At 37.2% G+C, this 144,179-nt stretch overlaps 5 protein-coding genes and 1 pseudogene across 14 annotated transcripts; 3 read left to right on the forward strand and 3 right to left on the reverse strand.

The window, feature by feature from the left end:
• Positions 1 to 6,052: 6,052 nt before the first annotated feature.
• Positions 6,053 to 7,469, reverse strand: Or5b21 (olfactory receptor family 5 subfamily B member 21). The gene is given in 1 exon segment (XM_074069521.1): positions 6,053 to 7,469. A coding segment is annotated over 1 exon segment (942 nt). The 5' UTR covers positions 7,326 to 7,469; the 3' UTR covers positions 6,053 to 6,383.
• Positions 7,470 to 25,409: 17,940 nt separating this feature from the next.
• Lpxn (leupaxin) lies at positions 25,410 to 62,636 on the reverse strand. Of its 9 annotated transcripts, none has more exons than XM_020159310.2 (9): positions 62,028 to 62,636; positions 54,659 to 54,801; positions 49,584 to 49,630; positions 46,283 to 46,382; positions 43,282 to 43,449; positions 42,257 to 42,430; positions 42,060 to 42,141; positions 26,536 to 26,684; positions 25,410 to 26,218 (listed from the first exon to the last, which is right to left on the reverse strand). In XM_020159310.2, the coding sequence occupies exons 2-9, from the start codon at positions 54,695 to 54,697 to the stop codon at positions 25,949 to 25,951; spliced, it is 1,029 nt and encodes a 342-aa protein (XP_020014899.2). In that variant the 5' UTR covers positions 54,698 to 54,801; positions 62,028 to 62,636; the 3' UTR covers positions 25,410 to 25,948. The 9 variants fall into 9 exon arrangements, with proteins under 9 accessions (XP_020014899.2, XP_020014898.2, XP_073902176.1 ...); XM_020159309.2 differs by lacking the exon at positions 62,028 to 62,636 and adding an exon at positions 59,974 to 60,126; XM_074046075.1 differs by lacking the exon at positions 62,028 to 62,636 and adding an exon at positions 59,874 to 59,993.
• LOC109683463 (ubiquitin-conjugating enzyme E2 variant 1 pseudogene) lies at positions 27,003 to 27,436 on the forward strand (annotated as a pseudogene).
• Positions 51,256 to 51,951, reverse strand: LOC109683461 (large ribosomal subunit protein uL11-like). The gene has a single exon (XM_074046121.1). The coding sequence runs from the start codon at positions 51,934 to 51,936 to the stop codon at positions 51,307 to 51,309; it is 630 nt and encodes a 209-aa protein (XP_073902222.1). The 5' UTR covers positions 51,937 to 51,951; the 3' UTR covers positions 51,256 to 51,306.
• A 3-nt stretch (positions 62,637 to 62,639) lies between the features above and the next one.
• On the forward strand, positions 62,640 to 103,102 carry Zfp91 (ZFP91 zinc finger protein, atypical E3 ubiquitin ligase). 2 transcript variants are annotated; one of them, XM_020159308.2, is made up of 11 exons: positions 62,640 to 63,360; positions 68,194 to 68,222; positions 90,380 to 90,592; positions 90,853 to 90,889; positions 91,642 to 91,743; positions 92,288 to 92,422; positions 93,758 to 93,808; positions 94,182 to 94,260; positions 95,532 to 95,646; positions 99,049 to 99,148; positions 99,411 to 103,102. In XM_020159308.2, the coding sequence occupies exons 1-11, from the start codon at positions 63,014 to 63,016 to the stop codon at positions 99,919 to 99,921; spliced, it is 1,719 nt and encodes a 572-aa protein (XP_020014897.1). In that variant the 5' UTR covers positions 62,640 to 63,013; the 3' UTR covers positions 99,922 to 103,102. The 2 variants fall into 2 exon arrangements, with proteins under 2 accessions (XP_020014897.1, XP_020014896.1); XM_020159307.2 differs by having other exon boundaries at positions 62,641 to 63,360; positions 91,639 to 91,743.
• Positions 103,103 to 103,407: 305 nt separating this feature from the next.
• Cntf (ciliary neurotrophic factor) lies at positions 103,408 to 110,534 on the forward strand. Its single transcript, XM_020159311.2, has 2 exons — positions 103,408 to 105,071; positions 106,260 to 110,534. Exons 1-2 carry the CDS (start codon positions 104,958 to 104,960, stop codon positions 106,743 to 106,745), a joined length of 600 nt encoding a protein of 199 aa, XP_020014900.1. The 5' UTR covers positions 103,408 to 104,957; the 3' UTR covers positions 106,746 to 110,534.
• The last annotated feature ends 33,645 nt before the right edge of the window (positions 110,535 to 144,179 follow it).

A 144,179-nucleotide genomic window follows, 5' to 3' on the forward strand; every position in this document is an offset into this window, starting at 1 on the left:
GTGGCTCAAGTAGTAGAGCACCTGCCTAGCAAGCATGAAGCCCTCTGTTCAAACCCCAGTACTGCCAAAAAAAAGAAGAATTAGTTTCCTCTCATCAACCCAATGAGGGTGAGATCATTCTCCAAAAAAGTCAGAATGTTTTAAGAAAGAAAATAGATTCTGGATACACTACATAATCACCAATGTTTGGGTAATTTTTACATGTAAATATGCTCACACATAAAATGTTGGACAATTTCCCTAAAGCAAAAAAGGTGCTTCATTTTAACATAGGTTCATAAGCTAACTGCTGTAAATATTCTCTATAGTTCAACTCTGATATCTAGCTGCATGATATCCATAGTTTCCTTGGTTTGAATCTATAGTTTAAGTTTGAAAACTTAATCTGAAAAAGAATACCCGCCAATGTATACAGTCTGGGACCAGTATACATTCCAAACTTATTTTTCATTACTTCTCCTCACAAGTATTATATAATGCTGTTTTCTGTGTATATACGCATGGCTAGCTGCCCATTTCGTGGTATCTATCATTCACATCCAGAACAAATGCTATTTGCTTTGATTCCTACTCTGGGATCCATCCTCCATATACTTATCATTTTATATGTATCTCGCATTTTGGTTTTTATAATTTGCTACATAGAATTAAAGTTACTTATGTTTTATCTCTCCTTTAGCTTGTACTATAAACTTCTTTACTATAAGAACTCTGTTAAATATGCTTTTTTAGACATTTGGACTGTGAAGTATAACATATGCAGTGAAGTACATGCAAAATTTTAAATAAACATTTTAATAAACAAGTTATGTTTGATTTACCTTCTTGAACATTTTTACTGTGATATATATGTTTATATACATACTACTTTTCAATATAACAAAAATGTGAACAAAACATCTAGATTCTGTTTAGTAACAGTTATCAGGAAAACACCAACATATCCACCACCCAAGTTAGGGAATACAACAAAACCATTTATCTATCTCATTCATTCTGTTTATATTCATTTATGATTTGATTTGCTTTTATACTATAGAAAAATGGGTAAAACTTGAAAAGAAAAGCAAACAAAGGTAGACTGAACTTCATCAGTAATCAAGGAAATGAAAATTAAGACAATAAAAGAGACAGCATGATCTCACCAAAATAGCAAATTTTTTGAGGCCCTGGGGCTTGAATTCAGGGGCTACACCTTGAGCCACTCCATCAGCACTTTTCTGTGTTGGGTTTTTTCGAGATAGTGTCTCACAAACTATTTGCCTGGGGCTGGCTCCAAACTGCAATCCTCCTGACTCTGCCTCCTTAGTAACTAGAATTAAAGGTATGAGCCACCAGTGCCTGACCAAAATAGCAAAACTTAAAAGTCCAGTAATACCAACTATTGATGGTTATAATTCCCACATACTGTTTCTAAAGTACAAATTGCCACAACTTTGGAATATACTGTCATATTATTTAGTAAAGTTAAAAATATATATACCTATGTTTCAGCCACTCCACTTCCAGGTATGTGTACTTTAGGGAACTGAATGTATACGTGCACCATCACCATTATACAAAACCAAAATGTTTACATCATCATTGATCTCATTAGCTCAAATAAGAAATAAACCAAATAAATGAACATGAACAGTAGCCTGGATAATTAATTTTTATATATTTTTCTATTGGGTTGTCTTTTTTCACTTATTTGTAGGAAATATATGTAATATTTATGTGTCTGCACATTCAATTTTTGTTGGTTAAATATGCTATAAATATGTTGTCTCTCTCTTTCTTAAACACACACACACACACATACATATTTCATAAGAACCCTTGTGAAATAATCACAGACTCACAACTACAAATCCTGTGTTGAGAACAGGAAGTAGAATCCTTGGGCTTGGAGCTGAATAACTGAGTAGTGTGGTCCTACAGCAATTCTATAAAAATATGGTTCCTCTATAAGGATGCAATGGCTCTCAGTCTCTTCAACTAGTTTGATGGTAGCAAGTTTCAATGGACTGAGCAATTAGTGGTTCATCCACTTCTAATCTGAATGGCTTGCTTTCTTACAACAACCTGCCAAAGTGTTATGTGCAATCCTATTTTCACACCTGAATTCACAAGGTTGGTTAGAAACTCCCCATACTCCTCTATTTATAGTGTTATTATTAACAGCACTACTAGCATTAGAAAGAGGGTAACAATTTTGGAAAAGCTTTGCTACCATTACTTCATTTGACCCTCAAAAGAAACTTAAGGATGGTATGGCTAGTGCTATTATCTCTACTTTGATGAGGAGGAAATTGGCCAATCTTATAGACAAACTATAAGATTTTTTTTTATTCTTTTATTCACATGTGCATATTTTGGAATTCTTGGTTATCCCTTTAGAAACTGATTTAAGACCCACCTTCTCCAAGTAGCCTTCCCTGTCCAATGGTTTCTTTCTCATCCCTAAAGAGCTCTAATTAGTATTTTCTCACGCGGGGGTCATGAGTCAAATGGTAAAGTGACTGCCTAGTATTTTCTTACTACTCATTTGACAATGAACACAAATGCCTTGAACTATCATCTGTCTGGAAGTATGTGTCTTGTTCCACTGCACTATTCATAAGTTGTACCTGAAACAAAAATAATGTTATGTATCACCTGATTCTTTCATAGTCATTGCAGGCCTTTCCTAAAGCCTGTGCCAGTCAACATTGGCTGTGGCTTGGCTACCTCTGTGAGCTGCTGCATTCAAAGAGCCAATTCCAACCATGAAGACTGAAAGCAAATGTCTCCTGATCCATTCATGTTCTGCGAAGTACAGGAAAAACTCCAGCTGACAAGGTTATTGAACACTGAGTCATTAACCTCAAATTGTAGTATATCAGTCAACATATATGCAGAAAGCTTTGCTTTGTTGAAGAAGGACTTACATCTCATTTTCCAGAGAACCTTCTTCATGGTAGGGACTCATCATGAAAGACTGTAAGTGATTTACACACTAAATATGACCTACATTGAAAACTGCTAAAATACATAGACGGTTTTCTTTTCTCAACACATTGGGTAAGAAAAACAAAGTCTCAGACACAAATCTTCACTCTTCTCTTAAAGCTACTTTCTCAATGTTCTGGTTTCCTTAACTACAAAACAAAAACCTATGTTATGGAGAACAAATGAAAGTAAAAATGCAAGAATGTTTTAGACACATCAAAAACAATGTAGAATGCAAAGTCTGAAAAAAAGTCAAGCAGTATTTGATTCTATGTGTTTTTAAAAGTTCAACTGTGGGGCTCAGAATTTTTCATTGTAAAATGAGAGGCATGGCTTAGATTTTTAAATATTTTTTTCTTTTTAACTGGCACATAAAAATTGTATTGTTCACGTTGACTTAAAGGTTCTTTGAAGGCTAGAGAGTCCATGTCTCTACAATTCCAGCTTCAATTGCCAAGGAATTCTGGTATTTTAATGTTCCATTTCCTGTACCTAAAGCTAAGCAGATCATCTAGCATACAAAGGGAGATTTATATTTAAAACAATTCGATCACAATCCTTTTCCAAAGAATAATCTAGCCTAATACAAGTCATTTCCCTGAAGTATGTGTTTGCCACATTCTGTTTTGCACATTCAGATAGGATGCCTCCCTGTGCCTTTTTGGCACTGCCTTGAGCTGCAGGCCTTCTTCCCCGTGTGTCTCATTCCACAGAGTATTCCTTCAGGAGGAGGGTGGACACTATTAATAACCAAATGGACATTTAGTCACCATACCACAGACTTCCCACATAGGAGTGCAATCTCCCCACAAAAATGTATACTCTGTGTATTGACATTTTGCTGATCATGTGATGCCTCCTCTAAGTAGCTTCTATAAAGAAATACGCACATAGTGCCAGCTTGAAATGAGTCTGCCACGCAACTAGGAGATTCCAGGGCAGGAAGTTAAACACAGGCTAGAGAAAAGACTTGAGTTTGGATGGGGTGAAGAGAGTGAGGATGCCGAGTTGCCAAAGTGGGTGAAGGCCTGGAATAGGGATCTCAGCTGTATTAAACACAGCCATTATATCGGGCATGTTAGCACACTGATTACATATTACCATCACAGTTCATCCTATACATTGAATGCAGAGAGATTAAATAACTTCCTTGAGGTCACACAACTGATGAGAAGAGAAAGGATTTTAATCCAGCTCTTGATACTACAACTAGTACTCATGCACACCCATTTGCAGTCAAATTTGGCACTTGTTAGAGGTGATTTAAATAGAAAATCAAACTCTGAAAGCATTAGGCCTTTAGCTCTTGCAAGATCCACATCTTTCTGCATCAGCTTAGGTGTAAGACATAAAGAAATAAACCTAAAAGCTCAACTTTCTATGTACTATAACAGTTATGACATTTGAATTCTAGACTCTAATGGCTTAATGATGATAATTCTTGCTTGGGATGAACATAGAAGCTAAGGAGACAAATAGGAAAAAGAGAAGAAGACATGAAAGAGAAAATAGAGAGGGAAGAGCAGGAAAAGGAAGAAAAGTCAATAGTATAAAGTTAGAAAAAAGCTGAACTAAGACTAGAATGCACTTGCTGCTTGGATAGCTGCTTCCCAGTCTTATCTCCAAAATTTAATCATTCTCCACCTCTGTAACTTCCATAAGTCACTGAGAAGGTCTCTTATATGCAGGGGACGTTGGTCTTTGAAGGCTGTTCTTCCATGTTTGTTGCTGGATGGGCCCCCTGCTAAACAAGTGAGGGAGCAGGAAGATAGATGAGGCAGGTTTAGGTTGTCCAGGCTTTGGATTCAGAAGCTGCTGTCCAGATGATAGCAGCCATGTGACAGGGAAAATTTTTCATACAGTTTGATTTCCTGTTCTAAAACTCACTCTTTGCTTCTTTGTCCACAAGAGCTATGATTTATCCACTTCAGACAGAGACCTCCCTGTGCATAATGGTGCCTGATAATCTCAAGCACTGTCTAAGTTGTGTGATTTAGACAACTAAAATTTCTGGGTTTCACATAAAAGTAAAAGTTGATTGGTTTGGTTTGGGGTATGCTTATATTTATGATTTTGAAACCGTGAATTATATGTTAACTGAAGCTAATTATAGGTGTAAACACCATCAAGCAGTTGATATGTGAGAATCAAAATTAATCACTACTCCCTTCCCACGCACACACATTTGCTCACACCACTCAGCATTTAAGACCTGAAAGTAGACTAGTGCTGTGCGTTATCATGCCATTTCTATCTTAAAAGATAAATTTCCAGGCAGATTTTTTATGCTGGTAGCATCTAATAACAGATCATCAGAACCCAATAAGAACCAGAGGTGAGCTGAATTATTGAAAAAATAAATGCAAAGAGGACCTAGAAAGCTATTCATAATAGACTCAATAAACTTAAGGTTACTGAACAAAGCAATTATTTAATTCAGAAGACAAATGTCTCCCTTCATGGCCCTTGGAAAATCTCTTTTTTTTCTCCAAACCTTCTGCAAGCTTTGGCAAATATTTTAGACAGAAACCAAAAGCACAGAACAGAGTGCAGTCTCTCTTAAAAGAGGTATGTTTATTCAGGTTAAAGTTTAAGTAATTCATCTATTGTGCCATTCTTCTATATATAAAGCAGTTTATTATTTTCTAACAAAGTTATTTCAACAGTTTAGTGGAAGTAAATGGGGAATACAAAGGTGTACAACCAGTGAGTATGAGAAGGAATGGGAATGGGAACAGAAGGGTAGGGAGCTGGAAAATTTAATTATAAATAACCTGACTCATGGTCTAATGTCCCACCTTTTAAATTACTCCTTTTCTGAAATATTATTTAAAAAATTAAAACATTCTTTATGAGTATTAGAAAATTGCATTCTAATCAAAATATTTTTAAATGTTTAAGGAGATGGAAATGCTGATTACCTTGATGTGATCATTATGCAATGTGTACATTTATCAAATTATCGCATGGTAACCCATACATATGAACAATTAAAATAATTATAAATTAAAAAAGAAACTCTATTTTTCAAAACTATGGACCAAAGAGATATAAGACACAATGTTGTTCATTCCAGATGACAAATACCAAAACTGAAGATATGATCTTTATACTAAATTCAATAGTGAATGGAAGTTTTCTTACAGTTCAAAATAGTGAAGGGGAAATTCAACACGTTAAGCTATGTGGGTTGATCTACTGCTTTAAACCACACCAACAAACTATTGTAAGAGGGGTCTAACTGTCTCATGTTTTTCTTCATTAAATGTAAGATTATCTTCCTGAGTGAGGCATTTCAAAGTGCTGCTTTTTACAACTCCTTATCACAGAAAAAGTAATTGAAACCTGCCATACCTCAAAAGCCATGCTGTCATTTAAGTCTGAGAGAAAGTCTATCCCTTATTTATCTGCTACTTGGTACTCACACTAAAAGATGGAGGATAAAGTTTATTGAGTATTTTCCAAAGAGCACTTCTCGCTTCTTTGTTCCTCAGGCTGTAGATCAAGGGGTTCGACATGGGAATCACTACAGTGTAGAACACAGATGCTATTTTGTCTGTGTCCATGGACTGGCCAGAGCTGGGCTGTAAGTACATGAAGATGATTGTGTCATAGAAGATGGACACTGTGGTGAAGTGGGATGCACAGGTGGAGAAGGCTTTCTTCCTTCCTTCAGTAGACTGCATTCCTTGAATGGCAATGCATATAAAGAGGTAAGAGATAAGGATGATCAAGAGGGTGAAAAAGACATTGAAGCTCACAACAAAGAAGACAACCAACATGCTGATGCATGTGCTGGAGCATATGAGAGCCAGGAGTAGGGGAGAGCTGCAAAAAAAAAGATTGATTTCATTAGAACCACAGAAGGACAGTCTAAAAGTGTCTGCTGAGTGGATTGAGGAATTGAGGAAGCCACAGACATAGGAACCAGTAGTCAGGAGAGTACACACACCTGTTGTCATGATGATTCTGTAAAGAAGAGGCCAACATACTGCTGCATGGTGGTCATAGGCCAAGAGGTAGCATTCGACAGTGGCAAAACCCACAAAGAAGAAGAACTGAGCTGCACATTCATTGTAGGAGATGACCTTGTTTCCTGACTGTAATGCAGCCAACATCTTGGGAGCTCCAGCTGATTAGTAACCCAGATCTACAAAGGAGAGGTTACTGAGGAAGAAGTACATGGGGATGTGGAGACCCAAATCTGAATGGATGATCACCATCATCCTCCCATTCCCAACCAGAGTTAAGAGGTAGATGAACAAAAATACCATGAAGAAAGGAACCTGAAGATTGGAGTCATCTGTTAATCCCAAGAGGATGAATTCTGTCACTTATGTGCTACTCTCCATCGAAGTCAACTTGAATTTCACCTGGTGATTAAAGAAAAGGAGCCAGTGACATTTAAATAAAACTATAAAAGAAGATGGTGGAATGATATAAAAATAAACAACAATATATTTTGAGAATGTACTACAGTAAGATATACACTAGACCCTCCCATTTTTGTAGCATTTAATCCTGTAAGATAGGTGCTATTATGACTGTTTAACAGATAAGAAAGTTAAGATTCAGAGAGCCAAGATTATCTCATGAGTAGAGGTTAAAATCAAGGTTCATCCCTTTATATTTATGCAAAATTCATGTATTCATAACTTGAATTCTTCTGCACATTTACATTATATAAATCCAAATCATGAAGAGGATGTGTCTGGCAAAATAGCTTTTAAGACTTTACTCAATTTTTAAAACTCAAAAAGAGAAAACTGAATTAAAAAGTATAAACCCTCCTGGCTCAGGAGTCAGAGAACAGGAGGATTGTGGTATGAAGCCAGCCTAGGCAAATAGTTTGAGACCATATCTCAAAAATACCCAACACTAAAAGGAGTTGGTAGAATAGCTTAAGTGATAGAGTGCCTGCCTAGCAAGTGTGAGGCCCTGAGTTCAAGCCCAGGTACTGCCAAAAAATAAATAGAAAGTATAATACCATCAGTCCTCCTCATTCAGCTCCAGTAATTTAGCCTCAGTAGAGATTTCTTGAAGTATTCTATGTACATGTAGTTAAATAGTATTAATTAATGAAATCATAATAGTTTACTATATGCCAGATACTGCTCCAATGGCTCTACTTGTATTTAACTCATTTTCTCTCATACCAACACTTTGGAGCTAATTCTATTCTTTCCTCATTTTATACCAAAAAAAAAACTGTATGTATGATAGCATTCTAATCCTTCATTTCCAATTTTTATTTTCCCTTTATAAGCAATGCACCATGATCTAAAACATGCAAACAGAAAGACTTTCTTACTTTATGTAACTTCAAGTATATTTTATACCTAGCCTTTTTTTCTAGCTACTATCTTCTAAAACTGATACCTTTTACATGGGGACTAGAGAGCTATTATTAAAAAATTAATAATGATAGGTAGATGATTATTGACCAAAGTCACATGACATGTAAATGTTAGAGGTGGAATTAAAACCCTGATCTCTTTTTTACTAAATACAGACATCTTAACCATAACTTCTAGTGTCTTTCAAAGTTTATTTATTAACAGTAATTGAAAGCGAGAGCACACAAGAAAGGGGTGAGGATAGGTAAGACACCTAAAAAACTAGCTAGCATTTGTTGCCCTTAATGCAGAGAAACTAAAGCAGATACCTTAAAGCAACTGAGGCCAATAGGAAAAGGGGAACAAGTACTAGAGAAAAGGTTAGATCAAAAAGAAGGTAACACCCACACACAGGAAATCAATGTGAGTCAATGCCCTGTATAGCTATCCTTATCTCAACCAGCAAAAACCCTTGTTCCTTCCTATTATAGCTTATACTCTCTCTACAACAAAATTAGAAATAAGGGCAAAATAGTTTCTGCTGGGTATTGGGAGGGGGAGAGGGAGGGGGCGGAGTGGGTGGTAAGGGAGGGGGTGGGGGCAGGGGGGAGAAATGAACCAAGCCTTGTATGCACATATGAATAATAAAAGAAAAATGAAGAAAAAAAAACAGTAATTGATACTGGTTACAATTCAGTTCTCCCTTCTGTGCACCCTAAAGCACTTGAGTCTTAGTTTATTATCACACAGTACAGCAGTTCCATTTTCTCTGAGTCCCTTGGGACAGTGACTGTATTCATCCCTTCTCGGCTCACCCAGCTTACCATGGCCACATAAATAAATATTTGGTTAACTGAGTAGAACATCAATGGTAAATTATTAAAATATTTTTCATGGTATTTAATTGTATAACAAACAGGCTATTATTCTCTTGTCTAGTTGGATCCACACTTCCTGCCAAAATTTTAACTTAGACTTATGGCGATGAATAATGTTCAGAAGTAACATTGAATGTGGAAATTGTCAGGTGTGGAGAAAGGATTGTGTCCTAATTTTAGAGCACTCCCTCCTCTTGGTGTTTTTCCTCAGCCTGAAGTGTTCACACACTTTCTTTGCCCCCTGGTAGCAGTGAAGGTGGGAACAGACTCAGAAGAGAGAACAGAGGAAATGTGTGAAAGAGGAAGGAAAAGGATAGCAGGGATTAGGGAAAAAATGCTGCAGCTCTGCTTGGCTCAGTTTACCTTGAAAAGCTAGCTATCCATTTGGTGAGGGGGCCCTAAGCCCAGCCTGTCCTATTTGTATGATCCTGCACATAATATGACTGGTTTTACAATTGGCTCAGCTAGCTTGGAAAACACTATGGGACCAAGACCCTGATGTTTTCTCTCACCTCTTGCTTCAAGTTTTCCACCTTTATGAACAATGCATCAGGAGCACCATTATCAATGTGTTCTCAAGCCCCTTTTTGTTCTTGGCATGAATTCCTAGAATTTTATATTTTTCATCCTTTTTCCTCTTATTCTTAGATTTCTATCCCAATGAACCTTCCTACTAATAACACTTCTATTATTTTTAGATTTTCAACATGTTCACAGACTCTCTAATTTAGCAGCCATAATCTTCTATAATCTATACGGGATAGCGTCCTAAACTTACATATTTGGAAACTGAAGTATATGGTGCCCATAAAGTCCCAAAACTATTTAATTATAAATCTGAACACTTTTCCAGGGCCAGAGTTCACAATATTGCTGCTATCAACATTATAGGCCAGACAGTCCTGCAGTGCAGTGAAACTGTCCTACATCTCATAAAATATGTAGCAGTTTTTCTGGTCTCTAGTCATTAGATTCTAGAACCCCTCCCTCCCCAATTTGTGACAACCCAAACTGTCTCCAGTTATAGAAAATTACCCTAAGTATCTCCTGAGGCATATTAAGAATCATGTTTTAGAACTTATAAAAAGTATAATTCTAAATTTATACAATATTTTGGGTTCAAATCTTCATTCAATGATAACATTATTGAAAAATAGATGATATAGATATAGAAATATAGACACATATAAGCATAGATAGATTCACACAGATACAGATGAAGAAATTGAGTGACTAGTTCAATACCTAAAGCTCCAGCCAAATATTGCTGCTCATTAGTAGAGGGAGTCCAAGAAGAAATAATGGTTTATTAACTACTGTGGTTCTTTGAGATACATTATATGGAAATTTCACAACAAAACCCCCTGTAAAATTATAAACAAATAAAAATGTTTTAAATAAACTACTGTGGTTCTTTGACTAAGGAAATAATTCTCCCATATCATAAACCAACCTCTATTCCATCTTTTCAGATTAAAAAACTGAAAAAAATTCCAAGAATGAAATGCAGTTAACTTAAGGGTGAATTCAAAATTCTTTTCCAAACAGCTTCCTAAATGCTTATGCAACCAACTTCCTTACTGAATATTGACCACCCAACTGTATTCACTGAAGCTCCTGGTCTTGTTTCTAAGGGCCACATCAAATTTCCTCACATAGCCATCTTCATCTTTTACCTGTTAATATTTGCTGTACTTTCTCTGTTCTCTTGATGAGCAACCCTTTCATCTATGCATTGCAGTTAGTATTAAGAACAGTGTCTGGAATTAGGAGAATTTTAGAGCCAGCACTATCCCTGAAGTGTTGCAAGGCCTGAATCCAACCCTGATACTGCTATTGTGTCTCCCACCACCAGAGTCCTGCAAAGACCAAGCTTTTCTCAAATAAGTATCAGAAGGAGCCCTAAAACACAAAAGTCATCAAAAACATATCTAAGGAAATTGTATTGAAAACAAGAAAATGATTAAAATTGAAGAGCTAGAGAGCTGTTTAGCAGGAAATAAAAAGTTTCATCAAAATTGCTTCTAAAGGAGTTTGAAGAATCAGTCCCAGCCATCACACCCAATTTGGAAAATTCTAAAGAAAATTATCAATAGAACCACTAAATTCCATGAAGAAAGGCAAGCTCTATTTCATTTGTCATTGTTTTATGCTTTATTATCCACTGTTTATACTACTGGCAACCACATAGTAGACTTAAATGTCTGTTAAATGAACTAAAATCCCAAGTAATAAGAAGTTGTTTCCCAGACAGTGTGAATGCCTGTCATGTCTAAGTACAGATGATTCAGAATCAACTGTGGAAACACCTTCTCTCTCTGTTCTTGTGAGATGTGGTAGAAGAACTGGGAGAAAATGGAATTAAGAGTCTTTTAGAGAAGGAATTAAAGAAGGTGAATATGGTTGATGTACTTCCTATACCAGAATGAATATAGAATTTTTAAACTTGTTGAAATCCCCATAAGGAGGAAACTAAAGTAGAAAGAAGAAAAATAGAAGAGATGAACCAATTTGGGTTATAGTACATAGATAAATGGAAATGTCACAGTGAAATACCCTGTATAGCTTCTTAAACAAACAAAAATCTCTTTTTTTTTTTTTCAAAAACAGAGAACAAGAAGGCAAAGCAGGTCCTGTCTGGAGATGGATGGTACCAGTGGGAGAAGGGAGGATAAAAAGAAAAGATACAGGAGGGCGAATAGGGTGGAACTACTGTGTACACATGTATGTAAATTGAAAAATGAGACCTGTTGAAACTATTCCAGGAATGGGGGGAGAAAGGGATAAAGGAGAAAGATGGAGGAGGTGAATTCAACTATCGTATATTGTAAGAACTTATGTAAATGTCACAATGTACCCCCAGTACAAAATAATATAATAAGAATAAATAAATTTTACAAAAGAGGCTTTTATACCTACTTCTGAGCCATTTTCTCCCAGATGAACCCATTATTTCTAACCACAGTTAGAAGAACGTGCTAACTATAAAATGAAGAATGCTACTTAGAAAAAATGGCCAGAGAAAAGATACCTACATCCTTGGAAATTATGAGATCTTAATTCAGAACTGCCTTCCACTACTGGACTTTTTAAAGTCTAAAAAAGAAAAGAAAAGCTGTTTTGCCTCTGAGGACCGTGGTTTTTCAAATAGTCAAAGATTTCCTCAGGCTATGTAATAAAAGTAGAAAGGCAGTTCGATTGCTGAGACCCTAAGTGAGTCAAACCAAACTCTGTGAAAGGTCTGAGATCAGCGAGAAGTTGGTACCCATATAGATTTAGGATCCTCCAGAGGGAAGTTCCCCAAGGTCTCAACCCCAATTCAGGGCTCAGTGACATGCAAACTTGAAGTCAAAACAACACATTCCTCAGAGAACTGTAACATTACTATGAGGTGAAGCATCCTCAAATATCCCTCTAGGGATGAAGAGAAACCTGGGTTTATTCGATCACAGGCTAAGATAATTCATGAGCAAATTTCAACAAAAATACCTTCAAAGAATAGAATATGAAGGTACAGCCTCTCTATTCCTGACTCCGTGGAAGATCTGTATTGGGAGCTGACTCCTTTTCTAAGACTAAATAGGAAAGGAATTTTTTAAATGACCAGATTCTAAACAATAAATTATTTTTAAATCTCCATTTTTGTCTAAACCCAGCGCTGCCTACAGAACTCTAAGTTCCGAGAACTTTATGGATCAAAACACTTTCAGGAAATTGTTTTTCAATCAATTTGATTTTAAATTAGTTTAAACCTGGAGCTTATAAGAAGCAAAGAATTCTACTTCATTAATGTTATGAATTATCATATATTAGGTATCCCCAACATTTTAAGTCCTTTTTCATGTAACATATAACATAACATATGTCTGTGTTACTTCACTGAGAAAGAACTGTCTTTCCATTTCTACAGATGTGAAAATGTCACTCTATACCTGACTTTTGCTTCTAAGACTGCCGTAGGGGAAAGACAAGACAAGCGTGGAGTGTTCATAGTTCTAGAAAGTAAGGAAATACATAAGTCTGTCTGACCCAAAGATGGTATACTTTTACACTGTGCTCTACTGCTCATTTTGGAAATCAACGTGGGAAAGCAGAGATGCTCTCAGAATCTACAAAAAAATCCCTACTTCTCACAAATGCATGTCCCAGTACAGTCAGTTATAAAAGTGAAGATTATTTGTTGACTTTTCCTTTTGTCTTACAAAAATATTTTCATGCAAAAAATTCTGTTATAATAACTATTTTTTTGGCGGTACTGGGGGTTGAATTCAGGGCTTTGTACATGCCAGGCAGGAGGTATACCACTTGAGCAATGCCTCCAGCCCTTTTTGCATTGGTTATTTTTGAGCTAGAGTCTTCCTTTATGCCCAGGTTGACCTGGACCGTGACCCTCCTATTTGTGCTTCCCTGTGCATCTGGGCTGACAGGTGTGCACTATGGCACCCAATCATTGCTTGAGATGAGATCTTGTGAATTTTTTACCCAGGCTGACTTTGAACCCCAGTCCTCTGGATCTCTGCCTCCAAAGTAGCTAGGACTATAGATTTGAACCACCATGCCTGGCAAAATTAAATTTTTTTATAAAAGAAAAAAATAGGAAGTGGCTAAGTAGATGGTAAGCTAGGTGATAGGAACCCAGAGGTACTTTGCATCATTCAATTTTATAGCACCTAGTCTTCTGACCCACAGGTCCAACTCTGAACAGTTAGATTTCCTCCTTGTTACTTAATTTAATACAAAACAAAAGAAAAATAGAGGAAGGAAGGAAGTGAGACAGAGGGAGTTGCATGAAGAGATTTAAAAAACAGAGGAAGGGAGGAGAAGAAAAAGGAAGGAAGTAGATGAGGAAAGAAGGGAAACTTCATCTGTAGGCACAACACCTTAACTAAGACAATGTAGCCCAAACTTTTGGCTATGTAAAATAATTTAGCTCTCTCCTTTATTGAGATTTAATACTCTAAAATATTAAACAACTTAAACTAAAGGCTGTTAGTACTATAAAGTAGAATGGTCCTGAATTTGGCAAAACAGTCTAGAATCTGCCACTTAATGTTTGGATTATGCAAAGAAATTATTAATCTGTTTGAATGTCATCCATTCCTCATAGCCTTTCTTTTCCCTCCCAAAGGCTCTTTAATTCCTGGGTGAATATTACTGACTTAATTTTTCTTGCTCCTTCACTGCTTACCCTAATTAGAAGCTCAACTCAACTCGTCACCTCCAAGAGTTGGATTTTTAGAAAAATAAGGATTTTTAAAAAGGCAACTTTTCTGAGTTCCGGGATAGTTTGAAGCCAGAGATCAGGTTCTATCCATCCATCTTTGAGTTAATGCTGCCACCTTGAGGTTATTTAAGATTTTACATGTGATGAGCCGTTCCTAAGTAGTAGAGCTGGAAAAATGATTTGTTTTCCATATAGCACTGAACTTCATAGAGGAAAAATATTTTTGGAATTACAGGAAATATCAAGAAGATGCATCCTGTCTAAAAAGTTAACCTAATGGCCACATCATATGGACCTTACTGATCACGTAGATCAGTACACATAGCATCAATAGTCCCGAAGTCACAATTAGAGTCCTAATGAGGCATGTTAGAAAATAAAGAAAGGAAGATTGGGACTCTTAGACCTACAATTCAGATAAGACACTCTCCCTCCCTCTGAGCCCCTTTTCAAATGCAAATCCCTTGCCTAAAACATAAATGTTGATAACACTCCATGCATGTAATTAAAATACCTGCGAGCTAAGCTAAGTGCATGTTTGGAGTAACAGTCAATCACCCTAGCCAGACCCACTAGAGTCACCTAGATCTTTCCTGCCCACATATTATTGGAAAGTTTAGAATGCCTTGAAGCAAATATCCCACCCTTTTTTCTCCTCCCTCTCCGGGCACTGTCATCTTCTGTCCCACCTGGCAGGAACGAGTTGCAATCCTCAGCTATAATAAACATTAATATCTCCTTTACTACTTTTACATGTCTTGCCTGGATTCTTCCAGTGGGATGCAAGAATTTATGAGTCTTCTAATCAGGGACTGATAGAGTCTACAGCACAAGAGCCAAATTAATGCATTCAAATCCTAGCTCCCTTCCATTCATCTCCTTCTTATTAAGGGTTTTTGAGAGAATTCATAAAGTTAATAGATGTAAAGAACTTAGCTAAGCACCATATAATTGCTACTGTAAATATCTACTTTTCTCAAGGACTAAGCTGAGGTTTACAGAGGTGAAGTATCTGCCTAAAACCACACAGTTGATTGGCAGCATAATTGAAACCCATAGCTCTACGACTTCAGACTTATTTTTGTCCATCAATTTCTCCAGAATTTCCTGAGTTTCTGTTGACTCCTCAGCCCCTCTCAGGTATAGGAATTCTCTGTTGGCTAATATCTTCATCTGCCTTACAAAAATCAGGACTGTTTAATGCTAATTCAACTTCAACATTTTCATCTAAAGTCATCCTGATGTCTTCCACCTTCATGTCTCAGAACTTTCTCTGATGCTTTTTGCAGATTTTCCCCTCCAACTCTAACATTAAAATTCTCTATACTTACTTTGTGAGACCTTACTATATCAATTACTCCCTATGCCTTCCACCCTCACTTACTCCTATCCTATTTGTCAAAAAAACATGCTTAAGTTACTCATACCTTCTCCATAAGTTCACAAAAATCTTTCTCCCACCCTAATATACCGTTGTTCTATACAAGTATTCTTTCTTCTACTGTCAAAATGATCAAGAGGGGCCCAGGTCTCTTCAGGTCACTGTGTCATAGCTTCAACTATTTCTACTCCATCTCACTAAAACATCAGGCCCAGCTTCACAGATGGACAAATGGTCATTCAAAAGCACATGCCCAGAAAGGTCCCACACTTGGAATTTAACGCCTTGTGATTGCCATCTTCAAATTCTTAAAAATTTTATCTTTGAATTTATATTTTGTAAGTAAAGTCAAATAGGACAGTAGATCATGCCCAGAAATCTGGCAAGTTTAGCTTATACAGTTACAGTTCCTGTGACCTCCCATTCTCTCCTCAATCCACTCTGTTGAAATCATTGATGACTGTTGCCTACAAGACAATGTCCAGTCTCTCTAGCTTGATATTCAAAGCAATCTAGCCCCAAGTAATCTTTCCAGCTCTTGTTTCCTCTTTATAGCTATGAACTTTCCTACTTTCTATCCACGTAGAACCCCTCCCAAAGTGCCCATACCAGTGTTTGGCACACAGAGGATCCTCAATAAACTGGCTACTTTCACCATCTTCCATAAAATGCACACTTTTCCTCTTTGTCTTCCTTCATGCTGTTTCCTCAGATTGAAATGCCCTAATTTTCAAAAATTGTACAATGTGGTTTATTATATTTCCGTACATGCATATAATGTGCTTTGATCATATTCCTCCCCTCTATTATTCTGTTATCCACCCTATTTTTTTACAGTTCTTAGTGTTTCTTACCCTGTTTTCATAATGCGTATAATGTATTTCAATCATAGTCACTCTCCATTACTCTCTCATTTTACCCTCCCCTTTTACTTGTTCCCCCTAAAACAGTCCCTCTTGTACATTCAATGTTCTTATTTTTGTTTTTTTCTTTTCTTTAGGTCCAAATTCCACATATGAAAGAAAATGTGACATTTGTCTGAGTAGGGCTTATTTCACCTAGCATGATGATCTCCAGCTCCATCCATTTTCTTGAAAAAGGCATCATTTCATTCTCTTTATGACAATAATACTGTATTGTGTATATATATCACATTTTCTTTATCCACTCATTGGTTGATGGGTACTTAGACTGACCATACTTTGGCTATTGTGAATAGTATGGCTATAAACACGGACATTCAGGTGTTTCTATTTTATGTCTCTTTGTGTAAGTGCCCAGCAGTGGTGTGGCTGGATTGTATGGCAGTTCTACTTTTAGTTTTTTGAGGAACCTCTGTACTGATTTCCATAGCAGCTCGGCTAATTTACATTCCCACCAACAGTGTATAAGGGTTCCTTTTCCTAGCATCCTCACCAGCATTTGTGGTTGCTTCTTTGCTTGATAATGGCCATTTCAACTAGATATATTGAATCTCAATGCAGTTTATGGAGTGACCTAATTTTATCTTTCTTTTATCTCTTTCACTTGTAGGTTCAAATTAAAGCCATCTCTGTGAAATTTTTTTCTGAGATTATGGGCACATACACATGCTTGTTACTTATAACATATTTCCAAATTGCCTTGTATTATTTAGTTCTAAACATTATTTCTCCTTTTGTTTCATTTCTCAGAATGTAGTGCTTTAGCTTTTCCCACACTCATCTCTTTGCTTATTACACTACTCTGACCTCGGCAACCGGGAAGGAACTAACTTATCCTGTATGGACAAGCTATTATTAGTACTAAGGATGTGATTCTTCCTAGTGTGCAAATTCTTTGAGGCCAGAGACTATATCTTACTCGTCTAAGGCTTCCCATGGAACAGATTGCAGATAATAACCACCTACTAATTCTTTAAATGCTATTAGATTCTTTAGTCAACTGGACAAGGTATAGAGATGTCAGCTAAGGAGCCCACTTCAGGGAAATCTATTTGTCCTTAACTCAGCAAACTAACTTTCAGATCACCAGGCATGGTATTTTAAAATAGTACTGTATGCTTATCATTAGGAATAAAAGTGGAAATTTTTTTATTTTTAGATTAATAAACCCTGGGGGCTATTTGTTAGTGAAAAATAAAAAGAAATTGTTTAAACTGGTGCCTTAACATGCATCTCTCTCCAAATTTGGGCAAGGAAACCAGCATCACAGTACATTTGCATATGTAAGTACATAGAAGATGAACCATCCTTATTCCTAAGGATAACACACTCATCTGGGCTTCTACCTCCATCTAATATATATCCATCTTAGATCTCCAATATCCCCATCTCTGCAATGTCTTTCCTCTCCCATCACATCCAAAAAAACACTTCTCAGCTCTGATCATCCTTAGAGCCATGTTCCAACTCATCTTTAATTTCTATAAACCATTGCCAAATAGAAGTTCATATGCCTGAGTAAATAAATAAATGATCAAAAACTAACAGATATTCAAAAGATAATAGAAGTAAGTAATGGAGCTGTGGTGGAAATCCACACCTGAGGTCATGACCCAGAGAATAAAATCCCTTCCACTTTTTAATTGCAACTCAAATTCATCAGACACACACCAAAAGAACATTATTTGCCCATTAGTGAGTCTAGCATTGGCTAACAGACTGAAACATTCTACCTGGTGGTCAGAAGACTTACGTAATTATATCTTTGCTGCTGAATAATTTTAGGTAGTAGTCACAAAGATTACCCTGGGAAATCCCTCGGATTATGGTTAGACCAATGGCAGGCAGTGACAAGCTTGTCATTGGAAAGTCCCTGAACTCTATTTCTGTAAATATGCTTCCTTGACCTAGGTTACCTGGGTTTTTTTTAACCTATGAGAAGCAGCTAACTAAATGGCTTTCCTGTGCCATGTAAATCATTTGCTCTTGAGCATTACTTTGTTAATATGTTGCTGCAAAGAAAGATTGTGAGCTCAAAGTCAAGCTCTTAATCTCCCAGCATTTTCAATTTTTATCAGCTTTCATTTTGAGCCTTAAAAAAGATTTTCTAAAATCATACAAAGACCTGCTATGATTTCAGTCTCCATGGAAATACTGGAGATGGATGCTGTGTTGACATCTTTACATATCTCTCAGACTATTTTGTTAATGCCTTAAACATATGGCACTTGACAGTTTACAAAGCCCTTCTTCATGTATTATCTCAGTTAATCCTCACAGCAAAACCACATGGGAAGTATTATTACCCAGGCTTAGCATATTATAAAAGAGACATTTGGAGAAGGTAAGTGATTTAACCAAGGTTTACACAATTTGTAATTCATAGAACTAACATTTGAACTTGAATTTGTCTAATTCCAAATGTCCTGTTCTTGACACTGTACCCAAAATAGTGTAGCCTACATACAGTAGTGAATCACCTAAATGTCCTAGTGTACTGCTTCTCCTTTGAAAATTCACTTCATGGTCCCTATCACTCAGAGGGACATTACATTGTTGATACAGAACATAAAAGAAAGCAGTTAAATCAAGGAATGGTTTTGGCTCCAGCTTTATCACTAAATTGAGTGACCTTGGTATACTCATACAATTGATCACTTCTTCCATAGGTAAATAGAAATGAAAATTCTTGCCAGTTCTCTCTCTTCAAGTCCTTTCACTATCACTATCCTAAATGAAATATATTAAGCTTCCTAGATCTGGGAATATTATAAGACTTTGCAAATGAAGTGCTTGCCATACGAAGTACATCATGATTACCAGTGATTTTAAGACCTTTGCAATGATCTTTTTTCTTTTAAGCTTCCCTCTCTGCCCACAATTTTTCCCAAAAGATGCTTTCAGCTCCTTGTCCATGTCTGTCAGCATTCACTTGTAGGTACAAATTGGATGATTCTTACTGAAAGTGCCTGGGACTGAGAAGAAGGGCTTTCTTTGTCCACAGAAGAAATCCAGTTTGCATGCAGGGAAGGCCAGAGAAGGTAGAGGTGGGATGGAAGAGTTGGTGGACACTCCTTTGGTTCTACAAGAAGTCTCAAATGTTTGCAAAAGTATGGAACTACCATGGCCCATAGCAATAACCTGTGCACTGAACTGGCCTTCTTTGCTTTGCTATCTTACTTTCCCACTCTCCTGCTTGTATGTCCAGAGATTACCTGCTAAACAGACCATTGTACACAGGGTCCACTTTTAGGAAAACCCAAACTAAGTGACACTCCAAAATAAGTGATAACTCACCAGGCAGGTTGTATATGGGAACTGCATGACAGGCTTCCCTCCCCCATATTTTTGGTTCAGAGTATATTGTCATCCTTGTTTCTTGTGTCCTTCTTTACTGAAAGCTCTGGAGATTTACCTTGTCCAACTCACAGGTTTTCTTATATATCCTGTTACTCTTTTTGTCCTACTTTTCCTGTTCTTCAAAATTTTCAGATTGTCTTAAGAAAATCTCCCTTTAAACTGCACATTTTATTTTTGACTGTTTGATATTTCTTATTTTATACCTGAAACATGAGAGAGCACCCAGAGAGGGAAAGTCATCTTTTCTAAGTGTCATTGAACATAATGAAAATTCTCACTCTCAATACCCCAAATAAATGGAATGTGTCCCTAGGACCAACTCTTAGAATTACTAGAAATGTTTTCTTTCTCTTCCTCAATCTCTTGTAAATCCAGTTTCTTTAATTACAGCATTTCAGGATGTTATGGCTGAATGTATGTGCCCCTCACCACCACAAAATGTGTTGAAGCCCTAAGCCCCAATGTGGCAGTATTTGGAATAAGGAAGTAGTTAAGGTTAAATGTGGTGATAAGGGTGGCACCCTCATCTGATAGGATTAGTGCTCTTTTAAGAAGAGATAGCAGAAAGGTCTCTCATCTTTCCCTTTTTCCCTCCTTCTTCCCTCCTGCCACCATGTGAGGAAACACAAGAAAAAAGGCATCTATCTGAAAGCCAAGAAGAGAGCCCTCAACAGAAATCAAACTTGTCAGACCCTAATCTTGGACTTCTAATCTCCAGATCTGTGCAAAAATAAATTTCTGTTGTTAAAGGCAATCCGTGGTATTTTTGTTGTGGAAGCCAAAAAGATTAAGGCACAGTATAAATGCAAGTTTCTTAAGATCATTAAACTGTTTTTATTATAAGTACACAAAACTGAACATTAAATACTTAATAATTTTAAATTTATTTTTATCAGCACATATTAATTGAAAATAAGGGATTTCATTGTGATATTTCCTCTACATACATATGATATACTGTAATCATATTTACCCCCCTTAAATATTTAGTAGTTTGCTATGAATGGCAACTAAACAAACAGCATGAATTATATGATTTCCAAAATATTTTTGGGTCTCAGAGGATGACAGCATTTTCTTCATCCTTTTTTCCTTTAGTATTGTTAACAAGAATTACTCAATTTTAATGGCAAATTGGACAGGAACAAGTTTGTATTCTAAATATATGAACTAACCACAGCATGCCTTAACCTTAAAATACAGATGTTTCCCTGTTCTGCTATAAAAAACATAGAGAAGTGATGAAGTATTATTTTCAGTCTATTTGTTTCATGATGAAGTACAATGTATAATGCCCACACTGAGTTCTTTTACTCATTCTTTCACTATACTTTAAGATGGTAAAGGAGAGACTATCTGCTCTGCTTATTCAGTCAATGGCAGAATTACAACTCAAGTTAGTTTAAATGAAAGCAAGAATTTATTTGTCCACATAATGTCAGTTCAGGGTTAAGGTGGTAGAATTGCTTCTTTAAAAAAAAAAGAAAACACAGCTTCTCCGTTTTTCAGTTCTACTTTCCTTTGTGTTGACTTTTTTCTCAGGCAGGCTACCCCTAAATTATAATGATGATATTTCTCATTTTTTCTCACCAGCAATGAGTTTGTATTATCCTCACAGCTAGCAATTCGACAAATGAGAATGTTATTTCCCAATAAGTCTATCAAGGTCCTAGAGAGCAAGAGAATTGGTCATATGCCTACTCCTGGTGTTAGTCTAGGAGAGCAAGGTGCCCTTACTGGCCAGACTTGGAACTGTGCCCATTCGAAGAGCCGAGAGTTAAGTCAGTCCTCCCTAAACACATACACAAAAAATGGGAGATGCAGTTCCTTGTGAATAAACTACACTAGGGGATTGGAAGCAAAGAAAGCTGAAAAATATCCTCCCACCCTGTTTTACATTTCTCATTATGTCCATTCACCTTACTCAACACAGCATATCAAAGTCCAAAACGATCACTTTCCAAAACCAAATTCTCATGCTGGCAGAGTGGCTCAAGTAGTAGGGATCCTGCCTAGCAAGTGAGGCGCTGAGTTCAAACCACAGTTTCACCAGATAAAAAAAAAGCTATCAAAATCAAATTCTCCTTTAGGTTAAAGTTTCTTAGTCTGTTGATTCTCAGCTATTGGAGTTTTTCCATTGACACCTGTGATCTGAGATATCACTTGGTGGACTAGGGTAATTGTCCTAGTCAAAAATGTTATTCTAAGATTTAAATAAATTTTATACTTCTTTAAAAAATAAAAATTTTAAAAATATTGTTCCCTGAATATAGCAGTTGTTAATATTTAGTGATATCCAAAGTAGGAAGGAAAGATGGATTTATCTCACCAAGGTACCAGGGAATCTATTCAATTGTCCATAATCCATGGTCTGTGAACCTAAATTCAAAAGATACTTTCCCACGGGATATTAATTTAAGCACTATGTTTTTTATCATTCTGGGGTGGGGAACCTCCTACATAAACTGTCTCATTTCTTACAGAATAGATTTGAGACATTGCTGCCTTCTGGAAAAGTTATAAATTTGTAACAAGCACAGCCCAAGCACCAGCCCTCATTTGAGATTTATTTTCTTTTTTTACCCTGTGGATCTCAGTAGATTTCCATTTCCCCTTTTAGCTCTGGATTGGCAGCACTTAGATGTCATACTCATGGAAGTTTTGTCTCGTAACAATCTCTGAAGTATCCTGGGGGTGGAAAGTCACTTTTCAGTCTGCTATTTTAGTGGGTGCTGCCACTGCCCTTGCTAAAGGTCTGTTTCTTCCTAGCACATTGGCCTTAAAGGAATGTGTCACCTTTTCTCACCTTTAAGCTGTTTCTGATGCCTCTTAATGTTGTATGCTTAGAGGAGACCACCACCTCTGCCACGCTCCTCATGACACTATCATTCCTGGCATTCCTTTGTTTTAGAATTCTGTAAACTTCTTCAGACACACTCTTTTAAGACACTAGCAACACCTACTTGCTTACTTGCTATAGTACTTTGAAATTCAGAAACGCTAATATTTTTACTTTTGGATATACAAACTCAAGATCCATTATCCACCTCTTACCAATACGCAGATTTTTAAGTACTCAAATCTCCTGCACAGAGCCATTGTGTTTGCAGAACACTTAATCTGAAAATGGTCTACTTTGGTTTAAGCCAAGCTGCACACAATCCATTCTCCCAGCTCAACCAATCAATCACTGGTGAGCACGTGATCTGAGCTAGTTCAATTAGGATGAATCTCAGGTCTTTTCTTACAAAAGCTAGAGAAAATCATTTTTTCTCCTCTCTCCTGGTAATGAAATGCACATGGCTGGCAACTATGCCAAGCCATGGGAGGAAAACATGATAGAACTTGTATGGAAAAATCAGTTGTCTTTATCAAGTCCATATTTATTTCAATGAACAACTGGTCAAACCAATTGAGAGACTCCTCTTTGAGAATAGTTTTGAATCTATGGCATTTTCCTATCTATACAAATATAGTCAATGGTGAAAAGGCCTCTCCTGGAAGAAGAGTTTTATTTTTCAAACCCTCGGTTCCTAGAAGTTACAAGGGTATGTAGGTAGGTGATCAGTCTAAGTAACTGTACTTCTGATGTTGCTTTTTCTTTTAAGAAAATATTTTACTTGTAAGTGGTTTCCTTATTAAAAGACTGGTCCTGAGCACAGTATCTTTTTGAACAAATATAACCATTTACATTTACTGTGAAAGGAAAACATTCTCACATGTAATTGCATGTTAGTAAACTCTGACATCCCTCTGACATTCTCAAATATTTAGACCCTAAAAGAATATCAAAGTTGCTAATTCTTAAGAAAAATAAATAAATAAAAACCTTTTAGCACCTGAGCGTTCCTTCCTAAAGACCAAAACCCCAAGTTTACTTTGTCAAATTGCCAAGGTGTGCGTGAAGTCTGCCATATTAACATCTGTGCATGACATCATAGAGTGAGGACAGAGTGAAGAGGATATTTAGAAGTTGAAACTGTATTTTGCTTAGTCTAGAGCGTTCAGTCAGCCAAACAGGATAGAAGGCCAGATGGCTCCATATCTGTGTAGCCTCCCACATATCTTACATGCATTTGGAGTTCTTATTTTATAGAATTAACTGTCACTACTTTCCTTTAACTCTCAAAACTCCCTTATTACCCATTCCAACAAAGAAGATACATTTAATAAATCTTGGCAAGAATGATGTAATCCATTTCAGTTCTCCAACAAGTACTATTCCCATACGAATCTAAAGATGATGAGGTTGGGCTTATTTAAAACAAAAAAATAAAACTCCAGTGAAAAAGTTTTTATTAACTTATTTTAGAATCAAGTATTCCAAAACTATAAAACTCTGTGCTTTTTATAACAAACAATCATACAATTATTTTTTGAACCATGGTAAGAAAGGTAAAGACCTTATCAATATCTATTTTATAGAAGGATGATTCTATGTGAAACCTACTTTAATAAACAAACTGATAAGATGAAAGAAAGTCAGATTCTTTAATATCTTGTAAAGCTTTTTAAAAACATTATAATATTTTGAAAGGAACAAATAATGAAGAGAAGATAAATCTTTGAGGCTTGACTCTCCTTCTCCAAACTAGAAGAAATAATTTGATCTTTGTAACATCTTCCTTCAGAGAAACTCTGAAAACAACCATCTCATTTGTCATCATGAAGCAATAATGAAGTTGAGGGAGATACATGACTCAGTTTTGACTTAAGAAATGAATATGTATCTGAGTCTGGTGGTACGCACTCGTACTCCCAGTACTTAGGAGGCAGATGCATGTGAATCACAAGTTGTAGGGTCATCCTGGACTATGGGGCATCAACCTATCTAGAGAGGGATGGGGGAAAGAGAGGAGAGAGAGAGAGAGAGAGAGAGAGAGAGAGAGAGAGAGAGAGAGAGAGAAAGGAAGGAAGGAAGAGGAAGGAAGGAAGGAAGGAAGGAAGGAAGGAAGGAAGGAAGGAAGGAAGGAAAAGAAAGAAAGAAAGGGAAGAAAAGAAATTGTTTTGTTTTAAGAAATGATTTTGGAAAGTGCCAGTGGAGAGCCACATTTTCTCTTTATGTAAATAAAGTGATAAAAAGTTTTAAGAAGCTTTGCCACCTTTTAAGATGATTCAATGCTCTAACTCCAAATCCCAAAATAAATGGTTATGGGCCCAAAAGTAAAGAGAAGAGTTAGTGAATAAGAGTCTCTCCTTTTAATTTTTTCTAATTTACAAAACAAATGTCTGTTATATGGAAAGAAAAAAGAAGATACAAATTTAACTTCAAATAATGTCTACTTAACATAGGAAGCAGAAAATCTACCAAGTAATATGACAATGAGTCATTAAAACCACAAGCCATTTTATTTATCAAAGATGTCAGTTAAATTCAACTTCCTCTTAAAAAAGAGAAATACATTGAAGGGAGATGCAAAGAGCTTAAAGGTAATTACTATGATTCCTAAGCAAAGAGAAAGTCGTAGCAGTGATAATGGGACAGTGAGCCACAGGGAAATAAGGGAAGCTTGAACAATGATTCTGAGGGTCATAGAAAAAGATCTGAACAGGACCATCAAAAAAGGTGAAAATGGAGGAAGAGAAAACCAGTGGTGAAGTGAACTTCACATGTGCAAAATACACCAGCAGAAGGACCAGACAGCAGAACCTAGCTCTAAATCTAAGTGTATGATTTTTAAAATAAAGTAAGAGTAGAGCTTAAAAAATAAAATTACCAAGTTAGTTATATATCATCTAGAAGTTCCCTTATTTGCTCATCACCTTTACATTCTCTACAAACCTACTGAGCAGGTCAATAACAGCAAATGTACTGTTTCCTATCTTGGCTTAAAATTTTGTAGGCAATCTGAAGAGGATGTGGAGAGGTAAGATTACAGTGAGAAGAGCTTGTTGAAGCAGGATTGGCAATAGGTCTTGTCATTCTGCTCCCTGAAGATGCCCTTGGACAGCTGTGTCAGGCAGAAAGCACATACGAAGTGCTCAGGATGGAACCTGTGCCCCATGGCACTGATGCAGCGGCCAGTGATGGGCTGCCCACATCCGTAGCAGAGAGTTCCTCTGCGGTGATGATAATGGAGCTCACAGAATGGACGTCCATCCAGTTCAAAGAAGGAGCCAGTAGAAAAACTGCTGAAGCAGTCCTGAGGGTGGAAAGAAGACAGAAAAGAAATGCATATATCAAGAGGTAAAATAACAGCAAAGTAAAATTTTCTGTCTTGAAATTCCTGCCAGGTATAGGAATTTCTCTCAGGTCTGTGACAAATGGATGTTAATCTCCCTACTCATAAAACAGACAAGCAAAGGCCCAGACTGGGTATTGTGTCTCATTTCTCCTTTAAGAAGTCCACATGAATTCCTTACTGGGAGCTGTGAAACCTTTTACGTGTTGCAATTCTTTCTCTACAGAGAAGAACCCTTGAGTTTTCCATAAATCCAAAAGACAAATGAGTATACAGACCCTACACACAAAGCACTCTGGGTGCCAGACATTGTCCATGGCTGAAAGGTAGTTTTCCAACACTGGCCGGTTGCAGCCACCACACTTTGGTGAGAACATGGCTAAGAAATCCTTTCGACAATATGGCTTCTTGTCCTTCTCATGAAAGCCTGGAGAGATAAAAATCAGGATTCATGGTTATAGTTTGAGGCCTTAAAGTTATGTTGCAAGCAAAGACAGGGCCAATAATCTAACTTCTCCCAATGTCAGCGTCCTCATATTCAAAACTGGGTTAATTATACACCAAGCGGTTGTTGAAAACAAGAAACAAGATAATGCAGGTGAAGTGTTTCAGAATTGTGGATGTCTCACGATAAGCATTTAATATCTGCTAAGGACTATTCTTCCTCAGTGTTTTCCTACTAAGTGTTCCCTTGACCTGGAAACCTAGAAGAAGAAGAAGATCCTTTGAGTGACAGTGACACAAGATGGCAGCCACCGTGGACTCAGGAGTAAAGTCTCTTGCAATTTCCAAATGTTGGAAGAATTCAGAGAAGGCCAGAATGGAGTAGGAGATGGCACATTTAGCTGGGGTCTAGAAGATTACTAAGACATGCCAGAAGATGGACAGGGATGATAACTGGGTCTCAAAGAACAATTTATGAAAACCTAATACACATCAATAAAATAGAATGTGGACCTAAATATCCAAAAGCACCTGCCCTTTTGTGAGATTTGTAATGAAAATTAATGTGAATGGAGTTGACAGCTAATGGTGGTGGACTCAAGAGCCTCATCAGTGCTAGCCAAGTGGCAAAATTCATATAGCATCAAAGATGTCCTCCAGGAGCTTCAGCATTTGATGATGTCTAAAGAGAACATGAAACTCTCTCAGCCACTAGATGGGCAGTTTTACAAGTGATTATTTGGAGCCCACAGTCCACGTTTGATTTGACAGTCTTCATTTTCCACAGCAGACCATGTCCTGGATACTTCTGTAGACTTCAAGTACTGGAAAGGAAGCTCCTAGCCTGACACGAACATGGACAATATGGAGTCACTCATGTCAAGATGTGATAACGTCATGATGAGCCAGCACAGGATGGGAGAGCTTGAGGACACACCCTCCAACAACCATACACACCCAAGGGTGTAACCAATCCGTTACCCTGCAGGACAGGCTACGCCCAAGAAGCACAGGCGAGTTGACACTATAAAAGACGACCAGCTGGACTGACCACCAGCGGCACTTCTCCGCGTCCTTCTCAGTCAAGCAGCGTCTACCTGCGTCAAGGGACTATTTCTGGGTGCCTCTCCTTGCCAACCTTCTCCCACTCTGGCCGGCAACCTTCCTCGGTCATTCTTGATCTCCCATGTCAATGCACCAGTCCACCACGACCAGAACCTTCGAGCTCTGGCCTCCCGCTCCAGGTCAGATGCCCGGCTCCTGAGTCCGGTTACCGTGGTCACCTCTGCCCGCCCCACAACAGCCTTACTGTGGGCCCGAATGCTCCCTAGATTCTGTCACTTGTACGCTCTCCCCCTCGCTTTCACAAGAACCAGCTTTCAATTGGTGACGCTGCCACCGAGGACCCCTTCTCCCGTTTGTTGAGCCCTTACGCGTGTTAACAATTTCCTCAATAAATGTGTGAACTGAAGTGGCTCCGGGTCCTCCACGTGTGTCGCTGGCCAAGTGTGGTTGAAGGCCTCGACTGCTTGCACGCTTTCCTGGGCCTGTTCACTACACAGTCAAAGGCAATTTATCTTAAGATACTGCAAATGATAATAATTTTGTCCATTTGAAATATGTAAATTGGGCTATAACAAAAAAGAAGAAAGATAAACCTAGAAGAAATAATTCAGAGTGTGGTTTCCAAATACCATAACAGTCTTATTGGAGAAATGGATGATTGGAACTACAAGTCAGGGTTGACAAGATGAGCCTGATTGTATTTTAAATGTCTCAAGAAATTTGGAAGATATCATAGATTATCAGGGACCATGCCAAGAGAATATAGTAATCAACCTGAAGAGGTTATCTCTGGCCGGAGAAAAAACAATTTAATAAAAGCTACTGCAATTGATCAATCATATAAGTATATATAACTCCATGAGTTCATAATGATTTTTAAAACATTCATTAGTTTGCATTTGGATACTGTTAATGAATGCACTCATTAGTCTTTTTACTCTTTTTTTTCTCTTTTGTAGTACTGGGAATGAACTCATGGGCTTGCATTTTTTGGGCAAGTGCTCTACCTACAACTTGAACCACACCCCAGTCCTTTGGCGGTTTTGTTTGTTTTATTTTCAACTTAATAGTTGGGGAGACACACAAACTACATCCAACCCTCAGAAATTTCTTTCTCATTTTCTTTTGTGTGCTCTCTGTAATTTCTTTTTGTTAACCTAGAATGTACATAAAACATAATTATAACAATTTTTATACTTTTCATTTTTATTACCATATTATTGTTGTACTGGGAATACATTGTGACATTTACAAAAGTGCTTACAATATATCTTAGCTACATTCACCACCTCCATCATTCTCCCTTATCCCTGCTCCTCACCTTCTTGGAATAGTTTTAAGAGGTCTCATTTTTCCATTTCCATACATGACTACATAATGTGTCCTTCATACTCGTCCTCCTTTACCCTTTCCTTATACCTTCCCCTTCCATCAGGTACCAACCCCCAGGACAGGACTTGTTTTACCCCAAGTCCTCCATTCTTGAAAAAAGACATTTTTGTTTAGGATAAGGAGTTTCATTATGACATTCCCATGTGTATATATAATATCATATATATTATTATATATATTTTACATGTATCATATATATGATATATATATTATATATGTGACATATATATTATATCATATATGTGACATATATTATATATCATATATGTGACATATATTATATCATATATGTGACATATATTATATATATATTATATCCCAAATTGGTTCGTTCCCTCCATTTTTCTCCTCAACAGATTTAAAAATTCTATATTCATTCTTGCATAGAAAGTGCATCAGCCATATTCATCCTCTTTATTTCTTTCTTTTACCCTCTTCTTCCCATTAGTGCCCTCCCTTAAGTGTGACCTATTTTCCATCCTTGTCCTTTTGTCTTTTAGTGTTTTTTTTTTTTTTTCAGATAAGGTCTCACAGTTTTGCCTGGGCCAGCCTTGGTCCATGTTCCTCCTATCTTCACCTCTTCAGTAGCTGGGATTATGGGCATGCACCATCATGCCTGGTCCCTTACGATTACTCTTATAAAGGGAAAGGTCAAATATTTATCCTACCTTTCCTATGTGAAATGTATTTCAAGATAATCAAAGAGGATGGGAATTTGGCTCAAGTGGTAGAGTGCATGCCTGGCAAGCACAAGGCCCTGAGTGCAAACCCAAGTACCTCCAAAAAAAATAGGTAACCAAAGAGTTGATGATAGAAGGTTACAGGTTGGGTTTTTTTTTTTTTTTGCATATTTGTACAGCGGAATACATTATGACATTTACATGTGTGCTTACAATGTATCTTAATTAGATTTACCTCATCCATCCTTCTCCCTTCCCTCATCCATTCTTCTCCATCTCTTCTGAGAAAAATGTTAATAGGTTTCATTGTCCTATTTTCATACATGTATACAAAATACATCCACCATATTTACCCTTGCTGTAGAAAGTTAGTTTTTATGGAATTCCAACTAATAAATATAGAAGGAATGATAAAAATATCACCTTTTGTTGCGTAAACCATTGAACCTAAGCAATAATCATCAATGGGGACCTTTAAAATGGAGAGATAGGGTTCGATCCCAGCAATGCAAATATATACATATATACATACATATACATAAATGGAGGGATCAAGCTGACACTACATGAAGTCAGTGATCCATCTTAGCATCAATACACGTGATCAGCTCATCCATTAAATACCTCAATGTGATTCAATAAGAAGTATATAGCACTACCACCTATTACCTTTTCTTGTCCCCAAACTTCCAAAAATAGTGTATACACCTTGCTGGTATCCTGATTCAAGAAAATCATATAAATGACCTCTGTTAAAATTTGTGTGGAGGGATTTAAATATAGATTTTTAAGTGAAAACAGAAAATTAACTTTGTTAAGCATGAACATAGTTTTAAGTCTTTTCAGTCATGATGCATGCTAAGGTATTAAAATGATGAGACAATCAAATTTCTAAGATTTTATTTTAAATATTCCAGGAAGAGAAAAAGTGTAGATGGATGGATAGGGATTAATAGAAGAAATTAGCTTGGCAAAACATTGACACTTATAGAAGCTAGATAAGGAAGCATATTTGTGCTTAAATGTGTACATAATTGTAAAAAAGTTTGAAAAGCAATTTGTTGAGGTATAATAACTTTTTTCTTCATATTAAATTTTCATATTAGATGCATGTTAGTCACATACAAGAAGGGGAGGGTAAAAGAAGGAAGTTAAGAAGGTGAATAAGGTTGATGTACTCTCTATACAAGAATGAATACGGGGGGAGGTGGCACAAACAATGTATACACATGTAAGTAAATGTACAAATGACAAAATAAAAGGAGAAAAGAAAAAAAGAACGAATACAGAATTTTTAAACCTGTTGAAATCACCATAAGAAGGGGACGAAGGTACAATGAAGAAAAATAGAGGAGATGAACCAATTAGGGTTATAATACATGTATACATGGAAATTTCATAAGGAAGCTCCTTGTATAGCTGTCTTAAACACACAAAAGTGTCATTTTATTTTTCTATTACAAAATCTCAGAACAGAAGGGTGAAACAGGTCCTATCTGGGAAAGCTGACACCAGTGGGAGGGGGAGGAAGTGGGGAAAGGGCATGGGAGGGTGAATATGTTGCAAATACTGTGTACACATGTATGTAAATGTAAAAATGAGACCTGTTGAAACTATTCCAGGAATAGGGGCATGAGGGGGATAAAGGAGAATGGTAAAGGGGGTGAATTCAAGTATGATATACTTGATATATTGTAAGAACTTTTGTAAATACCACAATGTACTCCCACCCAGCACAACAATTTAAAAAAAAAAAAGAAAATTCCTGGCTTGGGTCTTACTGATCCCATGCCCTAACAATGGACATGCACTGAATATGAAAAACCTATGAAAACTATGTTTTTAATCTTTTAAAATAAGCATACTTTTCAAAAAGAAATACTTTTATTTCTAATGTGTTGGTCATTATGAATGAGTCATGAAACTCAAATATACCCTATGTTGAAAACATATGGAGTGATTCACATATTTATTATTTCCTGTAATAAAGTTAACTGTTATTAACTCATTAGAAAATCATTTGATAATGTATATGTAGAGTTAAAAAAAAACAAAGCAAAGTATAGTGATTCATGCCTATGACCCCAGCACTCTGGAGGATGTGGCAGGAGGATTGCCAGTCAGAACCGGTTTGGGTTAGCATTTCACTGTCAGCCTGGGCTTCAGAGCAAGACCTTGTCTTGAAAAACCAAAAAAACTTTAAAAGAATAAAGATAAAAAAGATAAAAACATCTCAATCTTGGGAATTAATCTATATAAATAATTCAAAGAAGAAAACACGGTTAAAGATAAGCAATGTAAATATGCTATTGTGAACATATTTGGTTTCCAATATTTGGAATTATAAATAATACTTCAACGAACATCTTCAACCAAATAGCATTTTATCTTTTATAATTTGTTTACATAAAACCCTAATGAAATGTTTGGTCCTATTAAAATGATTATAAAACTATGAAACACTTGGATAACACATTAAATAAAAAAATGAATTTTAGTTACCAAAAAGTTAAGCATGCACAAATGCGAATAAATATAAAAATTTTCAAGAAAAATATTTACGTTGCTTTAACAGGATAAGTTACATGCGAAACTTTCTGGAAGGTCTTTAACATTAAAAAAAGAAAAATATAATGAACTAAATTCATCTTCCTGTACTTACTCAAGAAGTATACTCCTTTTGCTCCTGACTCAGGGATTTACTTAAGAGAACATGTGGGCAAACTACCCTATCTCAAGCAGTACCTAATCATTCTCTCTCCTTTAACATACAGAGTAAGTCAGTAGTTAGTTGGCTAGTCTCGTTGTCTGTCTCTCATTGAAATATATTTCCCCAAGAGCAGAAACTTTTCTTTTTTTGTCACTGTTTCCCTAGTACATGTAATAGTACCTGATACATACATAGCAATTTCTCAATAAATATTTATCAAATGGGCAGTCAAGTGAACAATCTCACAATAGCAAATTTGAGACTATTGGCTCCAGAAGTATGTTGTAGCTTAAGAGTCTTGCTTCAGCATTCACTAGACTATGTATAAATAGGTGAACTTCCTGATAAGGAACTGTCCTTACCTCTCAGAAAGGTGGCCTAAAAAAAGACCTCAAATATCCAAAGCAATCTGGAGCCAAAAGAGCAACACTGGAGGTGAGACTGGAAGGTAGGGGTTAGAAAATGGTCAGGCAGAACAGGGATTGGGGAACTTGATGGAAACTTATCAAGGACACAGAGGAGATAAACAAGTGTGGGGATTCTGGGGAGTCTTGAAACCACTCATCTAGGCCTTCAACTACTGAGACATATGAATGTTTATCAGCCATGCCTGGCCAGTGTGCCAGACCTCAGGGCAATTGGGAAGAAAAAGAGGGGCATACACAGTGTCCCCATGGAACACTGTGGTTGATGTTAACCATGACTTTCATTCTTCAACAGCAAGAGACAAAGTTTCTGGCAACTAGTACAGCACACCTAAGACCAGACCATCACAACAGAGGTATCACAATACCTAACTTCAAACTGTACTTCAGAGTCATAGTAATAAAAACACCCTGGGCTGGTCACTGGTTGCTCACACCCGTAATACTAGCTATACTCAGAAAGCAAAGATCAAGAGGATCATAGTTCGAAGCCAGCCCAGGCAAATAGTTCACTACACCCTATTTCAAAAATACTCAACACACACACACACACAAAATAAAAGGGCTGGGGGAGTGGCTTAAGTGGTACAGCACGTGTATAGCAAGCGTGAGGCCCTGAGTTTAAACCCCAATAACTCAAAGGAAAAAAACCTAATTATTTAACTAAATAAAAAGAAAAACAGCATGATACTGGCACAAAAACAGATATGAAGACCAATGGAATAGAATAAAAGACTCTGACACAAACCCACACAACTATAGCCATCGGATTTTTGACAAAGGTGACAAAATATACATTGACAAAAAGATAGCCTCTTCAACAAATGATGCTGGGAAATTGGTTTCCATTGCAGAAGACTGAAACGAGATTCCAGTCTCTCACCTTGTACCAGCATCAATTCAAAGTGGACTGAAGATCTTAATAAGCTGGGTACCGGTGGCTCACACCTGTAATCCTAGCTACTCAGGAGGCAGAGATCAGCTGATTTGAAGCCAGCCCTGGGCAAATAGTTCCCAAGACCATCTTGATAAAAACCATCACAAAAAAAAAAAAAAGGGCTAGTGGAGTAGTAGTTGAAGCAGCAAGAGCACCTAACAGCCAATGTAAGACTCTGAGTTCAAACTGCCAAAAAAACAAGATCTTAATATAAGATCTGAAACAGTGATATTAATCCAGGAAAAAAGTAGGGAACACACTGGACCACATAGGCATAGGTAATAACGTCATGAATAGAACTCCAATAGCTCAACAATTAAGAGAAAGCATTGACAAATGGGACTGCATGAAACTAAAAAGCTTCTGTACAGTGAAGGAAACAGTCACCAGATTGAAGAGACAGACTACAGAATGGGAGAAATTCTTTACCAGCTGTACATCTGACAAGGGATCATAACCAGAATATGCAAGGACATCAAAAAATTAACCTCTCAAAAAATCAACAACACACTGAATAAATGGGCAAATGAACTTAACAGACACTTCTCAAAAAAGTACAAAATGCTCAATAACATATGAAGAAATGCTCAGCACCTTGACCATGAAGGAAATGCCAATCAAAACGACATTGACTTCCACCTCACCCCAGTCATAATGGCTACCATCAATAACACAAATAACAAAAAGAGCTGTTGAGAATGTGGGGGAAAAGGAACACTTCTGTCCTGTTGGTGGGAATGTAAATTAGTGCAACCACTATAGAAAGCAACATGGAAGTCCCTCAAAAGACTAAAAATAGAACTACCATATGATCCAGTGATTCCACTCCTAGGTATATATCCAAAGGAATGTGCTCCAGGATACAATAGAGCCACCTGCACACCCATGTTTATTGCAGCACTATTCACAATAGCTAAGCTTTGGGAACAGCCCAAAGCTGTTGAACGGATTAAGAAAATGGGGTGTGTATACACAATAGAGTTTTTCTGTTATAAAGTAGAATGAAATTATGTTGTTTGCAGGTAAGTGAATGGAAGTGGAGAACAACATATTAAGCAAAGTAGATCAGCTTCAAAAAGTCAAATTCACATGTTTTACCTCATATATAAAAGCAAAACCTGTAAGTTAAATGTACATATAGATATATATATGATCATATATATATATATGTGTGTGTATATATCTATATATATACAAAAAGACATACATATATATAGTGAGAGAAAGAGGGCAAAATTGTATTAGTGAGTCTGTCTGAAGGAACTATGGGAGGCAGGAGAAGGAAAGAAAATGTTAGAGAATGAAAAATATTGGAACAACCAATTTATATATAAATATAGTATAATGTACTATCCTGTAAGCTGTTGAATATTAGGGAACATGGTGATATAGAATGAGTAAGCAATGGGGGGAATAATTTGATTAAAGTACGATGTATACAGGCCTAAAGTACCCCTGAACTATCAATATACACTTAAAAAAATGAAGAGTAGGATGGTAAAATAGGCCTTTTTCAGGGGTGGATACCAGTGGGAAGGGAGTGGGTATTAGGAAAGGGTAAATGAGTGTGAATATGGTGGACATATTTTGTATTCATATATGAAAATAGAAGAATGAAACCTGTTGAAATTCTTTTAAGAAAAGGGGAGGAAGGAAGAGGGAGAATGATGGAGGGGATAAATCTGGCTAAATATATTGTAAGCACATATGTAAATGTCACAATGTATCCCTTATACAACTATTATTTGCTAATAAATTTTTTAAAACAAAAGGTAGCCTAACATGATAATGAAATTATGAGCAATGCCATTTAGGGAGCACTTGCTATGTACTGTTTCCACTGAGGGTTTAACCTACAGTACTAAACTGAAATGAAATTCTTCATAGCAACCATTTGAAGTGGGTTCTAGCCCCATTTTACAAATCAAAAAAGGGGATGCACGCTGGTGGCTCACACCTGTAATCCTAGCTACTCAAGAAGCAGAGATCAGGAGGATTGATGTTCAAAGCCAGCCCGGGCAAATAGTTCACAAGACCTTATCTCAAAAAAAAACATTACAAAAAATGAAAGGCTAGTGGAGTCATTCCAGGTGTAAGCCCTGTAACCACAAGCTCCAGTCCCATCAAACAAATGAAAGAAAGAAGAAAGAAGGAAGGAAGGAAGGAAGGATGGAAAGAAGAAAGAAAGAAAAGCAAAAAGGGAAACTCAGAGAAGTTACTCACTAGTCAGTGGAGGAGTTGAAATTCAAATCTAGGCCCAACATCAATATCACATCTCTGACTTAAATGTGTCCTAAACTTGACCTCTAAATGGGAGCTAATAGTATCAGCAAATCACAAATATCATAGCAACAAATTGTGTAAATATGAGAGCTCTATCTGTGCCCTACTTAAACAGCATCTAAGCAAAGCATGCACAGTTCACTACCCAAGCAGCCTACCAAAGAAACATTCTTTCTAGAAATCTGTGATAGAAATCGGTTACATCACAAAATTCCAATAGAAACAGCCTGGAAATGGGACCCAAATCATATAGTTGCTATTTTTCCCTTACCTCCTGTCACTTTTTGATGTGCCTTGCTTTGTTCAAGTATGTTTTCTTTGAAAAGCAGACAATTTAGCAGAATTCTGAGGCCTATAGATCTAAAAGTCTAAACTAGTTATTTTATATGCTGTGCTGTTGCTCTTCCTCTAAACCCCTGTGACACAAAAGAGCTCATTTTCCTTCTTTATTTTTATATTTTTACCTTTTCAAAGGATTTCTATAGTTCATTCAAAGGAAACTAAATACAAGCAGTCCTACTATTTAAGAAAAATAAATACCCACAACCATCTTTCTTGTTTTTGAGTAGCATGGTATTAAACTTTTGCAAACATCACTCACCTGAGAACTTGTTAAAATGCAGATTTCTGGGTCCTCCCTCCCACAGTTTTTTATTCAGTAGATCTGGGATGGGGCCTGAGACTTTTCATTTTGAACAAGTCCCCAGGTGATACTGATGCTGCATAAAGCAACTGACATAAATCTGAGCTTGTCTGTATATTGGTATTACTTAAGAAAGCTAAAAGACAAGCCAACTAACCTAGCAATGACCCCCATCTAGGCATTTGCAGGGTGATTGGTCTCAAGAGTGAGAAAGCAGAGAAGTAACAATCTCTGTTTCAATTTGGGCAATTCTCGGGAGAGGAATCAAAAGCAATCAGCCAAACTTGCTGTGATATCCCTGCACATAGTAATCCAATAAATTGGGGAAGTTTCAGCACTTTCCCAGAGGCTCTCTCTGGGGCCAATTACCTCTGGAGGATGAATGAGAAACACTGACAATTAAAAGTGCCACAGAGACAGGGAAGGTATTTTTACTCTGATGAGACTCTTATTCACGAGGGAAATTAGGGAGCATTCTGCACGGCTTGGATAATGAACAATTAAAAGGAAAGACAGGTAGGCACTGAGGACCTGGTCCCTGTGGGAGGATGCTAAGGACCAATGTGTTTAGAAACTTGAGACTTAAAAAGGAATTCTCTGAACTGAAGAAAAAAAATGCAGATAAGTTTAATTTCCCAGGAGGCTTTATAGTTAAACTGTCATTATTGAAACTCTGTGTGTGACTATGTGCCTTGGGATAAGAGGCAGGATGCTACCTAATTAATGAATTGACCATATGGTAGAAGACCCATTTACAAGAAGGCCAGAGACAAAAATGGAAATATAACCTAAACAGAGCTTCTGATTAATAAATGACACTTTTTGTTAGGTGCCTCCATTTATAAACATGTTTTAAGTATACTTTCATGTGTATATTAAGTCATTAAATAATCATCCTGTCTGTTTAGAAGAGGGTCAGGCCAAATCTGTAACAATGAAACTAGCTAAATCTTTATTATGCTTTCTAGTCAGCATAGGGATTGGGTATTTTTCTTTTGTATCTATTCTTCTCATGTCTCTTCTTTAAATGTGCTGCTAATCTGTTGTTCAATTTCCACGTCATAATTATTCACAGACAGTTTTAACTTGCTAACTATTCAAATAATTTTCAGACTTCTATGGCTACCAATACAATATAAATTTACTGTGACACGTTTTTACTGTGTAGTTTAGATTAACTCTCAATAAAAATCACTGCTTAAGTAAAGTGTAATCTAGAAATGAAATACCTAACAATTTGTGAAATGCACAGGGCGAGCTCCAGTAAACAAGCAAATTACTACAAAGCATTTTGCTGGCAGATTATGTCAGTGCTGCTGTATCCGCGTCTGTTGTGAAATAAAGCATATCATGTTGGTACTAAGAAAGCAAAGATATTCAATAGCAAGGAGGAATTCAGTCTCATCCATGGGCAATAATGTAGAAAAAAACAGTGAATTTGCAAAAATGAGATGTGAGTTTACATCCCATCTCTTCAACCTTCTTCTAGTAGAAGGACTTTAAGAAAATAACTTTACCTCCCTGAGGTTCAATGTTTTCATCTAAAGCAAAGTAAAATGTGGAATAAAATTGTTCTCACTGGTTTTTGTGGGGATTAAACGTCAAATAGTTATCAATATACATAATAATATGCCTGGTATTTAGGAGAGTCTCCATCTTGGTGAAAGGCCTGAACATACATTTTACCCCTCCTGAAACATCAGCAATATGACAGCTAAGGAACTATTAAAATTGTAAATCGCCATAAAGAAAAAGAAAAGAAAAGGATATTCCACTATCAAGATATCAACGACATTTCAAAAAAATAGTTTGTAAGAGTGTCAACTAACATGACATAAATAAGAAAACTGGAACCTATACCTTCACAGATTGGAGATGTTAATCAAAAATCAAGCCCCCCTGAGCTCAATAACATCAGAGGGGCTTAGGAATGGAATATATAAAGGACTCTTCAAGGTTAGAAACAGGTTGGTTGAAAGTCTGAATATCCATTGGAGGATCAGACGCTCTACCCTACCACAAAACATATTATTACTTCTGGAAATAAGAAGCTGGAGACTCACAATGCTCAGAGATATTAAATATCTTGAAGAGGGAAGTCAAGATCTCTACAAAAACAATAAGCAACAGTGGACATGCTAAGTGATAAAATCCTCTTCCTTATCATGTTTCTTTGACCTCAGAATGATGACAGAGAAAATATCTCTTTATTAAAATTGACTCCTCAAGATAAAAGTCCTATGATTGTAATATTGAGGGGTTCTCCAACCAAAAAAGGCTAGTATCAGCCTACCTGAGCACTATACAGTTGAGTCTGCAAATCAAGTTCTATATACCCATAATGGAGTCTTCCAATCAGCATTTTATTATTTCAGTCTTAATCAGGAACAGACAACCAAGGATCAGTAGCATTTAACAAAGGCAAGGTAAAAACATATTAGCTGCCAAGATGTAATAAATATCAAATTGCAAACTGAGTTGCAAGACATTTTGAGAACTGATATCCAAAAACTACTTGCACAATTCTTGAGTTCCTAACTCACACTAAAAATATAAAACAGATAAAGATAAAGGAAAATTGAGAAAGGGATTTGTTTGTCAAAGATTTATGCTTAGTGCTTCACCACCACCAGACAGTTAGGGTTCCTGGTAATCTTAGGTCAAGAAAGGGACTTCAATAGGGTCACTCAGAAAACTAGATATGTGTGCCCTGCCATTTGTGGGATACAGTTAATGTATCTGACTCATTCCTGGAAAAAGTCAATAGGTGAGAGGCTGGCTGAAGGGGCCTATGACAGCTGAATAGAGAACAGCTGGAAATTAACTGCAATGCCATTAGTTACAAGAGAAAAGTGAGAATTTCCCATGGTCCTTACATGAAAATTTGAGTGAAAGGAATGATATGGAATCAATTTAATCATTTCTAAGGGATTGCCAAGAAGCAATGATGAAAATGCTGTGAATAAAGAAACTCTAAAGAAAAATACCTGAGAGATATGTGACAAGGGGAGAACAACCAGTCAAGACATGTACAGGACAACCAGGAATATGCTATAGAACCTGTACTTAATCCATGAGAAAAGTTAGAGTTAAACCACATACAGGCCTGAAGAGCAAGTAATCAATTTAACAATAACATTAGACAAGTTAGAACTTTTTTCCCCTCCATTCTTATCTTCCTCATTCACATTTTAACTTCCAAAGCAACTTGCAACAGGGGTAAAGGTGGTGGGTGTCAAACGCAGGTCAGGAGAGGAAGAAGGCCACAGCCCTTTCCTGGACTCCAAAGCTTTAAAGCCCTGCGAGGGAGAAGGAATAACTTCCTGTTTAAAAACAGTGGAGGCTTTACCATTACTTATTTACCATTGAAAAGGACACTGTGAGACTGAATTACCTAAGGACTAGTTTTAGTGTTTCTGTATCCTCAAATAATTTTACATTAGAGCTGATTATTAAGAACAATCAGAAAAGACATGGGACTGCCGAAGCTTTTATTTAGGAAAGAAAAGAAAACCATCCTCACTGAGTTAATTGTAAAAGAGTAAGTAGGAAAAGACAAAAGAAAGTTCTCTGATTCCATGCATGAGCCATGTTGGTTCAAACCATACATAAAAAGAAGTCAGAAAAAAATAAGTACATTCAGAGTACGGGTGAAAAAGCTGTTTAAAAAAAAAAACATGTCACATAGAAAAGATCAGGGATAAAAATAAAATCTTAATTTAAAAAAGTTCTCGCTGGGCTACTCAGGAGGCAGAGATCAGGAAGATCATGGTTTGAAGCCAGCCCAGGCAAATAATTCAAGAGACTCTATCTTGCAAATACCCAACACAAAACAGGGCTGGCAGAGTGGCTCAAGTTGTAGAGCACCTACAGAGCAAGCATGAGGCCCTGAGTTCAAAACCCAATAATGCAAAAAAAAAAAAAATTCTCAATTACAGGATCTGGAAGATAATGAAGTAATGTCTTCAGAATTATGAGGGAAAATAGTTTCCACTAAATAAAAATGCCATAGAAATCTGTGCCCAGGCAATTTCCAGATATTCAAGTTCTCAAAAATATCATCTCCTATTCATGCTTTCTCAGAAAACTACTAGAGGATGTGCTCCTCTAACATAAAGGTTAAAGGACACGTTAAAAGATACAGAAACAAAATCCAAATTATCCTAGGGATAATTTCTGAATAATGAAGTAGGACAACTGCTACTTAACAGGAAGAACTTATTTTAGGTTGGAGCAGGAAGATGGAAATCTCCTAAAGGACTATCTCTAAGAGAAAAAGACTATTACCAGATGTGATTGACCATTTTGACTGCTCTGTCAGATTTCACTGCTCTGCCAGATAAATTAATGGTAAGTGCAATGAAAACTATTTTAATGAAAATATTCAAATGTTAACTCCGGGAAAAAAATAGATTTTTATCACAATAATAATAATCATTATAATTTTACCTCCATATGCCAGGCATTGCTCTAAACACTTTACCCATATTGTTTCTAAGTCTTCATAACAGCTCTATAAGGTAGACACTATTACACCTATTTAATGAGGAGAAAAGTGAGGTACAGAGGGGTTAAATGGCTTAACAACATCTTACAACTAACAGTACCACAACCCAGATTTGACCCAGGCAGTCTGACCCCAATATCCATGGTCTACTGTAATCATAATTTGCTGAATGGCTTCATTGAGAGCAATATTTACACGATTGTCAATAAGTACACTTAAATACTCATCTAACCTCTAATGATGACATAATTATACATCAAGAGAATGGGAGAGGGGAATTATGTTGGGGTTGGTAGGGCAGTCATAACCTCTCTAAATTTTGTCTCCTCTAGAAGAAAGTCAATATATACTGGTAAAATATTTAGAAACAATCTATAGTACTATACTATCTTATATAAACAAGTAAATATCAGAATAAACAGCTAAAAGAATTTGTGGGAAACTGGATTTGGGGGTGGAGAAGAGGAAACAAGGCAATGTTCTTTATCAATATTATCCTTGGAGTAATACTTGAGTGTTTATTTATTTTAATTTTCTTGATTAAGAAAAATTATACAAAAATTATATACAGCTAGTGAGCAATGGATTGAAATGGGCACTTAGATGGTAGTGATAGGAGCTAGGACAACCACAGCAGTGGAAAGCAGACCTAAAAAGTGTGGATGGCCTTCCCATCACTAGCCTTTGGGGGTTAGGTTGCAGCTTCCCAGTCCTACCTTCTTCACCAAACACCTCACCACAGTGAGAGCAGAAGAAGTGCTCTGGGTGCCAGGTCTGGTTCATTGCTGTCAGTACTTTCTGGAAAAGGAAGACACAGAGAGGAATTAGAAGGCTGCAGAGTTGTTAAATGTGACCTGGTCTCTATACGTGATCAAAAGCTACATGAAGCTGGGAGGGGAAGTGCGTTACTTACATCCAGGATGGGAGCAGCACAGTAGGCACAGCGTGGAGAAAAAAGCTGGTGGTAGTCCTTGGGGCAGTAGGCCAAGCCATTCCGCTCAAAGAAGGGACTGGAACCAATCTCTTCTTTGCAGTGAGTACAGACAAAGTGCTCTGGATGCCAGGATTGTCCTAAAGCATGGATCATCTAGGGATAACACAGAGTCTAGGTTGCACAACTGTAGAGGGTGGTCTTCATACTGCATTCCATGTACACAACAACCCTGAAGTTACACAACACCCAGGCCCAGACCTAGGTTCCACTTAAGGTGATCTGTGGTCATGCTTAATGAATAGTAAAAGTGACCTACTCTCCTGACCACTCTAATAAAAGCATGTAAGTGTTCATTACCATTTTACTGGAAACAACACAGAGTATACTGGTGATCTATAAGAGATAAGTAAAGCCTTATCTTGTCACTCCTGGAAGAGGAAAAAGCCAAGTAGTTTTTACTCCTTGCTCTAAGCACCTCACCTCACATGACACATACATATAAATGAAAGCTGTTTGTCATGGATTTGGAGAAGGATGGTTCAGAGCAAGAGTCTATGGCCATGATTTAAAGCTACATTCTGCTGAAAATTGCAATCAACTAACTTAGATCAGAAATGTTTTAATAGAGGGAGTAGTGAGAAAGGTCATCTCAGTAAAGGCAGTACAGAAAAATATTTAAGAACTTAATTTCAGGAGCCAGACTCTCCTAAGACTTACCTCTGCCTCTTACTAGACCTTGGTTATATCAGTTAGTGTCTCTGAGCTCTCTGATTCTTTATCTTTACAAAGAGAACAGAATAGAATCTCCTTGAAGGTTTTACTAGACCATTAAATGAGGAAATACTTATAAAACACTTAGCTCAGGGTACTGTAAGTGATCAGTAATTATTAATGATTACATTCTAAAGTGTCTTAGAATATGAGGAGAAAGAGTCATCATTGGTGGGACAGAGACAAACATGCAGACACTGAAACTATAGGACCAACAACTTGGCCAAACTCACCTTTCCAGCAATCGGTTTCCGGCAGGAAGCACAATGGCCCTTGGGCACTGTGGCAATCCCAAGGTCCTGCAATTCCTGTTCCAAACCCCCAAGCATTGAGTCCAAGGAGGCTTCGTGATCCTGTTTGTCTGGTAAGTGCCTCTTGCTGATATCTGCTTTCACTGCAACCTGATACATGGAAAGAAACATAAAGAGAAACAGCCTTCATGCTGATTGTTGTCATTTTCTACACAACCCCATAAAACTTACCTCTACTGACTGATCTCTTGGTCTTCAAACCTTTCTCCAAAGTACTGGAGACAGCCAACATTTTAACACCAATAAAAGTCACTTTTCATAGCTGGATTCTGGTGGCTTACACCTACAATCCTAGCCACTTAGGAGGCAAGGATCACCATTCCAGGCCAGCCCTGGCAAATAGTTCATGAGACCCTATCTTAAAAATATCCAACACAACACAGGGCAAGCCAAGTGGCTCAAGTGGTAGAGCACTTGCCTAACAACCGTGAGGACCTGAGTTTAAACCCCAGTACTGAAAAAAAAAATCAATTTCACTTGTTGAACACCTAGTTTATGACGATCACTGTTCTAAGTATTTGAAATAAAGCAATGTATATGACAGACCAAGTTTCTGTCCTAGTGAAATCTGTACTGTGTAGGTAATATATAATAAATAACTAGATAAACATATGCTGCTAATGTCAGATAAATAAATGTTGTATATGGAGATAGAAGTGATGGAGGGATGGATGATGAGGAAGAATTGATTTAAAGTGGGGGTGATCAGAGAAGGCCCATCCAGGGAAGTGATATTTGAGCAGATTTTGAGTGATACCTAGGGACCTAGAAATACTGAGATTTGTGTGGAAAGCGTTCCAGAGCAAGTGAAGACCTCAAGGAAAGAAACTGGCACATTAGAAGAAAAGTCAAAAGGTCAGTGGAAATAGACAAAGGAACTGAGATTAAGCACAGCAGAACATGATGGAGAGAAAGATCCCACGGGGCCCTCAGCATAAAACCTTTGGTTTATTCCTTGATGATGAGAGCTCTGAAAGAATTCACAACATCCTTGTAATGTTGACTGGAGAGCAGGAGTGGATACAGTGAAACCATTAGGAGAAAAGACCAGTGTTAGGAGAGAAGGTAATGAAAAATGGTCAGATAAGACATGCTGGTGGATTGGATTCATTGTAAGCAAAACTCCTAACTAATTATTATAAAGCTCAAAGGTTTATTATTATTATTTACCTAAACAGGAGATCTTCAAATTACAAAAGAGATGTCTAATGCTTAGCTCATCAGAAAAGCACAATGGCTGTCCATTGCCTCCACATCAAATTTGTGCTCATTGGACAGGCGTTCAATGCCTCCCATCCACTGGCCTCATTTTACCATCCCAATCTCATTTTTTTAAAAGTATACAGTAAAAAGCCTGCTGTTTAAGGCCGGAAGGCTCCCTACATTCTCCTGAACCTGATCTGTTACTGTCTGCCTTCATGCCTCTAGTTACTCTATTTTCACTACCTAGAATAACCTCACATTGTTATATGCTATATGTTATATGTTATATATATGTTATATGTTAGGTGTTATATTATATGTCATAATATTCATTTCCCTTCAAGAAATCTGATTCTTTGACAGATTTCTGTCCTCTTCTATTACATAATGTTATTTAATGTTCAAGAGATAAGTTCAAAAGGTAATGCCAGAAGGCCCTGAAAAAGTAATAATACTAAACATGAAAAATAAGTAAAAATACAACAACATATCTATAACTACATCCACATCTCTTTGCTTGTATATTCCAGAATACTTCTGAACAGATATGTAACAAACGGGAAATGCTGACTACCAGCAGGGGGCAGAACTAGATGACTGGGGGACAGATGTGACAGGGAAATAGTTTAGTATAAACTTACTTCTGTATTGATTTTTGTATAATGTGAATGTATAGCTTATTAAAAACCAGATATTTTTAAATTAAAATTTAAATGGATCAAGACACACGCTAAATTAATATAAAAATATAAATTACCTAATTTTTCTAGCATTTTCAGACATATAACACAATGAGCAAATTCACTCAATTTTCTTGTAGATGTTAGCTAATCAAAGAATACTAACTATTAAAGTAAACTTGTTTGTGATGTTTATTCATTTGTCCTTCTAATAAATATGTATTATTTACTATGTACCAGACCCTGTTCTGGGAACTGAACTATTCTGAGCACTGCCCTCCTCAATCACACACATATTAATATTCTGCCTTAAAATTATTTCATAGTTACTTTATGCGTATGTATCAAATTTTCCCACTAGACTTAGAATGGCTGGATTCTCTACCTTAAGAATTCTAGATACATATCCTTTTATAAGTCCTTAAGCCCATTTATCTGATTTTTGCTCTATAGGCAAAAACAAGGAAGCAGATATTACCTCAATATGGGCTTGGGACTATTCTTCTTACTTTGACCTCTCTGGCTCTGTCTCAGTTTGCATTCTGGCCTCCTCTGCCCTGCATGGCCAGGTCTCTAATGTTCCTTCTGCATTATCAGGCTTTAGATTGCCTATGCCCTTAGGGGATACCCCACTAAAAAACTCTTTTCTTATCTCTATATGTCCAAACGCTATACATTCTTCAGAGTCCATCCCATGTCCCATCCTCACCTCTGATAAAATGTGTATGACCTCTCCAAATCTCTACAGTTTGCTCCACATATTTTGACAAACCACCTAACTTTAATTCCATAAATGTTACAGAGGTTTATGCCTCATTTTAATAAGCACACTACAAGCTCCTTGAGCTCATAGCTTGTATCATATTATCTTTTGTGTCCAAATAATAATAAAGTTGAGTTTCTCCACTGAATTAAATCAGGTTTGGGAAAATGAATGTCAGCTTAGAATTCTTAAACAGGAGAATGGCAGAGCTGAGTTCCACCAAGATAAACTGGTGCCTCTCTGGGACTGGAGACTTTATCATCCAGGCTGTACCTACCGTGGCCTGCATTTCACTCAGGTGGGCCATGAGCTCATCCAACTGAGCAGCTGCTGAGGTTTTAGGAGGTGCTGGTGATTCCCTTTGTTCTTGGACCTCACTAGAGAGAGAAAAAAACGTCATACTAACATATCAAAACCCAAATAAATAATAAGTTACATAAAGTATCAGAAAATATACTTTTAACTACTAACCCCTTAGATAAAAGTCAAAAACAAGGGACAAAGAGTATTTTAAAAATAGCTGTTAATGACTGGGCATGGTGGCACACATCTGCAATACCAGCTACAGTGAAGAGAGATTGAGAGGACCGTGGTCCAAGACCAGCCCGGGCAAAAAATTAGCAAGATATCATTCCAACAAACAATCCAGATATGGTAGTGCGTGCCTGTAATCCCAGCTTTATGGGAGGTATAGATAGGAGGATAACAGTCTAGGCTGGACAAAAAAGCATGGCTATCTTCCTCTCTTAAGAAGGAAGATTTTGTCCTTTGAGTACAACGTGTAGCCCTCTGCCACATGGAAATGATTTATTTTTATTTGTTTTTAAATCTGGAAGCAAATGGTCAGGTAGTCAAGTAACTAATTGAGTTCTTCTTGGAAGTTCCTTAGAATGTAGGCGGGAACTTCTCAAACTCTTTCACTCATTAATCCCTTAGAAATTGCTGCCACTGGCATGTTCTTGGCAGGACTTTGAGCACATTCTGCTGCCCTGTACCTGAGTACAGAATAAATAGAGTTTCTTATCAGGGCCTGCCTATTCATAAAATCTTCCCACCTCACAGTCAGGGCATATTTGTGCTTATTCAAAGAATCCCTGCTGTTTTTTTAACTAGAGTTCTAGTGCAGCATATAAAGAGAAATAGATCATTAAGATACTCAAATAGTAATTGAACCAACAAATGATATTCTAAATAATAAATAAGACATAAAAAGTTGATGAGTACAAATTAAAGTGTCCTGCTATAGGAAATGTTCCTGAAAAGAGGAACCTTAAATTTGATTTGTTTGCTGATTTCTAAAGACAGTAACAGTACTTTGCAATGCCATCAGCAATATAAGTTACTTCATTCTCAGAGATTTGAATAATACAAATCACAAGACATGCATTTAAAAGCATCGGAAGTTTTTTTTTGTTTGTTTTACAATGACAGTGAGTAAAGTGGAAGAGTTTATTGAGATAGAAAAGTGTAAAGGAGGAGAGTAGAGCCCCCAGAGTTGAAGGAGTCCCAGGAGAGGGTGCCCTGCATCTGAACATCTTAAGTAAGGAGTTTCTTTGCCAGGTTTTTCCCCCATTTATTTCTGTTATTTTTTTTATGACTTGTTTCTTTTCATTGTTAACAAAATTATTACTTTATTCATTTAAAAGATACATTTCTAAATAATAATTTAGAAATACTGCTATTGATATACAATTGTAAGAAATATTCCATTGCTATTGTTCACAGCTTGTACTGAATACACTTTCAAGATACAGTGAAACAATGTTCGGTTCATTTAGGCAAGCCAGAGTAAAGGGCAGAAGCAACTCACTAGCTTCTGAGTTTAACATTCTCTCAGTGTGTGCTCGTGTTCCTGGTTGTGAATTACAACTGCCTCAGGGATTTATAAGAGTCCATAATGAATTTATGAGTGGATTTTATATAACTCTCCCACGCATGCATACGTAGTAAGTATTGTTAAGTAATAGAGACTGTATCAAACAAAGTCCAGTCAGGAAAACATAAGCTACTTTAAGTAAACAAAAGGAATTAAATTCAGAAATGTGACTTCACAGGTGATGGGAGAGGTAAGAAGCAAAACTGAAGACAATGTGGTAACCAGAGATTAGCCACAGTAGGAAGCCATCATGACCCCTAAGTCAAAGAGACAAAGAGGCAAAGTTGCTAGAGCCCAGCGGTCCAGGTCAATGAACTAAAACCAGAGCACATCTGTCAGGCTCTTGCTGAAGCCATAAGAAAGATGTATTTGCTGTCAAGGACACTGAAAAGTCAAGGACTGGGGCAAATGGCCTGGATTTCTCTGTTTTACACCCTCCTGTGTCTCCATAGTGCCTCCTGTTGGTTGCAACCCATAAGAGCCAATGTCCCTGGTGGGAAAACCAAACCTGCAGGGTCAGCTCCCTGGAATGCAGAGCAAAAGAAGGAAGAAGGAAATGAGGGAAAGGAGGCCAGAGGTCCACACTAGGGGAATTGGGGCAGGGAGGTGGTAAGCTAGTATTGATGTTAACATCAATTGATTACAATGCCAGATACACAGGAAAATGCCTGTTGCTTGTTTTGTTTTTTTGTATTTTGAGTGTTCACTTACGTTTCTATTGGAGACTTAGCTTCCCAGATTTAAGAAAGCAAGTATTTACTGATAGCTTTTTTTGTAGCAGACACTGCTTTCTTGTTTTGCTTTTTTAGGTTTGTTACTGGGGTAGGAGGAAGGACTATGGAGAAATGTTCACCTACAACTTCCTGGAATTGTAAGAAACTGGCAATGTGTGTATTAATAAATTGGCCTCACTCTCACCGAAGTAGAAAGTGACCTCAAGTGGGAAGTTTTAAAAAGACTTACTATACCACAAGTCCTTCCCCCTGGGTTTGCCTCTGGTGCGTGCACTACTGGCTGTGACTCTGAAATCAAGTAAAGTGTGATAGATACTCATTACCAAGCATGAATCTTTATCATCTTTAAACTAAGCCCTTTAATTTGTTTCCGAGAAAGGTGCCTGATGTTTAAGAATGAAAGCAACAACTAAAGAGAGAATAAGAAAAGGGATCTTTTTTTTTCCTACAGACTATTGATTTTGCTTTGGTCAGGAGAAATGATTTAGTAAGTGAATTTGCTTCAACATGTAAGTTTTATTAAAAGGAAACCCCTCCTAAACAAATTTTGAGCAAATATGGAAAGAAATATAGTCATTGGTCTGCCATGGAGCCTTACTGTCTAAGGCTAGCCCTGGTCCTAGCACTGTTGTTGTTAAGTTTCTTCAAGTGTGTTTTCTTCTTTGTGAACTGGAGCATGATATCTGGAATGGATGGGCCAAAACATCTGTGTAACTAGGACTATTTACAAATTTCAGGTGTAAAGGAAATAGCACAGCTCACCAACCTGGACAGCTGACCTAAATGCCAGGCACCTTGAAAGGCTGCCAAGTCAGCTCAGCAGAGTCCTGTCCCTACTCAAAGACTGTGGAAAGAGGAGGGTGGAGGAGTTCTAATAATAAACACAAAGCAAATTATTGTCTGAAGACTGATAACAATTATCTAATAATTTTAATTTTTTAAAGTATTTAATACAAACAAAAACATACCTGTAGACATTGGGATCCTGGATATTGGTAGTATACACGAGCTGTACCTAAGACATATAAATGACAGAGAAGAGCAAAGAAAGATTTCTGTCATTAGAATATTGGTGCTTATCAACACCAAGAGAGGATGTTTTTAGTTTCTAAAAGGGATAACTAGCATGTCTATAATCCCAGTTACTGGGAGGCTAAGGCAGGAGGATTATGAGTTTGAGAACAGCTTGGGCTACACAAAGAGACTATCTCAAAAACAACAGAAAAAACAGTAAAGGTAATAACTAGCAGATCTCTGAGATCTTCTTTATTAAGGAGAGGAATTACCTACCAGCCACCCTGCACAGAAAGGCCAAATTCTAAGCAGAAACATTGGCATATGGCCCTTCCTGAAAAGCAATGAAATAGAAAAGTAGACCATCCATCCCCAACTGGAATAATAGGGGGTAGGGTGATAAAGAAAGAGTAAGTAAGGGGGGTGTTAATCTGATTAAAGTACAATATATACATGTCTGAAATGCTAAGGCAAAACCCCCTTGGACTATCGATTACACTTTTAAAAAATGAAGGATAGCAAAACGAAAAAAATTGAGGGCTAGGAAGGTGAAACAGGTCTTTTCCAGAGATGCGTATCAGAGGGAGGGGTGAGGGCATAAGGAAAAGGTGAATGAGGTGGATATAGTGAGTGTATTTTGTGTTCATACATGCAAACAGAATAATGAAACATGTTGAAATTGTTCTAAGAAGGGGGGGAAGGGGACGAGGGAGAACAATGGAGGGGTGAATCTAGATAAGCTATATTGCAAGCACATATGTAAATATCAGTGTATCCCCTTGTACAACTATTATACACTAAGAAAAAATTTAAAGTAAATTACAAAAATTTTAAATAGCACAATATTCTTTATATATATATAAAGAATAATTATTTATATTGTAAATATATATATGTGTATATATATAGGTTACTTAGCCATTGTTACCTCTGACATTGTGATGTAGAAATTTTTCCTTAAAATGTCTGTTTATTTTTAATAAGGTGCTGCTATTTTTATAAAATTATAATCTTTTTCAAAGCTTCACTTTATGGTTATAGATTTGAAATGATCACTTCATGATTTTCTATAGATCATAATATTTTTAATAGAGAAAGTACTCCCTCCTCTCTAGATAGTGATGAACCTGAAAGTACATGCAAATTCTGATCAATGGAAGATATTCCCAATTCTGATTTGTGTATTAAAATGTGTAAATATTTCAGGACAATATTTTCACAGCTTTTCTCTTTCTACCTCTGCTCAGAGTACCTTTCTTTAACACTATTTTTAAGTCAAAACTTTTTAAGCAGTCTCTATTTGTGATTCTTTTTAACATTTTGCCAAATATAGATACTGAAAAATCATAGATTTTTCACAATTTCATTCCATTCTGGTGGATAATATAGATTTATTCAACTAAAAACAGGAGTCAAATCCATCAAAGTGAAGATTTTTTAGAAACTCAGTTTTCAAATTAGGTAATTAAACCATATGAGCTCTCACCTTTTGATTTGTTCAATTCCTCCCCAGCTTTTATAGAGAGAAATTTGAGCTGCTTCCTTTTTTTCAAGTTTAATTTTACATAATTGCAACGTGCTAAAGGCTTTAAAAAGCTGAGTTTTCATCCTGTATTCATTGAATAATTTTTTTTTAGAAGCCCAGATGATTTATTAAAACATTTTCTTTTGTACTTCTTAACTAGCTGGGCATTCCACTGCACCACTGTTGATGTCATCTATGATGTCATGAGGGTGACGGCCATCGACATTGCAGCCCACAGACTGTGCAGTGCCCAGGATCTCTTTAATCGTTCCAGAAAGTTCTCTGGCTAATGATCGGTGACGCATCTGTCTGGCAATGTTGACAATTTCATCAAAGGTGATGTTTCCACTGTGTTTAATGTTCTTCTGTTTCTTCCTGTCTCTTGGGGGCTCCTTGAGGGCTTTGATGATCAGGGCGGAGGCAGAAGGCACAACCTCAATCTGGGCCTGTCTGTTCTGAATGGTCAGTTTCACTGTAATCCTCAGACCCGTCCAATCACCAGTTGCTTTGGCAATGTCATCACCAACCTTTTTTGGAGACAGACCCAAAGGACCAATCTTAGGGGCCAAGGCAGATGTGGCACCGACCTCGCCACCGGTGCACCTCAAGTACACGACTTTGATCTCGTTGGGGTCGAACTTGGGCTGCATGGTGGAGGTGGCCGGTGTCGGATGAACCCGGATTCCGGACGACTGAAGAAAGTTGCACCTTTGCCTCCTCCAAGCCGAAAGACGAGACTCATTGAATAATTTGATTAGAGTTTTCCAACTGATTTTGCACATAATGCAACCTAAATTTGGGTTGCTTTACATAATGGGTTTTCTAAGGCTTGGGCATTTCCAAAATCCAAAGGATAACAGGCAGCAGAGTCATATACAGGCATTCTGAGATGTTTCTTTGTATTTAATACCAGCTTCTGGCACAAAAGTCTTGTACATTGGTTACTTATGTACTCTGTGAATATCTACTGCACAGTATTTATAAATTTTGACAATTTCAGTTTCCATCTCAATTGGTAGAACATTACAGTTTGTGCACAGTCATGACTTTTGTGTACATCACAACTAATTCCAAGAATTTTTCTGCTTCGTATGTATTTAAATTGGTAAGAACATTGTTTTAAACACAATGCTGTGTTTCACCAACATTTGTATTCATACTCTTGCTGTGAAAAATATTTTAACTTCAATGTTGAAGTTTTCAACTAAATTTACAATGACAGTATCAATGTCAGAAGTTTTATTTTTGACTGAAGAATAAATTTCCAAAAGTTTTATTTCAGCCCTTTGAGTCGAATGAAAGAAAAACTGAACAATTTGGGAATTAACAAATTTTCTAATTCAGACCTCTGATGGCATTGATATAAAACTAGCATTTATTGATGATTTTCAAAGTGTATTAACTTATTAAACATCTCCATTTCACTTTATAAGCACAAGAAAGCTTGTCATTGAAAGTGAGCAAAACTAATTTGGAAGAGTCATTTGATACAAATGGAAAGATATACTTTACAAGTACATGCAAACATATCTCCTTTAACTGCACATGTTGAATTATCATCTTGGAATACATTCTTCTAAAATTTCGAAGTAGATGCCAATTCTTCTTCACCTTATTTGTGCCTTCTAGTTTTTAAAGGGACAGTGAAATCTCTACTTGCCTCCATGATGAATGGAAAATATGAACAAATATTTCAGGCAAGTTACACATTCACCGTCAATCTCTTTGAGAAAGTAAAACATGAAGTTTTGGTTTCAGTTTTGTTTTAAGCTAAATGCTGAAAAGATTTATTATAAAATTAAAATGGATTGAGCGTCTGCCAAGCAAGCATGAAGCCCTGAGTGCAAAAGCTTAGTACCACCAAAAAAAAAAGAAAAAGAAAATTAAAATGTGTAACACAAATACCAAAAGTATTGGTGTTAACAAATACTAAGAGCTTTACAAATGTAAATAACGAATTTGTTGTAAGAAAGCACTCAGATTATACTATATTCTATGGCAGCAATGCATAGCCTGTTACCTAAACCTGATTTGTGTGACACTAAGCCAGTTTCCCACATTTCTTACTGACCCTGAGGAGGCACCATGCATGTCACAGATTCCTACAAGGATGTGACAAGGCATCAATGGTGGCACAGCAGGGGAAAAAGCCTCAAAATTTTCCTGTTACCACTTAAGAACTGCTTATGTTTGAGCTGTTAGCTTTAAAACAACCAAAACCCTGCATATTACCCATGAAAGCGTTCTGCTACTTAGGTGACATCTGAACACGATCAAGAAGAGACAAGTTATTATTAGCCATCTTTTTGGATTTAGCCATAATAAAATTAGAATTCTGTTCATTGCATGTGTTTACACTTTACTCGATGAGACCATGGAAGAAATCAAAGAACCAAATGTCTGTTTAACCATGCTGGTTCCCCTTAATGCAAGTACTAATGAGAAAACTTCAAAAAGGAAGTGAGTAGGATGTCAGTCAAACAAGCAAAAATCCAGGTTTCTTCTAGGGAACCTGGACATAGGACCAGTACCTTTTACTCCAAATAAGATGGAAGCCATTGAGGGATTTTGAGTAGAAGAATTGGTGGTATGATTTAAGTCAAAGGATCACCTCAGGCTGCTATGATGATAACAGACTGCAGGTAGCCAGAGGCAGAAGATCAGTTAGAAACTTGCTGCTATAAACTGAAAGTGAGAACAAAGAAAACAGCTCTCTACTGGAGAGATAAATGGACAGTCTGAAGGGAAGGACAGTAGAGGGGAAACCTACTCCTGCATTCAAATTTCAGGTCTGTGCCACTGATTGTTTCACATAGTATAACAATAAATCAGAATATAATAGTTCAAAAGTGCCAGATCTAGAGTATTTACTCAAAGTCTCTTACACTAATTCCTTTCTTATCAAGCAACCATCTAATTATAATATAGGTTAATGTAGAATGATCTATAGGAAGAAAACACATAAATCAGCAAATACTGGTATCTGTTCTATCTGATAGTTTTAAATCTAACCATAAATTAATACATTATATTTTTGGAGCTTTTTATTCATCATTTCTTATGCGTTTAGAGTTAGTTGCCTACAGCTTTGTCATCTCTGATTACACTAATAATTGAATTTCCTAATCTATTCAGGAGAAGACAAGAAATGGTGACCTGGAAAATTTACCCTGAGAAAACTTGTCTAAGCTGCTGCCTGGCCTTCTCCAGGTAACATGTGGGCTGAGTGTCATTCCAGTCAAGCTACAAAGGGGTAACATTTCTGACGCCCCAATGATAAAATCACAATACTCCAAGTGAACCAGCTAATACAATGCCTGTTACTAGACTCTCTTGTTTTTCTCTGGTGATTTTCTCAATTTTCTTTCCAAAACCAAACAACACTGAAAGATTATTTTTTCCCTTGGATATATGCTTCTTTAATATCATTTTATATAGGATATAATTAGTTTTCAGATAATGTACTAAATATCTACAACCAAAGTACTACAAGCAACAGGTTACCTTCAAGGGACTTGTGTTACCCTTTGAAGTCTCCATCATGCTATTCTCTCTTATGGAATGCTGACCCAGGGGAACAGGATCAGGGTTAGAATATTCATCACTATCCTGGAGAGTGGAGCGCTCCAGTTCCTCCAATAAGGCATCTATATCACAAGAAACAAGAGAACCATAATATAGCCAGGCATTGGTGGCTCACGCCTATAATCTTAGCTACTCCGGAGGCAGAGATCAGGAAGATCGTGGTTTGAAGCCAGTCCAGGCAAATAGTATGTGAAATCCTATTAGAAAAAACTCATTTCAAGAAACAGCTGACAGAGTGGTTTAAGTGGTAACCATGTCTGCCTAGCAAGCATGAAGCCCTGAGTTCAAAACCCACTGCTTCCAAAAAAAAAAAAAAAAAGAAAGAGAGAGAGGTTAAGATTGACTCAGAATCATTTTCTCCTAGACCATCCCCACTGTGCCCCCATTTATCTCCTTCTTTTAGACTAAAGCTATTTTCAAACACTTTCCTTCCTCTTGCTTCAAGAATGTGACCTCTCCCACAAGGTGAAGCCTCATACCTCCTTATATTATGGTTTCTTATTTTTTATGGTAGTACTCAAATTCATCGCCTCTTCTATAATCTGACTTCATATATTGTAATATTGATTTTTGTCATTCCTTTAGGGAAGATCACCCACGGGATCCCCAGTTAGAAAACAAAATCCTAAATATATTACCTATCAAAAAAAATACATGGCCAGGTGCTGGTGACTCAAGCCTGTAATCATAGCTAGTTAGGAGATAGAGATCAGGAGGATCGTGGCTCAAAGCCAGCCCAGGCAAGTAGTTCATGAAACCCTATCTTGAAAAAAACCCATCACAAAAAAGAGTTGGTGGAGTGGCACAAAATGAAGGCCCTGAATTCAAGCCCGAGCACTGCCAAAAAAAAAAAAAATATATATATATATATACATATACCAGAAAAGCACATTCTTAATTCTGATTTTTTTTGTCTTAAATCTCAAGAATTATTCCAAGAACATAACAAAATTCTCAAAACAAAGCAAAAGTAATTCTATTTTTTAGGGTGTGGAGAGAAAAACAGATGGGAAAGGAAACTGAGATATTGCAAAATCAAGTAAGATGTTGCAATCCAAAAAGTGAGGACTTGCTTCTCTCAGTTTTCCTGGGAAAAGCCAATGGACATGACAAGCATTTTTTAGTACCTTTTTATTTAAATTAAATTAATAATAATAATTAATAACATTAACATATGCCAACCCCACTGGTCAGGAGAGTACACATTTTACTGAATTATCCTAACACTTTAAGGTAGATAATTTGTTGTCTACTTTGTAGATAAAAGAGACAAAAAAAGCTTGCATAGGCTCATGATTGCAAGAACCAGTACTTGAATCTGTGCTGTCTGACCCCTAGCTGTGAACTAACTGTAATTTAGCAGCTGTAGTCCCCATTCTCATATGGATTGTCTGTAGGTCATCTTGAGCCTGCCATGCTTTCAGAAGCTGCTTCTTCATCTATATAATGAAGCAATTGAACAGAACAATATTTTTCAGATTGTAGGTCAAGACATAGTGGTAGATCTCTAGTGCATTTTTTTTTGCTATAGGTTATAGTTTCTAAATGTCTGCAAAACATTAGATTATACTGTTCCTAAGGACCTGCCTATCTTTGAAGTTCTCAGATAAAAAAATGAACTTTACAGGTTATTGAAAAATGAACAAACAGATTTTCTTTATTTATACTTGGGGAGGATGGATATTTCTCAATGGTATAAGGAAAGATCAAATTTTCTTTTACAAAACAAATCTTCTGTATAACTTTCTCAGTCATCCATATTGCAAAATTTTGACTTCTATGCACCATTTTTACAACAGTGTTTTAAGAAAACAGAAGATAAACTCTTCAGGTCAAATTACACTTCAACCAACAAATTGATATCAGAAGAGCTGTAGGGAGCACCTACAGATTAAAAGAGACTTAAGATGCTTATAGGGCTGGCAGAGTGGCTCAAGATAAGAGTGCCTGCTTAGCAAGGCTGAGGCCCTGAGATCAAATTCCAGTGCCACAAAAAAAGAAAAAAAGGAAAAAGATTTGCCTGGCACCAGTGGTTCACACCTGTAATACTAGCTACTCAGGAAACAGAGATCAGCCAGGACATGCAAATAGTTCCTGAGACTCTATCTTGAAAAAACCCATCACAAGGTGTAAACCCTGAGTTCAAATCCTAGTACTGCAAAAATAACACTTATGACTAATTCCATTGCATGACCCTTATTAAGATCATTAAATAAATGTCAAAAATAGACAACAATATTAGGTGATTATTAATTTAAGTGTGATAAGAATATTTGAAAATATAAAGGGATTTCTGTTATTTTTAGGTGTGATAAAGGTATTTTATGATATTGAGGCATTATTAAGGCTAATTCTGGGCATGATACTAATATTATGGTTATTTGTGTAAATACATATTTATGTTAGAGATTAAAGATAAACTATTTACAGATGAAATGATATAATATTTAAAATTGCTTTAAAGTAATCCAGGGATGGAAATAATAGGTGAGTCTGTGTGTGTGTGTGTTTGAGAAATAAGATTGGTCAAGAGTTGATGATTTGTTTAAACTGCATAAGGGGTATATCAGATTTCATTAAACTATTGTCTCTACTTTTGTATATTTTTATTTATTTTTTGGTGGCACTGGGGCTGAACTCAAGGCCTCATGCTTATTAGGCAAGTGCTCTTACCGCTTAGGCCATTCCACCAGCCCCACGTATATTTTTTAATTCTCTATAATGGAAGATTTTTTTAAAAAAGAAACAAAACTAAAACAAATTAAATTGTCTCAGAATTTATTAGCCAGACTTGATTCTGAATTTCAGAATTCCAAATTTTTACTCTGTGTCTCTCTATCAAAATAGAACCTCTTTTCTATTCAAGCTGTAGGCCAACCAGAACTCAAAGGTCTTCTTGGAATAATAAAAAGCCATCTACAGTAAACATTGTGGGAATGGTAAATATTGGTAAATATTGTGGGAATACCACAAAAAGTATGAAGTTACCCTTAGAGGGATCAGCTAATCTTAAGTAGTTAGAATTTTCCTTTCTGGGTCATGAGTTAACAGGCAAAGGCCTCTTCCTGTTTCCTATGAGTACACATTTTACCAACATCCCAAGCTGTTAAATTACAGGTCAAATATTTAAAGTATACAACCTATAATGTAAAGATGACTAATTTCAGTACGACAAATATGAAATTACTGGAGGTGGTAGTGGGGGACTTAAATATGAGATTGGAGGGGGAACTTGACTGAAAACTCTGTAGTTCTTCTCTCCAGTCCTTCACTTGTGGAAATTAAATAATATTAAATTAACATTAAAGGAGTACAGTGAGGTCTTTTTTGGGGTGTTTCTGTGAGTTGTAATGATCTCATTCAGAACCAGAGGTTATTTTTATCTATCATCCACATGTCACAAGCATTTAAGTACAACTATCTGGTTGATACACTCTACTAACCTCCAAGGCAATACAGTAGAAAGAAAATATTTGTTCACTTGAGCCAATTTGTCCTGCATGTAATTTTTCTGCAGTCAGGAAGAAAAACCTACCCCATGTCTTGGGGTAACTATTGGGTTGATGACAAATTGAAGACACTGTTGAGGTATAGTCAACTAACTGCCTGTTGGCTTGTCAACTGTTTGATCTACACAAATGTTAGCTTCCAGGCAGCCTTGATATTTTCTACATTTCTAGACAACATTTCTTTAACATCCATTCCACTTAGAAAATGCAGAAATACACATTTTTTAAAAGTGGGTTATTCCATTGGCCAGAAGACCTGAACTAACACATTTCTAACATGGAACACCTTGTAGTTTAATTGCTTTGGTGTGAGGTTCTTCCGGGAATAACAGTGAACAAGTTATTTTCTTTTCTTTTGTTTTTTCATCTAAAAAAAGTGGGTAATCCCTATTTTAGAACATTGCTGCAAACACTAAAATGATTAACGTGTAAAAAATGTCTAGTTTTAACCTATGTCACAGTATAAGTATTAGTTCCCTTTGAATTATTTATATAAAATTTGATATCCCTAAAAAAAATTGGACCTTGGTGGAACTAAGGCAGAAATGCAAATTCTCCCAATATCATAGAGGTTATGAATTTGTATTCTACCCCAAGTCCAAAACATAGTTCACCTCAGTATCAAAATAGAGGTAACACAGCTCAATATTTATTAAATGCCAACTTTTCTCATCATTAACATCTCCTCCCTCCTGTTCTTTCTTTGCCCTTCTTCCTTTTTCTATTTCTCTAGCTCTCAAATCAAACCTCAACGAATTAAAAAAAAAGACAATGTGGAGGATATGTCCTTTGTTGTTGGCTCTTTTGGCATACCTACCAACACAAACAAAATCAGGATCATGTGGAATACAGCTTGAAAACTAAGTAAAAGTGAGTCAATGTTAGAATGTTGGGGAAAAAAAGTTGGCAGTATATGGAATGAATCCAAGAATACAAATTTTGTATTACCAAAGATTTGATCTCTCTGGGTAACATAGCTAATAGTTCCACTGCTGGTATCAATTGCCTTGAAGAAGGAAGTACTGTATTTTTCAGGCCATGGTAATCTGCTTCTTCAGGATTCCTTTGAATAAAAAGCTTAGAACAAAATTACTAGTTATAGGACTATGTTTTTTTCATTCTTTTTTTTTTTTTTTGTGGCACTGGGGCTTGAACTCAGGGCCTTGTTCTTGGTAGGCAGGTGCTCTGCCACTTGAGCCACTCTACCAGCTGTCTTCTCAATCTACTACTAAACTGTAGAACAAATCAAACTGTTCTGGCTTTTTTTCTAGTCTCTATGGATCCTTTATTCCATTTTTCCTCTTCCTTTTACTCTCTGTCCCTTTTCCCTTGTTTCTTACTTTTTCTCCCCAAATCACACCTCTGTAGTTGCCTAGCTGTGTAGCTACCCTAAGATCTCCTGGGGCCTCAGACAGGGAAATGCTGGTAATAAAATGACAATATCAATCACCATTCATTCCAAAATAATTTGCCTGAACGTTTACTCTGTGGTTAGCACCAAACTCTCTGCCTGTTGTGCCACTGCAAACAGTGAACTCCACAGTTCCCCAGAAAAATCATAGTTCCTGTGCCTTACTCTTGGTTGCCCAGAGGACAGAAGTGAAAATAAACTCTTTCATCACTACCTTCAGTCTGATTAGAAGTACATCCTATTGCACATGGAGATCATAGCCAAGTAAGTCCTCATTCCCTCAGAGCTTCTTTTTCAAGAAGCTGCTCACTCACCCAACTCTTCCATGTCTTACACCCAAGATGCTCTGTTCTTTCAGGTTGTGAAGAACTGCTTTGGCATGAGGTGTAGAAGGGGACCACAAAGGAACTGAATGAGACAGTGTGAAGCAGCCTCTATAACCCTTTTTTGGTTCCTGTATTTGCTTAGCACTTCCTCTCTTTTGATTTGGTGAATTTCTTCTTTTTTTGGCGGGGGGGAGGAAGTCTATAGTTTTTAAAATGGTACTGACATGTAAGATTTAAGTTCTAGTAATACACTGGCCAGGGTGATAAAGCTTTAAAATTAACTTTGCAAAATTTGAGTACATACTACATATCAAGTTTCATCATGGAAATGGCGGATTTATACGTGTAGGTTTTTCCAAACACATGTATCCTACTGTGATTTTTTTTTCTGCACTGTGAAACTGGGGACTCATGAAAGAATGGTTTTCTTCTTAAAATTTCCATTAGAGTTAAACAGTACCCAGTTCACTTCACTGTATTTACTTATTCAGAATACGCTCATCTGCTTTCCTGTATAGACTGTAAAAAGCAGGTCAGAAGTGGATTCACTTTGGAATCTCAGGCGTTGACTCATGTCCAGAATACAAACATCTATGGGCTGACGAATATGAAGCTGGAAGGTTGGACACTGGGTGCTAAACTGTAACTATCTGTATTAAGCATAATCCCTGTTCAGTTACATTGCCTTGAAACAGTTTCTCTAAAAAGCGACACTGAGTTTTTTCCCCACCTTGTTTTATCACTGATTTTATTCATCTTGATAGAAAACATTTGTAAAAGGCCTACTATGAAAAAAGCATTATATAAAGAATTGTAATTATACCCTGTGAAATAGATTTCATCCGTTTTTACCAGTGGAAAAATAGGCTCAAGGAATGGTAAATTGCTAAAATTAACAGAGGTAGCTTTACTTCTTACTAATAGTTCAGATTTTACTTCCGAGCCTTTCTTTTACAATGCAATGTTAAGAAAAGTAATCATCCGCTCTTTCTTGGAGGGGTGGGGGTAGGAATTCCCCTTTTGTATTACTTTAAGCAACCAATGGATGTCAGTGCTGTTCCAGAAGTCAGCTAAGTGCAACCACAGCCTGAAAAACTCCCCATTGATACTGAATCCATTTTTTACAGCTGAAAGTGACATTAGCCCTCTGAAAGTGCAAAAATACTCAGTAGAGAACACAAAGCATTTGCCTAATCTGATATGGCATCAGAGTTGAATACTAGAAAGAAAAATGTTCTTTACTTGTCTACAGTGTAACTCGATGATTAAGGTAAAAGTTGAAACTGTATCTCCAGATGCTGTATCTATCCTCTTTTAAACTCCGATGCCTTATTTTCCAGGGGTAAGGAACTGTTCTTGCAAATTGCCCCTTGGTTATAAGGGGTAACAGGAAGAAAGGAAGGGAGAAGCACACGGCTACACCGGCTGCAACTTGGCGATGAACACAAGGAAACTGGCTTTTGACCCAGCAGGAAGACAGCAGCGTGCGCGCGCTAGGGGCAGAGAGGGACTTGTGACAAAGCTGTGCTCCGACCGCGCTTCCGGTGCTCAGCACGCCTGCAAACCACAGGGGCGGGAGGGTCCCCCGAGTCACGCCAACCACTCTTCTTCCTCCCTCTAGCCCAGCACCCCACACCAGCTTCTGGATGTCTTGATGCAGTAAGAAAGCAGCTTTACAATTCTACCAAAGTTTTTATTTTATTTTGTTTTATTAAAACTGAACCGACGCAAGCAGAATCAATCCCTGACCTCTAGGGCTCACAGGATGACGAGACAAATAACAATAGAAGAGAATGCTAGCTTGTCCCAAAGGAGGTGTCATCTGACCAAACCAAGGCAGGTCAAGGCTGTGATGTGGCCATTCCGGAAAAACTACGACAACGCCAAGTTAAGAAGCAGGAAAAAGTGGGATAAACCCTCTGAAGCAACCCTAACTAGCAATTGGCTCAGTATTTGAGCCCGGATGTACAGAGGCATCGCGGTCTAATCCGGAAGCACTGCCTCCCTGGAATGTAAACTCGGACTACGGAACGTTAGACTACCTTTCCCATCACCAATCTGCCGAGTACTCCCAGCGTCCTCTTGGCCTGGAGTTTCCTAACTCTTCCCGACGCAGAATGTCAGTTCAGAACTTCATCTCCCAAGTTGCCCTTGGCTAACTTAGCCGTACGCTTGCGCCGAAGGGCGGTTCCTCTCTGCCCCAATAGCCCCGCCTCTGCCCTACCGCCGCCATTTTTTTCAGGGACTTTCATCCGGCAACGGACGGGGCTTTTTTTCTTAAAGGAGAAGCGACAGCTCAAAATATTCTCCCCTTTTCTCCGCAAGACCCGGCGGCGCTGGTAACAAGAAGGCCAGAGACAGGAAAGTGGGGTCGAGGTGGAGGCGGAAGGACGCCCAGGCTATTTCTTCGCTTTAAAGAAGGATAAAAAGAGCCCTTGTGGCAACAGCAGCTCCTTAGGGAGGCAGGTGCGCGCGCAGCCAGTGTAGGGTGCGCGCAAGGTAGGGAAGGAGGTGCGTTTTCTTCCCATCCACCATCCTCACCAAACCTGCCCCTCCCACTGGCCCTAGCGTGCGTTGGATTCCTGAGGGGGGAAAAGGTCACTTTGGGATTGTCGCGAGACGCAACTGTTTAACGGTGAGAACGGGTGCGTGGGGAAGGAAACCTCGCGCGCTCCCTTGGAGCCGTTTCCTGATTGGCTGAAGGAAGGGGTGAGGGCGGGAACTTAGTATTTCGTTGCGTGTGCGAGCAAGGGGCGGGGCAAGGAGGCCAGCACTCCCCTCCGATTGGTCCTCTGAGTGTGTGTGGCGGGCACGCGCGCGCGCAGCCTGCGGTAGTGGGCCTTGAGTGGCAGGCGGTGGGGGGGGCCGCCTTCGGAGCAGGCAGAGGGGAGGGGGGAAAAGAGGAGCTCAGGGTGAGAGTGAACCGGACGCTCCGGGAGGCAAGGGGGGCGGGGGGAACAGCGTCGCGGCCGCCGCCGCCTCCGCCTCCGCCGCCTGGGACGAGGGGGTGGGGGACGGACGAGCCCCGATGCCGGGGGAGACGGAAGAGCCGAGATCCCAGGAGCAGCAGGAGCAGGAAGGGGGAGAGGCGGCGGCGGCCAAGGCGGCTCCGGAGGAGGCCCAACAACGGCCCGTAGAGGCGGTGGCGGCGGCGCCTGCGGGAACCACAAGCAGCCGCGTGCTCAGGGGAGGTCGGGACCGAGGCCGGGCCGCTGCGGCCGCCGCCGCCGCCGCCGTGTCCCGTCGGAGGAAGGCCGAGTACCCCCGTCGGAGGAGGAGCAGCCCCAGCGCCAGGCCTCCCGACGCCCCCGGGCAGCAGTCCCAGGCCGCGAAGCCCCCGTCTCCAGTGCAGGGCAAGAAGAGCCCGCGACTCCAGTGAGTACCGCAGTCTTTGAGACGGTGGGAAAGACCCCCTTCGGTCCGCACGCCGCCCTCCCGGCTCCCGTAGCGCCCACTCCACGTGACACCCGCTTGCTCTGCCCCCTGCCGGCGCCGCACGCCAGATGTCACGCCGTCCCCGCCGCGGCCTGTCGCTCCTGCACCCCGCTTCCCCGCTCCCCGGGACTCCCTTTGCCAGGACCCCCCGCTGCTGACCCTCCTCCCCGGCGCCCTCAGGCCTGAGCCGCGCTCTGGCATCCGCACCCCCTTTGTCAGCCTGCCCTTCTCCCTCCGGAGCTCTCCAGTATTGCATCACGTCCCCATTAGGAAACCAGCAGCGTGGTTCCAGCCCGCAGAACGCGCCCCCTTCCATTAATCAGCGCAGGAGCCAGTTGAACTGATGCCTTAGGGAGCCTTTTTTTCTCTTCCAAATTCTCGGTCTTTTTTAGAAATCCAATGCCCAGGGTGGCGGTAAAAATATGGCTCTGCTAATTTTCAATAAAGTATTTTAAATAACTATTAGATGAGTGTTCAGGCTTTATTTTTACAAAGTAGCATATGGGTTTTTTTTTTCCTGTATTTTTGCATTTATTTTCTTGTAGAGACTTCATTCTTAAAATTAGATTCATCTGAAAGAAATTATTTTGTTACCGAGACGTAATACAGGAACCATGAACAGATGGCAAGGAGCATAAGTATTTTGAGTTGCTTATTAAAATGTTCATAACGAATACTGGTGTACACAATTTTGTGAATTAGAAAATAATCACTGAATTCATTGCTGAAAACATCATCTATGTTCTGCCTTCCAAGTGAAAAAAATTAGCAGGGAAAATTGAAGGGGTAGGGATTCCGTTTTAGGTGCTTACATTCCTCCGGTAGATTTGGTCTACCCTAGACCCAGTACGTTTTTAATACTTAATACAACTCTTTTGCAAAATTAGGAGTTAAGTCTTGTGACTTGGAATATTTAGCCCCACGGAAAAAGGAGTAAAATTCAGAGGTACTATATTGTGTATGATGTTTGAAGTTTTGAATGTGATTTAACAAAATTTAGAGGATTTACTATATGAACTACAGTTCTGTGGACAATAAAAGTCTGTTCTTAAAATTTTTTCAGCCGAAGTTACCATTGTAATTGCTGTAGGTGCATTTCATATTCACAAAAATTCTAAATTCCCGTATTTAATCTCTTATAAATTAAAAGATGTATCGTCATTCTGATTTGGATATTAATTCCTTGAGCAAATTCCTTACCCTTCTGTGCCTCAGTTTCCACATCTATAGGGAATTATGTATGGACAGTGATCTGTGTACAGCACGTCACACAGTTCCTAGCATATAGGAAATACTAAGTAAAACGCTGATTTGACTAATGGCAGATGTATGAGTGGTTTGCAGTGGTGCTTATGTTGGGAAATAGGATTTAAAAATTTTTTTTTGTATTATGTATAAATAAGTTAGTAATTAAAGTACTTGTAAATTTTGCTTTCTCACCCTCCGCTTGAGAGTTGAATATATCTATATCGCAAGGTAATTTTTTGCCTGCTGTAGTGATGATTTACTATTTTCCCCCTAACTTGGCAAAAAGTACCAGTCCAATAAAGTTTTGGGGTTTTTTTTTTGGAGGAGCTGGAATTGAACTCAGGGCGTCATGTTTCTACCACTTAAGCTGCACCCCCACCATCAGCCCTGCTGTTGCATTATTTTACTTATACAGTATAAATGTAAAAACATTGAATTTAGATGAATATGATTTAATTAACTCCCTTCAGATTATTTCTCTGCAATAATCCTTGTGGAAAGAAAAAAATCCTCTCAATTCTTAGTGCCCCTCCCACTCACCTAATGTTAGAAAAGGTAATAGTCATAATGATACTCCTTTACCTTTCAGCATCAGAATTATTTCTTGAGTGTGTATTTAAAATTATACAATTTTGATTAGATTGTGAAACTAAATTTTCATAGTATTTTTCAGTCTACTTTGTGGGCTGGAAATCAAAGGAATTCCAAAGCATTTCAGCGTGGCATTCCTTCTTTGAGCAATAAGTGGCCCTGGTACTGTGATGCGCTAAGCAATAGAAAGACAAATGTGAGCTGGCACTTGCCTTCAAGGACTTTGCAGTAAAAAGGAATGATGCCTTGACTAGTAGACATTTGTTAAACATATGCATGGTTAACAGATTTTCAGTGACATATGTCTTGTTAACTAATCCTTTTTATTTAATCCTTGAAGACATTTCAAGTGTTTTTGAGCTTTAGTTTACTAAACCCTGACCTTGACTCATCTCTTTTCCAAATAACATGACAATTTTCAAGGAGGTAAGAAATTTAATGCTGAGTTAATTACTTGTTCTGGCTGGATCCTTTTCCCATATCCCAGCATTTTTTCCTACAAAATCCTTAGAAATCAGTTTTTCAACCTTTACTTTTTTCTCAAAGAAATGCTAAGATATGTGATAATTTAAAAGAGTCAATAAATGAACAGATTTGGATTGACTGAAACCTCTGTTCATATTAGAAGGCAAAATAGTCATTATGAACTAAAACCTAAATGTCTAATAGTAAGGAAAAATAAGTCAAATTTGAGCAGTTTATATATTCATACTATTTAAGTATTAGGTACAAGCCTGGGCGTGGTTACTCATGCTTTGTAATCTTAGGTACTGAAGAGACAGATCTGAGGATCATGGTTCAGGGTCAGCCTGGGGCAAAAAGCTAGCAAGACTCCATTTCAACCAATAAAAGTACACTCTTGATATCCGAGCTACACAGGAAACATAAATAGGAGGGTCAAGTTTCAGGCTGGCCTAGGCATAAATGCAAGACCCTATTTGAAAAATACCTAAAGCAAAAGGACCTGGTAGTGTGGCTGAAGTGGCAAAGCACCTGCCTGGCAAAATGTAAGGCCCTGAATCCTAGGACTGTCCCCCCCCAACCCCCCAAAAAAAGCCCAGGTAATAAAGTCTTATCATTTTAGTCAATACATTACATAGTTAAAATTCTCATTCCAAATGCAGATGCTGTACATAATATTTTTAAGTCAATATATTCTACAAAAATGTGGTAGCATTGGTATTACAGTTTTAGGATGTTGAAATCAACATCCATGTTATTTTTCTAGTATGGAAACAATGAAATTGTCAAAATTAGGTTAAAATGAAAAATAATACATGCATAACCTATGCATTTCAGATTTTAAAACTATTCTTTTTGAAACTTAAAATAATAGCTCTTGGGTAACAATATTAGCTAAAGCAAGGGGACTTCCTTTAGTTTTGAATGAATTGATTGCTTATATTCTGGTGTATGGAATTCAATTTTTTTTAGTTTGTTTTACTAAAAGTAAAATTACAATAAACCTAGGAAGAATTTTCCACTACTTCTCTTTTGAAGGATTATGGAGAAAAAAATGAAGAGGCAGTGATATTCTGAATTAAAAACTTAACCCCCCCTTTGTCTTTAGAAGGTGTCACTTGTACAAAAATGGAATTGTGAATGATAGGAATGATCCTAGGGTAATCCATAAGTAATAGAAACATTGTATCATTTCCATGTTTTTTTTTTTGAAAGATCTAACAAATACCCTTATTCTTAGTTTCTACTTAAAACTAAGACAATTAGCAGTTGTCTTGTGTTAATTGAGATGTTTGTAATATAATTTAAAATTATATTTACATTTGAATTTGGGTAATAGGTATGGAGGAGTTCAGTATACTATACACATCAATTATGTAGCATAGAATTTTTCTCAAGTTGAAAACATGAGAATACTTTTTAACTATGTATGCTATGACACTTTAAACTTTTTTACTGTAACTATCTAATTTGTAAAGTACATGTTGTATTCATTTGTGGATCATCTATCTCTTTTTAGAACTAGATTTAGATTTTTCTTTTTTTTTTGGTTTTTGAACTTTCTAGGTAGACTTTCCAACACTTGAGTCCTTTTTCGCTTTGGGTATTTTTCAGATAGGGTGACATGTTTTTGCCCATTGCTGGCCTTGGACAGCTGTCTTCCTACCTATGCATGGCTGACATGCCACCTCGCCAGCTTATTGGTTGAGATGGGGGTCGCTAGTCTTTTTTGTCTGGCTGGCATCAAACCATGATCCTCTAGATCTCTGCCTCAGAGTAGCTAGGATTTCAGGTATGAGCTACCACATCTGGCTTTGATTTGATTTTTAATAATTTGAGTCTTTTAAGGTGCACTAAATTTTTATTATGAATATTATTAGAATATACACAAAGTAGAGGAATAGTATAATGAAACCTTAGCATTTATCACCCAGATCTATAAGATTTTTGCCATGCTTGCTACACCTGCCCTGCTATCTCTCCTTTTCTTGGCAGAAGTATTTTACAGCATAGCATAAACATTTTGTCATTTTATCTCCAGATACTTCATTTATGTGCAATGAGGACACTCATTTTCTTATATAACCTACTTAATGAAATAAAATTAGCAGTATTTTCCCTGAATTAATACCTTTTTATGGTTAAAAGCAACTGTTTGTCATATGCAGCTGTCACTGCATACACTTATGACAGCTGCATATGACTAAAATTTACTAATCAAAATTAAAAATTCAGTCCCTTAGTTACACTAAGTTACACTATTCGAAGTACTCAGTATCAGCTTGTGACTAACATTGGACAGTACAGATATAAAATCTTTCTACCACAGCTAGAAGTTAGACTTTCTTTGGACAACGTTATTCTTGGTGCTTTCTGTATCAGTCTGGAGAAGAACCTGAAAGAGATACATATTTGTGTTTTAAGCAAATGTACAGGATTGCTCATCTAATATTTGACTCTTATTTCTTTCAGATGCATAGAAAAAATAACAACTGATAAAGGTAAGATTTGGTCATTCTTACCTTTCTTGTGTGCATTAATCATGTTATAATTTGATAGAAAGTAGAATGAGCTTAAGCCTCATCATTCAAAGTTGTTGGTTTGAGGTCAGCGTGGGCAATTAATTCAGGAGACCCTATCTCCAAAATAACTAGAGCAAAATGGACTAGAGGTGTAACTCAAGAGCACCTGTGTTGCCCATTGAGAAACCCTGAGTTCAAACCCCAGTACTACATCCCACTCTCCCCCCCCAAAAAAAAGAAACAAAGTTCTTCCATTCAAAGGGGACTTTTCTAAATTTTGTAAAACATGACTGGAGTTACTAGAATCTATTAGATACCTGCAAGCAGATAGTAGAATATCTTCACGCTATTTAGAAACTTAATAATGGGGAATCATGATTTGATGGCAGTTGATTCTCATTTTTAAAACTGTTTAATCCTTTTTAAACAAACTAATAAGTAGGTGTCCAAACTCAGATTTTTTGTTGTTCTAATTCTTGAAATCTAAAGATAATATCTAACACCAAACAGAAGTATTTTATACTGGGTAAAATTTTGTATAGAAAGCTTTGCTTGATTATTTTGTGTAGCAAGGTTTTGTTCTCATTACTTAGAAAATAAGTGTTAAATCTGTCTGGAACAGAAGGTGTTAGGTTTTTGTTCAGAGATTATTTTGGAGATTTTATGACATAATAAAAATGTAGAGATAAGTGACAAGTAGTAGAGCAGTTCTGAGTCTAACAAAAAAATAGCCTCTTTTTATCAGCGCTAAAATTACTTTGTGTGTCTAAAACGTACTTAGAAATTACTCTAGGTTGTCTTGAGGATAACTTAAGAGAATGTGATGGAAATTCTGAATCCCTTTTGGAGATAAGTAATGTTTATATAGATGTCTTCAACCAGAGTGTGGCATGCTGTGTAGTTGTATATCTGTGAATAGATAAAAACTTAATTCCAAAAGCTGTATCACTTGACCAGTTAATAACTCTGGATATGGATATTCTCAGACTTCCATCTTCATGTCTTCTTTAGTTCTCCTATTAGAGTAACTGTTCAGCTCTCTAAACAGTATATAAATACATAAGGACTACATCTAGCACACTCTTAGATCAGTGAAGAAAGAGGTGAAGGCTCTAGGACACTTTTTTGTTCTCTTTAGTATTTACAGTTTGTCCCAGTTTTTTTCCTTGTCATTTAATTTCTCAAAAAGTTGTACTGTAACTCTTGGAATAATCTTTGTATCCATCTGCTAAATTTTAACTGAAGTAACTCATTTCACAGGTTGAGGCTTTTTCAACACCTTAGCTATTTTATTATTTTCTAGATGTATAACTTAACTGTTTTATTAGTGTTGAAGTATTTACAATTGGTTTTATTCTTTCTTTCTTTATATTTTATTGTTTTTACATTTACTTACATGTGTATACAGTTTTTGTGCCACGCTTCTCCCCCCCTGCTTTTATTCTTATTTACTGTAAAACAACCACGAATTGTATGCTTTCCGTGAGTTGAAGAGTCATTGCCCCTTTTCAATGCCTTTTATTGCATAAAGAAAGCAACTTTCTAATTTTAATTTATTAAGTTGAAAAGTTCTATGTTCAGTTTTTTTAGTTGAAAGAATAGCAAAGAAACATTAGCATTTTCTGTTCCTACTACGTTTATTTACTCCTATTATAAATAAAATAAATTTTAAAAACTACCTTACTAAAATAGTGTTTATTGCATTCTTTCAACAAGTATTTGAGCATACACTATGTGTCTGACAGCATTCTGCACACTGAGTTATACTGATAACTGAGTGAAATGAAATAAAATCAAATAAAATGTTTGAAGTTGGAGCTGGGGGTGCTAAATATATATATATATATATACTATATATTATATGTGATAATATATAATGTTATATATAATATATATTATTATATATAATATATATAATATATGTATATATATAAATATATATAAGATTGAAAGATATTATACTGATTATAAAAAAACTACATATCGCTTAGACTAAATATGCAGTATGTATCTGGGTGAGGCTACTCCACACAACAAAATGGAAAGGAGTGAAACCTGAAAGTATTACTTACCACTGTTAGAAGATTTTTCCTCACTGTTAGAAGATTTTCCTCACTGAAACAAGAGTTTTCAAGAATGTTAGCAGAAGGAAGGCTTGAGGGATTTAAAAACTTCCTTTTTAATTTGACTTTGTTAAGTTTCTATGTTTTGAACCACTGTTGTACTCAGGACAATCAAGTTAAGGATGTTTTTTATAAATGTAATTTATTAAATTTCCCTGCATTGTTTTAATTTTTTTCCTAACTTCTAACTAACTAGACATTATGAAAACCAGTTCTCTCATCTTTTAGATCCTTAGCTGAATAATTAAAAGGGCTTGTCAAGATAACGCATAATTTAAAAAGAACTTGTAATATCTGAGTGTTTGCTAAAATGTTTCAAGTGTTTAATGGAATAATAATAAGGACACAGTATGAAGTAAATATGGACAGGTACATGAGGCATCAGCATTAGGTAGGATGTATTAGGTATTTATTACAGGGCTTAGGAACTTTCTTGAGTAATATGCATTGTAAATATCAAAATGTGCAACAGTTACCTAACATTTTATAAGATCCCCTTTTTAGGAACATCTCAGAACCAGAGTTTATGCAGAACATACGTTGGAGTGCTCAGTGCCTGAAAGTTCTATTGTATTTTGGGATTCAGCTTTTACTGAAAATTGTCTTAGCATTTTCAGTTGCTGTTACGGAATAGTGACCGAGAGTCATCAAACAAATTCATAACATCTGAAAGTTAGATTGTTTAAGAATTTAACTATTAACTGCTTGCGTTATGTAATTTTTTTTATAATCAGTATAATATCTAGAATTATTAGCGTATTTTGGCTTTTCCTCTGCTATGGATCACAGCCTCAGTTTTTGTCTAACATTAATTTAGTGTAGTATATAGGTCATGCATCTGCTCCAGATTTTAAAAATTAGAATCAGTTTGTTTTTTAACAGTTTTCATAATTTTAATTTCAACAAAGAATTTCATTTTCATTGGGTTGAAATACATTCAATTATTTTTTTCCTTATTTAAAAAACATTTTCATTAGCATATATTAATTGTACTGGAGAGTTTCATTGTGACATTTCCATATGTGCTTACAGTGTATCTTCATTAGATTCACCCCCTCTCTCCTTTTCCCTCATCTCTACTCCCACCCTTCTTAAAAGAATTTCAACAGGTTTCATTGTTCTATTTCATACAAGTATATATACGAAGTACATCAACCATATTCACCCTCCACCCTGTCTGTTCTCCCACCTTGTTCCTACTAGTACCCACCCTTGAATAGGACCTTGTCCTCCATTTTTAAGTGTGCATTGCTTGGTCAAAGGAATTTTTCCATAGTATTTCCTACATGAACATAATGTACTTTAATCAGAATAATCCTCTCTATTATTCTCTACTGAACAGGTTGATTATTTTATCCTCTCAGGTCAGTGTCTTGTAATGACATTCATTTTTGTCAGCTTTCAACTTCAACATAACATTGTTTCCGCCTTCCTTTGTGGATACATCTAATTTCTAGTATTTTTAAACAATATTTGTATGATTCCTATGCATAACTAAGCACCCCAATTATTTTCCCCCTATTCCAGTGAGAAAATTTTGACTTTTGCATTTTTTGCAGTTTGCATATCTGTACAAAGGACGATTTGAGAATATACTCAGAACATTATCTTTCACGATTCTTTCTTGAAAGATTTTGAATCTCCTTGCTTTACGGCCTGGTTTTCCTAGTTTAAAAAAATTTTTCTCTAGGCTTTAAAGCTGTGTAAGGAAAGTCTCTAAATGAGCAAAAAGCACATATAAGCCCAGTCCTAACTCTCAGATGTGCTATTAGTTTTAAGTGAAACATTTGTGTTTAGATTTTTTTCTAAAGTCAGCTTAACTGACTTTAAGCCCTCCCACTTCCTCCTGGTCGCTCTTCATACTACTTAATATTAATACTATAATATTAATATTTCACGTAGAGTTTGTTAATTTATTTATGGAAAACAAAGTAGAGGTAATGATAAAAGTATACAGAGTAGATTTCAAAAACTTAAAGTTACTGACTCTGTTATTATAATGATCAAGCCTTAAAGTTCTGACAGTACATTAGATAAGTATTTTATCTTTCTTCCTAATCCTTTATTCTGAGGTAATAGAAATCATTATTTCTTTCAGTATGAGAATGATCTTAGACATCTTTTTTTCTTGTTGGGAATGGCTCATATCCTTTAGTCTACTTTTCTAGTTCAAACTTGGTTATAATACAGGCTCGGCAAGCCTTACCAGTTTATTTCAATTGTGGAATGTTTGATCATTCATGTAAATAAGCGTTTCTGTCCCACACATACAAAGACAAAATAAAGAATTTTCCCATTACAATTCTAACTTTATAAGAATTGTCTCTGGTAGTTATCTTTATTCTGTTTTATATAGTAATTATTTTATTACCTTTTCCTGGTAAAACCATTTGAGAGTTAACAGCAGAATGCCTTGATAGGAGTATAATGAAGCCCAGTAAAACTTAATGTCATGGGTAGAGCCGGTAAGAATTCTAAACCTCTAGGAAAGACCTAGGCCTATCTCAAGATGAGCGCATAACATGCTCGCAATGAGAATCCTGAGTAGATAAGAACTTCTGAACAAAAAAATCCTGATTTAATGCCCCCAATCTTTTTAAGTTCAAGAAGGATCTAATTCATCTGAATTAATACTATTCAAATTAGTCTAACGTATCTCTACAAAGGCTTCTTTAGCATTATTGTAGTTAATTCTCTTAGAGGAAACTATTCCTATCTTCTGCTTCCTATCTTACTAAACCTGTCTGATCCTAAACTTCTAACTCATAATCTAGCTGCTTATTTGCTGGTACGTTGCTTCTTTGACAGTTGCTAAACCTTGCTGTTTCATTTGCTGTATTGCCATTGTTCTATAACAAAACCATCCAAAAGCTTCTAGGACAGCTCATTATTTCTTGGTTGAGTTGTTTCCTCACCTCATTGGTCTTTCAACCCAGAAGTTTCTGTGGCATGATGGTGTTGGGACAGTGCTCCAAAATGCTGAAGGCAGTAGGTGCTACGAGACATCTTTAAGTCATTCCTCAGAATATACAGTCAATATAAAAAACAATTGTTTTTATTTACAACAAAAACCAGAAATTTTATAGTGTTAAAATGTAATGCCATATACAGTAGAATAAAAATTCGAAATGCTGTTAAAATGCATTGGAGAAAGGACAGTATTCAGTAAGTGATGCTGGGGAAATTGCACAGCTGCGTGCAGAAGAATGAAACTAGAACCTACACCTCTGTCTCTCATCAGTTATAAAAAATAACTCAGGATTGCTTGAAGACATTTAAACATGAAACTACTAAAAAAAAAAAAAAACTAGGAGAAATATTTCATGTTTTTGGAATGAGCAAGGATTTTGCAAACAAGATCCAAAATCATGGGAAACAGAAGCAAACTAAGAGTTAAATGGGATTATGTTAAACTAAAAACCTTCTGCTTAGCAAAGGAAGCAATAAACAGTGAATAAAACAAGCTACAGATGAAAGGGAGGGGAAATGTGTTCCAGCTATTCATTTGACAGAAGGTAAATAAAATTTAATTTAAAAAATAAAGTGACCCTTTTTTTAATGTGCAAATGATTTAATTAGACACTTTTCAAAAGAAGAAATTCATATGACCACCAAATACATGAAAAAAATGCTTGGTAACATTAGCCATTAGGGTAATGAAAATCAAAACTGCATAAGATATCAGCTTGCCCTAGTTAGAATAGAATAGCTATTGTCAAAAAACAACAGTAACAAAATATCTAGGCATGGTGGTTTGTGTAATCCTAACAGTTTTAGAAACCTGAGACAGGAAGATTGTGGGTTCGAGGCCAGCCTGAGCTACTGCACACGCCTCCCAGTCATCTTTTGGTGGAGGTGGGGAAGAACCTGGTGCACTGGCTCATGCCTTACTCCTAGCTTCTGGGGAGACACAGAGATTGGGAGGATAGCAGTTAGAAACCATCCTAGGCAAAAAGTTCAGGAAGGGCTGGCAGAATTACACAAATGGCACAGTGCCTGCCCAGCAAGCTCAAGACCCTGAGTTACCCCAGTACTGCACAAAAATAAAAAATAAATCAAGAGGACCCCCCCCATTTCAACAAATAACCTAAGTATGGTAGTGCACTGTTGTAATTTTAGCTATGCAGGAGTCATGAGTAGGTGGTCAGTCCCAGACTGGCATTGGCAAAAAGTGTGAGAACCTACCTGAAAAATAACTAAAAGCAAAAAAGGCTGGGGACATAGCTCAAGTGGTAGAATGCTTAAGGCCCTGAGTTCAAACCACAGTACCACCAAAAAAAAAAACGGAACCTTTGCCACGTGACTGGTACAGCCATTATGGCAAACACTATGTCAGTCTCAAAAACTAGAACTACTACCATATAATTGAGCAATCCCACTACTTAGTGTGTATCTGAAGGTAATGGAGGTCAAATAGACATTTGCACTCCCATATTCATTGTGGTACTAGTCGCAATATTCAAGAAATGGAAGTGACCTAAGTATCTTATCACCTGATGAACGGATAAAGAAATTGTGTACATAGACACAAAGGAATACCATTTAGTGCCTTCCCCCCATCCAAAAAAAAAAAAACCCTGTCATTCACAGCAACATGGTTGGAATTGGAGATCATTATGTTGTTAACATAATCCAAGCACAGAAAGAGAGATCTTGCACGATCTCACTCAGGGAATATGAAAAAAAAATTTGAAAAAAGTGATTTAGGAGATCTGAGGCTATAGTGCAAAATGTGGAAAAATAATAATTACAAATATGAAACAGTCTCATGAAAGGGGATGGGGGAAAAGTAGTGACTTGTTAATTCTGAAATCAGTGGAGTCAAATTTTAAGACTAAAATTGAAAGGAATTTTACATGGCAATTTACTCTAATTGGTAAAGTTCCTCCTCCACGGGGGTATAAATTGTAACAATTTATAAAATCACTATTTATATTAGGAGATAAGTAGGTAAATGAGTGTTAGATATTGGGAGCCAAGGGTTCTCACAGTTGGGAGTGAGAAGCTACAAATAAGCAGGAGGAAGTTAAAATAATTCAGATAGTAACAAATTAGAGTTGGAAAGTAACCATGTGTTAAATTAGTCACAGTTTTATGCCTTACTAATTTAAATACATTGTTGATTGCTAGTTGAGTTAAAATAGATGTAGACAGTTGTGTGGAAATATTCACGGAACGGATACTTGTAAGTACGCTGGCTTTGACGCATGTTCTTTCTCTAGCAGCTGAGTCTAGAATCAGTGAAATGCACAGTAAGTGAACATATTTTTTGTTTCAGAAGCAAGGGATCCCTGTAAAAATGGCAGAAAATACTTAAGATGAACTTGTAACCTCAAGTAATGACAGAAAACAAATTAGTGCTCAAAAAAGCCACAACAAGGAGAATGTGTCAAGTAATCCAAGAGCTGTTTGAAAGAGCTCTCAAATACCAATGCTGAAACACTTTAGGCAGTACATATGTATGTAAATATATGCAATATTATAACCCAGAAATTAAAACAAATGAATCAATACTGATGTGAACAAATGATTGAATACATAAATGTGGGGGGAATAGATAAATCTCCTTTAGAGAAGAATTCCATATGATTTACATAGATTCTTTACCTTCAAGGAGATGGAATTTAGGTCTCCACACTTTAAGTAACCTCTACATAGTAAGCTTCTCTCCAAAGATTACAGTATAGAAAAAAAAGCAAAATAAGAATAGCCCTATAGTAGAGAATCTTCACATGTTGCCTCAGCCAGTGAGCCGGGTCATCATCAACACTGATAAGTCTTGCTAGTAGTATATACCTTGATATGATGTGGGAATTCCACTTCTAGGTTCTTCCTTACAAAAATCCACAACTACATACTAAACATGAGGAAAAATTCAATTAAAGGACATTCTTCAAACTCTCTGACCCATATTCTACAAGATTTTCAAGCTCTTTAAAACAAGGGAAGTTGTAAGAAACTTATAAAAAGAGGGACCTTAAGGAACCATGAAGACTAGATACAGTGTGGTATCCTGGATGAGATTTTGAAACAAAAAGGACTTCAGGTACACAGTAAGGAAACTAGCAGTAGTACTATTCAGATAGCCAAGAAAACAGGCAAGCTAATATCACTTGATGAGTGGTTTAAGAAAATGTACTTTTGCACATAAAAAGCCTTAAAAAATGAAATTCTGTTGTTTGTGACATGAATAGAACCGAAGTTGATGGTGCAGAAGGAAAAATAGCACACGATCTTACTTGTGGAATCTTAAAAAGTTGATCTCATGGAAATGGAAAAGTTACCAGAGACTGGAGAGAGTGCTGGTGGGGGGGTTGGAAACAGTGGGGAAAGGTTGAACAATGGGTATTATGTTACTGCTGCATATGAGTAAAAAGATCTAGTATGCTATTGCACAGTAGATTATAGATTGTGACTATAGATTGCAATTACGTATATGTTCAAAAAGCTAGAAGAAAAGATGTTGAATATTTTTAGCATAAAGAAATATCTGAGGAGATAGATAATATTTAACCTAATTTAAATACAGAATGTATTGAAAGCATGGTTAATATGTACAATTTTATGTATTAGTCAAATTTTAAAAAGTAAAGTGTGAACTCTTGTCAATTAAAAATATGAATTATTGAGATAAATAAGGTAAAATATTTTAAATGCCTGTGCACAGAACAATATAAGACATTTCTGAGTAAAATTAAAAGACTTAAGAAAAAGGTCCAAAATGTCATTTCTCCCACACTGATTTACAAATACAGTGTAATTCTAGGTTTACTGTGTAGTTTTGTCCTGGAAAACTTGGAAGAATCTATGCATGTATAAAATTACACTTTGAAAACTGTTAGCTTAGGCTAAACATTCCCACTAAGATTTTAAGAGTTGGATTGATTCTTTAAGAAAAAGAAAAAAGTGAATAGACACTTGGTAGGTATCCAACCATTAAGCCAGTATTTGAAGGACATTTGATACCTCTTAGGATTTTTTTTCTGAAGTAACAGGTGATTTATTTTTAGAAACTTAAAATACTCTGTACATACTCAGAAGTACACAAAATTGAGCAGCCTTGTGGATATTTATAAAGTGAGACCAGTGTGTAATCATCACTCAGCTGAAGACATGCAGCATGATCAGCATCCCAGAAACTCCTTGTGCCCACTTCCCCTTCAAGTCAACCACCTGCAAGTATAGCCACCATTCTGGCTTTGAACAGCACAAATTAGCTTTGCCAGGTTTTGAATTTTACATAAATAAAGTCGGATGTACCGTTTTATGTCAAAATTCTGTTATAAACCTTGTTTATTTTTCTTGTTGTATGGTGTTCCATTGTGGAAGCGTGCCATAATTTATTAATCTACTTTATTGTTCAGGGCTATTGGGCTAGTTTTCAGTTCTTCACTTTTATGATAAGAGCATGTTAATACAATTTTATTGAGGTGTAATTGACATACCATAATGTTTGCTTGTTTCAAACGTATAAATGATTGTGCTGTATTTTTCTGAGTTGTGTACTTAATCATGACAATTCAATTTTAGAACTTTGTCTTCACCCAAGTAATATTCTTCATGCCTATTTTTAGTTAATCCTTGTTCTCACTCACTTGCTAGGCAACCATTAATCCACTTTCTGGCTGTGTAGATTTCTTTTTCTAGATATTTTACAAAAATAAGTGTATACATACCATGTGTTTTATATTGCATATGAGAAACATTTCATGCAAGGAAAGCATATTTGAATCCAGAGTCTGTCAATGATGAGTTTACTACTGAAATAGTTACTGGTGTCTTCGAATCTAATCAGATTAGAGAACTGATTCCAGAAACCCCAGAACTAATTTAGAAAACTCCTTACTCTTCCTCTAGAACAGTACCAGAGTTTGTGACAGAACCAGTGGGGTATGTGAAGAGATGTATTTTAAGGAATACAACTCATAGAGTTGTAGGGGCTGTCAAATTAAAAATTCATAGAGCACTTGGGTTGCTTTCGTATTTTGGGTGATGTGAATAATACTGAAATGAATGTGGGAGTACAAATATTGCTTCTGGGTATTTCAATTCCTTTGGACATATACTGAGAAGTAGGATTGCTAGATCATATGGTAATCCTGTTTTTTGAGGAACCTCTTTCCAAAATGGATATAATAATTTACACCAATAGTATACAGTTAGTTACCAACATTTATCAATCTTGTTGATAATCATTTTTGTAATAGGTGTGAGGTGATACCTTATTGTGAGTTTTATGTACATTTCGCTGATGTTAGTATTTATTAATTACTGATTTTTTTAAGTGGTATATATATTTATACAGTTTACTATACAGCCTTTTAAAAGAAGGAAATTTTGTCATTTGTGACAACATGGATGGAACTGGAAAGACAGCAAGTGAAATAAGCCAGGCACAGCAAGACATGCTATGTGATCTCACTTATATGTAGAATCTAAAGTCCATCTCATAGAAACAGAATAGAAAGGTGGTTACCAAAGGCTGGGAGGGATGGGGAAAGGGATGTTTCAACTTAGACTTGAGGAATAAGTTTTACTGATCTATTGCACTGCACACAGCATATTGAGTATTTCAAAACTGATGAATTTTTAATGCTCTCATCACACACATAAAGGTAAGTTGGTAAGGTCACAAATATTTTAATTAGCTTGATTGAATCTATACAAAATATACACAGATCAGAGCACCACATTGTACCTGATAGTTTTGAATGAAACTTACAGTTTCTTCATTAGCTGGTCACTACCAAAGGCTAGGACAAAGGAGTACCAGCAGGGGATCCACCTACATGGGTCTATTGAAAACATGGTTTTGGTGACACAACAACAGTGTGAAAGTGCAAATATTTTTAGTACTTCAGAAATGTTAGTATGAGAAAGGAGGATGGTATTATATCTGGAGGCCACACATAAAGTTAGCGCAAGCATGGAGAGAAAAGAGAGCATGGCAACCAGCCATAGCTATTGGGGAATAGGGTGTGAGTCACTTTTAAGTTCATGGGTAAATACCTGAAAGTGGTGAGTCCAGCAGAAAATGTCTCTTGAGTTGTCCTGACTATCCGCTGAAGCTATTTGGGTGTGATACAACACTGGACTGTCATAGTACATGGGACCTTGCCCATGTACTAGAAAGCTATACCATGACTAATGTTGAAATTTATTTGTCACCATATGGCATTGCGAAGTAGGACATGTAACAGTTGGTTAGGTCATGAGGGCAGTGCCCTCACAAATAGATTAAAGCCTTTTTTCATTATCCCATAGCTTTGTTATAATATGCAACATTGACTTCCTTGGCTCCCTCCTGCCCTCACATGCTGTTTTTGCTCTTGCCATGTGATACCTGCCACCATATTATGATACAGAAAGAAGGCCCATACAAGACGCTGGCACTTTCACATTAAGACTTCCCAGCCTCCAACAATCTAAGAAACATAGCTATGCTGTAGTCTTTAATATGATGATCCGTATTTTCTTTTTTTTGATTTCTGTATTTCCAATTTCTCTCAAGTTTTTTTCTACTTGTTTAATTTTCTTCTTAGATTTCCCTCACATTTCTGGTTCTGATAGGAATTACAGACTCAGTTTTTTCCTGTTTACTCAACTACATGGGCCATATTTAGCACCAGTTGTATGGAGACATTTCTCCTATAATCCAAGCAGACAGTTCTGCAAAGGACACCGCTATGTTTCTACTAATTGAGTTCAGTTCCAATAATCCTGATACTTTCTACCTGGAGATAACATCAGATCTCACAGGTCACAGGGACTGTCCCCCAAAACTGCTCTCCATTAAGGATAATAATCACAAGTCCTAGGTGCTACCTGTGCTGTAAAACAGGACTTCCACAATCCCCTATTCACATTCAACTAATTTGCTAGAGTGACTCACACAATTTAGGGAAACATTCCATTTATAGTATAAAAGAAATTACAGAGGATACAGATGAAGAGGACAAGGACCATGGGAAGGGGTGAGGATGTTCTATGCCTTTTCTAGGAGCACCACCCTCCAGCAGATTCCTCCTGTTCAGCTATCTGGAAGCTCACTGAATCCAGTCCTTTTTTGAGTCTTTTGAAGTTTCATTGCATAGGTATGACTTACTAAATCACTGGCCATTTGCAATCAGTGTAATTTCAGCTCCTTCCCCCTCCTGGAAGAAAGACTGAACAAAGTCCCAAATATCTAATGCCTTGGTATTTCCTGTGACCAGCGTATCCTTAAGTTACTTAGAAGATACCAAGCACCAGTCACTTCATTAGCATAGAGAAAGATACTTAACACTGAATATTACAAGGATCACAGGAAGAGTATGCCAGTAAACAAGGATCAAATATATTTCACTATATCCCACTGGTGTTCTTTGGGATGGCTGCCTGGTAGTGCTGCTTTTCAGTACTTAATGCATTTGTGAAAACAGATAACTACTGAAAGGGCTCAGTGAGTTACATTGCAGTTGTTGGCTACTTGGGGTTTCTCTACACGACTGACCAGCTTCCCTGCAGTCTTGGGCTACTGGGGTACCACTTGAGCCACTCTGCCACTGCAAGTATCCTCTTAATTAAGACTTTTTCTTGGCTCTTCAATAATGTTATAAATGGTTACAGTTTCTGTCAAACTGTGACCTGATTCGGTCATTTTGGTCTTTCGATTCTGAATTCAGGACATTTATATACAGTATTCCTTTCTGCTTCTCCTGTGATCCACTTCACACTTGCTTACCCCTTAGAGTCCAGGGATATCTATTTAAACGTAAGCATTGAAGTAATTGTTAGTGAAAGAGCATTAAGTTAACACTAGTCTTAAGAGCTGCTGTTTCAAACAGAAAGCATCCTTTTACTTTCTCAAACCAAAGCAATCTTTTAATGTTTTAAAGAGATAAAAGTAACTCACCTAATGTCTGAACGTTGAAAGTTCTTGTACTTTGTGATTGCGCTATACTTTTAATGTCATTTGTAGAAATTTTAAGTTCAGTATTATTTTTATCCTTTATTTTTCTGTCAGTGCTTCAAGGCTTGGTGTCTAATGAATAATAGTAAGTAGTGAGAAATTAAAGTAAGAAAGACAAATCTATTATTGTGAATAGTATCTATGCACACATAAATAACCTTGATAATAAGTGAACCAGGTTGAATTTAAACATCATTTAATTTCTTGAAGTTTCAAAATCTGTCAGATTTTTTCCTGTTTTTTTTTGTTTGTTTTTTTCAGTACTAGGGTTTGAACTCAGGTCCTACATCTTAAGCCACTCCATTAGCCCCCTCCCCTTTTTTTTGGCCCAGACTGGTTTCAAACCACAGTCCTCCTGATCTCTGCCTCCTGAGTAGCTAAGATTATAGGCATGAGCTACTCATGCCCAGCCAAGAGCAGGGAACATTTTTTTTTTTTGGTGATAATTGAAGTTTGAACTCGGAACCTCATGATTGCAAGGCAGGAGCTCTACAACTTAAGCCACATACCCCTAGCAGTGGTTAATTTTTTTTTCTTTTAAGTAGGGCACTACTGGTGTTTAAACTCAGGGGTTCATGCTTGTTTGGCAAGTACTGTACCACTTAAGCTGTGCCCCCAGCCACTTTTTCCTAGTTAATCACACACACAAAATTCCTTTAGTTCTCTTTTAAAATGTAAGGAGAATACCACATGTAGTTTTAGTTTAAAACTTTCCTTTGTGGAGTAATTCTTATAAGTGTTTTAAATTGGTATGTTATATAAATGGGGCTTGGCACTTGTACACAAGGCTGGATGGAAATTAGCCAAATCTAAATTGAGCCCTTAAACTGACACTGTCCCATTCCTCTTTCATCTGACTAGATGTGGTACCTAGAAAGAATATATACCTGGGAATTAGATATACCTGATGTATTCTGAGGTCTACAACTTGTATGTGAGCTTCCTTTCCTCATCTATGCATCTAAGGAGAATTACGTCACAGGGTTTTGGACAGTAAGTTCTTCTAGTTTCTTCAGTGTGTCAACCAACCACACCCTGTTTCATCCACCAATCAAATATTGGCTCTACTTTTCTTAAGCGGTTGGAAAAATGGGGAAACCTGAAAGAGGACTAGGTCATGTTTAGGATGGCTCTTGTAATATGTGTCTTATTATGACCAGTTGGCTGTAATCTCTTAGAATTTGATTAGTTAGCATGTTCAGAAAGTTATCTTTGTTGTGATTGAAATGACTATTTTTCCTAGAAAAAAATACTCCTGCCAAATAGTATCAGTATCTTATTTCAACTCATAGTACCAGCACTCTTATTTCATCCTCTTTTTCAAGAATGTACTTAAATTATTTAAATTCACTGTGCCTGCATATTGCTCATGCAGTGAATTACCTGATGTCTTCTTTCACCTACTGTGGCTTTTCCTTATTTACATATCGTTGATTGTAAAATTAACTGCTATTATGAAAACTAGAAATTGTCTTTGAACAAAACAGAAAACCTTGGTTCTTTTCCTGTCTGGTCCTCTGTGTGTGTGTGTGTGTGTGTGTGTGTGTAAATCGTGTAACAAGAAAAGTTGAAAGTTAATGTAAAGCATACAATAGTGACATTTAGTTTATTGTATAGCTATGATATTCTGTTGATACATTTATTGGTTGATAGACTTTGAGTTGTTTTCCACATTGTGGCTATTGTGGATTGTGTTACTGTGAACATTTTTATACATGCATTTATTTGAATACCTGTTTTTGGCATATATACTGTTAGTCACTTTTCTTTGCTGTAACAAAATACCTGAGAAAACAACTTAAGAGGAAAGATTTATTAGGAGGAAAGATTTATTGTGGCTTGTGGTTTCAGAGGTTTCAGTCCATGTTTGTGGGCCTATGGTAAGGCAGAATCATCATAGCAAAAAGGGCAATACAGAAAGCTGCTCACCTAATGGCAGCCAGGAAGCAAAAAGATGACAGGCAGGGGCCAGGGACAAGCTACACCCTTAAAGGTACACCTTCAGTGTCCTACTTCCTTCAAGTAAGTCCTATCTTCTAATAGTCTATTCACCTGATAATTTATGTATGTATTAATCCATTGTTAAAGCCTTATCTTGAATACTGCTGTGTTAAGGACCAGGCCTTAAATACATGAGTTTTTTGGGGGGACACTTCATGTCCAAACTATATTTACGATGGTAACTGCTGTGTTGTATGGTAATTCTATGTTTACGTTTTTGAGGATCCTCCATCTGTTCCCCTCCTCCGTTTTACATGCCTTTTAGCATTGTGCAAGGGTTCCAGTTCTCTCAGGCACTAGTCTTCCTTTGTCTCTTTTTTTGTTTTTTACATATTAGCACCTATTAGTTGTGCAATGTGAAGCATTTCATTGTAATAATTCAGTGCATGCATATAAGATACTTTTACCATATTCACTCCATTACTATTTCTTATATCCCCACCCCCTTTCACTTGCATTTTAAAATATGGATTTCATTATGAGCTTTTCATACATATGCATACAGTGTACTTCTGATATCTCCTCGTTGCACACTACTGTTTTCCCCTCTAACCCCCTGCTGTTTCCCCCTCCCCTGCAACTAGTAGTCCTGCATTTATGTTCATGTCTTTTTTCTTTAGCTTTCGATTCCACATGAGAGAAAACATGCAGTATTTGTCTGAATGTGGCTTAATTTCACTTCATATGATCATCTCCAGTTCCATCCATTTTCCTGATTTTATTCTTCTTTATGGCTGAATAATATTTCTCAGTCTTTTTCTTTAGATTGTGTATATTGCCATCCTACCCTGTATGAAGTTGTGATTTCATCATGGTTTTGATCTGCATTTCACTGTTGATTGATGGTTGAGCATCTTTTCTCCTTTGCAGAAATGTCAGTTCAAGTCGTTTGCACATGTTTCAATTGAGTTGTCATTATGTTGTTGAATTGAAAACCTTTGCGTGTTCTGAATATTTTATGAGACATGGTTTGCAAACATTTTCTCCCATTCTGTAGGTATTCTTTAGTCTGTATTGTTTGCTCTTACAGGTAAATATTTGATCCATTTTGAGTTAATTTTTATACATGTGGATATCTAGTTTTTCCAGCACCATTTGTCAAAGAGATTTGTTCCCCTGTTGAATGGTCTGGGCAATCTTACTGAAAACCAGTTGACTATAGATGTATGGGTTTATATCTAAGCCCTGAGTTTGGTATATTGGGCTGATCATTTTGAGACTTATGCTAGTACCAGTGCTGTGTGATTACTGTAGCTTGATAGTAGGTTTTAAGATTGGGAAGAACAGTCCATCAACTTTGTTCTTTTTCAAAATGGTTTTAGGTAGTTTGGATTCCTTGCATTTTCATATGAATTTCAGGATTAAATTGTCAATTTGTGCACAAAAGGAAGCTAGAGTTTTACAGGAATGGTATTCAATCTGTGGATCTGTTTGGGGAGTATTACCTGCTTGACAATATAAAAATATTGTTCTTTTTGATTCTATTATAAAGGGAATCATTTTCTTAATTCCTTTTTTGAGCTAATCATTGCTAATATATTTTAAGACATAATTGTGTTTTGATCTTGTATTCTACCCTTTTCTGGGTTTGTGTATTACCTTTTTTTCCCCCCTCACATAACTGCACTGGCTAGAAATTCTAGTACAATGTCCAGTAGAAGTGAAGGAGAGGGCATTCTTATCTTGTTCCTGACCAGAGCTTTCAGTCTTTTGCCATTAAATATGTTAGGTCTAGGGTTTTCCTAAGTCCCATTTGTCAATTTGAAGAAGTTCCATTCTATTCCTAGTTTCTTTAAATTTTCAGCATGTAATATTTGTACTGGGAGGTACATTATGACATTTACATATGGCTTACCATATACCTTAAATTATCTCCTCCATCATTCTCTGTCATCTCCTCTTCCCCTTCTTTGAACAATTTCATTAAGTTTCTTTGTGGTGTTTTCAACAAGTTTAAAAATTCTGTATTCTTATATAGAGAGTAGTACATCAGCCATATTCACCTTCTTAACTTCCTTCTTTTACTGTACCCCTCTCTTATGTGATCTCCCCTTCCTGTGACCTGTTTCTCATAATATTGCTGTGTTTGTATTAGGTCTGTATTCTGCAGATGAGAGAAAACATGCCGTTTTTGGCTTTCTGACCTGGCTACTTCATTTAAGATGAGGTTCTCCAGTTCCATCCATTTAACTGCAAATGACAAATTTCATTTTTCTTTGTGGCTGAATAAAATTCCATTGCATATAAATACATTTTCTTAATCCATTTATCAGTAGTGGGGCATCTTAGCTGTTGTCAAAGCTTAGCTATTGTGAATAATGCTGCAATAAACATGGGTGTGCAGGTGCCTTTGTTGTAACCTGACTTACATTCCTTCAGGTATTAACCTAGGAGTGGAATTGTTGGATCATATGGCATTTCTATTTTTAGTTTTTTGAGGAGCCTCCATAGTATTTTCCATAGTGGTATACTAATTTATATTCTTACCAGCAGTGTATGAGGGTTCTTTTTTCTCTACATCCTTGCCAACATTTGTTGTTTGTGTTCTTGATGATAGTGAGGTTGAATCTTTGGTTTTGATTTGTATTTCCTTTATGGTGAGGGATGTTGAGCACTTTTTCATGTGTTTTTTAGTCATTTGAACTTCTCATTTTGAAAAAGCTCTGTTCAGTTCATCTGCCCATTTCTTCATTGGGTCATTGATTTGGGGGGAGGAGTTTAGATTTTTGAGCTCCCTCTATATTCTGGTTATTAATCCCTTGTCAGATGTATACCTGGCAAAGAATTTCTCCCATTCTCCCATTCACCAAATTGACAGCCTCTTCAATTTGGTGATCGTTTCATTTGTTGTGCAGAAGCTTTTTAATTTCATGTAGTCTCATTTGTCAATCATTTCTCCTACTTGCTGAGCCTTTTGTGTTCTATTTAGAAAATCCTTGCCTATGCCTATTAATTCCAGTGTATTCCCTGCTCTTTCCAGCACTAGCTTCACTGTTTCAGGTCTTATATTAAGTTCCTTAATCCATTTTGAGTTGATATTTGGATCTACATTCAGTTTTCTGTGGGCAAATATCAGTTTTCCCAGCAACATTTGTTGAAGAGCCTGTCTTTCCTCCACCATAGTGTTTTGGTACCTTTGTCAAAAATCAGGTGGGCATAACTGCATGGATTCATATCCGGTCCTCTGCACTGTTCTTCTGGTTTTCATATCTGTTTTTGTGCCAGTACCATGCTGTTTTTGCTCGTATGGCTCTGTAGTATAGTTTGAAGTTGGGTATTGTGATACCTCTAGCATTGCTCTTTTTGCGCAGTATTGCCTTGGCTGTTCATGGTCTCTTGTGTTTTCAAATGAACATTAGGGTAGATTTTTCAATCTCTGTGATGAATGTCTTAAGGATTTTGTTGGGAATTGTGTTAAACATGTAGATTGCTTTTGGTAGTATAGCCATTTTCACAATGTTGATTCTACCAATCCATGAGCATGGAAGATCTTTTCTTCAGTAGTCTTCAGTTTCTTTCTTCAGTGGTTTATAGTTTTACTTGTAGAGGTCTTTCACATCCTTTGTTAAGTTTATTCCTAAGTATTTTAATTTTTTGAGGCTATTGTAAATGGAATTACTTTCCTATATCGTTGATGTAAGGAAAGGCTACTGACTTTTGTAAATTGATTTTGCATCCTGCTACTTTGCTGAAGCCATTTATGATGTCTAGGCCTTTTTTGGTGGGGCTTTTCTAGGTCTTTTAGGTATAAGATCATATTATCTGCAAATAGGGATAGTTTGACATCTTCCTTTCCATTTTGTATTCCTTTTATTTCTTCTTCCTGTCTTACTCCTTTGCTAAGGAATTCAAGACCACGTTGAATAAGAGAGTAGACACCCTTGTCTCGTTCCTGACTTTAGGGGAAGTGTTTTTCCCCATTTAGTATGATGTTGACTATAGGCTTTCATACACGGCCTTTAATATGTTGAGGTAGAGATAAATAGGTCTTTGTGGTAATGTTTTAGCAGCCTTACAAAATTAACTTAGTAGAAATGGGGTATAATAAATTACCTGGAAGTGTGAATGTAACTTTGGAATTGGGAAATGAATAGTGTCTGTGAATATTCTGAGGTGCTTGATTGAAAAAGCAGCATAATTGCCTTGTCGAGATGGCTGATAGAAGTATGTGAGTTAAAGGCAGTCTGGGGAGGCCTCAGAAGGAATTGGTGAATATGTTTGACAGTGGAGAAAAGTGATCTTCATTATAAAGTTGCAGACAACTTGACTGAACTGCAGTCTGTAAGGGATGAACTTGAATATTTTGCTAAGATTTCCTAGCAATGTGTAAAAGGTGCAGCCTGATTTCTCCATGCCGCTCATACTAAAATGTGTGGGAAAAGAGAGAAGTAGAGGAATGGATTATTTAGCAGAACTGACCCTGTACTTAATAATTTGGAAAGTTTTCAGCTGGAAAACAGCTTTTTTTTCCCCTTTCCCTATACTAGCTATTTATTTGAAATGCCGTCTATATGTAGGATGAAGTCAGCATCAGTAACAGTTGAAAAATACAACCAGTGAAAAATCGCAAAAGATAAATGTATCATTTCACAGCACTCTACACAGACCAATTCAAGTTTGGAGGTACCTAATAAAAATACTCTATTTAAAAAAAAACACTATGTACAATTGAAGCGTAAACAAGTTTTACAAAGTACTGGTCATGGAGGTTGTAGAAAACAGTTCCATAGGATGTGAAATCAGTTGAAGAGAAATTTCTTTAGTATTGAAGGCTTTATACCAATAAGAGCACAACAACAAGAAATGCAGTGGTATAGAAGGTCCTGCTTCTCTCAAGTGAAGATGTGGTACATACACAGCAAGTGGAGTTCAGGAACCTTTAGCTTCTAGCTATCTCATCTAAGGGCAGGATCCCTATGGCCTGCCCCGGTAACCCGGGTGCAGTCACATGCAGGTACTCCTGAGGAAGCTTCCAGCGCTTATTTGATCTCAGACAGAACCCACAAGCACAAGAACATTTTCAAGACACACACTTGCAAGTAATCTTTCTATGGAAACAGCCACACCATTGTTCAGGAGGTGGAAGGTTAATACACAGTCTGGGTATTCTTGAAGAAGCAAAAGACTTGTCCAGGAGACAGCTATGTAATAGCAATTGCAATCGACAGAACAAAATGTTCACATTTCACAAAACATTGTTCCTACAGCAGTGTTAATGGAGTATAGTAAAATACTGTCTAGTGGTGTGCAGGGGAACTCTTAGCAAGGTTATTAGTAGTAAGATTTGAGAGTCAACCATGTAGTAGACAGTTAGCCATTGCAGACGTGGCAGTAGCACCCATCCCTGCAGCTTTACTAATGACTCCAGAGCCCAGAGTCAACTGGACATTTAAAGTCCAGTTGAGTTCAGTCCTAACATAAAAACATGGATGCCTTGGAATTGCAGAACAACTGTTTTACAGATGTTTCACAAAACACATTTTTCCCTACAAGGCCAATTCAGCATTATGAAAACACATGTTGCAGGGTAGATACTGGGGAGTGTTGACCCTTCAACTCAGCTTTGAGCCACAGTGTAATCAGGGCCCTTGTTTTAGAGAATTTTATACTGGCAAATACAGACAATACTGAAAGAGACAAAAGCAGGATCAAAAAAACAAACAAATAGGGTAGAACCACAAATTCAGAGGCCTAAGCATAGGATGCTTCCTGGTACCAAACAGCAGTCTGTTACTCTATTGGACCCAGAGTACAAAGCATTGATCTACACAAGATTATTCTTAGGTCTTAAAATCTAATAGATTTGCTTTCTAATAAACTAACATGTCTGTATGAGAGTATCCATTTTCCTACAGTCTTGTCAATACAGTGTGTTGGCAAACATTTAGATCATTGTCAGTGTAATAGGTAAAAAATGATATTGCACTGTTTTCATTTAAATCTCACTAAGTGGCATGAGCTTTTTGTTTGTGTGTGTGAAAGCCATATTTTTACTGAGGTACCTTTTTTTTGGCTGTTAGAGTTTGCTTTTGGCTGATTTTTGCCATGCAGAAAATTATAGTCAGATACATCATCCTGTTACTCAAATTTTATGTTATTCTTGGAAAGGCTTTCCCAGTGTGAGATTGTTAAAAGGATGGTCCATTATCAAAATGGGTTCACTTGTAATACCTGCCACCTTTATAGGGCTGTATACTCCAAATATGAAATCCAGTTTCTGATGTTAACTTTATTACTGTTCAGAGAGGATGACCTGCCTCACTTCATACACCTTTAAAATGTGAGAAAATACAGGGTAACATTAGGTTTGTTTGTGCATACATGTGTGTGCCTGTGTGCAGTGTTTCACAGGACTGCTGAAAGCAGAACACTGGAACTGAACTTTGCTGTGGAATTGCTCTATATATTAATATCAAGTTCCTGATGTGGTTCTAAGTAAAACTGTTGATTAGAATCAAGGAAAGGCATTCCTGTTAGAAAATTCCTTACAACATTTCTTGGGTATTGAAACATCTAGACCTATACTTCTTTCTTCTGGTGCCTCTAGTTCTGATTCTTTCTGGAACCACTTTCATAATTTAGCTTTTCTTCAAGAATCAAATTGCTAAAGTGTATTTTGTATACTACTAAGAACTGCACTGGCAATATACAGTTGCTACCTTGCAACAGAAAGTATTTTCTTTAGAGTAATGACATTAAGGATATGATTGTTTTGGGGTGGGGGGGGTTGTTGTTTTTGAGAGTATTTTGCTGTGCTGAGATTTGAACCCAGGGCTTTGCACATGTTAGGGCACTCTACCCTTGGGTTACATGCCTTTTTTTTTTTTTTGAGAGCAAGGTATAGCTATGTGGCCCAGGCTGGCCTGGAACTAGCAAACTGCAAGCCTCTTTCTCTCAACTGCTGTTACAGGTTTGGACTACCACACCAGGCTATTTTATCTAAGTGTCCTCTCATTCATTATTTCAATAAAATTTCTCCTTTAGAAAGCATTTAATTTGTTTTCTTTTTATATTGATTAACTGTAAACTTGAAAAGAATGGTGTATGTTTTTTTTCTGTAGATCCCAAAGAAGAGAAGGAGGAAGAAGACAACTCTGCCATCCCTCGGGAAGTTACCACTGCTGCAAGTAGACCTAGTCGGAGCTGGCGCAGTGGTAGCAGGACGTCAGTCTCTCGCCTTCCAGACACCGAGAACACTCGAAGCTCTCGATCCAAGACTGGTTCATTGCAGCTCATTTGCAAGTCAGAACCAATTACAGATCAGCTTGACTATGGTACAGTGCAAGTAGGATATGGTTACTTAATACCCATGTTTTTTTCCTTTTTTTTTAAACGTAATGTTGAACACTTACCTGAACGTCTTCATTTTCAGGTACAGGTATAGGTATAGGGAGGGTTTCTTTTGAACAATATTCAGTTACTCTCCTTTTATGTAATTACCCCATACAGTAAGTAATTTGACTTAAATATTTTGGAGACAATATCTTATGTACATATATAAAGGTTTTTTTTTTTTTTTACTTTATTTTTCTAGAAGTTGCAGAAGAACATCAGTCTCCTGGTGGCATTAGGTGAGAAAGTTTTCATATTTCATATTGAAATCTCTGAGTACTCAATCACATTGAATGATTCAGAAATTGATTCTTATGCGAAAGGATTTTTAGCTGTTAGAGAAATTAACTTCACGGGCTGATGGGGTGGCTTAACTGGTAGAACGCCTGCCTTGCAGGTGTGAGCCTTGAGTTCAAAGCCCAGTACCACAAAAAAAAAAAGGAAAAATTAACTTCAGTTTTAATGTTACATTTAGATTTCACATTTGACTTTGATTATAGCATAAGCCTCATAATTTAAATATATAGTTCAGAAACCACGTCTTGGGTACATGATGTACTTGGGCTTATTCCATGCTGGGCACTGATGTGAAATGTAAGTATTTTGACTAGGATTTTGAAAATTTTCTCAGTATCTTCCATGCTACATTGTTATTTTTATCTTTTTTGTTGTTTGTTTTTGTTTTAGGTCTTTCATGAAACAGTAGATTGTTAGACATAATGTTAACCCATTCAATTGTTTTTTAGTTTTTAGCACCATTGAAAAATTATCCCTCTCTCTTTATCTTTTGTCTAGGATTTGTGTGTTGTGGGTTTTAATTATTATTTAGAATAAACAGCTAGTTTACAGCCCAACTAGATCATAAGGATGAAAATTTTAGATGACTTAATGTAAGCTTTTGACTACCTTAAAATAAGTTATCAAATACAATGTAGACAGACATGATCCTTAGAACTATAATTTTTCATTCATATTTGCTGTTTTTTAGTAGTGATGAGGAAGAGGAGGAAGAAGAAGAGATGTTAATCAGTGAAGAAGAAATACCATTCAAAGATGACCCAAGAGATGAGACCTACAAACCCCACTTAGAAAGGCATGGCTCAGATTTTACTCTACACTTACCAATGAAAAATACATAGGAAACACTGTTACATGCTTTCATTTTGTCTTGTTGACAGACTAAATTGATATATAAATATTTTTAAATGAGTGATTAGTTCTGAATTTGTTTTGCAAATTTAGCATCTTATCACTCATACAGTTTTCCATTTAATAGAACTTAAATTTCATCATAATCTGAATTAGTCGATGTGTGCATGTTTTATATCTTTATAAGATACCATGATTGATTTGCCCAGATATTTAGACTATTTTTACTCCATGTCTTATTTATCCTTATAACTTAGTGGTATTTGATTTTCAGGCATCTTTAGCCTAGAGGTTCATCCCATAGGCATCAGATACATAAAACATTGCTGTGCATGTGAAGAACATTTCATGAGAAATTACAGTTTATGAGCTGAGAATCAAAATTTTATAATGTCTGTGCTAACCCTGAGCTTTAACCTGCTTTCACAGTCTGCCTCAAAAAAAGTCTTTGGTGGAATACCAATGTTGAAATGCATTTCTGTTCTCAGGGAAACTCCAAAGCCACGGAGAAAATCAGGGAAGGTGAAAGAAGAAAAGGAAAAGAAGGAAATTAAAGTGGAAGTAGAAGTAGAGGTGAAAGAAGAAGAGAATGAAATTAGGGAAGATGAAGAACCTCCTAGGAAGTGAGTGTGCAGTTAGAAATTAATTTTTTGAAGCCACTAGGGGAAAAAGGGTGAGAGTATGAGGAGGGACATCAACATGTATATACTTCAAAAGACATGTTTGTTAATTTAAACATAAAAAAAATAGTCTGGCCTTAAGCAGCTGAAAGTTTCATTAGAGAGACTCCTTAGAAGCTTGAAAAGTTTTAACTTTAATTGAAAGCCATATGAGCAAGGGAGACTGTAGCTATAGGGATGCAGAGGGAATAGAGACATCTTTAAAAGAAGAACAAATAAGAGAAATGTGATAATCTCAGAAACTTTTGCCTAGCACTCACTTCATCAATGCAGAAATGAAAATTAAGCACTTAGTCTTTTGGGTTGATTCTGTTGTAAGGAGAGTTCATGTTTAGAGTTTTTAGATAATAAACTTATCTATTCTGAATTGATTAAATTTGAATGAGAAACTTTTCCTCATAGCAACTCTTCAAGTAATAACATTGAGATTTATCCAAGCCTTCCATAGTAATGCATAGTTTATGGAAGGCATATAATTTAACAGACACAGACTAATTTAAAGTCAAATACTTCAGGTTAAAATCTTGATTTGCTAGATAGTATCTTTGGCTTTATGTATTCTGGATTATCCTCTTTGTCTGCCGCCTGTTCCTTGGCCTTGAGAACATGTCTTCAGCCATTCTTTATCTTTGTAAGCTTCTATCTGGAGTACAGTAGACTGTTGGTTATGTGATTATGTGGTTGAAAAACCACCATTGAGGAAAAATCACACATGCTCTGGTTGCATACAGTCCAGTTGTCTCAAATTTTATAGTGCACATAAAGTAGTCTGAGTATCCATAACTCCAAACTGCATGGACTAAAATACATATTTTCACAAAAATTACTGTTGTCCAAATTTATACTGCTCACCAAAAACTAGGTCTTATTTCGTTCTCTTTATCTCAAATAATGCAAATGCTTGATAAATTTTTCCATAATACTGTCTGACTTCCACTAAAGACATGCCACTTTTCGACAAATTAAAATTTTCACTTTAATCACTTTAAGCAGATTTCATGCCCTTTTTGAAAAGCTTGAAAAGATTACCATAATTTTAATCTTGCTTTTTGAGGAATATTTTCACCTAAGGGCTGGTAACAGTAGATCACACATTTAAAGACAATTGACAATAATGTAGGCTGACTAAGAGTTTCTCCATGTCCGCTAAATTGTGTGATGCACGTAAGGAGTTTAAATTTTCTTTTTTTATGAAATTTCGTGTGATTTTTAAAATATTTAATTTTCCTCTGTGCAGTTCATGAATAATGCAGGCCAATTATTCTTTTTTAATTACAGGAGAGGAAGAAGGCGAAAAGATGACAAAAGTCCCCGGTTACCCAAAAGGAGGTGACGAATTTATATTTCTGGAGTTGCCGGGGTTGCACTATATTTCTAATGCTAGGCATTTTACTCACTTGTTTACCTTTCATAATAATCCTGCACGGATGGCTTATTTTAAAATTTCACAAAAGTAGTTTCACTTATGTTCATGATGTACATTGCAAGATGTTGGAAGTTTCTAAAAATCTTAGAACTTCTTTGCCTTTTGGAGAAATGCCAGTTTATGCCATTTGGGCAGTTTCTGATTATTTCTAATACAAATTCTGTGCAACCTGTATATTAGTTAAGAGATTTTTATTTCTTATTACAAAATAGCTCTTCTTTAAGTACAGAATGCTACTTTTCTGTTGCTAACCTTTCTCCAACATTTTGATAATAGGAAAAAACCTCCAATCCAGTATGTCCGTTGTGAGATGGAAGGATGTGGAACTGTTCTTGCACACCCTCGCTATTTGCAGGTCAGTGAGGTTGTTATACAAGACAGCCATTCAGGTTATGTTTCATTACTTGTCCTTATACCTCATGAGACCTTGTGGGTTTGTATAGGTTTTTATCATTGATGTATAATATTAATCAAAACATTTTTTAGTATAAAATTCTTTTAGTTATTTTCATCCATGAGTACTGGTATAACAGAATACTTGAGACTGGGTAATTTATAAAGGAAAATTTGGGGGCTTATGGTTCTGGAGTCGTAGAAGTCTAAGAACATGGTACCAACATCTGGTGAAAAGACTTTATAGTGTGACCCCATGGTGGAAGGCTAACAGGCTAAAAGGGGGCAACAGAGGGCAAAAAGGAGCTGAACTCATGTTTAATGATCCTATTCCTGTACTAACAACTTTAAGCCATTCATGAGAACAGCATTGAAACACCTCTAATTAGAACCTACCTCTTAACAATATTGCATTAAAGCCTAAATTTCCAACATAGGAGCTTTGTGAGAAACATTTAAAACATAGTGTAAATGCTCTGTTTACAAAAGAAAAAAAGACTAAAATAACCTGAGCCCAAATACAGGACTTTTCTCAGAATTATTATATGGTATAGTATTTCCCCAAATGGTGTGAATACTTCTGATATGATGTGATTGTAATAATATATCAAGATACAAAGTAACAGATTTTATTTTAAAATGTATTAGAAAAAATGAATTTAGCAGCTCAAGCCAGTGGTTTCTTAGATTGTACAGATTGAATAAAAGATTTTTGCTTTCTTTTAGTTTTTCTTATGTGGACAGATTTTTTATAAATGAGTTAGGAGGTCAGCTTATATTTATGTCTGGCAGAAAACATGAAAGTGAAATGCTACTCTGGAAATGCCTGTTTGATCTTTATCAGCAAGGATAACATGACAGGCCTTTTGGATTATGACTCTCTTAAATAATGATAGCTGCTATCTTGCTATGTGCCACTTGCTAAACACACTGTAAAATATATGATCCCTTTATCTCTCACAATAATATGAGACATTTCTCATTGTCACCATCTTAGAAATGAAAATAGGAGCTTGAAATACTTAAGTACATCTCCTAAAATGACACTATTAGTGACTGGTAGATTGGGATTGAAACTCCATAGCCATTCTTTTTAACCATTTTACTATTCTTCCTCCCCATCCACATATAAAGTATTCGATTTTTTTCTTCAGAACTTTTGGCTTAGCAAAGAAAAGAGCTTTGAGGCAGCCTTAATGTTTATCCATTTTTCACTTTCCTTTACTATTTTAGCACCACATTAAGTACCAGCATTTGCTGAAGAAGAAGTACGTATGTCCCCACCCCTCCTGTGGACGACTCTTCAGGCTCCAGAAGCAACTTCTACGACATGCCAAACATCATACAGGTATGTTTTTAAATAAGATGTTTTCAAGTAGCCAAATGAACTGTACTTTAGGTATACACATTGGTAGTGAAATAATTTTCTTCTAACATATGCCTTCTTACAAAAGTCAGTCAAGCGTGGGAGAAAGGTGTGAAAATAAGATTTAATAAAATGTATACCTGTGATTTGTGTTTGGTGGTACACACCTTTAATTCCAGCACCTAAAAGACTGAAGTCGGAATATCATAAGTTCGAGGCCAGTCTGGCCTACATAGTAAGTCTCTTATCTCAAAAAAGAAAATTAAAAAATATGTGTATTTGTGTATGCATACAGAAAGTCCCATGAATTCATGATGATTTTTAAAAATTAAAACTCATTATTAATGTTTCTATTTGAGTGATGTTAATTATAAATTTTACAAGAGATGAGCAAGCCAGAGCTTTTGAGCTTTTATCCTCTAACTTCTTTGACAATTTTTATGACCCAGGTAATCTTTTACTGAGCATGTGTGAACACTGTACATATATTCTTGCTGATCTATCCACTGAACATCACTAAGTTTGTTTGGTTTAACCTTGTTGTATATCTAAGAAACCAGAGATGTAACAGTATTAAGTAATTTGCCTGTAATTGCTGGTGCATGGCTCCAGCACACCTGCCTAGCAAGTTCAAACCCCAGTACTGCCAAAAAAAATTTTTTTTAGATTTGCCTATGATCACTTAGCTAATTTTTGAATTAGCTAATTTAGAACTAGGATTTTTGAATTCTGCTTCAGGTAAACACCTGTAGTAGCTGTTGTGAACTAAAAATGAGCAGCATTGGGGAGAAAGCCTAAACAATAAAAGAGCTTGTCTGTGATGTACGGTTAACTTATTAAATAGCTCTTAAGACTTACACAGCTACAGAAATTACAAAGCTAGCTATTGAATTTGCATGCAGCAGCATATTCCTAATTCTGTAGGAACCTCAGAAGAGTAGCTGAGTGTAACATATATTACAGAATAAACTCAGATTCCATTCATTTATAGCCAATCTCCCTGAAATTCAGCTTACAACGGCAAATTAGGTTGGTTATTTATGTCTCAAGTACTTGATTATTATGTGTTATTTTCTTAATTTTGGAAGCTAAGACCAAGATTCAGTTGCAGAAATACGTCCCCTTCCCTGAGATCTTACTGTCCCATATACTTTTCCAACTTCATTTACTCTGTATGTGACATAGGCAGGTTACTTAACTTGTCACTTTTCCTTAACTATAAATGAAGGTTCTCATAGGATGAAGGGATATATAAGGTGTTATCTACTTTACAGAGCCTGGCACATGGTAAGCTTTCTCTAAACACTAAGATTCAAATTTGGGTTTTATTACACCGAAGACTATAATCTTGGCCCCAAATATGTCATGAGAGAGAATGCTGTCTTCACTCTTTCTTGATAGGTGCTGTAGTTTTTCTGTTCCTTCTCCATATTAATACTGTTTTATCCCATAGAAAAGTCATTTCTGACAGCCAGTTTAAATATTTTAGCTAAATATCAGATGTTAATATGAGAAACTCTTATATAAATTCATTCTATTCCAAATGTTTGTATTTGGCTAATACAGTTTTACGGTGTTTTCCTTTTGCAAATGCTATGGACTCTTCTTTGCAGAAGTAATCTATTTAGCAAACGAATGTCCCACCCAGATTTGCCATGGTGATACAGAACAGGACAAGTGGACAAGACCTGGGAAATGTTAACGTTCTATCATATGTTAGAACTGTGTGTTTTTAGACCTTGCCTTACGTAGTGTGGAACAGCCAGCAGGGTCATCACTTGGGTCCTTGTTAGCCATAAGAATCTCAGACATAATAAATCAGCATATGTATTTAATAATAACATCCCTAGGATCTTCTGAAGTTGACCAGTATAGCATTCTGTTTCACAACTCATGCAGACATGGCGTGAATAATGGTGTGATGTATGAAAAAAATGGTTGGAAGGAGCTGATCAGGACCAAGTGTTTGAGTATTACTTAGTTATGTTCAAGTTTGACAAAAATATGACTCTTTTCCCACACTTCATTTTAAAGCCATTTGGAAGGAGTATTGGATTAAATTGGATTTTGTTCACCATTTAACTTATATTCATGGTTTTACTATGACCATATCTATAATTTTAAGATAAAAGATTAAAAAAAAGTAGTGATTATTAATTCAACAAATATTTATTGAGCACCTATTTGTCCTTTGGCTCTCTAATCAAGTAGTAAAAACATAAATAAGTACAGTACTCCCTTGTCCTATGATTCCAGACCATATTGCTATATTCATCAAAAAATGTGTGGAAATGAAAGAAAAACAGAACTGACAAAGGGAGGTAGAAGATGTAGGGTAGCAGAATAACATAAAAAAACATAAGTAGTGTTTACATGTATTTAAATGAGAAAAGTTTAGATTATTTATCTTGGTAACTTTGTACAGTGCTGGGGTTTGAGCTACTTAAGCTATGTCCCCAACCCTTTTTTGCTTTAGTTTTTTTTTTTTTTTTTTTTTTTTTTAGTATTTTTAGTTATTTTCCATGTACAGTCTTGCATTTTTGCCCACGCCAGTATCAGACCACCATCATCCTACATATGCCTCTTGCATAGCTAATTATTGACACGTGCCACTATACCTGGCTTGTTTTGTTGAGTTGGGGCATTCATCTTTAACAATCTGAAAAAATATTATTTCAAAGAGTAAAACCTGGGCCAGGCATCGGGGCTCATGTTTGTAATACTAGCTACTTGGGAGGCAGAGATTGGAATAAAATTCAAAGCTAGCCTGGGCAAAAGTTAGGAAGACCCCATCTTAATCAGTAAATAGGACTTGTGGTATGTGCCTGTGATCCCAGTTACACGAGAAGCCATACATAGGAGTATCACCGTCCAAAGCTGACAGTAGACAAAAACATGAGACACTATCTGAAAAATAACTAAAGCAAAAAGGGCTGGGGGGGGGGCTGTGGCTCAAGTGGTAGAGCACTTGCCTAGCAAGTACAAGGCCCTGAATTCAAATCTTAGTACCACTAAAATAGACAGGTAGGTAGGTAGGTAGAAAAAAAATAAAACTCAGGGGAAATATTTCTGACCAGTTTACCCAAGAGCTAGATTATTGATAGCATTGAGATTTGGATTCTGGTTTTTCTATTTCTTCCTAGGTTTTCATGTTTATAAATAGATACTTAAGCTTCTGCTAATATATGAACTACAAATAAAATCAAAACAGTGCATTTTTAAAAAATTTTGTATATCCAGAGTTTTTATAAATTGAAAATAGCTTTGCCTTTATTTTTAATTGACCTACCTAATCACTAGCTCACCAGCCCACTTGTTGTAAACTAAGGAAAATACTTAGAGAGTGTCTAAATGAAGCATCAATCCCATTATTGTTCTTCTTAGATCAGAGAGATTATATCTGTGAATATTGTGCTCGGGCCTTCAAGAGTTCCCACAATCTGGCAGTGCACCGGATGATTCACACCGGCGAGAAGCCATTACAGTGAGTATTTATTTACTGAACATCTGGTGAGAAGTACTCGTACCTCACTTGAAGGTTTGTCCCCTGCAAACATTTTAGCCGCCACTGCTGTTTATATTTACCAAATTAAAGAGTAGGCATTGATTAGGGGAGCTAGTAGTTTCCTAATCCTTTACAAGAAGTATATGTTACTGGTTTTTTGTGTAGCTAAGTTCTTACATGATCCTTGAAGAAGATTCTTTATTTCTGTTTGATTACCCATCTCCTTTTTGACTCTCCTTAGATGTGAGATCTGCGGATTTACCTGTCGACAAAAGGCATCCCTTAATTGGCACATGAAGAAACATGATGCAGACTCCTTCTACCAGTTTTCTTGCAATATCTGTGGCAAAAAATTTGAGAAGAAAGACAGCGTAGTGGCACACAAAGCGAAAAGCCACCCTGAGGTGCTGATTGCAGAAGCTCTGGCTGCCAATGCAGGCGCCCTCATCACCAGCACAGATATCTTGGGCACTAACCCAGAGTCCCTGACACAACCTGCAGATGGTCAGGGACTTCCTCTTCTTTCTGAGCCCTTGGGAAACTCAACTTCAGGAGAGTGCCTGCTACTAGAAGCTGAAGGGATGTCAAAGTCATACTGCAGTGGGACGGAACGGGTGAGCCTCATGGCTGACGGGAAGATCTTTGTAGGAAGCAGCAGCAGCGGGGGCACTGAAGGACTGGTCATGAACTCGGATATACTCGGTGCTACCACAGAGGTTCTGATTGAAGATTCAGACTCTACTGGACCTTAGTGGAGAGGAAGACTTTGGGCACTGGGACAGTTCAGACTTTGTATTTAAAGGATAAAAAGGACAAAAAAAAAGAATTTAAAGCATTGAAAATCTAGTAAAATAACTGAAGGGCCTGCTCTTTCCATTGTGGATCACAGCACACACACACACACACACACACACACACACACACACACAGCCCATCCCCATTCCGTGAACTCTCTCTGTTCTCTTCCTTAAATAATTGATGTTGCCTTTACCACAAAGGTAGATGAAAAAGAAGCATTAGCCGGTCTTAAGGTGAGGATTATCCTATTCGTTCCAGCCAGTGGCAGACTTCCTGCTCATCAGCAGATCCCCTTTTCCAACCTGTAACTCTGATATGCTCTGGATCAGCTTTTAACTCTTAGTAATATATTACTGACCTCTAAATCCTTTCTCCTTACTGCTGCACTATGGTTCTGGCTTCTACCCACTGCAACACACTTATCCTCAAATATATAATTCTAATCTCTGGAGGCTGGCAGCTTGACTTGGCACTTTAGGGCCCCTTAGCAGAATGTGCTGTTAAAACAGTACACATTGCTCACCCCCTCTTCCTCCATTCCCTGTTGGGTTTTGGAAAGGAAGGATACATGGGGACCACCTCCCTTCTCTTTGATCCTAGCACCTCAGTCTCCCGAATCTCCATATAGCTCTTAATGGTGCTCACTTGCTTGGAAGCAGGCTCCCAAGAGGGAGGGGGCTGCCCTCTACACAGTCTCTTTGACCATAAGACAGGGCGTATCAGTGAGAAAAGTCCCAGGCTAAGGCAGAAATTTGCACTTTGAACATGTGTGTTTTTGTGTTGTGGAACCTGAAATTCCTTATTTATTAATGGAAAGTCTGACTGGGGGGTGGGGGTCTTCATTGCTATATTTTGTGGGGCTGGGAGAGATACGATTATTCTGATACGGGATCCTTTCCATAAGAGGTACTTTGAAGGCAAGGCATAGGGTTGAAGAAGCACAGCCAGCCTCTAAAATCATAGCTCTCTGGTGGCCTTTAAAGAAAACTGGTCCTCAGCACTAACAATCACTACAGTAGCCTAGTGCTTTTTTGGAAGCCATCTTAGGGAAGGATGGTAGGTTCGGGATAACTAGTGTGCTGTCTGAGATCTTTAAAGAGCATTGACATTTAGGAATTTTGAGGGGATGAGGAGTATTGTGTTGTTCAGGGTCTGAAATACAGATAAAAGATTTTTTTCTTGTGCATTTATTTTCTTTTCCTGTCCTCACTGTTTTCCTACATATATCTTCCTACTGGCCTGACTCAGGCCCCTTGTTTTGTTTTTGTTCTTTGCTTTGCTTTGTCATTGGTTCATTCCAGCTCCCTGTGAGTGAAGGAACAAAATCTATGAGTCCTAAAGTTTTTAGTTTTTTTAATCCCTTTTAGTAACATCTATGAAGAGAAAAGGTTTGATAGACAGTTGATAGTCTGTATAATGGAGTTGGCTTTCATCTGAGTTACCACTTCCTATGGAGTAGGGATTTTCATGTGTTGTGGAGTGCTTATTGCTGTCAATGGGAGACAAAGGTAGTGTACAAATTCATAACTTTCAGAAGACTAAAAACTTACTTTAGCTCATTTTTAGAGATTTAGAAGGACAGTGCCTATACTTCTGTGTACCTCAGAAGCTAGGACTGAAGGCTTACTCTATTTATTACCAGAAATATATGGTGAATGTTGGAAAAATGGAATTTTGCTAAGAACAAAGTAAGGAACAACTTGTTTTTTACAAACACTAAAACTATAAAGTTTATCACTTTTCTCTTTGATTTACTTTTTCCCAAAAAGAAGAGTGACAAAATGTCATCTCTGAAAGAGGCTTACTGTACACCCACTAGTGTCAGTGGCTGGGATACCAGAGAATAGGGAGTGAAACACCTACTGTGAACAGTGTTGAATGCACTATTGTTCTTTTAGAGTGTTGCAGATTTGCCATCCCTCCAATGGGAGGGTAGAAAATGAAATGAGAATAGAAAGGATGTAGAATATGCTTTCATGCCCACAGGGTTTGCAATTAACTTTGATAGTGTTGAGTAGGTTTAAAATACTGTTAAGATTGATGGGATGGGTCTGCAATGGTGTAGCTCTGTTTTGTACTACTTCACTAGCTAGCATCTATATCCTACGCTTACCTTTTGTCTTTGTCAGACTTTTTAATCTCCATAAATTAATTTCACTTACAGTGATTACTCATCAAATACTGTAGTCACCAACAGTAACGCAAACTGCATTACAAACAAATCTCTCCTCTTTCTGGGATGGGGGAAAATATATTCTTCCCTATACCTCACTCCCCACCCCATGAAATACTTAGTTATAATTGGAAACTTTCTGTCTTTGCGGGGGGGGGGGGTGGGGAGATTGGGTCCTCTTCACAGCTACCACTTGCCAACAATAAATTATTGTAGCAGTTTGCAATAAATTTTAAAATATTTTTCATGGACTTAATATTTTTCTTTTTAAGAAAGGAGTACTAGCGTAGGATAGAGTCAATATAAGCAAACTAAGCCCCATTTCCATTTCTTTTCTATTCATAATGTTTATTTTATTGTCCTTTCAAGGAGCGCTTTTAATCTTGAAAATCTGTATTTCATACTCTTAATAAAATTTTGCTACCTATTCTCCCCACTTCATATTTTTCATCTTGAATTGGCAATTCTAAATTCTAAGTTGAGATACAGCTATCAAAATTTCTGGGAAATGTGCTTCCCCCTTCTTTGTGGTAGCCCATGGTATTTTTCATAATTAGAGTTCTTAATATGTTTCAAATAATTTAGGCAAACACTGGCAGGGAGTCTTGGGGATAAAGAAAATTATTAAGGAATATGAAAACATCCACATAGAGCACTTGAAACCTCCTTTGTACCTGTTTGGAGGAAAAAGCTTATAAAATATACTACCAACCCAAATAAGGTTATTATAGTCTTGTTATTTGAAGTACCAGTTTTTTCCTCCTCCTTTTTCCCATTTTCCAATGTATTCAAGAAAAATGAAAAATTGTAATGGATCAATTATATTTCCTAAAAACTCTTTTGCCTGTTGAAATGCGCAGGACCCTTCTCCTTTGACGGGAGAGATGAGTAGTTACCTGAATCTAGGTTGAAAAAGTTATGTAAACAGAAATTACAATAAAAGGGATACTTTGCTTTTCAAATCTTTTGTTTTCTCTTATCCTAGGTAAGGCATATCCAAAATAAGTATGTAAAGAAGAAAAATAAAAGTTGTCTTCGTGGAAGCAACTTGTCTTCTATGATCGTACTAAATTAAGTTATCCCAGGAGTGAAACAGTTGATTCTGCCAAGTAAGCACACTTAAGTACCCTCAGGGCATGTTTTGCGTGTGGTTTACTAAAGGTTGCTCTTTGTTTAGAGAACCACACTTCTGACTGAGTTCTTGATTTCTAATGCTGAAATGCTGTAGTGATTCTGTGATCAGCAAATTTGGAAACCTTGATATTTCAGTAGCTTTCTATTAGGAAATCTAGCTCTATTCATCTAGTAGAAGAACATTGGGTGCTATGAGGGAAACCTCACTGTGATAGTGACAAAACCTTGATATTTAAGTGCTCCACAAAAATTAATACTTCCATCTCAAGTACTAACAACAACAGCAAAACGATAATCTTCCTACCAAAAGTTTGACTGTCATGGCTAACCAGGTCTTGTTTCTTTTTCTCTTACATGCCTCATTTATTGTTTACCTTTGTAAATTTGCTTATGAAATGGCATGTGTTCCAACTTACATGGCAGCATCTATTATGAGAGATGGTGGACACTAATTGATCCATTGGGGATGAAATTTGCACACTTTACCCAATTGTCGTCACTCTTGAGTGAAAGGCAGTAGAATGACAACTCTCCAAGCAGGTTTTAACTCATTTGTTCTAATTTTTCTGAACATGTTTTAGTTCTTGTTCTCTTTCAAAGGCTAGCTCATTTTCTTATTTTGTTAAGCAAGGAGAATGACTGGGACAGTGGAAAAAAAAGAAGCATGTTGTCACTTGAGAGCAGCTGCCTGACAAATATTACCAACATAGGGTTGGGTGTTTCCTTTGGAAGAGTACAGGCCTAAACAGTGCCTTCCACATCCTGTAGCTACCAAGAAGGCACTATGATTGAGAGTAGAGATACTTTATTAGCTGATTTTTTTCTTCCTTGGTGGTACTGGGGTTTGAACTTGGGACTTCATGTTAGGTAGGCACTCTACTGGTTGAGCCATACCTCAAGCCCTGATTTTTAGATATAATTGAAGCAAAAGGATTAGAGGGGAGAGATGACCTGTTTCATGTAATCTTTGTTTCTTGCACAAAATGTGAGCTGTCTAAAGAAATTGGAAAGTCAGTGGAGAAAACAGCAATAGAACCAATGAACTGTATATAAATTTGAGCCTAGATTTTGGATTTTAATTCTTCAAGCTTTTTCCTTGTATAAAATGGGAAAACTAATATTTATCCCAGGATTATTCTAAGAATCAAATGAAGTTCTTAAAGCCTTTATACAGTATGTAATTCATGGTGTATGTTTAATAAATGGCACCTACATCAGTAACACTTAATGAACACTTTGCCAGGTCAGAACAAAAAGACAGACATGAGGAGCATAAGGGAAGGGATAATAAAATGAACTGATTATATTGTATATAAAATAAATTACATTAGGCCAGGGTGTCATGAGGATTAGTGTGATAGTGACCTTGTTGCTAAGTACAAAAGCAAAACAATGACATAAAACAAGTGTGCTAAGTACTGAGTGGAGGAAAGAGATGGGCAGAGACTGGAGGGGAAAAAAAAAAAAGCTTATTAAAAGGGCCCTTTGATTCCACAGGCAAAAAAATCCACAGCCAGGAATTTGCTGCCACCTCTGAGTCAGACGGGGTGGGGGTGGGGGTGCACAATCCCATTAAAGAATGCCCAGTGTGGACTTAGTCTGTGAGAGTCACATTTCTTATTTGGGCCAATGTAGACAGAAGCAAACCCGCTCATTTGTTTCTTGGGACAGTTGAATTAGGGGATGGCTTTTGCAGAGCATTCACCCCTGACCCTTCACCGCCAGGACCTCTGTAGCCGCTCTATCTGGCTAGCAAGGAAGATTCGTTCAGACCTGACTTCTCTTATGGAATCTTATGTAAGTTGTCTTATTTTACTATTATCTATTTCCATTTCCCTTCATTTCTTCTACTCCAACTCCTCACCATCATGTTCCAGCCCCATAACCAATTATAATGACTGCATGGTGATACAGTCACTCATATATATATAGGACACCTATTATGACATGGGCTTTTCCATTGAGGAAACTTATGTAACTTACTGTCTTCCTCAGATTGTTTAGGAGACATGCTGTTCCTTGAATGAGAAAATACATGGATTCACGTGGGCTTACTTTATATCTTGGAGGCTATTCCTAATTTGATTGCCTTTGTTCTGAATCCTAATCCATTAACCATGGCCCTCTTAAGTTTGGGTTCTTCATAGACATTGTTCTGAATTTTTGAGCTATGTAAATGGAAGAGGTTTATAGGATTAGGAGGAAGAGTACTATGAACTTGGGAAATTTGTAAATCCAACCAACTTCTACACAGGATAAGTCACCCACATTTTAGTATTACACATCAACAGTGTCCATGTGTCTAAACAGAAAGCTATTGAAAGTATTCCCTGGAGTCTATGGAAGTGTCAAATTCTTTAGGAATTAACCGTGGAGTTTCAAGTTTGTTTTCTGATACGAGGATACCCAATCAATTTCCACCTATGACCTGCTGTGATAATACTCCAAGCCCCTACCTGAAGTTCTAAATTTAAGTTTTCTGAGAATTGGTTTATCTTTGAATAGTCCAGCTAGTTAGATTAACTTTAAAAAAATTGATTCCTGTATTTTAAAAAAGATTGATCTCATCACCATTAAGAATGAACAATGGGGGTAGGGAGTGTAGGAAATTACTTAATAATGGCTTTCAGTCTCCCTATGTGATCAGTGCCTTTATGTATGTTTAAAATACTTAAACTCCACTATGATTAAAATATTCCAGTTTTCAGGATAAAGTCTGGAGTGAGAAAGACAAATTGGAAATCACTAGTTTCTACCTTTTAGAACTTGATGAAAGCAGAGCATTCTTCTAGGGAAAATGCGCAGACATTCAATTTTAGGGAGTAAAGTCTAGTCATGGATCCCAAATGAAGTTTCCATTCTAGACACTTTACTTTCTTACAACTTGGATCCTTGACTAGGGAGGTAAAGGAGGTTTTTACATGTGATTTAAGTAAGGATACTAGGGTAATTACAGAAGGTGTGTTTCCCTATATCCTTGGCCAGGTGACACATCAGGGCCTGAACAAGAATGTCAACCTGGACTCTGTGGATGGTGTGCCAGTGGCAAGCACTGATCAGTGGAGTGAGCTTACCGAGGCAGAGCGACTCCAAGAGAACCTCCAAGCTTATCGTATCTTCCATGTTATGTTAGCCAAGCTTTTGGAAGACCAGCAGGTGCATTTTACCCCAACTGAAAGTGACTTCCATCAGGCAATACATACCCTTCTGCTCCAAGTTTCTGCCTTTGCCTACCAGCTAGAGGAGTTAATGGTGCTTCTGGAACACAAGATCCCCCCGAATGAGGCTGATGGAATGCCTGTTGCTGTTGGAGAAGGCCTCTTTGAGAAGAAGCTGTGGGGCCTAAAGGTGCTTCAAGAGCTTTCACAGTGGACGGTGAGGTCCATCCATGACCTTCATGTCATTTCTTCTCATCAGATGGGAATCCCAGCACAAGAGAGCTATTACATGGCTAAGGACAAGAAAATGTAGCCCTCTCTCTTTTTCTTACTTTCTGTTTTAATGGAGTACATATAGTTTTCTGGGGCTCATTTCCCCATCTTCAGTTTTTGAAAACCTTTAAGACTACAAGCATTTTCATCAAGTAGAAGTGGAGACATGGACAAATGGACATACAGATTTAGTCTGGGATGCATGCATGCTTACATGCATGTGTGTTGGGGGTATAAGAGATTGAAAGCAGGGATATCCTTCCAACTTAGTGCCCTAACCCTCCTGCCCACTAAGTAACCTTTCCAGGCATTTAACAACCTTAGAAGAGATAATATTCTAACTCTAGATTTGGATGAATTCTGAGAAGACTGAACCAGTAAATTGAAAGTCATGATTTTCTAACCAAACTCTAACACAGTAAAAAATAATAATAGCTAACATTTATGGAATATCTGCTGTATTGAGGCAGTGTGCATTATATAAAACTTACATAATACAGTGTGTATTATGTGTAACTTACAACAACCTTGTGAGAGAAGTGGTGTTATTCCCCTTGGCAGATGAAAAATCAGGCTCACAGAGCCTCAGTTAAAGTCACATAGCTCCACGTGGAACACTAAGTTTGAACCAAGGTCCTCACTGTAATTAGAGGGAATTGTGAACCTCTATCACTGTGTCTCTTCGTCTCAGAGGGTTAGAAAATATGTCCATGTATACCCCCAGTACTGAAAAATAAGTCCCATTTTACATCTTCATAAGTTAACAGCAAACCATAGCATTAAAGGCGGTATTTGTTGCCCATATCTGGCAAAGAACAGAGTACCTGTAGATCTTAAAATTCTGTTTCAGGAAAAGATGAAACCCACCAGATTTCAAACCTTAAAAGCTGGGAATGTGCAGTAATTCATCCTGGCTTAAAGTATGTGCTAATGTATTTATTGCTGTACTTTCTGAGTTGGGCATTGTTTTAATAGGTTACCTCATGTTTACTGCAATCAGCCATCCAGTGATACAATAAGGCACTGGTGTCCCAAGCATTCACAGACAGTGGGTGGAATACTACTCAAGTTAAAAAGTCACAAAACTATCACCTCACATTCTTTGGATTTAGTCATGAGGAGAAAGTGAGGCTATGCTGGGACTTCCAGAAATTCAGAAACAATATACAGTAAAGGCTCTGCTGCACATCAAATGGGCAGAGTTCTGCACGTAATGATGAGAGAACCACACATAGTATGGAGTGCAGGGAAATGCGGACATTCATGGGAAAAGTCACTTGCAGTGAGGACCATTTTCTAGTAGTAGGTGTAAATCTAAAAGTTCTCAAACATCATTTATTTTACACTTATCTATAATTAAGATCCATATCAAGATCTTGGACTGAGGGGCCACATCAATTTACTTTAAATAATCAAAGCATCTTTATTAAACCAACTATGAGTCAGAGATGGCTAGCTCCCATAACTTGTTTGAGGTGGGATATGACTTGTATCCTCTCCCATGTGAGTCCACATCCAAAGTTCTATGAAGTCAATATTACAACAGGGCTCAGCTAGGTCTTGTGACAGATCAGGAGGGGGAGTAGAGTTCTCCTTTGTATTACGCATTTGTGGAAATTGGCGACATGATCTATTAATGTTGTGTGTGTGTGTGTGTGAATTATAAAGCCAGGGTGTTAGGAATTAAAGGTCAATGAAGGAAGAAATAATTTCCTGGAGGAGGGAGAGTGAAACAGGAGTTGTGTCTCAGAAGTTGGTTGAGTACAAAATAAAGAAAAATTATGGAGAAAAAAGGAAGAGTTGACTGCTCAGAATAAAGGTAGGTGAAAATAAACATTTTAGGTCCAGCTACCACTAGAGGCTTATTGTTTGGTTTATTTAATTTAATTTTGGTAAAGGTCGTTTCCAAATAAACATATAAAGGCTATTTCATTCAAGCTTGTCTTATTTAAATTGTTTCTTCTGCTTGATAGCAGCAGTTCTGGTTAATAAATATTATCTGCTTATTAATGTAAAATTTTTAGATTTATCGGGATAATACTTTTGTTTAATGGAGAGAGGTATGACTAAAATTTCATGATGAGGAAAAACTGATTTTGAACTTTCTGGATCTGAAATGAGTGGCCTCAGTCCAGTGTTTCAATGTCCTGCAGATGTGGCAGGACAGACACCTGTAAAGTTTCAGAAATCATTGGAGCCTAGTTTAAGCTCTGCTCAGCTGCATATGAAGGAATATTTATGCATAAGAGGTATGTTTAACGTGGCAGAGAGCCCAGGAACAGTACAAGTGTTGAATGGGAGGAGATTGGAGGATGTCTATCTCTGTAGCTCACAGAAGCAGCTAGTCTTTACCAAGTGTGTTCCCAGCACAGCTAAGAGCTATGTATCACTTTTCCCTTCAAGAAACTAGCAACATGCCTCAAAACAAGTGTGGGGAAATCCCTTAGAAAAAGATAGGGAAAAGTGATCATTTAGCCATATAACAAAAATGCAAACACATGTGAGATCTAAGTGGATAGACATTGCATCATATTTTCTTAAAATGGATAAATTGAATGAGGGACAGATTGACAAAAGTTCAGTGTTCTAGATGTGTGTCTTATAAAACCGATAGGGATAGTGAGAACACTGTGGAAGTACATAGATTGTTTGTTTTTGTTTTCATTTTCCAGGCTAGAGATGGCACTCAGCCCCTCATGGGTTGTTTTTGAAGTGCTGGGTTGAGATGTGGAAGGTAATTTATCACTGAGCTATACCTCCAGCCCTTGGAAGTATATAGCTTTTAGGGAGCCATGACTCAAGAGACTTTTGTTCTTTAAATTTTATTCCCTTGGGTCTTTAAATTTTATTCTCTTGGTACTTAGATCTGTATATGAATAGAATCTCAGAAACTCAGGTATAACTATATAGTATTTTAAGAAGGTGCATAAATTTAGTTTTATGCACCCTAACTTTGCAAAAAGAAAAGTTCTGTCTACAGAGAGAGAGGTTCTGTTTTCCTATATCTGTCAAGGAATTGCATGGGTAAGAAATAATTTTTCTTATGTTAAGAGGATGACTTACAAAAATGTTGCAAATTAGCCCAAACTTGAAAGCCAAGCATGTAATAGAATTAGCTCTAAGATTAAGCAGGATTGAGGGAAGTAACAGTTTTAATAAAAATGGAAAGTGTAAAGTCATAGCCTTGGTATGACTGTTATTTCAGACTGCTGTGGATGAAAGCCCAATGGATGACTCATTGTGTTCGTTGGTCAGAGAGAGGATGAGGGAACATTTCAGGGAAACACATCTGAAAGATGGTTGAGAGTGACTTGTTTGTGAATTTTTAGCACATTGGGCAAAATTTTGATGAAAGAGCAGAGAGACTTCTACCAGAATGAGAAAGGGGATTGGTGAAGAGGAAGTAGGGGAAGCAGAATTGGGACCTCAGTTGATCTATTGTGTGTGTGATATCAATGTAGTGTTTGGGCTGGGGCATTCTTTTGAAAGAATTATTTGGCCTCCTACTTCGTCCCACCCTCCACCTCAAGTGTCAGACTCAAGAGTGAACCCTGAGTGCTGGTGCATTCAAATGGTGAAAAGTGATTTCAAAACAAGACAAAAACTTGGTTTCAGCACAAAAGCATCAACAGAGTGCTAAAGACTACAGATAAAAAGATAAAGGAGAAAGAAAATTTGATCTTTCAATGAAATGTGTGGAGTGTGAGATAAAATCCACTTGCTTGGAATCCTTGAAATATGTTTCTTTGATCAATCTATTTTAGGCACATAGAAAACAAAAGATGCAAGGATAGCTAACAATAAAGTTCTCTTCTCAGCAAGACCACAAGTTGCTTCTTTTATTTCTGTGTCTTTGGATGAACAAGGGGAATTTCAAGTGATTTCAGCAGTGGATGAAATGTAATCCTCCCAGTCAGGACCAGGTTCAATCAAGCGTGCTGGATAAATCTCCATGATGCCAAGCCACTGGGCAAAACTGGGGCCAGTCAGTACAGAATAGGTTGAATGGCCTCTCCACCAGGCCAGTGCTGCTTTGCCCTCGAATATGTAGCTGTATAAGGATGATTTCTTTTTGGACAGTTTACTTTCAAGTACTTACTCCCCATCCAGTCTTTGACTGATGAGACCTCTGACTAGCCTATTTCTAGTTAGTTTGGAGGTAGAAAGTAAATTATAGAAAAACATTTAAGAGAAAATATGAAAAACTGTTGTGAGATTCTGTATTTCTACGCACACATTCAAGGTACTATAAAAGAAAAGAATGTATATAACATGGCAGGCAGCTCTATACCATTTTATGTCATTTAATCTTATGAAATATCTCTGTCACAGAAGAGGGAAATGACAATGAGCATTAATTTGACTGAGTTTGAACTTTTGGCATGTGTCAAGGATGAAGTTCTAATTCTGGCTTCAAAACCCACTCTACTACACCCATGCCGCAGGACACCTGGTAATCAAAATCATCTTATTCCGAAATCCATTCTCTATCTCTAATTCACTGTCCTTGAACAAAGCCAGTACAGACTTGTACCAGACCTCACTCTTTAACAAAACCTACATAAGTTTCTAAACTGGGACAAGTCATTTTTTTCTAAGCTTCCTCATTTATGAAATGGAAATGATGACAACTAACTGACTTCATAGGTTATTATATAGTTTAGATACACTGAGTATCTAAAACTACTTGTAACTGACATACAAACCTCAAGTATACTTGCTGTCCCAAGTAGCTTAGATTCATGTTAGACTTTGAAGAAGTGAGCTCTGTGAATAGCTCAGAGAATACTATTTGCTAACTAGGACTGATCTGGTCACAACCTAGACCATACCTATTGGTCTTTAATCATAAAAGACCAACCAGTCTCAGCCTCCAGGAATAATCCATCTATCTGGAGAGTCGGGGCCCAGGCTATTCACTGTACCCAGAAGATGGCTTTCATGGTAGGTGGAGTCCAACACGTCCTGGAGAAGCCTGGCAGGTTCTAGAGGGAGCCAAGAAAACACGCATACCAAGGCACCACCCAGGATATGTTAACGCCTGCGTTTTGACTTACAATCATCCCGCCATATACCCACACCCTCTTCGTAACATAGGAAGGAACTTCAACTGCATTTAGCTCCATACCTTCATTAAACACATAGCATAAGGGAGTCAAAGAAATTGGTTCAGAAATCTGCCCTGGTATTCCAGTTAGAAAGTGAAAGAATGAGAAGTACAGTGTAAGTCTGTGAAGACCCCCACAGCTCTCCCTGCTTCTCCATTAGATCAGCCTCACTAGAAGACATCTAGGACCTCTGTTTATGTCCTTCTCATTGTCTGGCATCCAGCTCCTTCTATTCCCTTACTTCTAATAATCCTTTGAAGCTCTTGGCCTCTAAAGCTCCCAGTCCTTGTGAATCCTTTGGAGCTTTCCTAGCTCATGACCCCAACTCCTTTTGCCTCCCCAGCCCCAACCGCTACTATAATCTGATAATCACCTATCTTATACCTCCCTAATAAAATAGGAGAACTAGGACACACGCTAAGGTAATGGCTAAATATGTTTTTTCTTTCAGGGTAGCTCATTTTTACAAGATTCCCAGGGAAGACTTTTGAAAACAATATTCCCAGGAAAATATCTTCAGGTCATATCAACCTTTATGCTGTACTAAAACTTAGAGCACCAGGACTAGTTTTTCTTCTCTTGCTTAATAATTCCTGACTTTTCCCCCCAAAGCTTGGGGCAGCAGGAGACTGAGAGCTATACAAATAACTTGAGGCCACTGGCAAAAAATGCCAACATTCCCAACTTGGTGCTAAGCTCTAAAGATCAATCTTTTGGAAGTCACCTGCCTCAGTCCAATCAAGTTCATCAGCAATACATATTAACACCTATTTTGGGCCTGTACTGAGGATACAGAAGTGAATAATAATGACAGAAAGCATATTGTGTTTACTGTGAGCTAGGTATTGTCCTAATTGGTTTACATGCATTAACTCATTTATTTCTCACAAGAACTCTGCAAAATAAATACAAAAATTCTTATTTTATAATAGTTCCCTGTACATGCAATATCCCAGTCTCTTGGGAAAGACAACAGTTATACAACCAACTGTGACAGAAGTCAGGTGTGGCTAGCAGTTTATGCAGATAACAAAGATCTGTTGAAGGACAGGGAAGGAAGACGACTGGAGAGAACACTTTGGAAATTTGGCATTTTGGCAATTGGGCATTGAAGGATGACTAGGATTTTGCCCTTAGGAAAAATAAAAGGGAGGGACAGCTGAAAGCACTGGAGTTAGAAGCAGAAGCACTTGTCAGGGCTTGGCTGCTGGAAGACATGACTGAATCTCAGGGCTCTCTGAGAAGAGCCTTCTCATCTTAAAGAAGATGAGAATAGAGGAGGGAGGTGACACCTTGAATAGAGAATCTATGAAAGCTGGAAAAGTAAATAATATAACTATGTTTGTGTTGGTGGTGAAAGTAGCTGGAAGTGGAGGGCTTCTTTGAGAAGAAGATAAGATATATTTTAGTTGTTTGTGGAAATGTAAGAGGTGCCAAGACGCAGAGATGAACACAACATAGTCCCTGACCTCTTGAAATTTGCATTCTTGTGGGAACATAGGCAAGCACAATAATATAGCAAGTGATAAGAATTAGGGAATCAAAAAGGTGATAAAGAATTGCTGAGATTAGTGACACGAAGGCAAGAGCAGGAAGCTATCTAAGCCAAGAGCTGCTCAGGAACCTTCCAGCAGCACCCTAGTCAGTAAAGATTCAAGGGGAAGGAAAGTAAAACTATGATTGGGAGATTTAGTTTTCTATATGTTCTGGTTGGTAAATCTCAGCAATAGCCAGTGGAGCCTGGAATATAACCAGGACTTAATACATATGAATTGATCTGTGCCTTACATCATGACTCTTCATCCTTTTCAAAAAAGGTGTACCATTTTAGTAAACCTTAATTCTCAGAGAGTTACATTTCTCCTAAGATCTATACTTTCTCTTCTTTTCTTTTCTTTTTGGTGGTACTGGAGTTTGAACTCAGGGCCTCTGCACTTGCTAAGCAGGCATTCTACCACTTGAGTCTTCCCCTGAGATCTCATTGATGAGAAGTCAGCCATGAAGAGACCTGAGTAGGGGAAAGTTACTATTAAGTACAGAGCTTCAAGATAGGAATGAGTTCCCTGTCTTTAAGGAAATGAAAGAAAGCTGATGGGGCTGAAGCCAGGTATGCAGAGGAACAATGCCAGGGCCAAGGATGAACACACCTGCTGCCAAGCAGTTGAGTTTCTTGTTTTGGAAAGGAAGCATGAACACCATGAGGACTTGTGGGCTATCTTCGTAAGAGTGTATTAGAAACTTTTATGTGGTTGTGTGATTTGGTGGAAAATCTAAGGGAGCACAACTTTGCTCTAGATTTGACACTGTCAGAAAGTTGGTTAGCTCTTTCCTTGCTGCCTTGGAGTCATGTGAAGGTGGAGGTGGAAGTCCATTCAAGATGGACCAACCACCATGGCTAAGAAAGGTATTGCTGCTGGAGTTTGCCTGGACATTACTACTGCCTTACAAGAGTTCCTGAAGAGCTGGTTATATGACACACACCTGTAATCCCAATCCTTGGCAGGCTGAGACAAAAGGATTAGAAGTTTGAAATCAGCCTGGGCTACATAGTGAGGCCTTGTCTCAAAAAAAGGAGGTGCTGAAGACTTCTCCCCCATCCATGATAATGTAGCATGAGGTCATCATAAGGATGGCAGATCCTCAAACAAGCACCAAGCCCATATTTGTGTGCTTACATCCAAATGTGATGAGCCCATGAGTATCAAGCAGATGGAAGCCCTTTATGCTGAGCAACAAATCAACCTAATTAAGGTTAATGACAATAAGAAACTAGAGGAGGGCTGGTAGAGTAGCTAAAGTGGTAGAGCACCTCTCTAGCAAGCGTGAGACTCCGAGTTCAAACCCCAGTACCACCAAAATAAAAAGAAAAGAAACAAAGGTAATGAGTAGGCATCTGTAAAATGGAGGGAAACCCCATAAAGTAGTTGGTTAAAAGTTTTATAGTAGTTCCCAGGCCAAGAATTTCATCAAAGAATAATTTGTTTGTAAGAAAAGAACAGGCAAAAAAACACTTTGTCTTCCTTATTATGCTTACGTCATTTCTTCAAAAATTAGTGATAAGGGCAGAACAGGACCTGCCTGGAACTGGGGGGGAGGGGGAGAAGGGTGGGGAAGAGGGGCAGGGTGGAGAAATGACCCAAACAATGTATGTACATGTGAATAAATGAAATATATATATATATATATATATATATATATATATATATATATATATGTAATGTGGCTCATGTTCCTCAAAAAGTATTTTTAAAAAAAACTATGACTGGGTATTTTGTAGTACCTTGTTTCTGTCTGTACGTTGACAAAATTATGAAGTAGCCTTTTCTGTCTCATTTATCATGGTTTCAGGTAACTGTCCAAGTTGTTATTCTATGAGATTGTTTAGATTGTTTTGGCTCACTGGATTTTGTGCCTCAGCCCTGCTTGTAATAATATCACAGTCTGGCAGTGAACATCAGATTAATTCTGGACATTAGGGGCTACATTTTTTTTCTTTCACTAGTGACAAGATTATGTGTGGAAAGGGATCTGGATTTTATTGTAACTGCTGAGCACACAAAACAGGTATACAACCAGCTCTGACAGAAGTCAATGTTTGATTAGTATTGGATGGGTATTAATCCACCTGAATAATGAAGATCAACTTCTCCTAGATAAAAAAAAATACTGTCTAGATACCCAATTATAGAATTGCCTTGTTTTTTGATAGCAACACCTATCTGGAGCAAGACCATGTTTAATTGACTCTTTCCCCAAATTAACTAACCCATGAGTAAATTCTATAAGGAATCCCTCTAACATTTCCTTATCAAGGTGCCCCCAAAGTCCACCCCCATATGTAGCCTTCCCTCATTACAACAAACCAGTAACTCAACTTTGAGTTCAACCATTGTCTTGGTGATCTTTGGCTAAGGAGTCAAAACTGCAAGGAGAAACCATCAGAAAGTGTTAAGCAGGAGAGTAACATAATGGAGTCTATACTGTATTGTTAAAATGAGCACTCAAGCTGCTGTGTATGGGTAGATGGGTTTATGAGGGCAAGGTTTTGGGAACAAAAAATCCATGTGATGAGAACCTAAATTATAATAGTGACCATGGGCACCCATTGGTCAGACTATACTTTTTATCGGGGATTAGCAAACTATTTCTTAAAGCTCCATTGTGTAAGTATTTTAGGTCTGCGAGGTGCAAGATCTCTGTTGCAACTATTTGAATTTCCCACTGAATCACAGAAGCAGTTAAAAACAATACATAAATGAATAAGTGTAGCTGTATTCCAATAAAACTTCATTTATTAAAATGGGTTCTTGCACTGTGAACTCTGCTGACTCCAGTATTATATGAATATTATGCTTTAAAGCCTTTGCGTCTTTTTCTTCTTAACCATTTTAAATTTTGATGAAATCCAATTTATTAATTTCTTCTTTTATGAATTCTGGTTTTGGTGTCATATCCAAGAAACTTTGCCTATCCCAATATTGCAAAGACTTCTGAAGTTTCTTCTTTGGTGCCTTTTATCTTTAGTGCTTAGTAAAGGATCATCCTTGGGAGGATGAATTAATCCTAGGAAAGAAGGGAGAGAAGGAGAGAGCTAAAATGTAACTTCTGCATCCTCTCCACCTTACTACTCAAAGTTCTACAAGTTGCTGGGAGACTGGATGGCTACAACACACCACCACTTCTCCCTTTCCTATCCCTTTCACTTCTTTGTCTATTTGCTTAGAATATTTAGAAGCAATGAAGCGTGAGTTTCACTCGTCTTTGTATTTACTTTTGTATTTAAAATTAGTAAAATGGGACTCAAAACTGATTCAGTGATAAAATAAAAATATATTTTAAAAATCCAGGATAGGTAGATAATTTAAAGAGGCTGGATAGCTGGATCCTATCACCTGAGACCCCACAAGCCTTCTGGTTTTCTTTCATCCATCCAACAACTTTTAGAGCACATACTCAAAGTTCTGTTGAATGCTTGAGTTCTGGCAATAATGATAATGTCATTCTTCCCTAACATCAGTGAGTTTATAGTTAAGTCAGGTAAAGAACCATGCAAAGTGATATGCTCTTATTAGCATGCTGGTAAGAAAGTAAAGATGAGTGAAGGATGAATTCTTCCTGGAAGCTGAAGGAGTGTGTGTGTGTGTGTGTGTGTGTGTGTGTAGAGCAGTTAGAAACACAATCTAAGCAGGCATGACATTTGAACCCAGTTTTCATTGATGAGGTTTCATCAGGCAAACACATGGTCAGGAATTGACATGAGGTGCTAGGGAACATGTTTGGAGCACGGTTGGCATGTGTCATGAGAACAAAGGAACTGGAAGGCTAGCTGGAGATAAAATATGGTGACAAGGTAGGGTCAGAGTCCAATGGAAAACAGTCATGTAAAAAGGTGGTCTGGTGTATCTTCATTTGTGATTGTTATACCATGTAATTATTAACAGAAAGTCTTTGTAGTCTCAACCAGAGTCCAGATTGGGGTATAAATTATATAGCTATCTTACTTATAGAATAATCCAGTCTTCCCACTCTTCTTCTGCCTTGACCTTTATCTTATCTTTCTCAGTGAAGGAGCTTAATTTTTGGAGCTTGGAACAGAAGGGGCTGTTCTAGGAAATAAATTAAGACCATCAGAATTGGGCATTGCATTGCTACTGAAAGGATCCTCTCATCCAACAGGATTGAACAAGTCTGAACTCAGGCCTGGATGAGATCAGAAGTCTAGTGCCTACCCTCCCAGATCTAGATCAAGAGCTGCATCTCTCCGGGAAAGCCCCTTTTTCTCCATGATCTTCCTTTTCTCCATGATCTTCCTTCAAGGTCCAGTTGAAATCATCTTTCCTTCCTCCAAGAAGCTAACCAGATCTCTCCCAGAATTCGTGTCCCTAGTTCATTTTCCCAGTCTTATTTAAAGCTCTATCACATCTTTACAATGACCAGTTTGTGGTTTGTGTATAGCTACTTCACTCAAGTGTGAACCCTGATTGGATACTCCACACATTCCCATCATCTTGATCTTGACAGCTCAAGATGAAAGGGATTTCCTTGCAGTATCCTGTTTAATCCGTGCCATAGGCTTATGACATCAGTCTTATGACTAACCCCACTATGTTAGTCACTTTTCTGTTACTATAACAAATACCTGAGGTAATCAACTTATAAAAAGGTTGATTTTTGGCTCAAAGTTTTAGAGTTTCCAGCCCAGTTGCTTTGGGTGGAGGCAGCACATCGTGGTGGGAGGTGCAAAACCACACAACTTTTGGCCAGGAAGCAAAGCAAAATGAGAGAAGGAGGTTAGGGTCCCACAATTCCCATACAGAGCCCCCACCCCAATTATCTATGGACCTCTCACTAGGCGCTACCTATTAAAGGTTCGACCACTGCCCAATAGCATCACCCTGTGGATCAAACCTTTAACACAAGGGCCTTTTGGAGACATTCCAGACCCAAACTTCAGCACCCATTTACTTTATACTTGAAATTAGTTCTCTGAGAGGTGAGACAATTTTCTCATGGTCACAGAGCTAGTCAACAGCTGTGCTGGGACCAGAGCCCAAGTTTGTGATGTGACTCTGGGATCCCACTCTATCTTCTCTTTTTCTTTTTGGGGATACACTCTTCAATTAACTCAATGATCAAAGAATCATAGATTTTAACTTTCATATGTAGAAAATCCAGGTATTGTTTCAAAGTGATTTTCATCCATAGGTCCATTTAATGTTCTCACATAACCTAAGAATTTGACATGCTAACTCTATTTTGTAGAGGCCCAAACTAAGGTACAAGTAAGTTTCTAGCATTTCACTCAGACTAGGTCCACAGTTTTTACTGCTAGGCTAAGCTGCAGTATCCTGTAAAAGCTATTTAATGTCTCTTAGCCACTTAGACACTCTCAGTGCCCAACTAAAGTTATTTTTCAAGGAATTAAATGAGATAATCTTTGCAGAGGTAAATCCTAAATACTTAGTAAGTACTAGACATTATTACTATTGACAGTTGAGTAAGGAAATTTTGTTTCTCATGTGATTTTGGGAAAGTAATTTCTCAGAGCCTCAGTTTTCTCATCTATGAAATGAGAATTATTGTACTAACCTACTTTAGGGTTTGCGAAGATTAACCACAAATCTATTAGAGAAAGTATCTAGTAGTGACCTGTTGCCAGAACAGCAAGTCAGTCATTAGATGTCAGTTCCAATGTGCTTGCATCAGACCCAAAGGAGAATTCCTAAGTGTCCCACTATTATTTGTATTTCAATTTCCTCTTCTTCTTGGGATTCAGAATTTGCAGCAATAATATGGTAATATGTCGTCATTCTCCTGAGGTAGAGGCTCTGATATGTTCTAATTTGTAGCTAGAGTAGTTGAAACTCTGAGGTATGAATGACATGCTTAGGGTCACTCAGAAGGTCAGAGAACCCCTGTCAACTCTATGAGGCCATGCTTCTCACCAGCACCTAGGGTCCCTACATGTTCTTCCAGAGTTGGCTTTAAATTTTTCATCTCTTGGCTCATTTGGGTAGGTCCTGCATGCCCTACCTTTCCCAGGTTGAGGCTTAATGGGGTGCCCTAAATTTGTTCTTGTAATAACTGGAGAGCCAGAATCTGGGGCTAAATTGTGATGAGGCCTATCTTCCACAAACATAACAGAACCACCTCCCCAGAGACTTCTGCCTACAGTTGGAGGTGGCAATGTTTTCTGGTTTACTTTAGCTAAACAGAAACTCTAAGGGAAATATCTCCTGTGCGGGGGTGGGACTGAGAAAGAAGTATGGGGAAAATAACCAAGCTTTTATATATGATTGGATATTATGTGATAAACTTGATATATAACTGAAACAAAACTTCACAAAGCTGTTCTTACATTTATTTCATGTAATACACTAAAATTTCTTTCCTATGCCATTTTTTAAAATGCTTATCATGAGCCAATTTATTTCATGATCCAGATTTATTTATTTTGAACCCCGTCTGAAAGACATTCTGGCTTAAATCAAGCTCAAGACAGAATTTTTGGGTCTTTGGGTATAAGAAAATGATTCTGGCCCAGGACACATCCAGAAACAAGCTTGCCTCACAGGCCTGGAAAACTGGACCCTGCTCTCCCTGGTGGACCAGCCTGCGAGGCAGGGGGTTTGGGGACCACCCTCCTCCACATGGATTTCCTCGTGGGCCTCCAGCAGATAGTCTGGAAAGAAGCCCCTTTCTATATGGGGCAGGTTCAGGGCAGGTGAGGGGTGGCTGTGACAATGCTCCAGAGCCCTGGTATACCTTCAGGGTAGAGCATCTCCAGAAAGGCTTAGCACACTCTACAGTGTGAGATCCAGGGATTTTTTTTTGTCCTATTCCTTTTACCTGGAGACCTCTAGGATCTACTCCATTCCTTGAGACTAGCAATGAGTCCTAGGCTAGGTGCTTTAGAACACCATTTTAGATTCTCTCCATTCTTCTTGTACACATTTGGCAAATGAAACAAGAGAAGTCAGGTAAAGTGCCCAAGGTCACAGTACATATACCGCATAATTTGTATCTGGTCCATTTGATGCCAAAGCACAGTTTCCATTCACTGATCTGTGTGTGGGGTTTCTCCTTCCTATTCAGTATCACGAATCTTACCCTGCCTAGGGCACTTGCAGTTAAAGAAGGCTCACAGAAAGGGCATATGGGATTGTTATTGGTTAGACCTGATTGTGGCAGTGTCCTTGGAGCAGAAGTCTCTTCTCTCCAACAGGTTTGGTGGTGAAGCAGCATTGTCCATGTACAAGTGCTGGCTTTGATTTCTGAAGGTCTGAATTAGAATCTGGGCTGTATCACTCTCATGGCTTTCTTCCCCAAGTTCCTCTGCCCTCATTTGTTACAGGATGAGAACAATACAAACCTCTTCAGGTTGGAGCTATTGCATGCAAAAATGCCAAGGAGAGTGTCTGGCACAATATGGGATTATTTTAATGAAGTGAGCTATTGGTTAAGTGTTCAAGGTCTAGATTTGCACCCAGGTTTCCTTGAATTCAAAGTCTATCAATTAAATGATTTCTTCTAATCTCCATTAGAAGATGACTTGGGATGGGTTATTTCTTGGAGAGAAGGCTGTTATCTGAGAAAACAATAAAGCATTAAAAAAAATTTCCCTTTTGGAGTTCCTTTTCTTCCTATGGCAGTAATCATTCTGTTTACCAATATCCTGCCCAGGTCCCTAGACTAGCAATACAGGAATAAGCACCTCATGACATTATAAATCAAAGGAGTCTTGGGAAATTTCTTTCCCAAGACCTGGGGCAGTTTTGTAGGCATTTTCTGATTGTGGATAAAAGAGCAAATAACATGCTTTAGCTGAATGGTGGCTAAACATTTGCTGACTTGGATCAGATGCCAGCAGGAGGAGGACAAGGAAAACTGTGAGGATGTTTTGTTACCAGTCCTGGGTAGTATTTGCCAAGGGAGAGAGACTAGGATGGGCCAAATGGTGCCTGGAACTCACATCCCCCAATCATTCTTTGGCGGTGTGAGGAACATGTGGGCCGGGCAGCCTTTAGAATCAGATGCTGAGGGCCTGGGTGACCTTGGATAAGAAATATGACTTCCTAAAAAAAAAGGAACAAGCTGGACTTTTTAGTAATTAACTTTCAAAAACTACAACAATGCTTATTATGTGAAATTAAAAGCATAAAGGAGTTATATAAAGTGAAAAGACCTCCTTCAGTCAGCCTTGCTTCCCAGAGATAATCTCTTTGAACAGGAGAGAATGTATCTTTTCAGACATGGTTCATGAGTGCAGGCATGCACCCGGACTCACATACACATGCTATTTGACGAAAGTAGTACCAATTATGCATATTTTACCCACAGAAAAACCGATTCCCAGAGAAAGGAAGTAAGGTGCATAAGGCCCACATAAACAGATAGATAGCAAGGCTGTGCTGGACCTGAGTCCCTATCTCTCAACTGCCTTCCCAGGTCTAGTTTACCTTGTACCCTGACTCGTTGTCTTAGGCTATGCACATTCTAATTGAGCCCCCTAAGGAACAAAAATGCAATTATCCTGGCATCTTGACATGGGGAATAGGCAAAATATTTAACACTGCAAATTGCAGGCTTAACCAATCAGAACTAACAAAGACTGTGCCATGCACTGTGGCTCATATCTACAATCCCATCTACCCTGGAGGCTGTAGGTAGAAGAATTCTGATCTGTAGCTGACCCTACGTAAAAACATGAGATCTTACCTGAAAAATAAAGCAAAAAGCAGAAAAGGGCTGGGGACATGTCTCAAGGGGTAAAGCTTGAAATCCTGAGTTCAAACACATGGCTGCCACAAAAAAACAAAACCAAAATAAAACCTGCAAACTAACACAGGCTGCTAAAGGTTTTCCTGAGGTTACTGGCTAGATATTTGCACTGCAGGTAGGGATCTTCTTTTTTTTTAGTTGGGAAGCAGGTACTGAGGATTGAACCAGGATCTGGCACATGCTATATAAGTACTCTACCACTTGAGCCACACCCCCAGCCCTTTTATTTTGAATTTTTGAAGTCGGGTCTCACTAACTTTTCCCAAGGTGGCCTCAAACTCATGGTCCTCCTGCCTCCACCTCCTGAGTAGCTGGGATTAATGTTTGCACCACCACGGCCAGTTTAGGGGTCACATTTCATACTCGACACATATCTCAATGTATGTTTTGGGATATGTTTTGGGAGGAATACATGAATGAATGAATAAGGTTGCAAAGTGGTCTTAATGTCACAAAAAAGGAAAGAAACTTCTTTTGGAAGAAGCACAATCCTTTTTTTTTCAGTTTAGGACTTTTAAAAAATTTTATTACTGTGTGGGATGGGGGTACATTGGGTTATTTACCAAGGTTTTAAAAAATGTATCAAATATATCATACTTGAATTCACTCCCTCCATCATTCTCCTTTATCCACCCTCCCCCATCTGAGAAATAATTTCAGCAGGAATCTTTTTTCCATTTACATTCGTGTGTATACAGTATTTGCACCATTTTCACCCTCTTAAACCCTTTCTCAATCTCCTTCCCAGGCAGGACCTGTACTGTCCTCTAGTTCTCCAATTTTGCAAAAGAAAGGAAAAAGAAATGACAATTTCGTTTGTTTAAGATAGCTACACAAGACATTTCCTTGTGGCACTTCCATGTGTATATGTATTATAGCCTGATTTGGTTCATTTCCTATGTTTTTCTTCTTTCTACTTTAATCCTTTTCTTATGGTTGTTTCAACCAGTTTAAAAATTCTATATTCATTCTTGTATAGAGAGTACATCAACCATATTCACCTTCCTTCTTTTTCCTTCTGCTCCATGTGTGCCCTCCCCTTGACATGTCCTATTTTTCATAATATTGCTACATTTGTATTAGATTATATTCTGCATATAAGTGAAAACATGCAGCTTTTGCCTTTTGAACCTGGCTAACTTTGGTTAAGATGATGTTCTCCAGTTCCATCCATTTACCTGCAAACAACAAAATTTCATTCTTCTTTGTGGCTGAATAGAATTCCGTTGTCTATAAATTCCACGTTTTCTTAATATATTCATCAGTAGTGGGACATCTTGGCTATTTTCATAGCTTATGTTGCATTAAACATGGGTGTGCAGATGACTTTGCTGTAACCTGATTTAAATTCCTTAGGGTGTATCCCTAAGAGTGGAATTGATGGGTCATATGGCAGTTCTATTTTTAGTTTTGTAAGGAGCCTCCATATTGTTTTCCAAAGTGGTTTACTAATTTACATTCTCACCAACAGTGTATGAGGGTTCCTTTTTCTTCATATCCTGGCCAACATTTGTTGTTGTATGTGTTCTTGTTAGTTGCCATTCTAACAGGAGTGAGGTAGAATCTTTATAAGGTTTTAATTTGCATTTCCTTTATGGCCAGGGATGTTGAGCACTTCTTTATGTGTTTTTAAGCCATTTGGATATTTCCTTTAAGAAAGTTCTGTTCAGTTCATTTGACCATTTCTTCATTGGGTCATTAAATTTTGGGGAGTTTAGTTTTTTGAGCTCCCAGTATATTCTGTTATCAAACCCTTGTCAGATGTATAGCTGGCAAAGCTTTTCTCAATTCAGAGACCATTACTTTTGTTGAGAAGCACAATACTTGTAACTGCAGATTGTCTATGTTTTAAAAATCAGGACCTCATAAAAGGGGAAGATATAATAAAGGGGAAAGGAAGAAATAGAAAGGAAGAGTGGGAGAGTTTAGCTATTGGATTTGGCATATAGCTCTGTGTTTAGTGACTCTGTGACCTTGGACAAAAGATTTAATCTCCTTGGCCTTGTTTTCTGTAGACATCTGTGAGTGTGAGGAGGAACAAAGAGTAATTTAACCAGGATTAAAGCAATTAAGGGTCAGGTTGGCTGAGGGGTTTGAGACTTTTAGTCTAGTAAGCTAATATTTCAAAGTTTGCCCATGCATCCTGAATCCAAGCAGGGGTCTTGAGTCCTTTTGCATGCTCAACTCAATCTATGTTAACTTCTAAATAACTCCCATTCCATTTGTGTGCACCCCTTCCCATCTCTACCCCATGCCATCTTCACCCTACCATACATAAGAAAACATTAACTGTCCAAGGAACCTGTAGGCTTAAAAGATCTTCTATGATTGACAACAACTAACTACTTCAAAATAGCCAGTAAAGGAGATTTTGTATGTTCCTAACAGAAAGAAATGATATATGTATGAGGTGATAAATATGCCAGTTACCTTGACATTATATACATGTATTGCAAAATCATGCTACATTCTATAAATATACACAACCTCTACGTGTCATTAAGAATAAAAGCATGTTAAAAATTAAACTACCAGGTCCCTTTTTCCTCCTTCTAAAGCACCTTAGAGTCCCTGCTTCCTTCAGTCTCTTGGAATTTCTGCTTGTCTTTCTCGTGATACTTTTCCTTAAATATTCCTCTTGGGTCCAACTCACCTGATTTAAGATATCCATATTCTCTGTCCCATAGCCTTGACCCAGAATCATCAAAGTGAGAAAAGCTAGGAGGGAGTGACAGAAATGGAGAAAAGCCCTGAGCAGCATCTCTGAATTAGTTTGTATCCCTGAAATGCATAATTGACAACACTGTTATATCTTTCTAGAAGAAAGACACTCCCAGCAAGTGTCCCTATTTCCTGAAGTACAAGTGAGGTCCTGACAACCTCAGGACAGAAATGTGCAGTAGCTCATGGCTTATGGCCTTGATTCCCAATTAAGCCTGTTAAAAATAGAGCTTGTTGGGTTTCCTTGAATCAGAATTTCAGAAAATGAGTTCTGAGAACAAACTCCTTACATCCCACAGATTACTATTCACACATTACTATTCCATGTCACACTCATGTATCGTTTCTACTTCATTGTCTTTATTGGCATGTTAAATCAAGACTCTTGAGACTGAAGGACTCTCTAAAATAAAAGGGTCTATTGAGCCATTACAGATGCAGGGCAGAAAAGGAGATGGTCCTTGGACAAGTTCTATAATTAACAGCAACAAGGCTTGATGGCATATGGAAAAATGTTCACTGGACCTAAAATTAGGAGCATTTTTATAACTATTGTGGGAAAGAGTCAATTTTTCCAAACTTTCATTGGCTATAGATAAGACATTCAGGATAAGGCAGGCCCAGGAAAGCTTGGGGATAGGATAATTCATGAGGAGGAGTATTTGCTGCTTCTGAATTAGTTGGGATTCATATCCAGAAAAGTCATCATAACAGGGTCTGACTGTTGATTGTTGGGGGTTATTTCAAGGTTTTAACCTACATTCAGGAATGTGGAGCTGACTTGTTGGTTTCCTCCTGTATCTGCTGATTAATTTCCCTTATTCTTCCTTTCTCCACACTCTGATCTTGGTAATTAAATTTAGGACATCTCACAGTTTTTCTTTTATCAAGCATTACTTTACTATTGCATGAGTCTGTTGCTCAGACAAATGACTTCAACATAACATTTTTTCAAAATGATCATCAACTCAGTAGAAATCACCAATGAACAGTTTTTGCCCTACAATAATGTGAATCCCTTGCTTTTTCCAAAAAAAAAAAAGACTATTGTGCTGTGATCACTACATAATTCACATAAAAACTTCCCTTCTGTCTATTGAGGGAATTGCCTTAAACCAAATTTCCAATTCTCCATAAATTCATCCTTTGAGAAACTGAGAAGTATCTGCTGAGATGTGTTTTCCCTGTCTCATCAGTACTTTATATTGGTGATATTTGGGGAAATGATATTTGATAGTTCTGAGGAGATTCTGTGGCACAATTCAATTTGGGAACTACTGGACAAAGTTAAGACCAAATTGCTGAGCCTAATGTTCAAGATGCTCAGCCTATCTTTCAAACCAATTGGTCATCTACTCTCCTTTACAAAACCTACAGTTTATCCTGCTTTCTTGTATTTATCATCTTTGTGTTTGTATGCAGCTTTATACTGTGTTCTTCCTTCCACAATTCAGAATCCTTTTCTTACTTGTCCCCTGTTAACCACTATTCCAGGATTAATACCACTGAGAAGCTCTGTTGCACAGTGAGTTTGTGCTGGTTCTGTGACTCATTTTAACCATTTCAATATGGCATACATGAAGCTGTTTCTACACCTAAGAAGGCCTAGAAGTTTTTACTTCTGCTAACCTGACCCATAAGCTACTCTGTGGAGAAAGAGAGATCATGAGATTCTGGAGAGAAAGATAGCCCAGCTCTGTATCCTGGCTTCTCCAGCCATTACAATTTCCTAATATAGGTAAGACATGTAAGAGGGAAATTTTGGACATACAGACCCCACTGGCCTCTGAGCCAACTCAGAAGTGATATCTGAGTCAAACCCCAGAATAGTCTAATCAAACCATAGAAGGATTGTTATTTTATACCCCCAAATTTTGCTTGCTTGTTTATATTTATTGTACTGGGATTGAAAAGAGGGCTTTGTATATGCTAAGCATGCACTCCATCACTACCATCCCCTAGACCACCAAATTTTGTGGTTGTTTGTTATGTAGCAATAGATAACCTAATGCCCACTTTCAAAGCCTATCTCAAAAGCCACTCCTTTATGAAGTTTGCTTCATTCTCCAGCCACTGTCCATTTCACAGGTGGAAGTGAGAGTTGCTTAGTTTGCTGCTGAAGTCAAACAGATGACATTCAACTTCCTGATGGAACCATCTATCAATTTCTGGCCTCCTCCTGTATCATATCCCAGGAACTCAATATATTTTATGGCAAAGGAACCTTTTTTCAGGTGTGCCTGGCAATTTAGAGATTCATCTTCATTAAAGATCAAAAGAATTTGTGATATGCAATTACCTCCAGTAGCTGTCAAGTGTGCTGCTACTATCTAGGCAGGAGATTATAGCTTTTAATCCTTAGTTACTAGATAAACTATAACTTTAGTTAGTACAGGTGGCGATAACTGTTAAGGAAATATGGAGATACAGAAAATCTTGAAAAAAGAATCAAACAGAAATCCTGAAACTAAGAAGTTCCTTAAATCAAATTTTAAAATCCAGTTGGAAGCTACTCCAGCAAGCTAGAACAAGTGGAAAACAGAATTTCAGGGCTCAAAGACAAAACAGACATTAAAGAAAAACCAGAAGAATTCTTAGACTCAAGAACTTTGAAAGGTATATGCAAGAACTCAGCAACTCCATTAAAAGACCAAACCTGCAAATCATAGGCATTGAAGAAGAGGTGTAAGCCAAAGATATATGTAATATACTCAACAAAATAATAACAGAAAATTTCCCAAAATTCAAGAAAAAGATGCCCAATCAGGTACAGGAAGCCTCCAGGACACCAAACAAACATGACCAAAATAAAACCTCTCCATGGAATATTATCAGTAAAACAACTAGCACAGAGAACAAAGAAAGAGTATTGAAGCCTGTAAGAGAGAAAAATAAAATAACATATGAAAGGAAATCCATCAAAATAACAGCAGATTTCTCAAAAGAAACCTTAAAAGCAAGAAAGGCATGAAGTAAGGTATTTTGAGAACTGAAAGAAAGAAATTTCAGTCCTAGGATATGCTACTCAACAAAGCTATCATTCAAAAATTGATGGAGGAATAAACGTCTTCCATGATGAACAGAAACTAAAACAACATATGACCACCAAACCACCACTACAGAAGATTCTGAAAGGAATCTTACACAGAGAAGATGAAAGCAAAGATAATCATGAAAAGATAGAAAATATTAAACCTCAAGAGAATAACAGACAAGTACTCAGAGAGTAGCATAGAATTTGTTGTGCACACAAAAATCCTTAAACAACAAAAACAACTAGGTGGCAGGAATCACCACATACCTCTCAGTATTAATGCTGAATGTTGATGGACTCACCTCCCCCAACAAAAGACACCATCGGGCAAACTGGATTAAAAAAGAAGACCCAACATTCTGCTGTTTATAAGAAACCCACTTTACTGACAGAAACAAACATTATCTTAGGGTGAAAGGATGGAAGATTTACCAACCTAATGGCCCCCAAAACAGGCAGGAGTGGCAATATTTATATGAGATAAAGTGGGCTTCAAACCTAAATTAGTAAGAAGAGACAAAGAAGGTCACTTCATACTAATAAAAAGAACAATACATCAGGAGGAAATAACAATTATGAACTTAATGGGTGCAACATCAGTGCACCCAACTTAATTAAACACACATTAATAGACTTAAAGTCATAGTAGTAGGAGACATTAATATTGCTCTATCACCCATATATAGGTCATTCAGACAAAAAATCAACAAAGAAATCCTAGAATTAAATGACACCATAGATCTAATGGAACTGACAGATGTCTACAGAATATTCTATCCTGCAATGACACAATATAAATTCTTTTCAACAGCCCATGGAACTATTTCCCAAAATAGACCATATCTTAGGACACAAAACTGTTGTCAACTGTAATGCCATTTACTGGCAGAACCTGGGTGACTGAAGCCGTAAAAAGATGAGGGGACTACTGAGTCCTGCTCAGTAGCCACTTTAATGAAGTATACATTGCTTTTTATAAACTCCTTTTACACAGAGAGCATTTGGTCAGAAAAAGCATGCCAAGTATTACTTGTCAAGGTTACATTAGCACAGGGAAGCACAGTTGAAATTAACTCTTTGTTACGTCTCCTTTAAAATGGGAACAGAGAAGCAGCAGAAGCACAGAGTCAGCATAACTTTCTTATTTACATCTGAAGGACACGAAGCCATCTGGGAACCTTGAATATTGTTCTTCTGGACATCTGGCTTTCTCACAAGGCCAGATACCAACTCACACAGGCACAGTCTGGTCTGAGACTTTTGCCCCAGTTCCTTGGAGCTTTCTCACAAGACTAGGTACCAAATCACACAGGCAAGTTCCCATTGCTGGCTCCGACAATTCCCCCATTTTTATTTTTTAAACCTAGCAATCTCAATGTGACTATGGCTTCAGAGGTTTTGTAAGAATTTAATTGTTGTTGGAGACGAGAGTATCCTATACAAAAAAATGACAAGACAAACAATAAAAGTAATGCTGGCTCCTAATAAACTATGCATAATGCTTTGAAGCAAAGACCTAGGATCCATACCTTGTAAAGCGTCTGCAATACCTTTTGCCAAGCCTTCATAAGAAATGCCAGGCAATTTACTTCTGAATGTGTTAAAAATGTCCCTTTTTAATTATTTCACATCTAAGGTGATATTACCTCTAAGATCTTGTAATGGTATTTTATTTGTTCCCAACTATATCAGGAAGCATTATATTTTGCAGGAGTAACACAATACATAGTAACATTCCAATCATAAGAAAGCATTAGTTGATGTTGTATGCTAACTATCTGATCCCCTAGCCATGGAACAGCTTGTTGTGGGTCTCCTATTTTGCTTTCTCTTTCTTCATTGATTTTAGATTGGGTAGTCCATAACATGTATGATTGATTTTGCCATTATGCAACAAACTCATGTGTTTGAATGGAAGTCTGTAACGCTACTCCTGCCATGGCAGCCTTAGTAGCAATGGCAATCAGACCAACCATAGCAAGAACAACCCATTTGATTAATCTTTTTGATCATGTCAATAATTTAGACACTACTTTAGTCATTAAACCTTCTATGAAAGAGTGTTGTCATTCTCTTGTTAAGTTTACAGGCAACCAGACATCTTTTCTTGCCTGTAATATAAACAATACTTGAGAGGACCAACTAATAGACAAAGAATTGTTAACACAGGTATATAGTCTACCATCAAAGCAATCAACACTTTTTAAAGTAAAATTAAAACTGAAAGTTCCAAGAGATAAGACATATAGTAAGCTAATACATGCTTACACATGAAAAGATGCATTATAATCAAAGACATAATCAGACCAGGAATATTTGCTTCTGGAAAAGTTTCCCTTCCAATAGGTCATTGGTGCAGAGGCAGCAACCAATTTCCAGATTTCAGGTTGCTCTGGATAAGTAATATTTTGTATTAGCAATCAGGGCCTTGGGGATGACCTTCCCCCATCATGCCATGCCATTAGTCCTTTCATATGATGTTCTCTATGTAATGGACTATTTTGCCAAACAATTTTGTTAATATAATCACAGACTATCCTATTCCAATCTTCAGGACAATTGTGTACAAAAGATCTATGAGGGCCCCAATCAATAAAAGAGAAATTATGAGTAGACACAAGTAACTTTCCAGTGCTGGCACAACAATTGCTCCAGTGAGGAAGGGACTATTTCCAATGTTTATAGGATATAGTCTTGCATATTGGGAGATTGGGTTTTTCCATGTTAGTATTATTAATTTCTGTAAAATTTAAAGACAATGTCTCAAGTAGTCCAATTCCTGTATGGCTTTCCTGTGTAGGAGGCAGTATGTTAAACCATGTTTGAATACTTACAAGAAGGCAAGGAGCTGGATGACCAAGGCAAAAGGCAGAATTTCATATCCTAAGGATGTGTTCATAGCAGTCCCTTCCTCCGAAGGGTGATTTGGTCCAGTACTTTTCCAAGGAGGAGGGAGGTGGTTAGAATCATTAGTAAAAACAATAGGTCCCCTTTCAGACCACTCCACTAATCTCAATAGAGGAGGATGGGGTATAAAGGCCCAATACACTTGTCCACTCACTGCAGATGCACGGGTAAGTATAGCAACCATGGCCAAGAAAAGATTCTCTGGAGTAATGGGGCTTCCAGTGGATCATAAGACATTTTCACCTTTTGCTGATAATGCTTTAATTTGTCCCCAGGTAGGGACAGAACTTTTCACATAATATGGATGAGAACATTTCTTCTTAAAAGTAAGGGCAGACATTTTGTGCATGGTCTGTTCCATTTGTTCATCTTCAGGATTCTCCCTCTGAGGGGCGGTCATCACTTTGTTGGACATGTTCATTGGTTTTTCTGGGCCTAACTCTCGGAAGAGGAACCCATAGTGTTTCGGGGGATCCATGGACACCATAGAACCACAAGCATAACCCTTGCCCTTTTTAAGTAAGAGCCCAGGCAACCAATAGTTAAAAAGATTTATACCAAATTGGGATTTGTATGTCTGGCAAAGAGGGAGGTTCACCAAAATGTTTATCTGCTGCAGTCAAAATATCACCCTGAGGTAAATTTAAAAAACTTAAAGTAAAAAGGGTTAATGCTAAGGTATCTTGGGGAGGGGGTTCCCCTTTTTTTATTTTTTAAAAATTGTGTTTTTGAAGTTCTATGTGCCTTTTCAAAAATAGCTTGTCCTTGTGGATTATAAGGGAGGCCAGCGACATGAACAATGTTCCATTCTTTACAAAACTGTTTAAATTGACCACCTGTATATGCAGGTCCATTGTCTATTTTAAGTTTAGAGGGCACTCCCATAACTGCAAAACATTGTAAATGAGAGGCAATGACAACACGAACATTTTCATTACATTGAGGAACAGCCTAAATGAATTTAGAATAAGTATCAATAACAACATGTAAATGTGGTTGCTGTGGAAAAAAGGTTATGTGAGTCACATCCGTTTGCCATAATTCATTAGTATGTAGACCCCGAGGATTAGTACCAGACGGGTGAGATCTACAATGTAAAAGAACATATACAGAACAAGATTTAACTATATCATGAGCAGTACAAAGAGGAATTTTATAATGCACATGAAATGTGATGGCATTAGTATGTAAATGCCGATGTTCTTTTCCAGGGGATGAAAACACTGCACATGTAAGTTTATCTGCAATATCATTCTCTCACACTAGGGGGCCGGGCAGATTAGAATGAGCCCTAATATGAATAACATATAAGGGATAAGTGCGGGTTTGTATTAGATGTTGTAATGAAGATAACAATGTTTTCATAACTTTACACGTGGTAGAAATAAGAGCAGTTTCAATAGCAGGAAACAGTCCTACTACAATATCTGAATCTGAGACAATATTTAATGGTTTATCTGTAATTTTTTGCAATAAATAGGTCAGAACTGCTAATTCTACCTGTTGTGCAGAAGAAAGCTTGAATAGTTTTATGTAAATCAGGTCCACGTATGCCTTCTTTACCAGATGATGATCCATCTATATAATAAACTGAAGCATGAGATATAGGATTTAATTTTACCACAGTGTTAACAATAAATGGAGGTCGTTTTAAAAAATCCCACAATTTACCTGCTAGGTAATGATTACCTACATATCCATAATAATTGCTTATACTATTACTTAAATTATCATTAATGGGTAACAGATTTTTAAACTGTTTGTTAGTAAGGGGTAAAATAATGAGTTGTGGATTAAATCCCAGAATCTGGAGACATCTTGTTCTTCCCTGTATAATTAAAGAGGATATTAGATCAATATATGAAGTTAACACTTTCTTTTTGTTTTAAATATAACCACTCTAAAGGAGAGTTCTCTTGGGCTAAAATTCCTGTAGGAGAATGTGGAGAAGGAAATATTAACAGGGAAATAGGTTTTAATGGATTAAATCTTGTTAGAAAGGCAGTCTGTAACCATGAAACAAAAAATTGTAATTCATTTTCAGCAGCAGGTGTTAAAGTCCGAGGGCTGTCCAGAGCGGTATCACCTTCTAAAATAGAAAACAAGTTTATAATTTGGTGTATCTAAAGAAGGATGAAGTCAATTAATGTCTCCTAGTAACTTTTGAAAGTCATTTAGAGTTGTTAATGAGTCTTTTCGTATGGCAGATTTTTGAGGATGAACGGTGAGTCGCTCAACTGCATGACTTAAATATTGAAAAGGAGTAATAGTTTATATTTTTTCAGGAGCTATTACCAAACCTCCTACTTGTAAAGCTTTTTGTGTGGTTTCAAAAATTTTTTGTAATTGTTTAGAACATGCATGAGAAATTAAAATGTCATCCATATAGTGGATGATATATGCATCAGGAAATGTTACTGTAGTAGGTTGTAATATTTTTCCTACAAAATACTGACACATAGTGGGGGAATTAGTCATACCCTGTGGCAGCACTGTCCATTGATGTCTTTGTAAAGGTTCTTGCTGATTTAAGCTAGGAACAGAAAATGCAAACCTTTCCCTATCTTTGGGATGTATAGATATAGTATAAAAGCAATCTTGTAAATCTAAAACAATCAAAGGCCATTCTTTAGGAATACATGCAGGAGTAGGCAATCCAGGTTTTAAAGCTCCCATAGTTACCATAGATACATTTACATTTCTTAAATCTATAAGAAGGCTCCATTTTCCAGATTTTTTTCTTAACAGCAAACACTGGGGGATTCTAAGGAGAAAAGGAAGGTTCTATATGTTTGTGCTCTAATTGTTCTTAGACTAATTGTTTTAAAGCCTGCAAATTTTCATTATTCAGTGGCTACAATATGAAAGTCATAGGGAATCTACCCAGCATCATTGCTCCATCCTGTGAAATATTCTCTACAAAAAGGAGAAGTAGGACCATAAGTTGCACAAGCCTTTTTAAAGTCTTTTATAAGATTCATATCCAATCCATTGTGTTATTGCTATTCATATTAAACATAACAGGAAACAGCAGTCACAATTCATGTGGCCATGGGGGCATAGGAATGGGAGCTGCTAATGAAGGGTCATTCTTTCTTCCCAAGCCCTTGTTGGGGCAAATATGTAAGTAATGCATTTCCTCTTCAATGTTTCCCACTCAGGATGTTCATTCCAATCCTCCTCCTCTTGGTGAGAAGAAAAAAAATCAGCAGTCTTTCTTGGAGGAGCTGTTACAATTGCCGATGCTGCAAGCAGCGGTGGTTTACTTTCAGTTTCCTCCGGCACAGTAAAGCCATGACTAAAGCACCTTTTATCTCCTTAGTGATTTTTTCCAGATCTCCTGTATCTAATTCATACTCATGAAGGGAGGCTACAGTATCTTTTTCTAAATTTTCTTCCTTCTTTCTCCTCCAAGTATAAGAATTACAGATTTAACCAGAGACAATGTTATCCAAAAATGAACAGGTATCTTTTCTCCCTGTCTGTATGCCTTTTCAACATTTTTGTGTGCTCACTCCCAAACTCCTTCATCTAAAGTACCTTCCTCAGGAAACCAAGGATTATACTCACAAATTACTTCTAAGCAGTACTTTAACTGCTGTTTGGAAACTTGAGCTCCTCCTCATAATAAAAAATGATGCACGAGTGAAAGAAAAGGCTGGACTCTGCACTGATTTTGCCCCATCTTGTCTCACTTACCTCCTTCTGTGAGGGTCTTTGTGTCACTTTCAAAATTCTCCTTCAGGTCCCTGTTTGGGCGCCAACTGTAATGCCATTTACCGGCAGAACCTGGGTGACTGAAGCCGTAAAAAGATGAGGGGACTACTGAGTCCTGCTCAATAGCCACTTTATGAAGTATACATTGCTTTTTATAAACTCCTTTTACACAGAGCGCATTTGGTCAGAAAAAGCACGCCAAGTATTACATGTCAAGGTTACATTAGCACAGGAAGCACAATTAAAATTAACTCTTTGTTATGTCTCCTTTAAAATGGGAACAGAGAAGCAGGAGACGCACATGGTCAACATAACTTTCTTATTTACATCTGAAGGACATGAAACCATCTCGAAACCTTGAATATTGTTCTTCTGGACATCTGGCTTTCTCACAAGGCCAGGTACCAACTCACACAGCCAAGGTCCCATTGCTGGCTCTGACAGTCAACAAATAAGCAAAAATTGAAATAATCCTCTACATATTATCCAACCATAATGCAATAATACTAGAAGTCAACAACAAAAGAAGCAGCAAAAAATACTCAAGCAATTGGAGACTGAACAACATGATCTTCAATGATCAGTAGGTCATAGAAGAAATAAGGGAAAATATAAAAAAGTTCTGGAAATTTAATGAAAATGAACCTATAGGACACAGCAAAGGCAGTCCTAAGACAAAAATTTATAGCCATGGGTGCATATATTAAAAAACACAGAAAGAGCTCAAGTAAACAACCTAATGCTACATCTCAAATTCCTAGAAAAACAAGAATAAAATAAACCCAAAAGAAGCAGAAGGACAAAATAATAAAAATAAAACCAGAATCAGCCAAATAGAGACCCAAGAACCTTACAAAGAATAAACAAAACAAAAGGCTGGTCTTTGAAAAAATAAACAAGATTGACAAAACCCTGGCAAATCTGACTAAAATTAGGAGGGAAAAGACCCAAATAAAATTAGGAGCAAAAAAGGGGAGATAACAATAAATATCAAGGAAATACAGGGAATCATCAGGGACTACTTTGAAAACCTATATTCAAATAAATTGGAAAATCTAGAAGAAATGGACAAATTTCTAGATACATATGACCATCCAAAGTTGAACCAAGACGATATTAACCACATAAACAGATCTATAACATGCAATGAAATTGAAGCAGCAATAAAGAATCTCCCAAAAAAGAAAAGTCCAGGACCTGAAGGATTCTCTGATGAATTCTACCAGGACTTTAAAGAAGAGCAAATACTAACATTCCTTAAACTTTTGCATGGAATAGAAAGGGATGGAACACTGCCTAACTCATTATATGAAGCCAGTATTGCATTAATCCTCAAACTGGACAAGGACACAACAACAACAACAAAGAGACTTACAGGCCAATCCCTTTAATGAACATAGATGCAAAAATCCTGAACAGAATAATGGCAAGCCAAATTCAACAGCATATCAAAAATATCATATATCATGATCAAGTCAGCTTCATCCCAGGGATGCACAGATGGTTCAATACACACAAATCATTAAATGTAATGCAGCATATTAACGGAAGCAAAGACAAAAACCACTTGACCATCTCCATAGATGCAAAATAGCCTTTGATAAAATTCAACATGTTTCATGATAAAAGCTCTGATGAAAGTAGGAATAGACAGAATGTACCTCAACCCAATAAAGGCTAAATATGACAAGCCTATAGCCAACACTATACTTAATGAGGAAAAACTGAAACCATTTTTTTAAAGTCAGGAATAAGACAAGGATATCTACTCTCTCCACTCTTATGCAACATAGTCTTGGAATTCCTTTCCAGAGCAATAAGACAGGAAGAAGAAATAAAAGGAATATAAATAGGTAAGGAAGAAGTCAAACTATCCCTATTTGCAGGTGACATGATATTATACCTAAAAGACCAAACAAACTCCTAGACACCATAAACAGCTTCAGCAATGTAGCAGGATACAAAATCAACTTATAAAAATCAGTAGCTTTTCTATACACCAACAAAGAACAGATTGAGAGAGAATATAGGAAAACAATTCCATTTTCAATAGCCTCAAAACATCAAATACCTAGGAATAAACTTAACAAAATATGTGAATGACCTCTAGAAGGAAAACAAAAACCACTGAAGAAAGAGATCAAAGAAGACTATAGAAGATGGAAAGATCTCCCATGCTCATGGATTGCTAGAATCAATGTAGTAAAAATGGCTATACTACCAAAAGCAATTTACATGTTCAACACAATTCCCATCAAAATTCTAATTACACTAATCTCAGAGATTAAAAAATCAACCCTAAAGTTCATTTGGAAACACAAGAGACCACAAATAGCCAATGCAATACTGAGCAAAAAGAGCAAGGCTGCAGGTTCACAATACCTAACTTCAAACTATACTACAGAGCCATAGCAATAAAAACAGCATGGTACTGGCACAAAACAGACATGAAGACCAGTGGAACAGAACAGAAGACCCAGATATGAATCCACACAGCTATGCCCACCTCATTTTTGACAAACACACCAAAAACATACGTTGGAGAAAAGACAGTCTCTTCAACAAATGTTGCTGGGAAAACTGGATATCTGCCCTCAGAAAACTGAAACTAGATCCATGTCTTTCAGTACAAGTGTCAACTGAAAGTGGATTAAGGACCTTAATATAAGACCTGAAACTTTGAATTTAGTACAGGAAAAAGCAGGGAACACACTGGAAGCAATAGGCATAAGCAATGACTTCTTCAGTAGAACTCACATGGCTCAGCAACTAAGAGAAATGATTGACAAATAGGACAACATGAAATTAAAAATCTTCTGTATAACCAAAGAAAAGCTCTCTAAATTGGAGATGCTGCCCACAAAGTGGGAGAAAATCTTTGCCAGCTGTACATCAGACAAAGGTCTGATAACCAGAATATACAGGGAGCTTAAAAAACTCCCGAAAAATCAATGACCTAATAAAGAAATGGGCAAATGAACTAAACAGAGTCTTTTCAAAGGAAGAAGTCCAAATGGCTAAAATATACATGAATAATTGCTCACCATCTCTGGCCATAAAAGAAATGTGTATCAAAAACACAGATTTTACCTCACTCCTGTTAGAATAGCTACCTTCAAGAACACAAACAGCAACAAATGTTAGTGAGGATGTAGGGGAAAAGGAACCCTCATATATACTGCTGGTGGGAATGTAAGATAGTACAACCACTATGGAAAGCAATATAGAGGCTCCTTAAAAAACTAAAAATACAGCTGCTGTAAGATCCAGCAATACCACTCCTAGGGATATACCTGAAGGAATGTGAGTCAGATTATCGTAAAGGTACCTGCACACCCATGTTTATTGCAGCACTATTCACAATATCTAAACTATAGAAATAGCCAAGATACTAATTACTGATGAATGGATTAAGAAAATGTATTTATATACAATGGAATTTTACTCAGCCACAAAGAAGAATGAAATGTAAAAGAAGAAAACTACAAAGATGAATATGGTTGATATACTCTCTATACAAGAATGAACTTAGAAATCTTAAATTGGCTGAAACCACCATAAGAAAGGGACTAAGGTAGAAAGAAGAAAAAAGGAGATAAACCAATTGGGGTTATAATACATACATACATGGAAATATCATAAGGCAACTCTGCTTATCTCAAACAAGCAAAAATGTCTTCTTTTTTCCTCTACAAACTTGGAGAACTAGAGGGTGTAATACGTCCTGTGGGGGGAGGGGGCTAGCACCAGTGGAAAGGGGGAGATGGTGGGGAAAGAAGGTAGGAGGGTGAATATGGTGCAAAAATGTGTACACATGTATATGAATGCAAGAGTAATACCTGCTAAAACTATTCCAGGAATCCAAGGAGGAGGGGATAAAGGAGAGCAGTGAAGGGGGTGAATTCAAGCATGATATATTTGATACATTGTAAGAACTTTTATAAATGCCACAAAGCATCCCCACCCAGTACAACAATAAAGAAAACAAAAACAAAACAAAAAACAATAGAGAGAAAAAGATAAAAGGCTCCCCTAGTGGTGGGCAGTTAATTTTATTCTGGAGGTTTGGAGTGCTTCACTGTATTGGCCTGAATGACCAGCAGAGGTCAGTGCAGACACAAGAGTTGCTGGACTGAAAAGCTCTCTCCTTCAGGAAGTTTTAAGAGGCCCCCAGGGTTATCCCTTTGCTGGCTGTAGTGTTAGAGGAGTGACTGTTTTTTGCCTTTAGCATAATATACACATGGCACACGTGTTTTCTTCCTTGATCAGAGCATCTCCTGTCTGGCATTTGTAAGTGGCAGCATCTGTGTGTCCTTTTAACTCCTGCTTGCACCAGTTGCTTGTACATATTCACATTATAGCTTTGTGTTCATGTGGCATTAATTAAAGAATTGGGAAGTAGCAAGAAAACCAACACACTCATTCATTGAGCTAAGTCCCTGTGAAGCACAATCTGGCTGTCTGTTCAAGAGCCATGATTTTGTTCATTGCTCTTCCTTTGCTCCAGTGTTTCTATGTCTGGGAGTCACTGAAGAGGAATGATACAAAGGAGGAAAAAATATTCACATTTAAAACATTTAGAGTGACATTAAGTGTGATATACTGCTCAAACCTCCCCATAAGAGAGAAACTGACATAAGAAATACAGTTAACTGACAGCCTCTAGCCTCTGCTCATGTGGAATCTGCCACAGTTTTCTTCCCAAGTGGCTTCTGCCTTTCTTGAAAAGAGCTTTCAGCTAACAAGGAGTGAATGGTTATCAGTGTTCTAGCAAAAGGGTTATTCATAAGCCAACCTAACAGCAGAATTTCACTCCCTACCAGGAGTGAGATTACTCAGGGCTGTGCTCCTATTGGAAACTTCTCTTTCCCAAAAATGGTCCCAAAATGTATCCTCACCTTGAATCTGAAATTGTTGCTTCTAGTTGATGATAGCTGGCAAGCCAAGGACCTCTTGTAAATCCATTCTATTCTTAAAGTAGATTTAGTGAGTGTTGGTACTGTGAAAAAGGACATCTGTAATCTCCTCAATAGGTTGAAGAAAGAGAAAGGATGGACTTTGAACACTGAGAATCTATGCCAACAGATAACTTGTTCTTTCAGCTTTGGTATAAGTATCTCAGGTCCCAACTGGAAGACAGTCATTCTTGCTTGCTCTTGTGACCAGCTGATGACGATCAAAATTAGGCTACCTGTCCAGTGGCACCAGAAGCTTGAATAGATTCCTTTGGTTTACCTAGACATTGGCACCAAAAACCTCTATTATCCCAAAGAATAGGGCATTCTCAAAACAAATTCACAGGCTCTCAGAACTACCAGTGTTGGAGTCTACACACAGCATATTCACCAGCTGGTGTCTGTTTGAACAGCTTGAATTACAGAGAACTCTGTCTTCAAAGGAAACCTTATTCTGCTCAATAAAAATCAGTCTTTATGATGGGTTCATGTTCCAATATCAGTTTTGGAGCCACAATGAAAAATTCTTATTAGAACTTCAAGTGGTTGAAGAATATTTGACCACTTACATATTGATTACCTAAATAATAATTATTATTAATTAACTGGCCACTATTACATGTGAAATACTGCTAGACATTTAAGATATTATCTAAGTATTTATTACAACTGAGCGAAAGAGGTTCTATTGTCCTCAGTTTAGAGTTGATGACACTGAGACTTAGAGAAAACAAGGAACTTGTTAGTGAACAACGGAATTGGGATTCCATCCTGATTCATACAACTTCAGACCTTGTACTCTTTCTATTCTGTCATGCTGCGTGTATGTAGGATGGTTAAAGTTGGAGAAAAGGAGTATGAAAGGGAACAATTTATGAGAGGAAAGAGCACATCCTGAGATAGTTAGTTCTTAAGACGGATAGAAGTTTCGAAAAAATAATTGAGATATGTTTGTAGTTGAACTTGACTTCCTTTAGGTTTAGGATGAAGAAGCTGAATTTAAGGTGGGGGTGTGGAGGAAGTTATGACATTGCCATGCAGAACCTGAGTGTTGAATCATTGTATAGATAACATACTTGTTAAAAGTCAACTTTGGAATCAGACTGTGGGGTTCAAACCCTGGCTTTGCTTTTCACTTATTAGCTGTGAGTGCTTGGCCAGCTTGCTTAGTTTCCTTTGCCTCAATTTCCTGATCTATAAAATGGGGAGTGTAACAGTATTTCTTGTTGTAAGCAGTAAATGAGATAATACATTTAAAATTATATTTAGCACATGGTAAGCGCACTCTAGTGTATTAATGCCACCTAACCAAGTTAGTAGTGGAAACAGGTGGGATTGAAAACCCAAATCCAGTGATTTTTGGAAGGGGTGGGGACAAATAGATGGGACTACTACACAAACTATTGTTTATTTCAGCTTCTATATTTTGACATTTAAAAACCATTTTAATTAAATATATGTAAAATTTATCATCTTAACCAACTTTAAGTGTACAATTTAGTAGTACTAAATACCTTAACACCATTGCACAATCTATAGAACACTTCTTGTCTTGCAAAACTGAAACTCTACCTATTAAACAAAAACTCTTCCATCCCCACCCTTGGCAACCACAATTATACATTCTGTCTCTATAGATCTGACTACTCTATACCTCAAAAAGTGGAACCATGTGGTAATTAACCTATTTGTGATTAGTTTATTTCAGTTAGCAAAATATTCTCAAGGCTCATCCACATTGTAGTATGTGTTAGAATTTTCTTCCAATTTAGGGTGGTAAATAATATTCTTTTGTATATATGTAAATTCCTTTGTACATATTTTGGTTAGCCATTCATCATACATTGATGTACACTTGGGTTGTATCCAGATAGCTTGGGCTATTGTGAATAATGAGCACAAGTATACAAATACCTCATTGAGACTTAGCTTCCAATTTCAGAGGGTGGAATTTCTGGGTTATATACTAGCTCCATCTTTATTTTTTGAAGAACTTCCATATTGTTTTCCATATTGGCTGCAATATTTTGCATTCCCACACAGTGCACAAGGTTCCAGTTTTTCTACATTCTCACCAATACTTGTTCCTTTCTGTTTTTCTGATTGTAACCATCCTGAGTATGAGATAGTACCTCACTGAGGTTTTGATTTGTATTTCTGTAATGACTAGTGAGGTTGAGCATCTGTTTATGAACTTTTTGGTTGTCTTTTTATCTTTTTTTGAGAAATGCCTATTCAAGACCTTCGTCCACTTAAAAATCTAGTTATGAATTTTTGTCACTTGATAATTAGAATTATTTTAAATATTAAATTACCCATTATCAGATCTGCAAATATGTCCTCCCATTTTATGGATTGCCTGTTTACTCTGTGGATTGTGCCCTATAATGTACAGGACAATTTTGCTGTAGTTTAGCTCATCGATTGCTTTCTTTTGTTGTCTGTGCTATTGGTGTCATATTCAATAAATCATCATCAAATAAAAAGTCACAACCTGAATCCAAGGCTTTTATCTTCAAGCCCAGGAGTAAGTTTGGTCATGAAAGAGAAACAACTTAAGATTCAGAAGCCATTGGCAGGTTGCAAGGTATTTTCATGCATACTGAAAGCTTTAGGCACATTGAAGCTTCAAGCAACAGTCAGTTCATGGAGGATGAAAACAACCAGTCTGAATTACTCAGAAATACGCTGGGGAAAGTATTGGAAAGAGTTATTGTTTAAGAACATTAACAAATGGTAAGTATGAGGCCCAATATTTAAAGATATTTAACATTTTACAGGCCCTTGGGGAGCCTCTTTAATCTGCAAATTAATAACCAATCTAAAATAATGCAGAAATATAGACCTCTCTGGAACATACACATTCAAAAGAACTTCAGATTATGATCTAGGCAAACTCAAAAAGGTTTCAACTTCTGGATTTTCTTTTGAGGACAGTAAGCAGTACAGTTGGACTTTTTACCTAGAGGGGACCTGGAAAGAACAAGGACACTTTGGGCACCTGGTGTATAAAGAACTAGAATTATTGATTTATGACCACAGCCTGTGGAGTGGACAGATTATTTCTAAATATTGATTTACTCCTTGGTAGTTTGCCTAATAAAGAGCAATGCAGATCTCACTTCCTGGTACCAAATATGCGATCTTGTTAGATTAAGTGGTAGAGCAAATGGCCTTAAACAGAAGAGATTTCCATCTCAGTAGGATCTTCAAAGAATCCTTTAGGTGATTTTTACGAGTTGGTCTTATAAAACTGTATCAACAGTTTTTGAATGTTCTTTTTTTTTGTATTTTGAATGTATCAATATACAGAGTTTGATGGGTAACTGTAGGATGCTCTCTTCTCTTGGACAGGTTGGCAAGCTATCTGGAAATTAGCTTCTGGTGTGTCTCTTTGGAGGGGCAGACAGGGAGGATAGCTGTGGTTTGTAACCATAACATAGGAAGATAGCTTCTTTATTTATTGTGTGATTTGTCTTTCTTTTAAGGCCTCAATTTCCTTGTATAAAAACTGAAGTTTTAAAATACTGAGAACATAAAAATCACTGGTGCACTTAAACCTTCTTATTCTACAAAATAATCATGTAGATTCAGGAAAAGATAGAGACAGAGATGAAAGGCAGAGAGAGAGAGACAGATTGAGAGAGAGAGAAACTTAACAGAATCATATCCCAGAACACTCACTTCTAACCCCATTAGAGTGCAGACAGCAGCTATGATATGGCTACAATGGAAGACAGTGAGACTGTGCCTCACTGTGACTGATATGCGCTGTAGAACAACTCTGCTTGTCTGTCAGGAGGTTAGCCTCATGCAGTTCCCCGTTATAGTCAAGCTTGAAGCATGTCATCTTTTCTTTGAAATCTTTTCTTTAAAATCCATCTTTAGTGAGTTGTGAACGCGAGTTGTTAGCCAATGAGTGGCATGCAGCTTCCTCCCAACTAAGCAAAAGTGCCCCTGCTGACCATGTGATCAAAAGTGCTGTGGCAGGGGTCGGGGACAGTGTATGTTGGTGACCCTCTACAGTCTCATAAGTTTCCTGGAATGGTGGTTCTTTCATGGTCCATTTTTAAATGGTCTGGTAAATTTGATATAGACCCTCAGAGAAAATGAGGTGTAAGAAAGAGCCACACTTTTTTTCAAACATTTCTGTAATGTCTTATAGTGAACTTCTTCTATCCTCCACATTCCTGACATTTATGTTCTTCCAACCATTGCAGAGATCAATAACAAAAAGGGCTTAAAAGAATGAACATTCATAAGAATAGTTGTGCAAGGTAGGGCAAGCTTAAAATTAGAAACTGATGCAAAATAGAAAAGAACAAATTAAATAAATGATAATTAAAGTTTAAGTTGCATACATCTAAACAATAGAAGGGGAAAAGAAATTTTCATGAGAGCAAAGTCTAAAAAACTGTACAGACAGTAAGATTTCTTGAAAACAATGTGAAACAGAAAGATAAAAAGAATATTTATTCATAAAAGTTAAATGTAGTTAGTCAAAACTGAGTTGTTGTGTGTGAGGTACTGTCTAAGCACTTTAACTGTGAGAGAGTTTGAGCAACGATAATTCCTACTGAATGGATACTTAAAGTGGGGTACCAAGAGATGAAGTAACTTTTTCAGTGTTATCTAATGAATGGCAGGGATAGGATTCTGACCTAGAAAGTCTGACACTGGACACCACATTCAAAATTGGATAAGCGACTAAAAAAAGTTAAGAAAGTTATTGTATCAGTGATCCCCCAAAA

Source organism: Castor canadensis, chromosome 1 (genome assembly GCF_047511655.1).
Source record: "Castor canadensis chromosome 1, mCasCan1.hap1v2, whole genome shotgun sequence".
NCBI classification, from domain to species: domain Eukaryota; kingdom Metazoa; phylum Chordata; class Mammalia; order Rodentia; family Castoridae; genus Castor; species Castor canadensis.

Bases quoted from the DNA above. Each gene is read 5' to 3' on its own strand.
- Cntf (XM_020159311.2), top strand. From the start codon at position 104,958: ATGGCTTTTGCAGAGCATTCACCCCTGACCCTTCACCGCCAGGACCTC. The intron at 105,072-106,259 runs GTAAGTTGTCTT...ATCCTTGGCCAG, and splicing joins CTTCTCTTATGGAATCTTAT to GTGACACATCAGGGCCTGAA.
- LOC109683461 (XM_074046121.1), bottom strand. From the start codon at position 51,936: ATGTGCAAAATCAGTTGGAAAACTCTAATCAAATTATTCAATGAGTCT.
- Lpxn (XM_020159309.2), bottom strand. The intron at 42,142-42,256 runs GTAAGTAACGCA...TTCCTTTTCCAG, and splicing joins GTGCTGCTCCCATCCTGGAT to AAAGTACTGACAGCAATGAA. The intron at 26,219-26,535 runs GTCTGTATACTC...TTCCACCCTCAG, and splicing joins CAGAGTGCTTTGTGTGTAGG to GACTGCTTCAGCAGTTTTTC.
- Zfp91 (XM_020159307.2), top strand. From the start codon at position 63,014: ATGCCGGGGGAGACGGAAGAGCCGAGATCCCAGGAGCAGCAGGAGCAG. The intron at 94,261-95,531 runs GTCAGTGAGGTT...TTACTATTTTAG, and splicing joins CACACCCTCGCTATTTGCAG to CACCACATTAAGTACCAGCA. The intron at 99,149-99,410 runs GTGAGTATTTAT...GACTCTCCTTAG, and splicing joins ACCGGCGAGAAGCCATTACA to ATGTGAGATCTGCGGATTTA.